At 40.8% G+C, this 144,179-nt stretch overlaps 4 protein-coding genes and 1 long non-coding RNA gene across 6 annotated transcripts; 1 reads left to right on the forward strand and 4 right to left on the reverse strand.

Annotated features, from left to right (window-relative positions):
* Positions 1–4,301: 4,301 nt before the first annotated feature.
* On the reverse strand, positions 4,302–24,498 carry nfatc2a (nuclear factor of activated T cells 2a). Its single transcript, XM_022189808.2, is given in 11 exon segments — positions 4,302–6,898; positions 13,504–14,211; positions 14,339–14,471; positions 14,603–14,658; positions 17,344–17,484; positions 19,601–19,773; positions 19,859–20,061; positions 22,834–23,002; positions 23,096–23,474; positions 23,477–24,028; positions 24,366–24,498. Coding segments are annotated over 11 exon segments (2,703 nt in total). The 3' UTR covers positions 4,302–6,842.
* Positions 24,499–24,669: 171 nt separating this feature from the next.
* On the forward strand, positions 24,670–34,153 carry LOC127534359 (uncharacterized). Its single transcript, XR_007942463.1, has 2 exons — positions 24,670–24,793; positions 33,326–34,153. It is a non-coding gene; the product is annotated as an uncharacterized LOC127534359 (long non-coding RNA).
* A 325-nt stretch (positions 34,154–34,478) lies between these two features.
* Positions 34,479–70,662, reverse strand: LOC110948325 (probable phospholipid-transporting ATPase IIA). Its single transcript, XM_051949328.1, has 28 exons — positions 70,493–70,662; positions 67,392–67,536; positions 64,136–64,249; positions 63,829–63,937; positions 62,736–62,794; positions 61,754–61,805; positions 60,627–60,721; positions 60,017–60,097; positions 59,045–59,120; positions 58,531–58,607; positions 58,136–58,296; positions 57,355–57,493; positions 56,510–56,626; positions 55,570–55,779; positions 51,617–51,778; positions 50,978–51,070; positions 50,770–50,853; positions 49,714–49,884; positions 48,770–48,868; positions 46,623–46,712; positions 46,241–46,385; positions 45,763–45,827; positions 43,716–43,871; positions 41,935–41,999; positions 41,612–41,720; positions 41,458–41,515; positions 39,136–39,339; positions 34,479–36,264 (listed from the first exon to the last, which is right to left on the reverse strand). Exons 1-28 carry the CDS (start codon positions 70,558–70,560, stop codon positions 36,128–36,130), a joined length of 3,141 nt encoding a protein of 1,046 aa, XP_051805288.1. The 5' UTR covers positions 70,561–70,662; the 3' UTR covers positions 34,479–36,127.
* A 4,448-nt stretch (positions 70,663–75,110) lies between these two features.
* On the reverse strand, positions 75,111–81,125 carry sall4 (spalt-like transcription factor 4). The gene is made up of 4 exons (XM_022189801.2): positions 80,881–81,125; positions 76,061–78,499; positions 75,678–75,979; positions 75,111–75,582 (listed from the first exon to the last, which is right to left on the reverse strand). The coding sequence occupies exons 1-4, from the start codon at positions 80,945–80,947 to the stop codon at positions 75,148–75,150; spliced, it is 3,243 nt and encodes a 1,080-aa protein (XP_022045493.1). The 5' UTR covers positions 80,948–81,125; the 3' UTR covers positions 75,111–75,147.
* A 21,218-nt stretch (positions 81,126–102,343) lies between these two features.
* Positions 102,344–115,559, reverse strand: zfp64 (zinc finger protein 64 homolog (mouse)). 2 transcript variants are annotated; one of them, XM_022189804.2, is made up of 8 exons: positions 115,281–115,559; positions 113,506–113,659; positions 112,844–113,104; positions 112,588–112,755; positions 112,370–112,516; positions 111,543–111,605; positions 111,202–111,453; positions 102,344–111,097 (listed from the first exon to the last, which is right to left on the reverse strand). In XM_022189804.2, exons 1-8 carry the CDS (start codon positions 115,341–115,343, stop codon positions 109,677–109,679), a joined length of 2,529 nt encoding a protein of 842 aa, XP_022045496.2. In that variant the 5' UTR covers positions 115,344–115,559; the 3' UTR covers positions 102,344–109,676. The 2 variants fall into 2 exon arrangements, with proteins under 2 accessions (XP_022045496.2, XP_022045497.2); XM_022189805.2 differs by having other exon boundaries at positions 115,235–115,559.
* Between the last annotated feature and the right edge of the window lie 28,620 nt (positions 115,560–144,179).

The raw sequence follows: 144,179 nt of genomic DNA on the forward strand, positions 1-144,179 counted from the left end.
CCAAACTCATTACGCCATAGAGCGGTAAAGGGCGCATGAGTCATCGAGGCATATCTGTATGAGTGGGCTGCAGACGGCTCATGCAGAGGAGCCCACGTGTTGCTTTTTCAGCCACGGTGATGTCATAACCAGAGACTTCCTGAACACAAGGTTCATTCACGGAGCCCTCCTCCCGACACGGGGACTGAGCACCAAACAAGCTGTCCCCATGGCAACCGCAGCCTCCGGGCATGTGAGTCCCCTTCTTGTTGTTTGTTATTTGAGGGAGGATCCGAGTTTGAAACTGTGTGTGCACTGTCCACGATCACGTGTGCCCGTGTAAACAGCACACAACATTCCTAGGTTCAAATTCTGAATATTTTTATGTTGTATATAAACAAACAAGCTGGGTCTCCCATGAGTCCATCTGCTCCTGGCTGAGAGCAGGAGGAGAGCACTTGATGAGTCACTGTCTACTGTGGGTCCACTAATTTTCAATTTTCCTCTCATGATAGGCACCATAGAGGATGAAGAGACACCTTTAAGCTGTTTCTACTGTACACATGAGAGACGAACCTCAAGGAACACATGAGCCCAGAACATTTAAAGTGAAAATCCATTTATATTTACCTCATTAACATGTCCATATGGTGTTGTAGCACACTGGAAGACATACAGTTAGGGCAGGGGTGGGCAAACTCTTTGGCTCAGGGGCCACATTGACTTTTGAAATTTAACAGACGGGCCAGACCAGCATCAGATGGTTGGAGATTGTGCAAACTAAAAAGAATTACATGTTAAAGACAATACTGACAAAGTAAAGAATACTCACATTCAGTTTCAGCGGGAACAGTGTTGTTGGTCACCCTTTACTGCCAGTGCATCAAAGTCTGGTGTCAATTCTCAGGATGGATCTGAGGTGTTCATCATTTAACTGGGATCTGTGGTGTGCTTTGTTGGTGTTCATCATGCTAAACGTCTGCTCACACATGTAGGTAGATCCGAACAACACCAGCATCCTCTGTGCCATCTTCTGAATGTTTGGAAACTTGGCTTCACTTAGTGAAGCGTAAAAGTCATTCAGTTTAAGGGAGCTGAACTTCTCCTTTAAGACCGAGTCACTTTGAAGATCGATCAGTTCCAACTGCAGCTCCTGAGGTGCTGTTTCTGGGTCTTGTGACAAAAGACATGATACCAGCTGAAGTGTCTTGTCATTTTTTTCATAATCAGAGAAAAGACGGCAAAATTCTCCGTGTAGGTCGTGGAGTGATTCATTATATTTCATCACATGTCGACTGGCCTCTGTCAGCGTCGCCAGTGTAGGGAAATGAACGAAGGATTTTTTTGACATTTGTCTTGAGAATAAAGTCAGTTTGGCTTTGAAGGCTGTCACATTTGTGTACATTTCCTGCACAAATTGATCTTTCCCTTGCAGCTTCACATTCAGCTCATTCATGTGTGTCAGTATGTCCACGGCAAAAGCAAAATCACAGCCAATCTCTGTCGCGCAGCTCCTTCCCCGATTAACTCCAAAAGTGAGCTAATCTCGCCTTTCCGCTCCCATACTCGTTGACATACTTTCCCCAAACTTAACCGGCGGACATGAGCGTGGTAAAGCAAGTCCTGGTGATCAGCATCAGTTTCTTCAAGAAACTTTATGAACTGACGATGCTGAAGCCCTCTTGCTGAATAAAGGTAACGAGTTACGACTGGCTTCACGACATGATCAAGATGCAAAACAGACTTACAGAGCGCATCCTGGTGGATTAAGCAGTGGAGGAAAATCACATTCAGCTCAGGGTTTTCCTCCTTCACCTTATCCTGGTTTCTTTTCAGCAGTCCGACGTTTTTTCCTGTCAAGTCTGGTGATCCATCCGTGGTGACATTGGCGAGTTTCAGCCCGGTCTCACGGGGATTCGTGAAACTGTCACGTCAGTTTTTGTTTCGGTTTCGTGCGCACCAACACGATGTCGTCATGTTTTTCGTGCCGCTCACCACGAGCGAAACCCGCTGTGGTAATCACATCTGAAAGTGGTTTATACCGGCGGATTCATGACGATCTAACCTGTTCATCGGCGTTTGCGGGCCGCCGCCGCGGCCGCCAGACATCCGGCCGCGGCGGCGGCCGCAAACGCCGATGAACAGCTTAAATCGTCATGAATCCACAGGTATAAACCACTTTCAGATGTGATCCGGCTGCAACAGCGGCCGGATGTCCGGCGGCCGCAAACGCCGATGGACAGCTTAGATGGTCATGAATCCGCCGGTATAAACCACTTTCAGATGTGATTACCACAGCGGGTTTCGCTCGTGGTGAGCGGCACGAAAAACATGATGACATCGTGTTGGTGCGCACGAAACCGAAACAAAAACTGACGTGACAGTTTCACGAATCCCCGTGAGACCGTGTTGCGAGTTTCCACCATGGCAGCTTCATCCTCTGATGACCCAGACATCCTGTCCTACAGTCCTCTCCACGTGTTTTCCCCTTCATGGATTCATGGTCAAAAATTCTTTCGTTGTCTCAAAAAGTTCATTAATCCCTCTAATAAAAACTAAAAGCTGAGCAGTGTCTTTATGTCATTACTTTTGTCCAGAACTAGTGAATATAGCTTGAAGAACTCCACTTTTTCGTTCAGTGAGCTGGCTAGTCTTCGTGGATTAGTTCAACACGGCAAGTAACTGTCCTGCTGATAAACTAATTTTTGTTTTCAAATTTGTTTTTGCTCTCTGGACACAGGAGACCTGCTGTCTCTACCACGCATTCTTTCTTGCTAGCCTTTGCTATTTTGAATGCTAGCAAATAACTTACCTTTGTGCTTGACTCTTGAATCGGAGTTTGCAGAAAAAAAGTATTTTGCTGAGTGTGTAAACTGGCTGCCATCCTCTGAGCCATAGCTGTCCGTTCCTGCGCTGACTGGTTGCTCGCGTAGTTAGCATGCTTCAAGTGCCGGCTGATATTCTATTCTTTAAAACCCGCAACGGTTTCATTGCAAATAAGACACACGGCCCTTGAGCGAAAAAATATTTAGTAGTCTACTCCTTCTGAAACACTCACTGTCGACTTTTCTTTTCTTTTCTTTCATCCACTCATTGTTACGGCAGGACTCAATGCAGCTGCAAAGTAGAAGAAGAGAAAATAAACCAACAAAGGTCACTTGTGTCTGGAGCGCGCCATCTAGTGGAGTCAGCAGAAACGTCAGGTACTGCAGGGGAAGGCCAAATGAATGCGTCTTTACTGTAATTTCGTCAATTCTAATATTGACAAAATTATTTCGCGGGCCGGATTGAAAAGCCCGGGGGCCGTAGTTTGCCCATGCCTGAGTTAGGGTCACTTCAGACAAAACTAGTCAGTGTCTCCTACCTGCCTCCCTCAGAATCAAATGATTTGTTAAAACTTTAGTATATTTAATGAAGTTATGCAACATTTTACCTTCAAAGAGCGACAGTCCCTTAAAGTACATAGTGATGGGTTTAAAATATCATGCTTTTAATTTCAGAAACAGCATTTGTAAAGGAAGTGATTTTTTCAGGGTTGAAAAACACATCTGAGCTTTTTAAAACTGCAACCGAATCAATTGCACTTCCACAACAGCCTAAAGACAAAAACTTGCTTTTGTTCAATATGATTTTTCTATAAGCAGCTTTGAGCATCAGTTTAACGGGATAAACATTAACTTTGGAAAGTTTTCTCAAGTGAACTATCAGAAAACATATGAAACATCCAGAGTACCAATGCTTGTTTCTAATCCTCTATCCAGGATATTTAACTGGTGCAGTTTTGATATTGAAACTATGTTCATCTGAAGATACTTATGCTCAAAGTTGGTTTTAGAAAAAAGTCATGCTGACCACAATCAAGAGTTTGTATTAAGGCTGTGATGCCTGAAATTGGTGGAAAATGGATTTAGTTGCACTTTTTAACAGAGCTCAAATGTGTTTTTCATCCCTGAAGATTTCACGTTTATCTCCTGTACGTATGAAAGCGTGAGGGCTCAAAAATGCTGGGAAAAAAATCACACAAATTAAAAAGTGCAAAATTTCAGAACACCTCAAAGTAACTCACGGGCCTATAACTCTGAACATATTCATAGTATGAAGGGAAAGTTTTATATGGTCTTCCAAGTTATGTCAGCTGATTCTGAGGGGGTCAGATAGGAACCGAATATTCAACTGTGACATACAGAGATCATTTCTTTATGAGTTTAATCCATGCTTAGAGAGAGATTTTAAGACTCTGGGGCCAGAACCTATAATGCATAGTAAAATTTAATATGTATTAGAAGAATTAGAAGTGACACATTAAAACAAGGACAGTCGGATTTTTTCTGGTTATTATTTATTGCTTCTTTTAGGGATACAAAAATAGCATGAATAGACATTTTTAAAGAGGCACAAAGACTCAAAATGAAACATGTACATGACAACTATCAACACGGAAAATAAAATAAGACAGTATTAAAACCTTCCCAAAGATTTCTTTAAAGACTGTAAAATAATAACAGCACATAAACAAAAATATAATATATAACTATTAAGGATAAGTGTATCATAATTCCCTACTGAAGGGGTTTTACATCGTAATACAACAGATAAAAGATATAATGATGACTATAACATTGTGCAGTTTACACAACAGTCAGATAAACGATACGTGACAAACAACAAAATGCTTCTGCTTTACACTCATCCGACTTTATCGGCACACTTTGTATCTGATATTTACACAAAAGGGGAAAAATATTTAATATAGATTACATTCAAGAAATGTCAAATGCACTTGTGCTGTACTGGCTCAATGAGAAATATCCTTAAAAAACAATATTAGTCTTGCTAATATTACAAAATATAATCTTATTTTCTATCAAATAGGTCCATACCAAATATTAAACTTTGTGATTCAGTCTTATGTTTTACTTTTATGTGTTTTTACCACTTTATAGGTTTCTCTTTACAATCACACACCTGGCACTTGGCACTTTTAATGTACTCCAATTCCCGCAGTGAAATATAATATCACAAAAACAGTTTTTAAACTAGTGCTTTCCTCATCAAAGCAAGCTATATTAGCATATCAGTAACTGTTACTGTATACCCTGTTGTGCTTACATTATGATGGCGGATACAGAACATAAAAGTTATACGCTTTACATCTGCAAGCTTTAAGGTTCTGCATAGGCAGCTTTTAGAATAATGATTGTCATTATGGATGGATTCAAAATGCAACTATACACAACAAGATACGCACAGTTTAAGCTTTGGATATTTTGTTTAAGACTGTGGAAACAGCCACAGATGTTATTACAATCAATACATAAAAAAAGAACAGGCACAAAATGATTAAAAAAAAAAGTAAGAAGACCATCTTTAAATCAGAGTGTACAAATTCTCTCACTACAGCTTGCATGAGCTAGGATACATTTTTAAAATAATCTTCAATGCAAATGTTGAAAACAAACACATGGGCAGAGAATCCTTTTACAAATGGAGACCCATGTTATCGCTGTGGCATCACAGGCCCTCGTGAAGCTGCTTTGGCACCTGAATATAATTGACTATATATTTAATGAATGTAAAATGGTACATTATTCACATGACTCAAATATTGAAAAGGATTAACATTGCCCCCCATAGTGAAAAACAGTGCATATCAGGAGGTGCCACAAAAGTTCATTGGTATACGGTTAAGGCAGTGTGCGCTTCACTTCAATTAGAAAACTGCACTTAAAATGAGATGATCAGAATGTAAGCTTTGGACAATTAAAAGTTACACAGACAAAAACTCACTTTGTGCAAGAGGAACTGAGAAATATGGAGGAAATAAAAAAGCTTTTGGCCACAAGAAATGTCTGAAGATTGTATTTAGGATGCATTTTTGGCATGACTTCAATAACCTGTTTGAAACATCTGGTGAAACTGCTGCGTGTTTCATCCCAGCATTGACAGGTTATTGTCTGGACAGTATGACTAACACCATTTGGGGGACTTTATTCATTTCCCCCTATTCTACATGGACTGTATACAGAAGATGGAGGTAGCCATGGCGACACCAACCACTGGTTCGTGGACGGACATTTTAAAGCCTTAAGCTTCCTTTTTCCTGGGACCTGCTGAGTTTTTGGAGGAAGAAGTGATCATATTTGGAAGAGAGGGTGGATCTGGAGAGGAACGAAGGGCGGAACCAACTAAAAGCACCAGCCTCACTCCATCTCTGCCGTGCAAAGCATGTGATCACTCCTGACCGGACATGTCAATCGATCCATACTCTCCTCTGAAAGTCTCGTTTTCAGGTCTTATTTGTATTTAAATTATGCAATTATTTTCACATGGACTGCCAAACACTGATCAGAAAGAAGAAATTTAACAACAAAAAAAAATCAGAAGACTTGTGGAGAAATTTTACTAACTGAGCTTTTCCTGATGATTTCTAAATGGGTGTCGATGGGAGCCAGAGCTTTTTGGCATCGGCACTTTAAGGCACTTCTTAGTTTGCTTCACTTTTCAGAGACAGTCGCTACGTCCATCTTTCATATACACTCTATGCCATTTTTATCTCTCTTTGTTTGTAAGAGTCTGTTTCTGAGCTGCTGCCTTGGAAACCTGTTGGCTTGTTGGTGGCCGTTGTTATGTTTCAATGAATTCCCCTGTTTGCCGAACGTTTATTGCAGAAAACCATCCAAGGCAAACACAGTAGTCAGGGGCTGAAATCTTTATCTCTATGGGTAAAGAAAATGAGGAAGAGAAGGTCTGATTGTTGGTGGAAGTGCGTCACCGAGGTGGAAGGCTGAAGTCTGTGTGTTTGCGTGCCTGTCTGTGTGAATCGGATGGGGGATGTGTTGTCATTTTCCGGTCAGGTCCCTCCTCTATGTCTGCCCTCTCGCTTGAACGCCCGTCAGATCCTTTCTTATGATTTCATTCACTGTGGATCAAACAAAGACAAGCATATCAGACAGGATCAACAGAAGAGATTGTACAATCAGACATCAAAACAGTGACAAAACAGAGCTCTGCTGACAAGATACAAAGTGTCACTGATTATGTTTCTCAAATACTGCCGACAGAGACATTGAAAGTTCTGTGCAGGCCTTTGATGGAAGGCAGATCAACGCTGCATTGATGTCATGTCACCTCTAGAGGTAGCAAGCAATCACTTGCAGTTGCTCAGCCGGTTACAAGTGTGTGTCTACACACATCAACCGAAGAGGAAGAGGGTTGAAATGGAAACTTTCATGGTGTTAGTTCTAAAAATAGGAGCACAATGTGCGAGGAGACATACTACGTCAATATAAATATCATTTTGGGACTGAATAATTGAGATTCTTTACATCAGCCAACATAAAACACACAAGTTCTAAATATTCTGAGCTTTGATGCGTTTATCTGTGATAAAACAACCACTGATAGTAAAGTGAAGAGGAAGTGTAACTACCTGGACATAGACGTAGTTTCACCTCCCACTGGCTCAGTCAGAGCTACCTGAGCCACAACGCCTGCTCAGGTAGTTCTGCATTAAGCAGGGAGGAATGATGAGTATGTGCAACATGTCATCTCTCTAGATATGCGACTGGGAGCTCAGGCCTGCAGGACCACTGTACGTCTGTCTGTGCACACTGGCACTCTGAGACATTACAGGCTGGTGCCACTGCTTCCACTGTGCCTCAGGGAACTCATTAGGGCCGATGAGTAATCTAAGTATTTTAGAGTGGGCCAAAAAAGCTTTTTGCCTGTGACCAAGTCATTACAGGGCATATCATGTCTGTGATTGTGTAACCATGGCAATGGGCTTCATTTGGGAATGGGGTTTTAACTGTTGCATGTTGACATGTCAGTGTGGGTAGCTCTTTTAGCAGTCTGTTTAGGAGTTTTTGGCATACAATTTTAATTTGCTGCAGTTTTTGTTGTGTAATGCCTTATCAAAAGTGCCTCTGTCTTTTGGCTTGTCACAATTAGATTAGCTTCAGAGTGGAAGTTTGCTAACCAGCTCTGCTAACCTTTTTTTTTTTTTTTAAGTTTTCAAAACCTACAACTACATACTACTGAAAAACACAGTATACAGTAAGTACTGCATGTGTATCATCCAACAGAAGTTTGAAATGCAGATGTTGATGATTTCCCAAAGATCAACATTTAACTGAGCAATGCTTGTCTGACGAATGGAATTCATGTTCTCTTAGTATTTCTGGTACTTGGGAAGTTAAAAGTTATCCTTGTTTTAGTCAAACTAGATGCATTTTCATCAAATTTGCAGTGTAATCATTTTCCTTTATCTATTTTCTACATTATTTTAATAGAATATACTCATACAGTGCCAATGATCAAGGTTTGCCGTAAAAGAAAATTCATGTAACAGGAAAATGATAATTGTACATTGGTCTACAGTAATACAATACACAATTCAAGTCAGTTGGGAATTTCTCTGAAGGCAAATGTTTGTATAGAAGCATAACGTTGGCAAAGTTGTTATGAAGGCTTATAACCGCATAGTACATACGACACTTTGGCCTAACCAGTACATACTGCTAGTATAGTCAGAGGTTTGGAGCACAGCCTTAGTCTTGCAGACCATTCTGTAGAGCTGATACATCGCTGTGTAGAATGTTCTGACTGCACCTCATTATCTTTTAGTTACAGGGGGGAAAAAGAAACCCCAGCTTATTTGTATTTCTTTAAACCAAGCACAGTCATCTTGTGGATGACTAAGAACAGGATGTACCAACAGTGTTTACAATACTCAGCAAAATTTGAAATTTTCAGTGTGCAGCTTGCTGCCTGGAGGTTGCTGTCATTTCCTGTGGTGTACAAAATGAAATATGAGGCCAATAGTAGGGCTATACCCGCAATCTACATCCAGTGTCTCGGACTATCCAAAAGTTAAATACTTGTCAGTTTTAAATTTATCATTTTTATACAAACAGAAGAGAAACAATCTGTAAAATTGTGTACTTTATAAACACTGGTAGGATTTTCTCACCTTTACTTTGCTCTGACAGAATCAAGCTAGCTGTTTTGCACTGTTTCCACTCATTATGCTAAGCTAGGCTAATAATCTGCCAGCTAACATTTACCAGACAAACATGACAAGGGTAATGATTTCTTCATCTAATCTAAATTTAAATAAATAACAATCAAATAGCCTAAGTATGTCGGATTACACTACCAGTCAAAAGTTTGGACACGCCTTCTCATGCAATGGGTTTTATTTAATTATTTCATACATTGTAGATTAATATTGAAGACATCAAAACTATAAAACAATACATGTGGAATTATGTTGTAAAGAAAAAAAGTGTGAATCTTCAGTATTTATGTAGAATGAAAAAATAATACAAATAATAAAAAGCATTGAATGAGAAGGTGTTTCCAAACTTTTGACTGGTAGTGTATATTGAAATACTCCCTTAAATTTTGCTATTTTAGACGGCCTAGTTTGAGAGGTAGATGAACTTTATCAAACTGGTTTGTGTACGCTCTATTTAAAGCCTTGATTTACATACCAGGGAACCACAGGATCCAACTGTTAAAGCTAATGTAGAACAAAATCTGACACCATCTCACCCATACAACAACATCTCTAAGCAGAGGACAGACTGAAGGGCAAAACAGATGTCAACACAAAATGAATCAAACTGTTAAGAAGAGATGGCATGTTTTCATTTTGGGATGTAAATAAAATCAATGTAAACTGGGGTAGAAAATATTATTTTTTGTAAGGATTAAGGCTTTTCAGAGAGTGGAGAGAGATAAGAAACGTGGGGAAAGGAAGCAGGGAATTGACATGCGGTAAAGGTCTGTTTGAGCCAGAAACCAAACCCAAGACTCTCTGCTCGAAGGCATTTGCAACCATGCGGCATGCAACACTTGGCTTTGGGCGCTCCGAAAACATTCCTAATTGAAATGATGAAATGCACAACGGCAATTAAGTGTTCAAGCAATCAGACAAAAAAAAAAGCTCTTCCATCCAACAAGATAATCTTTGTCCGTCTCTCTATCTGATCATTTACAGATGTGAACGAGCAGCTCAACACTGCACACATTTTATAGTCGGAGCAGCATGTGAGAGATCCAGAGCAGCAGGAGCAGCCAAACTGGGCGCTCTGCTGTCGTCACAACATCAGCGTCCCTGTTTATTTTAGTCTGTAGTGGAATTCCCTCTGACACCTAATGCCTTAAAGAAACTTTCATCTCCCCAGTGGTGCCACGGGATTTTTTTCCTGGGCATAAAACAAGCTTAGAGAAGCAGCAGGAGTGCCACAGAGGGGCAACATACAGTGGGGCTTTACTGATTCTAATGAAGGGTTGGCACGGACCAGCTATTTGAGGCAGGCACAGGGAACACTCAGCCTAGTCTATTCAATAGGTGAGTGTCTGGCTCCTGAGCTTTACACCAATGAGCTGCACTGTTTACCAACCGACGGTGGGAGGAGAGACACCCGGTACAGTGGCTGACTCAGTGGCTGTGCACGGCCTGCTGCGAGCTGGAATGTGTCTGTTTGTGTGTCTGCAAGTATTTGCATGTTCATACAGGGTATGTGATTGTGTGCAGAAGTGTGTGCAGTATGTTCGTAGGTTCCGTATGACTAGATCAATTCGAGTGAGGCTCACGGGCGGCTACGATGACAGCATGAGGCCGAAAACCAGAGACAGAGAAGAGAAAGTAGAGAGAGTGGACTGCAGGCGAACCACTAATCTAACCACAGATCTGATGTGTCAGCGCCTAAAGGATGAGCTTCTTTCTTCATGCCTGTCTCGAAACGAAAGCTTGTGCACCCATTAGGGCAACAATAGAGTTACTCGTCTGTGTTTTCTGTCTATATGTGCTGTGAAGAAATCCATTATATCCAACTGCTGTGCAAAAATGCATGCCAAAGCTGCTAAAATATGGCTTTAGCTGTCAGATGCAGTCGAAGCAACCGGTTAGACGTCATTTTAGTAGAAATTTCCCCCTGCGTTACTGTCCTTCAAATTAAAATAAACATTATATGTGGGAACACAAACAGGGCGTTTGAGCACTAAAAAGACTAACTTTGGAAGACAGACACCTGATTTAACTCAATGATAAAGCTGGCTGGCTGGTTGGTGGGTCAGTGTGCCACTGAAAGTTTTTTTTCTGTTAAAAGAGATTTTCTGCAAGTAGCTATAATGGTTGGATGGATGGACTTTTCCCTTTTTCCATTTAGCGCCATCAGCAGTTCACATATGTGCAGCCTTGAAAGCGACCTCTTCACAGTGTCACGGGAATTGACACGATACATTTTACAGTGTAGCTACATATGGACATGCATGCACTCATCACTGCAACTGTAGCACCACCACAACACCACTCATGTTGTGTATTTGACGAATCCTTTTAAACGGGATGGAAGTGAGCTGAGACTAATGTGTGTCCACTGGGCTACTGCTGTGTGCTTTATCTTTCCTGCCCTGATCTCTACCTGCTGGAACAATTTCACCTGCTCCACTGCCTCCGGGCTTTATTCCACACCCACTAAATCTGTCACTCTCAGCCTCAGTTCGCCATGCCAGTTGCTTTTTTTTGTTTGGTTTTCCGCAAACTCTGTGGCATGCAACAGGCTTTGCCAGACATTTCTGACCTTTGCGATCTAAAGGTGGGGCAGGCCCCTACAGGCAGCTTTTGTTTCATTGACTAGATAAACTGAATACATGGAAACACAGTGATAGGCATGGTCTTCTCACAGCACACGTGGGAGGCATGGGAACTAATGTGAGGGCTGGAGATACAGACCCTCTGCGTGGGAGAATTTATGGTACAAAATGAAATGCCCGACTTTCATTTGGCACTTGTCACTGAAGCTGACACAATTCAGGATCCTGAGAGCTGTGACAGTTATCGACCACAACTCTGAGACGATACCAGGATGTGGCATCACCCCTTTTTCAAAAATGACAACACAATCTAACACATGACTTGATGAGTAATGTTGACAACCTCATTTATGTGCAAATGTGTTTGATGGGCCCAACTTAAATGACTGTTCTGTGGTAGCATCATACTTTAACACCTTTCAGTCACTTTGAGAGGGATTTTTCTGACCTTGCTTGTTTGTTCACCCCCCCATACATGTTTTGTATAGTGGGAAGTCCCCTTTTTTTTCTTACATAAGGCTGCAATGGTGATGTAAGTGGGTGGATGATAACCTGTTGGAGTGATAAAACAGGGGCTGCGCTATCCAGATGCAACTGTTAATGCATTATGAACAAGGTCTTTGTATTAAGGTGTGTGTTGTTATAGAAGTGTCTTCACTGTATTGTCACAAAATAATATCATTGATTATAAAAGATGGCTATTCAGTCCAAGTAACTCTAGTTCGACAAGTACCATAAAGTTGAGAAAAGGAGTGACTGATGCAGAGGCACCTTTTCATGATGGGAGGATCAAAGAGTCTGACTTTCTCTAAGCCCTTGTTAATTCACTAACTCACAGCCTTGTTGCTGTTTACTGTGGAGGGAAACCCTGCAAGCTCCATCCAAAAAACACAAATTCCACTGCTGGCCTTTTTTCTCTTCGTTTCATTTTTTCCATCGAAACACACACACAGCTCCTTCCCTTTTCCTGCAAACTACCCTCCACCCTCCTGCTATCTTACAGGGATCAGGCTGGATTTCTGGAGGACAGCAGCTGCAAATAGGAATTTCTTGTGCCAGATTGGCAGAGTCTCATGGACGGAAAAAAAGCTAATCCTCTGGTGGGCTCCCCCACAGAATCGAGGGGCGTAAGGCCAAGGAGAGGTCCTGGCCAACTATAACAAACAAAGAGGCTTTCCCCAGTTCTCCCAGGCAGCACGTTCCACTGTTTGACAATGGTTGCCATGGAAGTTGTTTTTCACTTCATAGCAGTGTCAACATGTCCGGGCGGTCAGGAGAGTGACAATTTTTTCTCCCTCAGGCCCCGTCTTTAATGCGAGACAGGGAGAAAAAAAAAAAGGTCATTTCCTGATGTGTGGCGACCGGCAGAATGAACAGCAGGGTGATGACAACCACAAAGTACCTCCACAGTTCACCTGACAAAACCTAAAGACGTGAGAAACACTTCCACTTTTGGAGTCTGTAATTTCATTGTAAGACATAATACAGTTTGGAGAACCTTTAACTCCACAATCCGGAAGAGGCTGAACCTCCTGCCTGCTGGTTGATGTAGCCTGACATTAATTCTTTCAGAGGGTAATGGGGTTGACAAGCGTAAGTATAAACATATGAGTCACAATCTTTGTTATTTCCACCTTGAATGGAACATAACTACACCTCCTGCCTAGGATTGTTTTAACACTGTGAGCGTTTTGTGTTGGCTTTGTTCAGACGGATTCTATAGAACATAGATTGGACCGGGATATGGCGCAGACACTGTAAATATCCTTGAATTGTTCTCAGGAGAAGTCATATCTCCGTCTGTGGGTCTTATCATCCATTACTTCCACAGAGAGGACATATCTATCATTTGTCTGCCTGCTTTTTCCCCCCTCCATGTCATTACACATGCAGAGTATGAAAGCATTAACTTACACTCACCATCATCTAGGTAGAACTGGTCCAAGTTCTCCTCCTTGACCGTCACCCGCCTCTGTCCGTCTCCTGGAGCCTCCATCTGGCCAGTCCCGGTCGGGGCTCGACCTTTCTGCTGCCCCTTCTGAACGTAGGGCTGCTGCTGGATCACGGTGGGATAGTGCTGCGGGTGGGTCACTGCCGCTTGAGCCTGGGGGGGTGTGGGTGAGTGGGTGGCGGCGGCTGCCTGCGGGGAGTAGCCGTCGCAGTAGATGATCTGCTGGTTGTCAGGCTGAGGAGCAGTGAGGGGCTGAGGCTCTCCTGCCCGAAGCAGGTGGTGGTTGGTGGGAGAGAACTGGATGATAGATGGGTGCTGGCCTGCGCTGATGGGACCTACAGACTGAGCTGGGGAGCCTGTGTGGACCAGCACCGACCGGTGGGGGTCAGGCATTATCCCCCCGCTCTGCCAAACGCCGGGGCTGCCGCTCAGATTCTTGCCCCCGCGGGAGTAGACGATGGCCGGGCTCTGCTGCTGTAAACGCGTGTCTTGGTTTGGAAGGCTGGAGCTGAGACGCTGGCAGGACGCCAGGCCGGAGACCAGGCCGTTGTCTGGGTGCAGGACGCCGCGTGGGTTATGGTAGTAGGAATGAGGGGATAAGCCCAAGATCTGGGGCATGACGAAGCCCATGTGGTCTGGTTCATACTCATCTATAGGCTCTGTCTTTATGGATGGAGCTGTAGGGTAGAAATATCAAATAAGATGGCTGTAAACATTCTGACAGGATGCACTCAGAATATCTATTTCAGTATCGTCTAAATATTTTACATTCGAAGCCACAGAGACATCGAGCAGCATTCTTACATGCCAGTGGTGTGTAGGTGAAATGCTGAGGCTGGCTGCGCTTTCTCTTCCCGTTGATGACGTAGAAGTTCACTTTGACAGAATGGCAGACGGACGTATCTCGGTAGGACGGCACCTCCACGAACAGCATGCTCTGCGAGACAGTGCTCGATTATGTAGTGAAACTGATCTGTTTATTTGAACTGAACTACTAAAAAAAGATGTTTGCTGCTTTTCACAGCACAATGCAAACGTTTAAGGAACAGTCTGATGTATGGCACATACCGGCTGGCTCTTGTCTTTGTCCACTGTTGCTTCCATTTCCCAGATTTGCTGCCCATCTAGGATGAAGTAGAAAAAGAAAGCGAAAAACTTAACCTCCGTCAAACAGTGTGGTAAATAACTCTGCAAAGTAGTTGTTTCAAGACGCACAAGACATTTGGAAAATAGTGAATCCAAACCAACTGGGAAATCACCTTTCTTTCTTGGTACATTCAAAGCAATTCCTCGTGTATTTCCTTCCACTCGTTTTCATGCAATCATTTGCTGTAGCTTATGCTGTAGAGTATATCACTTTTAAAATACCTGTCAGGTTCACCCTAAACCTCACATACATTCAGTGCATATAAAAAAATATTCACGCCCTTTGAAAGTTTTTCCCCTTGTGTTGCTTGAATCATTGAATCATTCTCAATTGAATTTGGCTTTTTAGAGAAGAATTTACCAAAAAAGTGAGACTGTTTCATGCCACAGTGATAACAGATTATCACAAAGTAATGTCAGTGAGTTAAAAATGTAAAATCCACTTCAGAATTGACTGTACAGCGAGGGATATTCAGTGACTTGGAAATTTTCTTGAGTGATATTTTTTAATAACCATTTTAGAGAGGTGCTTGAGGAGTTATTTTGTCTTCACAGTGTAGCTACAGTATATTCAGCAGTAGTAATTCACCAGTGCCTGGACTTCCCAGATGCAAGTGTCTATACTACAATCACCTGAGACACATTCATTGCACTCAGATGATCTGCATTTCAACTGTGTGGTTTTCCAGTTAGCTGCACCTGTGTTGAGTTACGTGGGTAAATTCTAAGAAAGAGAGCACTGAAGCAATCACTTATTTTACATTTTTACTTATTTTGACATTACTTTGTAGAAATCTGTTTCACTTTGACATGAAAGAGTCGCTTCTGTAAATCAAAAAAAAAAAGCCACAAGGGAATACTTATAAGCACTGTACAGATGTGCAGTAATCAGAAAGACATATGGCTGTGAAGGACACACCTGTCTGCTCTCAACTGCAGGGCTGACAGAACGTCGGTGTAGAAAGCAGAAACACGACATTAGCTGGGATGTGATCAGAAGTGCAGGCGTTAGCTCTGCTCCACATCTCCAGCGGTGCTTATGGCTGATGCTAAATCACACTTCATTAGATTAACATTTAAGCTGTCATTTAGATCCAAAGGTTAAAAACAAAATGTGCCTGTGAAAGCAAACTCCACATGCCCGAACACATGATAGGACATGTGCTGCAGTGAATGTTACTGTAGGTGGGAAGCCCTCTGTCAAACTTCAAATGAAAAACACATGGCTTAAATGAGTCAGCAGGAGGAAGGGGGATTCCACGCATGGTGCCAACTTTTTTTCTTAATTTTATTTTTATGATCAACTCTCTCCACTTCTCCTACAAAACGTGATGACTACTGCTTTCTTGGCATTCGTATTTGTTTGTGTTTTGTTGTAATTCTACTCTCAGGGATACCCCCGACTTGTTCTCCCTCTGGAGATAATTGTGCATGGAGGTAGAAAGGGGGAGATGGAGCTGGAGAGAGAGCTTGGCTTGGCCCGAGAAGCTTTCTTTCCCTTCGTACAGCTCTCCTCGTCCAAGCACAAGAGTCAGGGGAGCTCCAGCCAGATGCAGCTGTCTCTCATTCAGAGGGATTTCACAGACTCACTGGTCCAAAACCTTGTGTCATACAGAAACTCTCCAAAACAATGGCAATCCCTCTTTGTAAGATTGCTTTTTCCATCTCTGTCTCACTATCCATTACTGTGGTGTGTCGTAACACAGCGGCAGGGAACCCCGGAGAAGGAGGAGAAAAAAGAAAAAAAAAAAGGAGTCGGGGCATACAGCTCCAAGTTTTAGTTGAGGTAGTCTGTGGAGTCCCTGCGTTTTAAAAGCCAAGTGCTCTGCTCTCAGGCAGCAGTGGAGCCAGTGAGTCACAATCAGACAAGAATTTCAGTGTAACCAACCACCCTGAAGAACCTTCCAGCAGCAGTCGGATCCAAACTTTTGAGAATTACACAACACAGATGATGAACACGATCCTAACTTCTATGCAGCTCACTCTATTTAAATTGCATCAAAAGCCTGACACAAAGGAAATCCAGAGCAAACGACTTTTTACCTTTTACAAGATGCCCACTGATATCTAATCATGGCTACATCGCTACCATTTTGGCATATAAATGTCAACAAATAAGAAGATTACAAAAGGGGGAATTACTTGATTTAAAGTTCACTAACTAGTATTATATAACTGAAGGAAAAATTGTATTTTACTATGATGAGGAAACAAAGCTGTATTTTTTTTGTTCCTGGCAGATACGTTGAAGAGTGAAGCAGAATACCAGCAACTGAAACCTGACATAACCCCCCATATGACACACAAAACCATTAATCACATAACAAAAGGCCCATTTGAGTGATAAGACATCATGAATCAGTGAGGGAGAAAAGGGCAAAAGGAAGTTGGAGTGTTACCCTTTTAGATTATGCAAATAACTCAGGTGGCTTCATGGTGCTGATGAAAAGAAGCATGACAGCGACGAACTTGTTGCACAGGCACTACGACTTATGAGTCACTGCAGATAACTAATGTTGTGGCGCTACTGTTACAGTGTTGTGCAACATCAGAGGACGTAGGTTTTGTAGATACACCTGCACATCTGGTTTTCAGGTTATTGCACGTCAACCAAAACACAGAGGAAACTTCCCAGAAGCTGCTGCAGTAGACGTGTCACTCACCCTGGGCTTTCTCCATGAAAATGACTTTGGAGTCGGAGCTGAAGTTCTGCCCAGTCAGGATCATCTGCTGGCCGCCCAGAAATGAGCAGCTGTCCATGTCCTGCTTCTCCACCATGGGAAGTTCGTGTGCCGAACGCTGAGCTGCAGGGACACACAAAGAAAGGGTGTGAGGATTTTCAGGCTTTCTCTGACTCACATCATTGTAAACTCAGTATCTTTAGGTTTTGCTCTGTTGGATGAATAAAACAATACGAAAACGAGAAAACAAGTAGCACATCATGTGAAAGTACCGATTTCTCACAAGCATGCGGCTGCTCATTACCAAGAAGTGACAGTGCTTTACAATAATTGCTTTCGGTTTGAATAAGCACGACTGGAAATCAGTTAAATCACAATCTATGAGCGGTAAGAAGCGAGTTCATACAGTAAAAGACTGTACAGGAACAGATGGATGAACTATGATAGGAAAAAAAACATGATCAGCTATATGTGAAGCTTAAGAAATGCTGAAGTCCTTCTCGGGTTATGAAATAAACTCCTAAAAATTCATTCTGTGGATGAAAGTTAGATATGCAGAGCTATTTCCCCCAAATATAATGCTCTCCTGCCTTAAAATGGCTTAGATGTAACTCTACTTAAATGTGCAGCTCTAAGTCCACTCTCGCTTCATCCACTGCAGCTTGAGCACACCAGCTCACCAACAACTCTGCTCAAACACTGTAGAACTATTCCACACTACACTACAGTAATATTGGAGTAATTCGGCCACACATGTTCAAAGCAGAAACCAAATTTGAAGAATAATGATCGAGTATGCTCCGCCCTGCAAGGATTGTTTTCTTTTTTTTGTTTTGTTGCATTTCACGTATGAAATGCCTAAAGTCTGACTCCATGTTTTCGAGGCTGATATAGCAACACATTATCCTTTTTTTTTTTTTTAATTTATATCTCCTCTACCTTAGAAAAAAACCACCAAATGGACATTCCAACAAGGCACAAAACTTGATTTTCCACAAAGGGGGCCTTTAAATCTTTGTCACATCACATGAAGTTATGCTACACAGTTAACTGAAAGATGCTGATGCAGAATACATAAACAATACACTAAAGGGAGTAAGATGAATAAAGCTGCTTAAGGGGAACTAAAATGGAAAAAGTGTAAGTTAATGCGACTGATATTATTTCTGTAGCAGTCAGCTTTGTAGATAGAGCAGACACTAACAAGATGCCTCCTCATCTTGAATTTTTCATAATCATTGTACTGTTTTAAGTAATGAGATTCTGGTGTAACATTTCTTATTTTTTGCTTGTTTTATCCTATGGTCATATTCAGTTTTGTTGTTGTGGCATGCATTGGTTTGGAGCTCTAAAGCACTTTGAACTGCACTTTGACTGAAACTGTCATAAAAATAAAGTTTTATTGTGACTTATTCTCACTAGCTCAGGTCAAACTCAGGTCAGACATTGAAAGGAGCTGGGGTGTTGACAACCCTGTGACTTTTGGACAGATCTGTTCACTCTGCTACAATGAAGATGGATACGACAAAGAGGACGACACCCGCTGGGGCCTGGTCTCCTCAAACACACCATCACTGACACCGTGTGCTTATCAGCGGCCTGACAGATGTCCCATAGGTGTCCCCGTATGAAGCTTCACGCCTGATTGGATTTCACTGATTCTTCTGAAGTTCATTTTACGACAGACAGGTAGCAATCACAGTTGTTCTCCATATGTGATCGGGAAACAGATGGGAGCAGCAATTATAAAATAATATTACATTCCGTGTCATAATGACAGGAGCATATTGCGTGCGGCCTGCGTCGCACTTAACCAGGGTGTTGATCAAAGCTAGATAAAGGCCCTTCTTGTTTGAGTTCTGATTACACCAGGTGCTTTAATAACACTGTGCACACACACACACTGATGTACCCAAACACAGACTTTACTACTGTGCACATACAAACAGGTCCACAGACACTGAAACATGCAGCGCCCACCTCCTGGATGGAAGCCCTGGTTGTATAAAGAGCTCTTTATGCACAAGCCTCTGGACTATCAGGCCAGCTCCAAACTCATTTGAATGTGGGTTCCTCTTTTTATGATGTTTATTTTGTATAAAGTTTTGTTGCTTGTTGAAAAGCAGTTTGGCCTCAACGAGAAGCACGCACAAAGCTCGCACTGTATCGGGCCTTGAAACCATGTCTAATATGATGTTAAAAAGCATATCATTGAAGCAGTTCACGTGTAGCCGCTTACAGCACTCGATGGGATGCGAGGCCACTTGCAGGGAGACGTGCTGTCCGCCAGGCTGAGGTATGTGCACCCGAAACACAAGACGAACTCGGGTGTTTTTCCGACCGACGTCTGTCTCGCCCTTCCTCAGCTCGATGTCGGCGTTCCTGAGCTTCAGGATCCCAGCACAGTCGATTCTTTGAGAGGAATAACGTGTGTTAGCAAAACTGGCAGCAGAAGTTGTATTGCAGAGACAGAAAGTTGGACTGGGAATCTGCTCACATTGCTTTCATGTTGTTCTTTGGCTCCAGCGGGATCTCCAGGACTTTGGTGCCGTTGATGATCTTCTCAAAGCTGGTGGTCGTAACCGTCTTGCCAGTGATGCGGTGAACTTGATAAAAGGCATGAGGCTTGAGGATGCGCTCGTCTGCTGTACCGATGAAAATCTGTAGGCCAAGTGGCTCCTTGCCTCTGTAACCATGTAACTGCAAACACACACACAGGAAAAAAAACCACTCTTATTATATTTACTTAAATCTCCAGCGATAAGGCGATGAAACAGAGATCAGCGTGAAGGAAATGTTGGAGTCACGTTTAACTGGTTGTGCTTCTCCACTGCCTCTTGTTCAAACTCTGCATTTCCAGATGTTGTTCCCCTCACAGATGGCCAATCAGTGACAGACCCACGTGCAGAAGCATGAGTCTTCCTTCTGCAGCCTTGAACTGAAGCCAGCAGAGAGCTCAAACCCTGCAGCCCTTCACTCATTCTTTCCTAACTGGATGGAGGCTTTAGCAGGGGTCCTGTCCATCTCTGACATAACGCTCATAAACATCCAGCCTGACTGACACATTTGGCATTAGGCGTATTTGAACGTCCTGCCGCAGAAATGAAACGTAACACACGGGTGAAACTTTGAACCAGAGACAGAGATGTTACTTTTAACCTGAGAGTGCCTCCTGAGGAAACCTGCAAAAACCACAAAGCAACAGCTTGCATCTAAAAGTTGTTTTAGTGCAAACTGTGTAGCGCATAACCTTTGTGACAGAAAACTACACTGTAAAACGTATTAAAGTAATGTAGTTAAATCATCTTTTCTAGTGTACTTGAGGTAAATTATATCAGTAATTTCTTGCTAATCGAACTAAAAATTTTTCCTTTTGATTTCCAGAGTGGAATTCTTACAATCTGAGACATTTTGATTTAAAATAATGAGTTGAATTAATGAACAGCTGAGACAAGTCAACAAATTTATAGATTATTTACAGATAACAAAACTAGCATATGAGCAGACATCCCGAGATGCCTTGCTGGAGCGAAAACTGAGCAGACACTGTTATTTTCTGCAATTTCAGAAAATTTACATGGTGCAAACTTGCTGTATGTCTTAAATTAAGTGTGCTTTGTTTCTTTATTTAATCAAAACAATTCTAATCGTGTCAAAAGTTAGTATTCAGTTCAGTTCCTCACCCAAGACAGACAGATTTTATTTGTTCAGACTCTGGTCAAAAATAACTTCAGCAGCTTAAATGAAGAAGAAACTCTTCAAACACTGAAAATGTATAAACAAAGTAAGCCTGTAACTATTGTCTGTCTAGTTGATTCGACTTCACATTTTCAGTTCCTTAAACTTGGTTTCTCAAATTCAGACAATTTAACTCAGCTAGCTTGACACTTTGACAACTCCAAAGATAAATTTGAATTACTTTATGAACTAGAGTTCACTCAAATGACACGTTTAGGGCAGCAGAGGAACTTGTGTCTCTAAGCTGAATGTACTTAAAATGATTTACAGTGCATGAACTAGCTTCTGAGTAAGAAAACAAACACTACATGTAAGTTTGCACTTTGTACAACTGGCTATTCACACTAGCAGCAGAAATGCAGTGTTTAGTTGGACTGCAACACATTTTCCATTCAGAAGGCTGTGGAGAGACGACTTCTTATAACTGCGGTCAGAAAAAAAAAACAACCTGTTTGTAGAAATGATCATCTGAGTGGATGCAACTGTCATACTTCACAGCAGCCGCTCAGTGTGAGCAGAAACTATGGCAACACCAACGAGCACGCTCCCCCCCCATATCCAGGTAGATGACACATGAAGTGAGACAGAGGAAGCCGACTGCAAACACTCAACAGGCCATGTGAGCGGCCGGCCGGTTGTCATGGCAGTGGCAGGAGCAGTGAGTCATGACAGAGAGCAGCGTAGGAAAAGTAAAGTGGAGGGTAGAAAAGGCTGAGAGAGAGGAGGAGAGAGGAGGAAGGAAAAACCCGGAGAGCGAAGGAGGAGCGGAGGAAGGGAAAGACGAGGTGAAGGAGTGCAGCCGTGGCTAGCCAGGCCTGACCATCTGATTGGACTGGCAAACCAGGCAGAACTGACCTCAGGGTGAGGCTGCGGGGACGGGCAGAAAATGGAAAGAGAAGCAGGAGAAGCTGCATTTCCACAAAGTCTGTACTATCACCAACAAAAACAGCGCTGAAATGTTGCCACGGTAACGCCAAAAAAAAAGGGAAGTTGTGGCTATTAATGGACACAATAGCCAGCTGTATCTGTGTCACAGCTAATTTCAACACGCTGTGCCTGAATTCCATGTTGTGACTGTAAAATGAAGCAAACTGTTTCCCCTGATCTGTAATTATGTTAACCACAGGCACGGTTCTTGTTTATTTATTTTTTTTGCACATATTTAGAGAGGCTGAGTGTTTCAACACTTTGAGTCAGCTTCTGAGCACAAGAGTCAACAAAACAGTGTGTAAGCGGAAGTGAGGACAACTTGAACATAGATCTGTTTGTGCGGTTAAAACCATGAACTGAGGGCACACAATAGCCGACTATTTTAAGCTGGAAAGCAGAAGAGAAAATCAAACCTGTGCTGCTCACTGACCTGAGCTCAGTTGGCCTGAGTCTGCAGGGTGGTTTCAGTGTGTCATATGTCTGAGGTTAGAGCGTCTATTATGATTTTAGAGAGTGAGAAGCTGGAACGGTGTCATGAAAGTAGCCAGAGACACTCATGAAGAGTCATTTTCATACAGGTGGCCCTGGGCAACAGCACCACCGCCACTGAGTGCATAATGAGTAGGAAATACCATTACATGCAAGGCCTCCCATCAGGGCTGCCTCAGGCTGCTCAGCTAATTTAATGGACAAACCTGACAACATGCCTCCATATGGTTGTCCAGCACAATGAATGGCAGCTTTAAATGTACAGCTGATTTCTATGAAGATAAGCGATTCATTTTCTTGTGCTTGTGGCCATACCTGCACAACCGGATGTCCTCCTGTGGGTGCTTTCACTGCACCCCTGCTCCCCTCTGTTTCATAGTGAGCTCTGTGATGTGGTTTAGGCTGCACCTCAATGTGGAGCTCATACTGGTCGGTGCGTCTGGGGATCGGCCACTCCAGCGGGGGGAGAGAAGCCACAGGGATGCTGCAGAAGGAGAAGGATGCAAAAAATTACAGTAATGATTCATTTCCAGATTTAAATACTCATCAAAGGGGTAACTAGCCCTGCCAAATTTACCTGCAGATGCTGGAAACCAGTGGCTTGGACCAGATTGGGGGGATAACAAAGAAAGGCTCTGCAGCAGGTTTGGCTTTGATGTCCTGATCGCAGGACACCAGGTAGTTCCCATCTCCGTGGTTCTCTGGGTACAGAGTGTACACCTGGTTGGATGTCTTGACTATTTTAGTGGGGACCAGGCCGGGCTGACCAGCACCAAAACCATTCATGCCATCGGCGAGGCTGCTGTGTGTATAGTGGGCACCGATGTTGTGGTCTTCATGGCCGCCGTGGGGGGAGGGACTGCGGGAGCGGTGCCCGGGGATTAACCCAGGATTCCTGTACATTTCGTAGGTGCGTTTTCCCTGTGGGGAGGTGGAGCGGGAGCCCGGCCGGGGGAGGGCGAGCGGTGCCCCAGGCAGCCGTCCTCGGCTAGGCTGGTGTGAGGAGAGGTGCCCGGGGAGGTGCGTGGGGAGCCAGTGTGGATGCTCTGTAACCGGGGGCACAGGTCTCCGGGGTTCTGGCCGTTGCTGGGGGACACGCAGGGGGATGCCCAGGGGGAGTAGTTCTCCGAGTGCCAGCTGGTGGAGGAGTTGCTGCTGGCTGGGCTCAGGCACTGGGGTTCACGATAGGCGAGGTTTTCGTGGCCTGGCACAGTGAGGGTGGGTCTGGGGCTGATGTTCAGGTGGTGGTTCTGCAGGGAGTCCCGGCATTGACTGTAGTGCTCACGGGAGGGGGTGATCTCGATGCGGGGGCTCAGGGCCAGGCCTGGAGGCCGGGTGCCGTCCAGGTAGCTCCTGGCCTCCTGGTGCTCATATCCTGACAGAACCTCAGTGTTGTGCTCACTGTAGGGCGGACTGCAGGACTTGATGCCGTATGGGGAGGCCTCCTCCAGAGGGAAAGCCTGCTCAGACTCAGGACTGAGGACTTTGTGAGGTGCAAGGTTGGGGTCATCTGCAGGGAAGGGAAGATTTATTACAATACACACAAGCATAAATGCTGTCAGAGCAAGCTATATATTCCACTACTACAATTCTAAATCATCTATCCTCATTTGAGCTACAAAAGGTAATATGTTTCTCTACCAATGACACCCTTCACAGCACCAGTAAACAAACATCTTGCTTTTTGAAATTCATTCATTTCACAGCTGAAAGGAAAAGCCCTTCGTTTTACTCTCCGAGTTTATTTTCATTCACATGAATAAACTATACGGGCTGCATGTTAATGACAAAACAGACAAGAGCGGGAATACGAGTGGACTCAGGTTGCCAAAAAGCCTCGGACAAACCTTGATCTCCCCCCGCAAAGTCGCTGCAAGGCGGTTCATACTCGAACAAGATCTCAAACTCCAAGTCCTCATCAGGACAGCTGACTCGACTGAGCTCTTCCTCCAAATCTTTGTCGTCGTAGAAGGAGGTCATCTGTCTAAATGTCTCCCGAGGAGTCCCGCGCGTTCGGACGATACGACGGAGACGTGGCTGAGGAGCTGTGGCACTGAGGTGGATTTGGGGAAACCTGTTCCGAATGTCAGATCGCGCATCGGTGAGCTGCAGGAGGTGAAGCGCACAAGTTTCCTGTTTCAGTTCGCCGCGGTTATTTTCAGACGGAGGAGGGTCTATTTACACGCTGAATGCAGACGTTCTGGAGCTCGTGGCAGAGTGTGATCACGCCTTCGATGATGCGTCGAACAACAAAGAGCAAAAGTGCAGGTTGGAGGTGAGTTAACTGCCCCCCTACAGTATCACAGAGCAGTGCTGTGCAGCCTGGTGCTGCCCCCGGGTGTTTGACGGGACGCAGTGACGCAGAGGAGCTGCTCCCTGTGCGCGTCTTCTGAATTACAGCTCCATTAAAAGACAGCTGTTAAAGCGTCAGTTCAGGTTGGTGTGGATATACATGCAGACGGATGGTTGGATTCAAAAACACATTAACTTTTATTTACCCCACTCAGTCTAACACTCTGCCTGCCTCGGACGGGATTTCTTGGTCTTTTATTGTCAATGAGAACGCACAGGTTCTCCAGAGGGTATCCCCAGATTTACGCACGACGCACAACACACAGAAGGGCGTTCCTGTAGGAGTATGTGCTCTGTCAGCAAAAAGGACCCGCGGGAAGCTTTTGATTTTTATGCTCTTTTTGGTGCTGTGATGTGCAGATCACAGCTTTATTAAAACTTTGACTCTGGGTTCATTGAAGCGGTACTAAAACAGACCCAAATGGCAACGTTTGCATCCTATGTGACATAATATACATCTGAGATAACATTTAAATTGTTTCACACGTGTGAATAGGCGTAAAAATGGAATGTTTCCATGAAGTTATCACTTTTAATTCCAGCTACACCTGATGTACAAAATCTACAGCCGAGTTTAACGGTGTTTATGAATATTTTTTTATGAATCCAAAATGTATTTTAGTTTATTTTACACCAATAAAAGTTTTAAAAATACATTTTAATCATCCATCTGATTTGTCTATCAGCCTTCTGGTCTGATATCTCCAGTAATCCAAAGACAAACACTGCGCGCAGCAGCGTGTCCAAACATCCACATCACAGCTATGTCCGAAATGTTTGACACACAACAGACAAACGACACTACTTTCATTCTAGCCAAAAACACACCAGCACTAAAGCTACTTTATCAATTAAAAATCAAATGGGTTGATTACCAGATAATCACAACACTTCAGCAGTACCTTGATCCATGGACCTCATCGTGTGGTACTGTGCCAGCCTCCAAGTCTCTCTAAACATCTGGAGAAAAAAAAATGGAAAAAAAAGAGAAAAAAATAAACAGTTACAAAAATTACTCTCCTCTAACAACCATAGCAGAAGACGCTGTCTTCAGTTTAAAAAATGGTGAAAGGAGACGAAACAGGAAAAAGTCGTTCAAAAAACTTGAAGTTGTGACAGCGGCGGCGCGCAAACTCCCTTTCTGTTCAAAAACATGCAGCCGCATCAGCTACAGCAGTGGTTCTGGTATGAAGTCCCCCTTCCTAGAGCTCTATAAGGATTACTTGAGTACCAAGAGCGGCTTCCTTCCCCGCTCTGGGTGTTTATAATGGTCCAATGCTGTAAAATAACGGGATTCCCTCAGTGTTTCCTCCTGTTTGTGCGCCTTTGCCATGGAAACCTGGAGCGGGTCCATGTCGGAGACTCAGGGCTTTCCTGCAAAGCCCCACACTCAGGAATCCATGACGTCTCCGGCTCTTGCGCCAAGGCATTTCTGCGGCTTCTCTCAGACAGTAGCACACAAGAACTTCATTGTGGGGATGAAGAAATTACTGTAGGACACTGTAGAGGAGAGAGAGAGAGAGAGAGAAAAAAAGCATAAAATGGCTCTGAAGTTTGATTACAGGACACATTACATGAAACTGACCTAACACAGTTTGCTAGACTCTTCTGTCAGGCAGCTCAGGTTGTAGCTAAATGTAAAATGAAAACATAAATGTTTTTCCTTTAGAGTAAATTTTAGGGGCTGTGGCTAATTTTGAACATAGAATATAGAGAATTCCTTTGTTTCCACTGTGGGCAGAAGCTTCTACCATTTCCATTTCATAATGGAAATCTGCAGCATCTTCTGATACTTGTGGAAAAAAGCTGAACAAGACTACTACATAACGTGACCCCAGCAGTCAGGAACACATACTTATGTTCATACTTATAAAAAGACGATTAGTATTTTGGATTTAACTGTGCTGAAGTTATGTAAAGTTTTCTGTCTGACACCAAAAATACAGACTCCCTTTTTCATAGAAACTTTAGAAGCTGCTCATATTGTGAAGGGAGAGTAGTTGAGGTCACAGGAACATGAAAGTCTACACTGTGGCTTTCATCTTTTAACTCCTTGGAATAACTCACATGAGAAGGAAAGCAAATAATGTCTTGCAGCACAGTTTTCTGTCTAATTCCACTTTAAATCCCGCTACTGTTGGCAAACAATCCGTGAGTAAATCCAGTCTATGCACTGAACATGTCTGACTCATGTCTCAGTTTATGTGCTGTAAAATGTATTAATAGCTTTGTCAGGAGGGAAGGGGGGGGGGGGGGGGGGGGCATCTATCTGTCTGCTGAGGTTCCTAATTTCTAAACTTCCGGAGGAATGAGTTTAAAGTTGTTACAATCTGCTGGTTGTTTTTCATCTGGGCAGGGATCGCTGCTCCTGGTAAACCGTCACAGTTTCACAATCTTATGTAATAAACTGAGGTGCTTATCCAGATGACAGTTAAAAAGCCAAGAAAAAAAGGGGGAATTGAGAAAGTCTCGAGCTTTTTTAACGTGAGCAAGTTCACATAATAGTCAGGAAAGGAAGGTGCAGAATAAGCAATCTATAGAGCCAAGTTAAACCATACGTTACTGCTCCAGTGCCAAGAATGGATGCCCTGTCTGGAGCGTTTAGTGTAGTGATGTGCTTATAGTATGGAGTCCAAAATATACATATATACATATCAAAATGTGTACTCACCCAAAGTGTTTCTTCTCCTGTATGTGGGTGGCATTGTGTTTCGACAGGACAAATGGCAGAAACTCTATAATTGCTTCATATTTATCACATAGAAATGAGAGTGGCATCAGCTGTCCCAGCAAATCCTGAGGGGAAAAAATTCTTTCTAAAGTTTTCAAATTATTATATAACTTATTTATCCATTCTCAACAGAACAGATATCAACTTGATCAATGAGATTTGTGTTTTTTTTTTTGTTTTGTCTCCTCCTCCCGCATCTCTATTTCACGTGCTAAGCCTCAGTATAACCTCAGTGGCTGATCCTGTGCTTACATCAGTCATGTCAGTCCCAAGGCCATTCATAGGAAAATGTGTGTACTGGGGAGAGGGGGGGGAGGGGGGGGGGGGGTAATCAGAGGATCTGTTTTGGATTGAGACATGGATTAGTCTGAGTGAGGGAGCCTGTGCTAGACAGATGGGTGAACAAGGTGACTGCAATGAGTGTGTAAACCACAGCGGCCTGAGCCTCCGTTTTGGGGATAACCATCGAGCAGCCATGTCTACCAGATGTAAATTCCTCCACTGTTACGGAACTCTTACGCAACTCAAATTATGAATGAGTAAATGAACACGCTTAAGAAAGGAAAACTGCCTGTGTCCAGACGGCCGAGTTTGCACTTCCGTTTTTTTGTTTTTTTTTCTCAGAGAGCCCACTTTTTCCAAGTTCATGCAGGATTTTCCATCACTGCAAAACAGCCCAATGAGGTAGAGTTGTCTGGGTTAGAGCAGTGCCCTGCTTGAGTTTTCCAAGTGTAACATATGTGATTGAGCTTTGAAATGCACGCAGTGGAACTTCGGTATGGAAATGGTGCATGGTATTGGGTCTCATGGAAAACTTTCTGTGAAAATTTAGGGGGCACTGAGAGGCGTGGACTTTTGACTCCATTTGAGTCTTTTGATCTGCTCTCGTCACATTATGCTTTTTCCTTTGAATCAGCAATTAAACCTTTAACCTCTTGATAATAACAATGAAGTAAAGCCATTTTCTCAGGCTGCCAGTCTGCCACATCATCGTTACCTTATGTACACTACCAATCAAAAGTTTGGACGCATCTTGTCATTCAATGCTTTTTGTTTATTTGTAATATTTTGTACATTGTAGATCAGGGATGTCAAACTCATTCCACAAAGGGCCGGTGTGGCTGCAGGTTTTTGTTCCAACTAACCAGCATCACACCAGACCTGACTCATTTAATCAACCGATCTCAGTCTCCAGACAGGTGATTGGTCAGACTGTGTGCTCTAGGCTACAGCATTTAGTTCCAACATATCTGCAGCACACAGTCTGACCAATCACCTGTCTGGAGACTGAGATCGGTTGATTAAATGAGTCAGGTCTGGTGTGATGCTGCTCAGTTGGAACAAAAACCTGCAGCCACACCGGCCCTTTGTGGAATGAGTTTGACATCCCTGTTGTAGATTGACACTTTTGTCTTTACAACATAATCCCATATGTGTTCTTTTATAGTATTAATGTCGTCAATAATAATCTGCAATGCACAAAATAATTAAATAAAAACCACTGAATGAGAGAGACAGTGTGTGCAAAACATTTGACTGGTAGTGTATTTTTTTTATCCCTCTTTTCTCTCTATTTCACTTATGATCCTTGATCATTTTGTCATTTCATAATGCACTCCTTATGAAAGCTTCACTTCAGGTGACAGTGGGGTGACTTGGGTGGGACAAACAGTCGGGTGGGGGACCTTTCGTGAGTGTAATGATTGGACTCATGCAGCTGTCCCATGGCTATATACACTTTCCCTACTAAAAAGTACTAAGAGTCTCCCTAAGTGTTACGTACTTACAGTAGGTATGATAATTGTGAGCAGAAGTAAAACATTTTGGTGTTCAGTATGTACAGGAGCAGACTAGAATTCCTTACCTGAAGGTGACAAAAAAGTTATCAAGGCAATTTGTTCAAATTGCTTCTACTTGTTGTTGCTACTTAATGTTAAATCAAGCAATGCAGAAATTTGAGTTTAAATCACATACGATTTTAACTTGGTGCAGTTAACATTATTGTGTCAACAAAAGCAAACATAATATCATTTGCAAATTAAAAGGTTTATCTAAATTAGTAAATGGGATTTTTTTTTTTGCTATCTTTCAACCCGGTATTTAGCCAAGTGGTAGGGATAGGTTGCTCCTTTCCTTTCCTTTTTTCTTCACATGTTGCAGGTGAGTTGCAGCAGAAAAATGTAAAGAGAAATGGACGTCAGATACACAAGGTTAAAAGACAAGTAAACCTATTTTTCACTCTTTCCTCAAAATTAGAATAGAAGTTTAAAAGGGCAAAGTGTCATTTTAAAATGATAGAATCTAGAAAAGTAGATTGCTGACATCAGAACATAAAGCAAACCAAGATTAATTCGAAAAAGTGCCTTACTTCAACTACAACTCAAATACAATGATTTCCTGAAAACCAATGCGTGATAAGTCTCAGGGAGAATCAAAAAGAGTTGTTAAACAGAATAAATCAGTCAGTAGAAAAGAGGAACATCACTGTATCAGTTGAATTAGTTGTATTAGTATTAGTTTCAGTGAGCTGTTTGAAGACAGTCAAAATGACTTCGTTGAATACACTTGAATACAATACAGCTAAGCTTACTTAGCACAAAGAGCTCTAAGGCTCACACATATACATGGCGGATCTCTTTTTGAAAAATTTGGACAACAGCGTAAACAGCCACTGCAAGATTGCAAGGTAACATCCAAACTTTCATAAAGCTATCTGCATCATTCTACAAAATAAATGTCAGTGGTTTACTTTAATATTAGCAGTAATGGGTTGTATTCAAAACAGCATGTTGCAGAGGATTGTAGCGTCCAGAAGTTTCAAAAATACTCCCACTGTCACACAAAGTTCAAACATTTTTTCATCAACATTTTGGTGCTGGCCTTCATAAGCCAAATGGTTGTCAGGTTTAGACTGGATGAAGGTCTGGGCTCTGACTCGGCCACTCCGTCACGTTCACCATGTTGACTTTATTTCATATCTGTGTATATTTGGCGGTACGCTTCACTGAGCTGGAAAACAAATCTTCTCCAAAGTCACAGTTCTCTTGCACACGGCGTTAGGTTGTCCTCCAGGATTTCCCTATATGTTGCTGCTTTCATTTGATCCTCTGCCTTTATAAGCCTTCAAGGGCCTGCTGCTGATGATGATGATGCCACCACCATGCTTCACAGTATGGATGAGAAAATATCACTTATATCTGAGGACACGACTGCTTTAAGCCCACCAAGAGCCTGCGTTGTCAGAAATAAATAAATAAAACATAGATGTCTAGATACCGATAATAAATGATCACAATAATACAATATATAAATACAGCTGACATCTAAGGCTCCAGAATCCAGTTAACATTTTGGTATACATACATAAATTAACCAACCTACAGATTACATTTTCAATGACTTACTGAGAGATGTCATTCAGTGGATTGTTTTTAATTCATGCCTCCCTATGGTACGTCGCAAATAAATGTATTTTTGTAAGTTAGACAGTGTGCGGGAGTGTTTTTGAATGTTTTGGAAATACTCGTCCCTTCCTGCACACCATGAAAAGAGAGGACTGTAGCACACAGTTCAGGAAGTTGTGGACTGCTTTTTAATAATCTAGCAGCCTAAAAAATTTAGGTCGTGTTTCGTAATTCTCAGTAGATGCTGGAGAAGCAGCGCAGTAGTTGCCGAGACCACTACTGACAGGATTTCAGTTTGGGCAGAGCTGGCATGTCATTGTGCAATAAGGAATCCTGTTTCCTTCCTGCCACAACTTGAGAACCCTGGAAAACATTTTCCTTCTTTTTCCGAATAGTATAAATGAACTAATATGTTCCATCAACATGGAAAGTCCATACATCCACACCGGATCAAACCGCCTCATTATGTAACAGGATTCTGATCAATACTCGAATGTTTGTAGAAAGAATTCGAGTGTCTTAAGTCCAGTGGAAAAGTGGCAGACGAGCTCATGGGTTTTTCCCTTCTCAGCAGTGCACATGAAATCCCAAAAACAATATCTCCCCCCCTTGTTGACATTTTTTTCTCTCTCATCCAGGTTTCCAATTTGGCCCTACAGCATTTCATACCTCTGCAGCTAGTATCAGCAGACTATAGATGCAAGGAGGTCAATATTTGGTCGTCAAAACAAACTGGAATAATCCTATTCAGCATCTCAGCTGAAAGAAAAACTCACTCCTCCCATCACAACTTCATTCAGAACAACAACTGACAGAACTTCAGCCCCAACAGTCGCGATTAATCACTCGTTGCACTAGTCTCTCTTTTACTTCTACTGCAAGGAAAAAGATGTATCTAATCCAGTCAGCCTTAAAGTGATTTGGGCGGTTTTGTGTAGTTGGTTTCGGAGGCATTAGCCAGTGTCATTAGAGATCATGGGGAGAGGCAGGGAAACACATATGCTGGCCTTCTTTTAACTGTCGTGGGTGCTAAGACAAATCAAAGCATTCCAGGCTTACAGGGCTATAAATAGGGCCAGAGGAGGGTGTGTGTTCATGCTTTGCAATGTTTCAGTGAGCGGCCTGTCATTGCCAAAATCCAGTGTTTACTCAGAGCAATAACAGTGAGTAGTAAACAGTTCATCTCCAGTAGCTTGTTCATTATTTGGTGTCATTCCAAATCATCCATCAAGGGTCTCTGTTATTTCAAAACAGCTCGCTGCTCCTAAGCAGACGAGCTCAATGCGCCACATAATTCTAGGAGCATTATGAAATTGGGTTAACTGTGAGGGAGTTCATTATGCCTTTTAAGCAGTAAGATGTGACCCAGAGGCTCAGACGGTGCAGCAGTGATCTCTTTAGGAAACTGGCGAAAGCCCCATGCCCTCGCCGATGCGGTCGCCTTGGCTTCAAGTCTGGGTATGGATCCCACATGGTTCCATGCTATCAACTGCTCTAGTCTGGAGTCTGTGACAGCTGGTGGTATATTCTGTAGCAGATTCATGATCGTCTGTCTCTCGTTCTTGTACTGTTCCACTGGGAGCTCTGTGTAAGATGTTTCCAAGCTGGAAACAAATCCCTGTCTTCAAGTGCCAAAGATAAAATGCACCGACCTTGTGGTAATTAGCCTGGATATGTTATGTAACAGCTGTTAGCTATTTCTTTTTTGCTTTTTCCTTTCTTAAATAGTGTGAATATCCAAACCTTGTAAAACACAAAGTAAATTTCAAAACTGACTTTGATTGGATTGTGAATCTGGCAGTGAACCAGCGGGGGCTCCACTGCCGGCTTCAAGAGAGGAGGAAAGGCCAAAATGTTGAGGTTAGCAGGCAGCTCTGTTGATTCTGGAGTGGAATTTCAGTTTTCATGGGGCTGATTAAGTTAAATGGTTTCTTTTAATGGTATAACTTACGCATTTGGGCAGTGGAACAAGAAAAAAAAAAGTTGGACGCACACTGTAGTTTTAATTTGAACACGCAGTGCTGAGGTGCGTGGCTGCATGTTAAAAGAAGGAAAAGGTTTTATGAGTGAGAATTTGGTCCAACTCAAACCGTCTCTGGGCTGAAATGCCATGAGAGCATCAACACCTTCATTACTATAATCTACATGCAAAATGAACAAAGTTTCTTATAAAAACGTAACTCTCATTAAGCATGTATACTGATTTAAAGGAAAGGCAAAGAAATCTCTCCACAAATTACACCTTTTGTAAACTAAATTTCTAACAAAGTCATTTTGTCTTCTTTTGTCTTTACCTTTGGATTTCTGATGATGTCGAAAGTCTGTGCAGGACCTGAAGCATGCAGGATGTGGCCATGAGTGGAAAACACACCAGCGTCTCCAGGCATCAGGGACTCCCTCCTCTGGTGAGACAGCGCCAAACATCCAGCCTTCTCGTTCTGCCTGTGTGTCCTGTGTAACTCACACCTCATCAGAAACTGAAGTGGAACACAACCAGAATAGCAGCGATTGCTTTTGCAGTGCAAACAAACTGTGGATGATTTGGTTTCAGTCCAAACTCGGATGGAACCAAACAAGGAATGTCCTACAACCAGAAGTATTACAGCCTCATTTACAAGGTTCCTTCTTATGTTACACTCTTGTTTCCCAATTTCATTCACAAAACCTCATTTTGGTGTCAAAATTATAGAATCGTGAACATTCTAGCATTTAAATACAAGTGTTGTTATACAGTAACAAACAGAAAACTAATGTATTTTGTAGCGCTGTGCTGTTGAACAAAGTTCTACTCACGCTTTCAGCTAGATGTTGGAGTGCTCTTTTTAAAGGTAGAATAAAGCCCTCGAAAGATGTTCTAAAAAATGTTTGGTGATATTGTCAGGCCACCATTACTTAATATTCTTACCCCTTTGATGCGCAACATGGGTCAAAAGTGACCCAGAACCAATGGAAAATGTCTATCTCCTGATCCACACGGCGCATCAAAGGGTTAAAGTGTTTTCTGAGTGTTGCATTGACAATACTCTGCCTGTTAATTATCATTTTTTAAATCACGTAACATTGTGTGTATGCTTAATGGCTGTATGTTTGCCCTTATTTCCAAAACATCCTACAGGAATGCTTTATTAAAAATGTTCTGTCATCGGAAGCCTCGATAACATCTTGAAAACATTTTTTGAATGTTTGTTTGAGAATATTCCTCCGACGTTATCATGTAACATCATCTGCAGCACTGACGGCGTCTTCAAAACATGCTGTGAATGCTGCAGTATAAATGTTATGTCTCAGTTGTCCTATAACCTTACAGGCCTATTACAGGAAAGGAAAAATATCCTTATAACATTTGTTGAACATTCAATTAAGCAGAAAAATACTGAGGTCTCTCGGTATTTTTCTGAAAATCCCATTTGGTCTTTTCCTGACAGTAAAAATCTAAAATAATGCCAACCATGACAGAAATAAAAATGCCTCAATAAAAGAAAACATGATATTTATTATTAATCATCGCCATCATCACAACATTGACATCAGCACAATTCTCCCTTTTTTGTTCTGCTCATTTGAGTGCAATCGACATCATTAAATAAAACATGTTAATAAATACAGAAAAAAACAAGTTATTTACAAGCAAGCGAATCATTTTAGCATTAATTACGCTTTGCACTTCTATTACAACATAAAAATATACTCAGCAGTTGTACAAAGCAAAAGTCTGTGCAAACAGCTTGCTGAATTCAGTGGGGGTTAAAATTCCTGTTTAGCATACGACAGAACTGATTCATTATGGCACCCTGGACGCTCTGTTTGACACATCAAGTTCATCAAGTCGCATGAGAAACATCATGCGTTTGTTTAAAAGTGAAATCAATTTGAAATGAGTGACAGTGTGGCCGTGTTTTTCTGTTAACTGCAAACTATTTACAGTCCATCATCACACTACAGTGAAATGAAACATGAGTGTAGCATCGTATCAGATTCTTTCTTTCAGTGTGCAGTAGTAATACTTATTGACAATATTCACATTGTATTTGACTGAGCAGTTGTGATTTGATCCCTTTTTTTTTTAAGTCACAGCCGAACTGTGGAGGTTAGTAGCAGTGAGAAGTGAGGGGGCCCTGGATTAGACAGCATGAAAGAGGGCAGCTGGTCACCAGGGTATTTTCAGTTATGGCTTTAGGTCACTGTTACAGTGAGTCACCATGCAATGCTGAAGCGTAGCCGGTGCTGGCCTGCCCGAGCGGCCACATTAGAGGCTGTGCGGAAGGTTTGGGCTGCAAATAACCAACACTCCTTTGTGGCTGTTTTGACCGCGCTCCACAAACACTAACAACTCGGGGTCCGTACAAAGAGACAAGGACAGATTTAACATCAGACACCACGGGTCATGCTAAAATAAACCACCACACCACCTCCGCCGTTTTGGGCTGCAGCTTCGGGGTGACGCATAAACAAATACACAAAGTTGCAGACGTGTGTTTTATGCAAAGTCTAGCCAGTAAACGTCTCTTTTAACCATGTAATTCTCAAACTCCATTTAGAAATCCCTGTTTGAGGAGAATGTGAATCAAGTCCTGAGCGACAATGCTACGTCAATTTCAGCTCCTTAAAATAAAAACAGTTTTGCTATTTAAGACGGAAATGGGAAATTAGAGCAAATTTCAAGCCCAAGCAACACATCAATAAAACCGTTTTATCTTTCCTGATGAGATATTTGACATTTTAAACTCAACTGGACCTGTATAATTTGCCAAACTGAATTTTTATTGTTTAAATTTGTGTTCAGGACCTTTATGTCTTCATGCTAACCAGACAGCTTAAAAGAAATGTTTACTTAAACCAGTTGAATCTGGTTTTCTACCCTCTGCAGTTAGTCTTTGCATCAAACACACATAGCAATTAAAACTTCTTCTTGTAACTGATTCTAACTCTCCCGCTCAGTAAATACTCTGTCCAAGTCAAATCTGTCCACCTCCACATTTTTAAGGAGAGCTTTTCAGAAACAAACTGAAGGGGATGAATCCATATTTGAATTCTCTGGTCTAGGCGAAGGTTTTGCAGGATGTAGACAGGGACGCCTTTCTGTTTTCCCACAGTAAACAAGGCCGGAGACTCCTCTCAGAGTTTAAGAGGTCAGCTTGGAGTAATTGGGTGGAGAGAAGCGTCTGCGTAGGTACTTGAGGATGTACAGGGGCAGACAGCTCACCAGCGTGATGGCGGTCACCTTCCACAGGAACGATACCGTGGCGATGAAGTAGACGTCTGGCACAGATGAAGAGTCGGAGTTCAGAATGATGTTTAAGGATACCAATATACATTTCTAAACACCACTTAGCAGCTTTGAAAGGTCCAGTAATTCCTTTGACAGTGTGTCTTCTGATGTAAATCAAATCATCTTGTTAAAATGTCTGTATAGTGTTCTTCAAATGTTCAGAGAAACATCATGAGTGAAATAAGCAGTCAAATCTGTGGCTGAGTGATTCTGCATTGAATCAACACTCAAACCAATGACAGCCTCAAACACTTCAAGCTTCACAATATTATTTTTCTACTTGCAGTGTTTTCTTGATGAAACAGAAGTCAAATTCCCCATATGTGAAAGGAAAAAAGAGAAACTAAAACCTGAAGAACCAATCCTGTCAACATGCAGGGCGGGGCTCTCCATATTGTTATTTCCCTTCTGCATCAGTTTCCTGTGTGAACATGTACTGTATGGCTGAACTACTCCAGTTCTTATACAGTGTTTGAGGACAGATGGAAGTGAGCTGGTGTGCTCGAGCGAGTCAGTGGGGATGAGTGGAGACTTCTAAGATCTGCACATTCTAATGCTGTAGTGTCACACCGAAGCCATTTATGGCCTGATAGAATCGGTTTCATGGCAAATCCAAGGCAAGAGAGTTGGCCACATGTATGCACATGAAGCAGCTAAACCAACAACTTACAAATACAAATTATCCATGACATGCAGACAGGATGGATCTTAGAGGAAGTCACACAGTCACTGTTTATAAGCTGCAGTTGAAAGATTGTTTGCATAGCAGCTACTGGGATGTTTTTAAATTACTTTCCTATCCGTAGGCATGGACCAGATGTTCAGTGTTCAGTAAAATATAATTAAACCTGACTGTTTGTGAACTGGGCTGCTCAGTGGCGTAGTGGTTAGCACTTTCGCCTTGCAGCAAGAAGATCCCTGGTTCGAATCCCGGGGTGGGCCTGGGATCTTTCTGGATGGAGTTTGCATGTTCTCCCTGTGCATGCGTGGGTTTTCTCCGGGTACTCCGGCTTCCTCCCACAGTCCAAAAATATGCTGAGGTTAATTGGTTACTCTAAATTGCCCGTAGGTGTGAATGTGAGTGTGAGTGTTCGTCTGTGTATGTAGCCCTGCGACAGACTGGCGACCTGTCCTGGGTGTCCCCTGCCTTCGCCCGAGTCAGCTGGGATAGGCTCCAGCTCCCCCCGCGACCCTAATGAGGATAAAGCGGTGTATAGAGGATGGATGGATGGATGTTTGTGAACTGGACAGTACAGATTTAGCATTTTGTTAAACCTTTGATGCACAACATGGGTCAACAGTGACCAAATCCAATGGAAAATGGGTATCTCCTGACCCACACTGCGCATCAAAGGGTTAATTATCTCACACGTATGACATTTTACCGCGTCACTTTATCACATTGATAGAGCCAGTAATGGTATGTATCCCGTGACTGAAAAGGATTCAACTTAGCTGTGGGATCCTACTTCAGTCTTGTTTTTTAGGTTGTGTTTGTTTGCATTTTGGCAAACTGGCATCATTCAAAGTATTCTGAACTTACTATTATCAGGTCCCATTTGTAGCAAACCAATGTGTGTGCAGACAGAAATCACTGGATTACTTTGATGCTGAAGAAAACTTAACAATATGACAATTCTAATGCAAGTTCTGGGGTTATAAGGAGCACATTGTTTTCTATTTAAAGCTAGATTTGGGAAATTTATTTGGAGTGGACTCAATGCATAAATAAATAGTATGTATCATATTTATGTTATGATAAGTTATGAGTTAATACTCCTAGAAGGAGTCTGAATTTTGGCATAAATTGTAGCAACAGTATTTTAAACTAAATGTCTTTTCTGCCAAATGCATCCGTCTCTGTCACCGCTCTCCCCGGAGAGGAACACCTCGCAGTATGAAAACCCCTTGGATAAAGACTGCCAATAATAGAATTTGTCTCAGGAATTTTTCAGAAAGTTGGAACCATGTTGGTCCAGACTGCTTTGAATGCAGGAGACAGAAAAATAAACCTTGGAAAATGTCCAATTAAGTGTGCATAGTGCACACGCAACAGAAGAATAGCCTTTAAAATCTATTCCAGTCTGACTTGAAGACGGAGAAAAAGCATCCAAAAAGGGTACACTTGACCACATGCCAGTCATGATCCTCAGTGGTCGAGATTGTAGGCTGAAAATGGAACTCCACACCCCACATAAAGCCGAAAATAACGACTTGAAGAGCTTTGGTCAGAGTATTGTGTATGTCATGAGTCTTAGTATGGCACAGCTAAAAATGCCTTATTTTTTTGTCAACCAAAGCAAAAAGATGTCAAATAGCCCGGCAACAACAGTGTGTAATAGAGTGTCATTAACACCATCAATACACTCATCTTCTGTTGCAAAAACTGTTTATCTTTCAGGCTTCTAACAGCTATGAATCTGTTCCTTTCTGATACTGAGAGAAAGCTATTTTGGTGGGCTTCTACCAAACACACCTTGACTGTGATAAACACATAAACCTTGGCGGATGACAGGAAACTGAGCAGACCGTTGGTGTTTCCTCTTTAATGCTACAGCAAGCGTTGTCCAAACCAGGACTATTTTTCAATACACTCACCTTTCGACTTCCTAATATCCAGCATACCACAGCTTATTGTTCACTAGAGACACAATATGAATGAGCAGGTCCCCCTTACTGCTGAATGCTGACGTCTATTTCAAGGTCGGCCAAAACACAACAACATCAATCAGTCTGCAGCGAAACGAACGCAGACGTGCATTTGTTTTCTTGTCATTAGGAAATATGCTGCTGCAGGCTCACAGGCACCTTCTGTGTGGCTGAAATAAAGAGTTTACGTGTGTGTGCTCGTGTTCTCTTACCTATGAACTCATGCAGGAACACGAGTGAGGCGACGTAACACGCCAAGCTCAGGAGCTCCCCGACTATCATGAGCCAGTGCCACGTCTGAATGGTCAGGGCCACCATCAGCAGCTCGGTCAGGATAAGAGAGGTGAAGGAAATGGCGACAATATGGACGAACTCTGACTCGAAGAGCAGCAGTGCCCCGTACATGATGATGCTCCCTGTGGAGGAAAAAGAGTCAAACGCCAGGTACAATCAGCAACACTTTAACTAATGCACAATCCAGTGTAAAAGCCCTAAACAAACCTCCTGCTCAGACTACACTTGGGGTTGAAGTGAGCTAATCTCCAGGTATACTCTGGTCCTGTTGGTACCACATTCTAGCCCAGATAATATGTGCTCGACTCACAGCACTGCAGTATTATAAGTACAACCTTATTCACAACAACACACCATTGTAATCACTTAAATGCCCTTCTAAACTAGCCAAGTGCAGACTGCAATGAATCATCATAAGCTGAACAAAATATATGACTCCCTTCGTACAATTAAGCAATCCCTGAATTTTTCAGGAAGAGAACAGATGGTACCGCAACACAATTCACCAATTCGCTTTTAAAATTTAGTGAATTACTGATACAACGAAGAAACTGATTTAGTTTTCTCTCCATCATGACAGACACTAAACTGACATTTAGATCTCAAACTCAACAGCACCAAAGTACAATTTTAAAACTATTAGAATTTTAATAAAATTAGAGAAGACAGTATTTTTAGTTCTTTAATTGTCTGATTTGAAATGTTTTTGAGACATACTCTGCTATAAAAATGGAAAAATTCTAAAGAAACATGGTAAAGGCAAAAAATTACCTTTACTGGGTATAAATCAGCATTGTCTCACTAAATTGTAAATGGATTTCAGGTTTTTTAATTATTACACTCAACAAAAATATAAACGTAACACTTTTGTTTTTGCTCCCATTTTTATGAGATGAACTCAAAGATCTAAAACTTTTTCCACATACACAATATCACCATTTCTCTCAAATATTGTTCACAAATCTGTCTAAATCTGTGATAGTGAGCACTTCTCCTTTGCTGAGGTAATCCATCCCACCTCACAGGTGTGCCATATCAAGATGCTGATTAGACACCATGATTACATCTGTGGCTTTGTGCTGTGTGATAAAACTGCACCTTTCAGAGTGTCCTTTTATTGTGGGCAGTCTAAGGCACACCTGTGCACTAATCATGGTGTCTAATCAGCATCTTGATATGGCACACCTGTGAGGTGGGATGGATTATCTCAGCAAAGGAGAAGTGCTCACTATCACAGATTTAGACAGATTTGTGAACAATATTTGAGAGAAATGGTGATATTGTGTATGTGGAGAAAGTTTTAGATCTTTGAGTTCATCTCATAAAAAATGGGAGCAAAAACAAAAGTGTTGCATTTATATTTTTGTTGAGTTTATGTGAAGTGGCAACACAGACTGTACCTTGAAACTACCAATAGAAATGATGTGATTAACCAATACTACTGCCTCCAAGAACATGGTACCCTGATTGTAACATAGCAGAAGATTGTCTGTGTGCAAACACCAGACATTTATTTAGTGCACCCATACAGACAGCTAGCAGACCATAATGTTACAATTATTATCATTACGATTAATATGAAAGTGCACTGTTTTAGAATGACTGACTCTGCCTATAAATGTCTGCCAATAAACCATCAGGGAAACTGAGGAGCTTAAAAATGTATGATGACTGAAAAACAGAGGGGCTCACTGAAAAATAATCAATTCATCAAAAGATGAACATTAAAGAGAAAAATAAAAATGCACATTTTTTAAGTAAAAAACCGAAATATACCTTTTTAAACTCTTTTTTTTTTACTACAAACCAGGCCTCACTGCTTGAAAATATACAGTAGACTGAAGATGAGCTGTAAAAGGGAAAGTTCATGTTATATCAGAGTTACAATGCATGACCCAAAGAAAAATGACTAACGCAAATAGATGCCCCTCTAAAGAGCTTTTACTTGCAAATGGTGGATGTCAGAGAGTCACCTCAGCTGCGGGCTGTTAAACAGTCATATGCCATGAAGCAGAGCAGCACACTTCATCTGTTTGTCAGAGAATGATTCACTTGTTTCTCCTGAAGGAACACTTGAGCTGCATCTTTGTGTCTGATCTGAGGTCTTCTACATCTACAAACTACTACATAAGCATCTGGTCTAAAAGCAGCTGGAATGCTCCAGAATACCAGGCTCTGTGCACCGATGAACTGGTGTCTTTACAACACATTAGCTGCAGTTTCCATAAGTTCTCCCTTACCTTGATAGATGCTTATTAAGACCCATATTAGAAATGTCTTGAAGGATAGTGGTCGACCCTGTGAATGGAAAACAGTAGAACATCATTCCCCATGTCTCCCTGTGCCATATGAGGCTGCACAGCAACAGTCAGAATGTGAGCACGTGTTAAATACCTTCAAGAGATCTTTATATAATTCTGGGTACAGCATGGCAACCTCTGACTTCACATCTTTGTCCAACACCAGAGAGAAAACAGGGAACATGGTGTAGATAGTAGAGTAGCTGAAACAGCCAAAAATCATGTGTGATGAATATGCCCCAGATAAACTGACACATGTACAGGATACTTCATGCATTTCTTTGTAACATTCGGCATATTTTCATATTTTCCCCTTCTAGCATTTCAACAGAGCTTTAACACAGAGGAAATGCCAGAGAAACACTCCAGCCAAATGCTCTCTTGATAAGTCATAGCCATTCAGAGCTCGTATCTCACCCAATAATCAGGAATCCTTGGTAGAGTGGGACTGAGGCAAAGTAGAAGACGGAGGAGAAAACTGCCTGCAGAGACCGAAAAAGAACAATAGAGAAAGTTGATTATCCACCATTTATTCTTTTTATATCAACAGCTAAATGTCATCATAGACAACAACGGAATAGAACATTAAGCATCACCTTTTAAATTCTACAGACAGATACAAACAGTACACAGTTTGATCACAGCAACACACCAAAATAAGCATTAGACCATTAATCTGGCATGGTAACACACAAATTACACGGTCACCACACTGACTAATCAGCTGGTTAAATCCCACACATAAAACATAATAGTCCTAAATGTGGCGTGGTGCTACTGCTGCCATGGATGATGCCAATACTGAGCCGTCACCTAGTCATCCTACCAACCAGGCGGCCCCCAAACCAGACAGGTCACAGCTGCAGCTGTGGTTGGCGTTAATGTGAGACATGTGGAGGAGGGCCTCCCGAAAACCCCAAAGTCCATGATGCAGTGAGTCATGGGCTGTCCCTCCATAGCGGGGGCTGAGGTAGGACCGGGACATGGGAATGGGACAGGGAAAGCTGCTGGGTTTGTATGTGTGTGTAAATGGGGGGCGGCTTAGAAGGGCACCACAAGCTGCCTCCTCTGAGTCATGGTGCACCCCGCCCTTCCATGACCACCCCCGAAACTTCTCTCTGCCTCGCCTCAATCAATTCTTTCTCCAGTGTAGACGTTAAGCACAGCTACTAAAATATCTCCCTGCCTACACTTCAAGGTTGTATATGAGATATGGTACAGTGGATTTTTATGGCTTTGGCTCAGATTAGCAAAATGAAAAACTCCTACAGAAAAGGGCCAAACTGACTTGCTACACTTTACCTTCAAAAACAAAACACTGACCTTAAAGTAAAATGAAAACCACTGAATCATCTGCTCTTCAATACAAACTGACCTCACGATAATACAAACTGCTGATTACTAAATACACCCATTAAAAGTATTCACTCTCCTTGGAAGTTTTTGATGTTAAATCATGTTCAATATAATTGGACCTTTGTGTGAAGAATTTGCAAAAAAATACACAAAAACTACAACACTGGTTCAGACCTATTCACTCAGGCTCAATGCTGTACTGGTGGCCAAAGGGGCATCTATTAAATATTTTTTGCAATCACTAATTTGACATTTTATATTCTTCATTAACTGACAGCAAAAGACAGTCAAAAAGCCAAAATATATTGACCATCATACTATGTTGGAAGGCAATAAAAATGGGAAACTTTCGAGAGAGATGAATACTTTTTAAGGGCATTGTGTAAATTACTGAATCATAGCAGCTTGTGTTTGTAATAATTTCACCTATTTTAGAATATTCTCACATGAGCATGTGAGGCAAATGTATGGCAATAGAGGAAAGGAAAAATAATTACAATATCCTTTCTTTACATTTCAGTATCAGTGCAGCTTTATTTGAGATAAAGTGCAGTGAAACACCTGAAGTTTAATATGCTGATTGAAAACAACTTTGTGGTGAAAAAAGAACAGAGAAGTTAACGGATACATTGAAGTAACATTTCAAGAGAGTGCAGCACCTTATCTGATGTAGATGTTTTTTGTACAATTTCAATCGTGTAACATTTTGCAGTAACACTTTCACAAACTGAAACTGGAAACTGAGCCACAGTAAATGGAAAATGTGTGTAATTCAAAGTTATAATTTTAATGCTACTCACAAAGGAAAAGCTAAATGTCACCATGTATTAGCTGGACTCTACCTGCATGGTGCTGATGCACAGGCTCCTGTGGATGACAAACTGGCTGAGGGCAGCAGACCTTTTGTAACTGTTCCGACCGTGGACCATGAGGAGACGGCCTAAATGTTTGAACTGAGTCACTGAGAAGTCGGCAGCCAAAGAGGCCTGCTTTCCTTCCTGTCAAACACACAACACAGAGGACAGTGAGGACACACTACACAAAGACTTTGCTGACCTGAAAAGCATGCTTTGAGCGTTGTGAACTGATCGTGGAGCGACAGATATACAGCTCTGCTATTAGAAAACAAAAGAAATGTAACAAATGTGCCTTACTAATCTACAAAAACCGGCACTGCAAGTAATCAGGCTCTTCACTGTGAATGAATCTACTGAATAATTAACTACAAACTTTTAGAAAACAGAGAAAAATGTTATGAGCATTTTCCTAAAGTCCATGTTGACTCATTCAAATTGCATGTTGGTTCCAACCAATGATCCAAAACCAAAGATATTCACTTTACTATGTCCAGCAAATCCTCATATTTGAGAAGACAGTTTTGGTAAAAGTGCTGCTGACTTTCTGTCAATAAACTGATGACCTGATTAACTATTGTTTTCAGCTCTACCAAGGAGTTCAGGACAAACTGCAACCGTGTGTGAATTGTTCTCTCTGCAGCTTTTCATCGTCATATTGCTTTGATTTTTTTTTTTTTTGTCACTAAATGAAGTTTGAGAGGTGTGGTAAACACCTTTGCAACCCTGTCAGTGCTCCGGTTTCTCTCCACAATCTAAACATGTTTTTGAAAAGTTGAAGCTGTGAATATTAGTGATAAATAAAATGATACCTCTTAAGGGCAAAATGTGCTTTGAACATACTGGGATATGTTCATGAAATGCCAAGATATGTAAATATAGACGAGTGAAAAATTAAAGAAAAAGTAACAAAAAGGCATTTTAGTAACGCGTTAGGACACTCTGCGGCACCAGAAGAGATTTAAAGCATTTTGCCATTCAGTCTCCAAGTCTGTCAAAGTCTATTGGAGGGATGAACATGATTTTTCTGAAAGGTATTGCCTCATTTAGTGCTTTGATAGCGGTGATCGAGAGTGCTTTCAAACACATTGCTACAAAATCTCCCAAAGTTGTTCAATTATGCTGAGATCTGGTGACTAGAAAGACCACAGGATATGATTCACACCATTTTCATATTTATCAAACCATTCAGTGACCCCTCATACCCCATAGAAAGGGCCTTTGTCATCCTGGAAAAGATCACTCCCATCAGGATAGAAATGTTTCCTCACAGGATAAAGGTGATCATTCAGAATAAGTGTGTGTTAATTTGCAGTGACTCTTCCCTCTCAGGGGGCAAGTGGGTGCAAAGATCCAGATCCCCTCACTGCAGGGGTCAAGGGTTCTGGTTTTTCTTTTCATTTGTCATACATCTGTATATGTATAATTGAAAACGATCAGTAACATTGAGCAGGATTTACAGGTTGACGGGTGCAGTCACACATTAGGTTACTGTCAGTTTTGAATATCTGGAGATTAGGATGAGGGAAAAGTATAACAAAGATGGTTGTAACAGGAATGTTGTCAGCTTTTCTGTAAATGTGCTTATTCACTTTCTTGCCAAGGATTGGATGAGAAGCGTGATACCACTGATATTTGTCTGTAACAGCTAAACAGGCTATTTCCAAAGGTAAAAAACAAAATCTAGCGAAAAAAAACATTTTCTCTAAACATCTAAAGATTCCTTTAAGTAATACCACGCGCACAAGGTTCTTATCTGAGCAAACCAGCCGTGGTAACAGGGAACCTACAGAGAGAACCATGAGAAATGGAAGAGGCGAGCGGATGAGAGAATCTTACTTTTACTTAAGCTTAAAAGCATCCTGTCATCTTTGTTTCCTCTCATCAGACAATAGATCCTCATAAAGAGGAATCATCTGTGTGCACGTCCCTCTACAACTCCCTGAATGTCAGAGAGATCTTGACAGGAAACACAAAGCAAAAATCTGTGAGAGTGGCACGTCAATGCGAAGCGATGACATGGAGAGAGTCTTACTTTTCCCTCCACTCCCACGCCACAGTCAGCTTCCTGGATCATGCTGACATCGTTTCCTCCATCCCCTAAGAGAAAACAAAAGCCATGGAGGTGTCAGGATTCACATCAGTGATTCACCGATACAAACTGTTGGTTCAACTATTGTGTGCATGTTTATTTATAAAAAGTTATCTCGGAAAGTACCTGATATATCAATCTAAATGTCACAGATACCATGTTAAATATCCATAGTTTATGGCAACAAAAGTTTCAAGCAAATCAGAAATGAAACAGAGTTAAACTGAATTAGTGTGCTGCAGAGATGAGTAGATCAAAGTGATGGCAGTTTGTGGTTGAGACAGATAAATAAGAGGATGTGGATAAGAGAAAGACGGTGTTAAATGTTAAAAAACTTCAGCAAACCAAAAATCAACTGAAAGCCGTACAGACAAAATTTCCCCATGAAAAAGCTGTTGGACCATTTGTATTTTTTACTCACCTACAGCGCAGGTGAGTTTGCCTGTGCGCTCTTGCAACAGTCGGACTATCTGAGCCTTCTGAGTTGGGGTGCATCGGCAGCAAACCACAGCGGGACACTGACATGCCAGCTCCATGAATTCGTATTCGTAATACTTCAGACAAACCTGCAAGAAAACCACAGAACGGTCAGGTGTAACCGATTTCAGCTGTGGATCTTGAACAGCTCAGCTCAGCTTACAGTTAAACTCCTACTGTGGTTTAGAGAGTGACTCTAACCACAGACACCACTTACAGAGAAGCTTCAGTGGAAGCGATACTATCGTGCAGAAAACATGTCAGAGTTTCATAAGGAGAGATAAGTCAGTGGGATGAGGCTTAGAAGTGCACACAGGAGCACTTACCTCAAGCGAGTCCCCTGATATCACCAGAGCGCAGTCATGTTTTCTCCTGAAGGCGTTGAGCTCCAGGTGGGCTTCCCCTCGTGTTGTCACCTATAGAAATGTCAACCACAGTTTCAAAAGCACGCATTTGAAAGTAGACGCAAAAAATACACAGAAAAAAAAAAAAAAGTGCAAGGATGACAATCTGTCAGCCTCCGCATGGTTTTGGCTGTTATCCGACAGAAGAATGGCAAGCGTGGCTGTTTTCAGCTAGAGCGATAACAAACCACAACTCAATACATCTGCAAAACATTAATACCTACCTAAATAAAACAGGACACGAACAGTTTAAACATATAATAGTTTTGTTGCTGAACTCAGTATTTTCCCTAATCAAATGTTGATGTATTGATCTGTTTCTCCCCTGGTACAGATTCTAATAAAATCCGTATCCATGTCATTTGGATAATTCTTGTCCTTTTTATGCAAATTACCAAGAGACATACAAACCATAAGACAACAGGTTAACTGCATGTAGAGACCGTATATACACCACTACTCTTTGAGGATTGCGCATATTTTCAACATATTGCTACAGAAATCGTATAATTAATGATTTAATTTGACATCTCACCTCAGCAAACAACACAGAAATAAAAGAAAACACAACTGATGTGTGGCATTGCAGATGACCACATGCAGCCATTACCTGTTAACCTGACTAATGGTATACAGTGATTGTAATTAATTTATCACTTTTACATAGTCTGTAATTTCAAGTTTTCTGTATTTTATTTTATACGTTATCTTTAAATCTTAATTTTTTGTATTCTCATATTTTGCAGAGTTTCTCACTCTTAAGATTTTAATGGATTAATTGTAATAAACCTGCCTTGACTTAGTGAGAATCACATCTGTAATTTTTTTCGTCAGTACATGAATCTGATCTTTGGCATTCATCAGAAAAAAATGTCCTCATGTGCAAAATAAAATTTTAATTAAGTCAGTTTTTAATTACAGTTTGAAAAAAAAAAACATTACTTCAAATAATGTTTTGAAAAACTATGTCACAAAATGATCACGTTATCAGGACATGATATGATTGAAAGTCAGTAAATTTAAGTTAAAGGCGACCTAGCTTAGCACTAAAACTTTAAGACTGGTATGTAAACTGAGGAAGAATGATGATATTGTAAATATTTTTGTGTCATAAAGACAGTTAAAATTCTTGACATATATATTAATATAGACTAAAAATTCTCCTTAAAGCTAGGTATAACTAAATTAAATTGTGTTACGACCCATTTATTGATCGCGTATTTAGTGGCTATAAATGCTTCATAGGGCAAGTTTAGGTGGTTCCAAAATCTAAATCGGAAAGGGAACCTGGGAGGCAGGAAAATATAATGCATTAAAAAAAATCAACTGAGTTTCCTAAGAATTGTGTCAAGTTCAAATATAGACTTAAAAATCTCCAAAAATGCAGCACTGACAAGGCATGGTGTTAATCTGTCAACGAGAGCTATGCTCTGGTATGAGTATCCTTCAACCGCTGACTATTCAGACGTCAGTCCAGATCAGGCCATTGGTGGCCACCAGGAAACTAATCCAGATGTATGTGTTGCAGGCCCAGTCAGCACTCCCCCGTCCTCTGGGACAGAGGTTTTCAAGCCTTGCCAACCATTGTTATTCTCTTCCAGTAACCGCAGTTGTACGCAAGTTGTAACCTTCCTATATGGCAGGCGCTCCTTCTGCTCTGGCATGGCTCCAGAGGGGAAGGCAGAAGGGGTCTATCAAAGCAGCTAGAGAGCCTGAAACCTGCAAAACAAATTAGGAAGTGAGCCCTCTGCGTGTTCCCTCTGGGAGTGGTTCAGCTGGTTTCTTCTCTGTGTTTGAGCGAATGGTTGTTTGTTCTCTTTGACAGTGGCTTGGATGCTTTCGCTGGTGGGAGGTGATTTATTCAGTTGTGGATGCTGGCTTGGCCTGCATGCGTAGCTGTGTGGGGCTGCATGACCACTAGTTAATGGGTTTTGGTCACTGAGCATGGATGCCCTTGGCTTGACAGAATCAGGAATCTGTCAGTGCTGCACTGAAGTGAGATGAGCCCTACAGTGAATTTAAACATTATATGCACATCAGTGGGAGAAAGGTCCTCGTTCTGCACTTACTGGTCTGAAGATGTGGATGTCCTGGTTACGGGTGATCAGATGGGCGTTCTTAGCGGTGCATGTGGCAGTTTCAAGCTTGTCTCCTGTCAGCATCCAAACCTACTCAGAAACCAGAAAATAAAATTTAGCCAGAAGAATTTTCCCTCCAGTAAATTACAGAGATCAAAGACTAATCACTGACTTGATCGAGTAACTAGGTCACTGTTGAGCCAAATGTTGTGGATTCATTTTTATAATCAAAAACAGCTTGTTTCATTTTAGTACTTGTGTCTCATGCTGATTTAATAGTTTTTTGTATGTTGCATATCAAAGAATATAGCAAAGATTTGATGAATGATTCATCCAAATTACAAAAAACACTTCTTCATTTTTGTAGTTTGGGGTTTTACTGAGATTTTGAGATATTCCTACTTCTTGACAGATCCGACTCCACCCAAATTCCACGGAGACGAGTTGAATGTAATTTCTGCTGCTCACAGCAGTAAAGAATGACACTTAAAAAGTTCAGTAGTAACTTATAACTTTCCAGAGACAATGTTCTGCTTCTGTGGATAATCCACAGAGCAAGAAGTCGAAAGTTTATTAGCTATTGCAGCTACTTTCTACTGAGGAATTAGTCTGAGAAGAGAAGACGAATTAGCATGCTCTGTGGTTCATCAAGGGTTGCAGAGAAACTGCACAGCTACTAATTTTTTTTATTAATGATTTCTTTTTATTTTATGACCTGAAGAAATTAAATTCCATTGACCTCAGTTGGAAATGAGGGTGGCAGATATCTTAAATCTGGAGCAAATAAAACTAGTTTTCATACTTAAAAGAGGTATTTGAATGAAGCGTGTTCATGCAGGTAGATATGAAAAACATATGTACTTGTCTAGTTTCTATGTTTTGTTTTCTTAACTTGTTGCTACTGTGAGCTATAAGGGCATCTACCCCCTTCAGACCTTGATGCCTGCATTGCGAAGGATCTCCAGGGTGGGCCTGACATCAGTCTGGAGCTGGTCCTCCACCCCAGTCAGACACAACAGCTCCATCTCCATCTCCAGACTCTCAATCACGGTGGCCACCTTCAGAGAGCGGTCATGGACGCTGAGCTTGGCCTGGACATATCGTGCCTGGGGAGCAGAGGAATGGGAATATTGTGAGCGGGAGGATATGAAATTAGTGTAAATAAGGTAAAATCATTGCAAGACCAAAGAAGGAAAAGCCAAGAATAGAAGAAGAAAATATCTGGCTACCACTCATAGAAGTCAAGACAAATAGGAGAAGAAACACAGAATCAGAAACACCTCATGCAAAGTGCAATAATTAGTCAAATTTTGCAATCTACACAGAGACTAAACTGCATGCATGTGTGTATACATGCCATGCAAAATGCACTGAAAGTTTCTGTATCATAAATGTCAGCTATTTGCTTTCAAACTGAAAAATACTACTGTAAGTTTTACAAAGCTGTACAAAACAAAGCAGAAATAATCAATTGGTCAACGCCCATCTTCAGCCTTCCAGCTCCAGGGCAATTTGCAAGTGAGATAAAGCAAAAACAATCTGAGTGTGACTCATACAGGAACACAAACTCTGTGTGTGACTCAGTTGGTGACTCACTGCTGCCCACCAGCTCTGCTCACTCAATTATACACTTCAGTAATGGGCCTGGGGCTAACAACTGCAGGGGAGACGGCCCTGCCCTGCTCAAACAATGAGAGGGGCTTGGTGAAAATGTGTGTGGGAGGGTGGGGTGGAAGGACGGCAGGGGGGGGTCAGAGGTTAGTCTAATTACCGAGGAACATACTTTGACATTTAGAAACAGAACATGTCTGCCCAAAGAATCAATCTGTAATCTTTGCTGTGTGTGTCAGTCAGCAGACATTAGAAGTAATTAGAGCAAAAGAGATACAGCTTCTATCATGCTTGTTGAATTTTCAGCGGGTTAAAAGTAATAAATGTTTTTTTCTGGTCTAGCAATCCCAAGACCCACTGTGGGTTAATATCATGCTCACCTCAAAATCTTGATACTGCTCCTCAGTCAGTGATTTCTTGGACACCACAAGGACCCTCAGACCCTCCCTGGCCATGTTTCCACACTAGAAAAACAGAGACAACGGCATCTGGATTCAGTAGGTTACAATGTCTATTAAGTTGTGAGTCATTTGTAACAGGAATAAAATTATGTCTGCATCATGTCTTGCGAAAAAGAGGGAAATGCACCTCCTCTTCCAGCCAATCATTATACTGGACGATGCCTGCCATCACCACATCGGCCCCCTTCATGTAGAAAGTTATCTCCCCTGTAGATTCATCCTAGAAAAAAGTTATTTACAGTTTATTCAGTGTAAATAGAACATAAAAACCAAAATAACCTCACATTAAATACTGAACTATTCTTCTTTCAGGAGGAAATGAGGTATATACTCATAAAAATCAAGGGCAAAAGCATTATTTTATGGTTCTCAGTTGCCTAGAAATGCACAACTTTTTTGGAGTTTTCAGAAAGCGATATCAAGAGGAAGTTAAGTTTAAAAATCCCAGATGCCTGGGTTATATCCCAGCCAACAAAAATAGTTGAGTTAGTCATCAGACTTAGTCAGAAGTCAAAAGGTGAGGATTTTCTCAGATAATATACTTTAATATGGGTGTGATTTTCTTTTGTTTTTCATGTTAAGATTGTTGCCAAGTTTGAATCAACATCCTAGCAACTACCACTGCACCACATTGATTGTAACTCAACATAATGTAAAATCAATAGAGAGCAAGCACAATTCCTGTGAAGCATATAATGAAGCAAAATGGATAATGGCCACTGTAAACGGAAGAAAACATTAGCAACAAAGTCCTCCTGGCACTCACTCGCACTATAATGCCCATCCTCTTGCTCTCATAGGTGAAGGGAAATATCTGAAGGATAGTGAAGTTCAGTATTTGGCCAGTAGGGGTCCGCAGCTGCATGGACGACTGGTCCCTTCCCACTAGAGTCAGCCCAACACTTTCAGTCCACTGCACCAGCGACACCTATCAGCACCATATTGCAAGGTTTTTAGAGGGTGGTCATTAAAGTAAATCAGACACTGAATATATGAAACAGAAAGATGAGCAGCCTGCAAAATTTATTTAATATTTTATGCCTTTACCAAATAATAAAATACGATCATAATTCAAGAACACACAGGATAAAAAGCTGCTGCTTGGGTTATTTTTATTATTCTCATGGCAAAACCATTATGACAATATGATGTTCCATTACTTGAATTACACGGAAAACAGTGAAGGCCACTTTGAAGAGAGTAGATTGTCAGAGAGCACAATGACCGTCCAGCCTTAATCAATCGCTCGGGCATTTTCAGCACTTAAGACTATTGATTGATAAACTTGGAAGACGTCCATTTCTGAAGTGAAAATATTGTTTCTGCTCGATACTTTCTGAAGGACACAACAGACGACATCCATTAATACAATAGTAACGTCTGTGTGTGTGGGGAGCAAAAGAGGGGAGAGGACATTGCCCAATAACTTCCAGCCCAGAAGCCAGATCACATACTCGATTCATCATCCATCTTCTGACGGGTCAAATAGCAGAGGAGCCAAATGGACACAGATGAGAGAAAACTAGGATGACTTCTATGTTCCAACACGAATTGTAAAAACACAGATTTTGTGGTTTCAGAATTACTTATTTTGGAAATATGTGCCATGTCGTCTGACAATGCTTTAACGTCAAAAAAGCTCTGACTACCGTAATGTTTGTCATCCAGGTTGGGAAGTACGAAGATTACGCTTAGTCACAGTCTAGAAATATTCACAGTGGAGGCATTCTTGGATCTGGTGTCCACCACAGCAGCACCACCTTATAATAGCAGCATCTGGGTTGGCTGTCCCGTTTCTAACTTGGGCTGAAAAATGCTGCATCCAGCAGGTTTGACTCAGACCTACCAGATGGCTGACATGTTTTTTTTTGTTTTTTTTATCAAGTAAAAAGAAAAGTGATTCAGGCATCAACACTCCTAGTGAACTGAATCACACACAATATAAGTCATCCTTATGACTTAGCGGTTCCAGACAACTTTTTTTGCCCCAGAGTCCAAGTCATTTCATATTCTGCGTTTAATATTTTATGTTGATACCAAGTCCCAATCTCAGGGAATCCAAAGTATTAAATCAATTCAGTGCTTGACAAGTGAATACCTCCAGCAATGTACTAAGAAGACATTTGCATTTCTGCATCCAGGCTGTTCCTTAATGTTATGTGGGTAGGCATGACCCATGTTTTAAAGCCTCAGTACAGCCCTGTTTGAAACGTAGTGTCGAGAGTGTAGGGTGTACCGTGGTCCGAAAAGAAATAAAACCTCTATTCTCTACATCAGGGGTGTCAAACTCGTTTTAGTTCATGGGCCACATTCAGCCCAATTTGATCTCAAGTGACCAGTAAAATCACAACATAAAAAACTATCAATAACATTTTTTTAGTGCAAAAAATGTACAGATCAAAATGTACAGACAAAACTAAATGTTTTGTGCAGATACTCTGGTATCTGCACAAAACATTTAGTCACAGGTATCTGGAACTGAATGATAAAGTGTTTTACTTTCTGATCAAAATGTCAAAATTCAGACAAAAAACAACAAAAACATGACAAAATATTACAAAAAATGACACACAAGATGACAGAAACAAGACGCATTGATGACAAAAAAATGAGACAAACGACATGAAACAAAACAAAAAAGAGACAAAAAAATTAGACAAAAAGTTACATAGCGATAAAAAATGAACAAATGACAAAAACGAGACAAAAAAATTACAGACAAGACACAAATAACACCAAGAATGACAAAAGCGAGAAACAAAACAACAAAAAATAGACAAACAACATAAGTGAGACAAAAAACGCAGAATGACAAAAACAACGCACAAAACAATGAATAAAGCAAAACACTAGATAGCAAAAAACATAAGTGGAAAAAAAGGAAACAAAACTACAAAAACATGAGACAAATGACAAAAATCAGACATAAAAAAAGACTATAAACAACAAAAGCAAGACAAAAATGACAAAAACGAGACACAAAACAACAAAAGAACAATGAGCACTCCTGTATTTTACTTTATGATCAAAATAACTTGTCATGGTCTAGAAATTAATTTAAATTTACAGTTTTACAAACTTACAACTTGCAGTTAAAGTTTTCTCTGTCACTTTTACATTTTACAAAGTCGTCCCACAGGCCGGGTTGGACCCTCTGGCAGGCCAGTTTTGGCCCATGGGCTGCACATTGGACTCCCCTGCTCTACATCCATGTCAGAAAATGTATTGTAGAGTAGCTGTAGTACCAGGTTCCACCACCAGTTGGTGTTTAAATTGTAGCATCTCGGACTACAGGCAGTTATGATTTGGGGGTTTAGCTAACCACAGGCCACAGTGATAAAGGCTTCTGTGATACGTTGTCCTGTGCCAGAACTTATGAGTTTAGGTAAAGCTGGGATTGACCTGAAAAGTGTTTCTACAGTCAAACAACATACATGCCTACATCTATGTGTTTATTGGCTAAAACAACAGTTTCAGTGCAGGATGAATGCTCACTGTGCTCATCAATAAACCAAAAATTGATCAGATAAAATCACTGACTTAATCAAAATTTGTTTCCATAGCGCCCTGTCACAAACAGACATGTAAGACAGAGAGCCTTGATTGGCCCTTGGGACATTCCCATTTTTGATTATACCTACATATGAACAACACTATTCTAACTTCAATGTATGACAAGAAAACACCCTACTTTTTTGCCTGCAGACAGTGGTTAAATGTCAGTTCTGGTTGCAGTAGTAAAAACCATGCCTTCAACAGTCACTTAGAATGTGTCCATTGCGCTCACAGTAAAAACCAGATCTATATTAAGACTTCCTGACAGCTGTAGCAAAGCAAACTGAATCTGCCCAGATTGCATCAAACTGATTAGTACCTTCCAGGTCAAAGATAACGGTTTTCAACCAGTGTGCCCTGAAACAATAGAACAGCTCTACTGTATGTCTTTCCAACAATGCAAACCAACAATACTGTAGGACAGTTCTTTAATCACAACAGATTGTGCTCTATTAGAATGTGCTATCAAAGAGGAAATTCAGAAGAGGCTGAGTGCAATGGGCCTGGGAGCACATTAAGGAAATCCGTATTTACACCGCAGGAAATGGATCAATTCAAATTCCGCAGCTCTCTTCCTGATGTTCAAAGAATTTTTACAGATCAAGGACATAAGTCTGGAATGCAATTCTGTGTGAATGTCCTCCTTCAAGAAATAAAGAGGTTCAGGATAATGGATTTTACAAGATCATACATTTATATTCAAGTAGTATACCTCACTGACACCAGTGTTTATGTATTTCTTCTGTTATAATAATATGAAAAGCGGTAAAAATTAGGTTAAAAATGATATTTAACTGCTCATGCTCATACTTGCACGTGTTAAGCTGAGATACAAAGTTAGCTCAGAGAAGCCTATCACCTTCAGCACACAACGGTAAAACAATCTTCCAGTGTCAAACAGATTGCACAGTGGGGGTTAAACATTCAAGTGAAGTGCAAAACATGTTTTTGGTTGTTTAATCACTAAAGTTATTAATGTCACATTTTAAATAAAAACCTCCTGAAGACAAGATTAATGTATAAAATTTTATATCAGCAAATACTATGTGGGTTGTGTGAAACAATTTTCTCATTTTAGAATCCTTCAGTCCTGTGGTTGATAATAAATATTCAGAAGGTCAATAAAAGTGGAGGAACGTGGGTCTGTGTGGTTCAGTACTGTACCTCATCTGGGCTGGACGCCTGGTACACTCTGCATGTGTCTTCATAGTGCTGCTCAGCCTCGGCCTGGTCGGTCACACCGTTGGACTCGTACACAGGTGTCACGTTGTGCACGAGGGCGATGGCCTTCACTGCCTCATGAACTCTACTGATGATGGACTTTCGGACCTTAGTGGCTGCTGGAGCCCTGGAGGCTGGAGCATCGTGGGTGGGCTGGAGAAAAATAGAGAATGTACAGTGATCAAAAGGCTTGAGGGATCTGAAGAGAGTTAGAACGGGATTTTCCAACCTTAGTCGTTTGCTGTTGTAAAGGCTGTGCTAAGAGAGAGCAGTTGTTGTGGCAAACACAACTGATAATCTGTAAAAGTCTGTGGGGCCAAAATTGAAAAACAAACCGCATGTAAGAACACTTAGAATCCCACATACAACAATTCACAAACACACATGTTCAAAAAGCTAACTTAGTGAAGATCTCCATGTTGTAGTCTCAGAAAGTAGCAGCTTCACCTCCCCAGTTTCCATGATTACTGTGATAGTGGCAAGTAAACATAACCAGATGTGCAGAGTAAATATGAACAATTTGCTTTTGCATTGTGGCTTTGCTATTTTTAGAAGGCTAGGCGTTCCAAGGGTTAATGGCAGCATCATTAAAGGAGTCTGGTCAAAGCTTCGCTAGTGCACTAATCCTGTTTCCTGCTTCGCTAACCTCTGGTGTCAAGGGGGACAAAGAGTGCCATCTGAGGTCAGGAAGCACTCAACCAAACAATAATCACAAACTGATATGTTTCTTAAAACAATGCTTGTGTCTGTTTTTTTACCAGTTCCCGAGCTTTTGGCATTGCGCTCCCATTTGTCTAAATGCTGTGAGCGAACTTGTTCATTTTCAGGCACTTTTTCTCAATAACAGACACATGGCAGTGCATTGCTTTATGCTTGTCTTCACCTGTGTGTAGGCGCTGAAAACGTGGCTCTGTACTTCATCCATAGAGTCCATCCCGTATGCCACAGTTCCAAGATGAAGACGCCTAAACACCATTTCGTTTTGGGTAAGAGTTCCTGGAAAAGATTAAGTAACAGCTATCAAATACGGAAATTCTTTCAAAACAGTTACAATCAAAAAATTACTTTGAGGCTATCTGGTTGTATTGGACGTTTTTGCATTAGGATAAACAGCAAAACATATTGTATAATAAAAATATTTCACAGCTATCTTTTCTACCATCAATATATCTGTGACAGTATTTCTACACAGTTTATGAGCAGGGGTTTCCAAGATAATCTGCGTGTCACATATGGTGACTGAAGGCTTTGACACGACACACCACTGCTGTATCCTCACACTTACTTTAAAAGCATTTTCTGCCAGTGTATCAAAAAGACTTCAGGGGCCTCACACATACATTAGCCTGATCTGCAGACCCCACTGGCCTTATCACACTCTGGATGGGGAAATGGCTGATCATTTTATTGGGCAGGAGGGCCGTAAATCTGACGTCTAACACCTCACGCCAGAGGAAGTGCACTGGTGGAGGTGCTACGCTCTGAAGGTGTGCATGGATGAGAGACTTTGTTTTTCTTTTCTTTTTTTTTTTTAATGATTTAAGGGTCCAACAAGTAGCAAGTTTCAGGGAGCAGAAACACCATCACAGAACAACGCCTCCGGGGAAGGAAACAACTAAACTCTCTCTTACAGGATATGTCCTTGGCAAATCCTCTGCACTAAAACCTCTCACTATACTGTTCAGCAGTTCTGCTGGTCACACATAAAAGGGTATGCAATGTAACCTGTTTGTCAGTCAGCAAGTAGGAGATGCGTCCAAGCTGTTCAGGTATGGTGCTGGCCCTCACCACCGTCCCAGGGATCTTGGAGTCTTTCTTAATCATCCAGCTGAAAACCATCTTGCCCATATCCAGATTGACACGCAAACTACATTAAATTTGAGGAAAAAAGTGCTTTTTTTAGTTTCTTAATACAATGCAAAGCTACAGAGACATCCAATAAAGTAATCATTTGAAATTCGGCTTGTAGTGTTTACATATCGAAATATTGAATATATTTTATAATTTGTAAATGAACTTAGGCTACAACAAACACACAACAATCTTATTAACACATTCAAATAATTTAATTAATGTAGAAGAAGAAAATTAAGTCAAATGAACAAATTCTGGATAGTAACCTGTTGTTTTAGTAAAGCAATGAGGAACACAGAAACAGAGTACTTGGTATTCTATCTATTTTTGTAGTCTACTCATCAAATCTAGCAAACTTAAGTTCATGATATGGTAGCATGCTTCTCCAAAGACGGCTAAACAACAGGTACCGCTGGTAATTAAACAGCGGTTTTCTGTGAGAGGAAAAATAACCTGAGGTGTAAATGATGGCATGTGATTCATTCCCTTTTATCCCACATCACCTATGATACACTAGATGATTAACTCATTTTAAAGTCAGGAACTGAGACATGTAGGCATTTAATTTGAACATCGTTAAATGGATTTGAAAATGGCAAGGGAGTAAAAGTGACCCACTAGTGGGCTTGCAGGTAAAGAGACTCTCAAGTCATACCTTATGGGCACAATGTGGGAGAAGAGCAGCAGGAAGCGAAAGATCTGGAGGTACCAACGGCCAGCGAAGTGCTGGAGCGCCACCATGACGAGTGACACCACCACCAGGGCCCCAAACAGGATCTTAGTCAAACAATTTACTTCCAGGTCAAACAGACCCACCTATCATAAGCCACAGAGGCAAACACTGTAAGATGAATGAATGTAAACACAAACTGTATGTGCATGTACAATATGTAGGTCTGAGTAAACCAACAAATGCATTAATTCAGTGTGGTTAAAAGCTGAATGAACCACTCAGATGACCTAATATGGATGTTTAAGAAATCCTTCAAGCAAGTACTCCATGCTACTAATGATCAAATGTTGTGTCCAGGCTCGCCAACACTACTGTACCTTGTGCCTTGGGTTGGACGTGTTCATGACACTGCGCAGCTCCTTGCCTGTGTAAATCACAACCCCCACCACTGTGCCTGGAGTGAGGGAGAAAAAAAGAGCAAAAACTCTACCACAGGTCAATGTAGCAAAGGTACGACATAAAACACAGAATGTCTGGAAGATGTCTCCCAGACTTAAAACCTTGACATGATTAGACTTTTTCAAATGAAGAATGTCATTTGGAACATAGGACGCAGATTTTCCAATTGCTTAATGGACAACACATGTTCGTGTAGGTTAAAGCGGCTTCACTCTCCTGCACTTTCTTTACAACTACGGCTGGCTGCCCCAGGGCTATTTATAAATGACCAAAATGTTTGGCTGCCTCATTATTACTGCAGTGTGTATGTTTAGTTAGACAAGTCGTCAAATCAACAGTTGTGAAGGAAGCAACGCTCCAGCGCAGCAAAGGCTGGTCCTGGTTACTCACTGGTTATTAGCTGATTTATAGGTGCACTAGTCGGATATTTACCAGAGGCGACAACAGTGCTGGCCCACAGGGTGTTCTCAATGCTGAGGCTTTCGTTTACTGGTGGGTCTCCATCCTCCTGTAACAGTTCATACGAGAAAAAATACAGACTGGTGAGGGATTATAGAAAATGCTCAAATAGTTCCTCATTATGTCGAACAGAGGTTTTATAAACAGAAACCAGCATTCTACATGCAACATTTCTTCAGTTTTCCTCATTCAGATATAGGTGACTTTCACATTTATACTCTTGCCACATTGCACAGTATTTGACAACTGGTGCATGAGAGGAAGACAGAAAAACACAATGAGTTAAAATGTGTTAAGATATGATGGAAGAATACAGTTTCTGTGCTCACAAAGGGTCCATCGGTTATGTATTTTACACATTTCTTGCTATTGGTGACTTCACTCGTCTCTGCTTTTTCCACTTTGAAACAATTTAATTATTAGTGTTATCAGAAAGCACGTCCTTGTATTTCCTTTAGCTCATACACTGTACATGAAACGGGTTGAATATGAACTTGCTCATCTATGCAGCTGAAAAGAAAATTGAAAATACACGGAGACGGTTTTTCAGACTATTGTGGTAGCATAAGGGATTTTTGAACACTTTACCTCAATCAAAGGCCTAAAAAAAGCTTTTATAGAACGAGTGAATATAAGAGAAAACTCCAGTGTGTCATAGTTGATTACACTGATAGATTGTATTGTGTCTGTGCATAAAAGACGGTGGCAGAGATAATAAATCAATTACACTGATCTTAGAAGGCAGTAAAAGACACACATCTCTCTCTGGATTGTTTATCCGGTCTTTCTGTGGTCTTTACTGACATTTAACTAATAGCGTTTAGTTCACACTTCTGTTACAGAAATGCTACCACACAGACATGTGAAATTGCCATAAAACTAACATTAAGGGTTTTACGTCTGAAAGGAGCTTAAGGTTCAGCAGAAAGCAAAGTAAGCACTTACCCTGGTGAAAGTTCCAATAAAGTTATGGATATCAATGTTTGGCTCTTCTGCATACACATAGGATCTGATCTGGAGAAGGTCCTGTGACAGAATGGTTCAGGATCACAACAAAAGAGAAGAACAAGCAAGTCACACAAGTCCTAGAGAGGTAATGAAGTTTTGAGACTTTTTATGAAACTCGTGGCCAAATTTACACACGCAAATACTACAAATATGTATTTATTTTTATGTTCAGGAAATAAAAAGGATAAAAATATCAGCAAAATAACAAAAGTATATCTGGGTGGGCCCAAATGATCGCATACAACTGTATTATCATTTATAGCTTGTGTTGCTTGAGGCTAAAACTAGCAGACAAATCTCTAAGACACATTAAAACAAATGCTCCCAGACTTGTAACAAACACGGTACTTATATGTTGTATATTCTCCAAAAACATCAGAGTCTATGAAGCAGCACTGGGAGGGCTGGAGAGCTGCAAATCAAGGTTGAGTGAGACCCAGGGCTGCAACTTACAGGTTTTCAGTATCAGCAATTACTCATTTGGTGCACAGGATTACAGAAAATACCTGCATCCTTACTATCTCTCCATCTGTGCATTATGACTCACAGCAGCAGTTGGTAGTCTCTGAGTGCATGCCACAGGGAGGCGTAGTTTCCAGTCCGTCTCTCCGTCCAGCTGGTCAGTCCGCAGGAAACAGGATCCTGAGAGGGAGAGGACCAGAGCTGCCAGTGATGCCAGTCGAAAATACATTCACCTCTAGGGGGCAACAGTGGACAGGCTTTTACTTAAAAGAGGGACCTTGCAGCATATTCTTGATGATGGCACTGACTGTACAAATCAACACAATTATATTTCATACTGAGGGCCATCCTGCCAGTTCTTTATATCATTTCTTCTCATAATCATCCAATTTTAAGTTTTTGCCACGAATGAATACATTAAAAGAGTCTACAAAACAATTTCAGCTTGGGGTCACAGATGAACTGCTGAGAATGGGATTGAGCAGCTTATTGGTAGTGGAGGGATCTACCAAAGCCCATCCCCCCACCGGCATGCATGCGTCATCCTGCCCAAAACTCCCAATCCTGGCCTCGGCCCTTCATAATTGACCTAATGGCCTCCACATGGAAGCGAGATAACCAAAGACTATTTCCAGTAAAACAACGTTGTTGTTTTTCCTTCCCCCAACAGGAAGACACACCAGCAACAAGCATCTAGCTCTTCTTTCACAGTCACATGTGGGTTTCTACAGATGTTGAAAATCAAACTGCTTATGAGGATTTTGACGTGCGATGCCTTGGTGGTTGTTATGTTGAACGCACAGTGCAAGGACATTCACCAAGTTTGTGTGATCACGGACACTGACTGCTTCCTAATCCATATTTGATTATTCAGATGAGGCATCATCCCCTCATGTCTCCTGTTTTCTCTTTGTATTTGATTTCTGAGCGTCTCTTGATTTTCCTTTCCATTGTCTTCTCATTTGAAAGACAAAATTAGTCAGAGACAAAGATGAAAGGAGGGCAATCGCTTGCCGAAGTGGAGTAGTGACTCGCCACCGCACTCTGAGTGACAATTTAGCGGTTGCAATTTATACATTGTAGGTCTTCCTGTCCTGGCTCAGGGCTAATCCCTGCACCTCAGCGCCTTTTTAAACAAGTCATTTCCCCAGCCAGCCAAGCAGCCAGCCAGCCTGTTGTGGATATGTGGATGAATGACCAGCAGATGTTTACCATTTCTTTCAGAGGTCCTTAAAAAGATCATGTCAGCAGGAACACGCTGGTTCTACAAAGAGGCAGAAAGAAAAACATGACTTCAACATTACATCCTGATCCTGCACTTTTCCTCCTCCCTCCTCTGGTCTTTAACTGTAGAAAATTAAGACTTCCAGCTTTTCATGTGCCACATTACCAACAGTCAGTCAGTCAAAATAATAAGCCCTCCAGCAAATCATCCTGTCGTGGCCCGAACAGGACCTCAGCCAGCTTTTACACTCTGAATGACCTGCTCCTTCCACTACGCCACACAAACTCCCCATTCAGTTTTATCTGGACGGCTTTCTAAAAGTTGTTCTGTGCATTGATTATTGCTGAGTGGTCGATCGTTTTCAAAAGATGGCTCTTCAAATGCAGCTTAAATTAAAAGTTCCACCCATTGGCTTCGGCTCCACGTTTCTGAATTGTAACCCACATAACTCTGAATCACTGTCCCATTAGTTAAATGTTTAGGACAACATGTGTGACCTTTCCCTCAGCTCCAGTGAAATGAGTGATTCAGAAAGAAGCACTCGGCTGGAAACTGAAGACAGGACTGACTTCTCATATTTCATGCACAAAGACCTCAGAGAATTCATGAGGGGAGCCACACAACAGATCCCCCCGAAAAACTCAAACTTAGACATATTAAACTTCAACTATAAATTGGATTTCAAGGGAATGGTACTTTCAATAAATAGTACTTAATTGAATTTATGTTTAGGATCTAATTAAAGGCATTTTAGGTTCACATCTGCTGTGTATGCACTGAGCTTGACAGGCTGAAGCTCAACATTGATCACAAGATTACAAAATCTTTACTAACTCCTTTCACCTCAGTCACCAGTGGAGCACAGAAGATTAACAACCCCCTCATTATTTGCTGTCATACAAATGGTAACGTGACAGTCCTAAAAAGCAAATCTATTCGCAGATGTGGATGAAACAATCTTTAACAAACCTTTTCCACAATTATAAGATCGCCAACTTGAATACCGCTGCTTTTAACCTTCACTGTGCCTGAAATGTAGAACAAATTTGAAAATTAACGAAGAGTTTTGCAAGTTTGTAGAACAACAGATGGTGTAACTATCGGACATTTATATTTGTCAGTCGCATAAACATTAAACATTGACTTTAGATTTTAGTCTCAAAAGTTGTGCTGATTATAAAGTAGTTAACAAATGTGTTTTTTTTAATCAAATATGTCTTCAAAAACCCAATATTGCTGTATTCTTGGGTGAACTGCTGTCACAGCATGCTTCACCAGTCGCCTCAGTGAATTTGCTAAAGAAATTCTCCATGCAGATTTAAAAGAATGCTGGGGGAGTTGAGCCTTTTCTCTCATTCCACTTGGAATGAACGGGCAAAATTGTTTGGAAGAGATCACTGACCCCTGAACTCTGCCATGACCTCTGGGCTTTGCATATGTAAGACATTAAAGCACATTAATATTGCTATGCTATACGGTTCATGGAACTTCACATTAGTGCTCTGCAACACTAATGCAATTACATTTTACACATTACTTTAGAAAAGACAGATAAACAGCAATTCATTGCAGAACAAAATGCAGCAAAAAAGCTGATTTATCTAAAAAAAACATGAGGAAATGATAGGTTTTAATTCCTTATCTCATGCGTTTGCAAACATAGCTATGGTTTAACTAAAGTTAGACAGAGCGACTACACACACTTTCGTGATACACAAAGTTCTGACACTATAAAGTTTCCATAAACCACAAAATATGCACAGGGGTCGCTATCATGGAGGCAACCAGTCATTGTGTTTATGGGTAAAACAAGCTGCCACATCAAAGGGGCAAAGTGATGGAAACCACAAGAGGTCTCCTGCTTTTTATTGCTGGTAGCACTTTATACCAAGGCCTCTTATGTACACTTTTACATCTCTGCTTTGAATTACCTACCATTTCCCCCAGCCCCAATAAGCTTTAACAGAACCAACCTCCTACAGTTAATAGCTGTTGATGCTGAGAAATAAGGAACGCAGATATCTACACAGACAAACATCCCCGGCGTAGTTTCAGTTCTTACCTCTTGTTGAAAGTTTGCTGTAAATCTGAGAGTTCACCTCTTTGTCTCGAAGGTAGCATCTTATTTCTTCAACTGCCTCCCTCATGATGGTGATAATCAAAACAAGACCCTGGAGAGTGAAAAGTCACAATTAAAAAGCCATTCTAAGCAAAGCAGAAAACAAACAATGTATGTAAGAACTAAAGCAGTGGTGGTTAGTGGAAATACAGGAACCTAACTTTACACGAGAAAGCACTGAACCTAAATAATGTCTGAAAACTGTAGTTAATCGACCATAATGATTAACAGTTAGTGAAATGCCACATACCAAAGGGACCCAGTAGGTGTAGAGGGCACCTAAGCGTAACTCCTTGACAAATTGAGAGCAGGCCAAGAGCAGAAAGTACAAGTTGAAGAAGTACTTGAACTGATTGAACAGCACCTGAGAACACAAAACAAGAAAGTACAGAATGAAATATTTGCTGTGTGGCAAGTTATTATGCGTAATACTATACATGACATTTACCGCTAGGAAGTATATTTGACATCTGTGGTCTGCATGCATTTGTTCTACCACTTTTGGTAAAGTGTAGATGAAAGGTCATCTGGGCATCACTGAAAAAGGCTTTGGGTATACAGACAGAAATATAAGGCATTTGTTTCACCGCTATTTTAAAATGTTTTGCGTGACAAGATTTTTAAGAATCTATAAAGTAGCAGAGGGTGAGATAGAAAAATCCTCTCTCACTGTGTAATTCTGCAACTGGACGTCGACATCAGCAGTTCAATTAATCAACTATTTGATTAACAGAATATTAAAAAGCAAATGTTTAAACACGTTTTTTGTTTTCAAGCAAAAAAATCATTTGGGAAGATTTGAATTTTTTTTTTTTTGCAACTTTCGAAAACTTCATGGACTCAGTTTAATCGACAAAACAATCTGCAATTGACTTACTGACAAAAAATATTTGTAGTTTCAGCCCCGATCTGTCACAAATATTACATAATTACCTGATTTCAATTACCTGATCCATTAGACTTTATGATAAAAGCGAGATGCAATCAAAACAAACGTCATATTTCAAGAGTTTTCCACCATTTCAATGCTGTTCTTCTGCTCAAGTTTAAGAGCACCAACTGTTTATTTCAGGGCATTTCACTTTTAATATTGCAAGTGCATTTTGATGAGCATCTAGTGACATTGATGCTATGGATTTAGTCGGTAAGTAAACAAACACAGCACCACTGTGGGACATTTTGGTTTTTAAACCAACTAAAAGAACACAGCTCAATAACTTGAAGATGCAAAACAGTGTTTTCCCCTACATTTCTACTATCCGTCTAAAATTAATAGAGGCAGAAAAAAAATGAGAAAATGAAATTGTTAATCATTAACTACAATTTAGAATCATAACTTCTCCACTTAATACATTTCCTCAGTGAATTAAGAATGAATTTTAAAAAAAATCTTCATTTTGATGCAAGAAGAAGTATACTACTGCACACAATGATTTGCAGCATTGCCCATATTGGCTTTAAAAAGCCAAAAATAGTAAAAGAGATGAGTACTACCACACAAGTAATGTGGCAACAGTTGTGACTGCACCCAGATGTGTATAATTTCACACTATATATCAACATATCACACACTCTTACTAAAAACAGCCCAAATTTCGGTTGGACCTTCAAATCTTTTCATGAACCAATACATATGGAGCAATGTGCAAACACATATAGTTGCTTTTCATCCACCAGAGCCATTCTTAATTTAGCACCCATACTCCAGCTTTGCTCAATTTCATTACCACCAATGTGTGAGATGAGTACTAGGAGAAAACTTGTGGGTTCACGTTGCTGCTTTATGGCATTACTAAAACGGTTGCCAAGTGGAGAGTAGAGTTCAAGAAACCATTCACAGAGACATAAAGTCTGCAATATGTTCTAGAGTGAAGAGCTTCTTGACATGAACGTAGATAAAAAGCATTACAATTTGCAATGCAAAAAGACTTTGCTCTTGTCTTTTGCTTTCCAAACAAATTTGAGCTACTTTTAATGTCTGACTCCATACACAAAAATAAGATCTTAAGACAACTGAATGCCTAGAAAACAAATGCATATGGAAATCAGCTAGGGAAAATGCAACAATCAAAAACACACAGCATCGTAACAGCTGTCCAGTAAGAAACAACCAACCAAAGACACACCCGTCACCTCTGCACTCTTTTAGTCACATAAATGTGCCAATGCTGTGAGATAATGCAGCTGTTTGTCCAATGTTCCTGGAACTATCCATCACCTGTCGCTTATCATATAAAGCTCTTCAGGTCAACATGACACACAGCTCGATTTCAAAATGGCTAATTGATATTTCATCTACAAATCAAGCCTCACATGCACATCAGGCCAGTGCACTGCATAGGGGTTAGGCTGATTATAAGAAAATAAGACAACAGCATTTTTAATTTAAATTAAAGAAATGGGGAAAAAAGACAAATAAGATTCACATTTCAGGCATCCTTCTGAAAAAAACAGGAACAGTATTACCACTTATTCATTAGTCACAATTTATTGACAACTATTTTGGTCACTTTCCACACCAAAATGACAAATTTTTGCTGGTACCTCACTCTCAAATGTTAGTTTCTTTTCTCTGGTTTATATTGACAGAAACTAGAAAAGTAGAATGTCAGGCAGAACTGTGATGTTTAGCCTCCTCCCCTCTATACAGAGCTCCTCGTTTGGGTTAAGGAGGCAGACAGCTTATCCACTTCTATAATTAGGCTTACAACTTTCCTTTTTGATGAAGCTTATAGCTGGGGCTGAGCCATTCCTTAGTCATGCTGCTTTAGGCCCAGACTACTGGAGGACTCATGATGCACTGAGCACCTCTCCTCTCCTTCGCCCTCCATACATTTTTCGGCCACCAGTGCACGTCATTACTTTGTGTCTTCTGTCTCCTTTAGTTTGTGTTCTGTCCCGTCTTTCTGTTGTACCACAGGTATCTGATATTAGAGTTGTCCGTTTCTGATCTACATTTTCTGGCCTCACCAACCATGCCCACTGTTATTGCCATGCTTGAGCTTTCTTACTGTTAATAAAACACTACAAAGTCTTTACTTTACTATATGAAGTGCCCTGAGATGCCTTATGTTGTGAATTGGTGCTAAATGAAACTGAACTGCAATTAAATGGAGTCACTTTAAATTTTTTGAAGTAATGGTTAAATTGTTTACAGACATGAGGTTAGAGTCATTCTAGTAAATGTTTTTTTTAGTTTTCAAACAATTATCAAACAACTGGGGGAAACAGCTGTCTATTTAAATTGAGAATAATTATTATTAGTTGCAGTCCTAAATTGGTCAGTGAGCCAGCAGAACAAGTATCTACGCCTTGATGATCTACATTACAAGTAGTTAGTAGGGAGTGACACAAAAAAACAATCAGGCTAACCAGATTCTGGAATCATGATTCTCTAAAAATGTGTCCATTGAGTTGACAGTGAATCATGACCACAGTGAAAGAGGTGGGTGGCTGTGGGGTTAAACAGAGGGAAGGTGAAGGGGTGACCTTTGACTGACACTAACCCCCGGCAGGAAGGTGAAGAAGTTGTACTTCTGGTTGTTAATGACATTCCTGGGGTACCTCTGCTCCCTTTTTTCTGGGTGGCCAAGCCACACGGTGCGGGGACGGAAGTCACCCATCCCACAGCATCTCGACCACGGGCAGCACCTGAGAGGAAGAGACAGGGGGAACGTTCAGCAACATTTAATGTCATTGTTTGATTCATTAACAGACAAGCTGAGAAAAACACAATGAATGATCAACTAAAAGAAACAGTTCTGGAATCAATTGATTCATCGAGGACATTTCACTCCACAAAACCCGTAAAACACTGAGAACACTGTGTTGTATTTTGTGAAGCCGTAGAGATACCTGCTCCATTTTTAATGAATTGCCTGTCACATCCCTTTGTTAATGTGTTGCTCAGTGCAGCAATAAACCCACAGAACAGACAAGCTGAGATGAAGGTCCGTGACCAAAGAGTCTGACTAGATCATGCCTTACAAAATAAATATTAACTTTATCTGGAGAAGAGCGGTCACTCCCTTGACTCCACCAAAACAAAACATTCCATATCAATTAACTAAGAGCTCAGTGGGCTTGGAAGTTAAAACTGAATCATTCTGAACTATGTAAAATGCTACAGGTTTATGACAAATCTCAGTATCATTAATTCCAACAGCATTCATGGGTTCATGTATATAGCTCCCTCCAGAAAATAATCAAGAGAATAATCAACAATGGATGTAGCCTCTAGCTGCAGTCCTCTTGCACATTACGAGCTAGAGATTGAACTGCCCACCCATGTTCCGACTCCACCTCCTGAATGCGGCTGGGACTAGTTTGTGTTGATCCGTAATAATCAACCTCAGCGCACAAAAATGTCCAGGAGCTCCAAAAAGCTCCGAGGCCTCCTTTGTTTGTTCTATGCTTCCAATAGCTCAACTGCAGGAAAACACCAAAATGTTTTGTCATTATTATACAGACGACACAAATCAAAGAAACCGCACTATGAACACCCACATCTGAGCTTGATATAAAGTAACTAAGTTTAACTATTAAGCATATGGAACAACCTCCCAGAAAACACGAGGTCTGCTCCAATTCACAGTTCTTCTTAACTTAAGTCTATAGCTTACTTATGTCGCATTAATTACATTTCGTGACATTTTAATAATATAATCTAATTAATTTGCCATCTATATTTATCGCGCATGGAATAGGACTGAACATAATGCCAAATAAACCAGATTGCTATTATTTTTGAAAGATATTGTTCTCGAATAAGATAAGATTTTTAAAATCCTGAGTGAAAATCTTACACCATATATTGCTTAGAAAAAATGACAACAATTTGTGAGGCAACACAGTGACAAACAGAATAGCAAGAAGATATAGCTATGACAAATTAGTAAAATAAAATCAGAAAAGTTGATCACAATTTCAATAGGCATGTAAATGATGATTTTCCTGTGGTCTGTACCAAACAAAGCAGACTTCTTTATATCTGGAAAATACGCTTTGTTGGCCGAAGCATCTCTGTAGCATCCAATTCTTCAACTACAGGAATATTTGTAAAAGCGTGGGTCTTTACATCTCAAATCTTCAAATTTGTACAAAAATTCCTCCTCAATCACCTCAGATTTGATGAAAATGTTCTTTGAATAGAATATAAAAATTCCTAAAAAAAAACATTTGTGAAATTTTCACCTAATATATCAAATACTTTGAGATTTCATGTTTAAAAAAAACCATTGCCTATCAACCCATTTAATGCATGTTTTTTGCACATTGAAATTGGAGGCCATGTTTGAATAACAATACTTCTAATAACTACTAAAGATTTTATTGATTTTTTTAAATAAAATGCCACCGATATTTCATGCCACTAATTAAGAATGAACAAGTAGATAATAGTCTTTGATTGTGTGAGCTAAATTATGAAAAAAAAATCAAAGCCATCATGAGAAGTCCCATCTTTGAGCACACATAAACGAAAAAAACTGACAATGCAGAGGTTGGTGACATTTTATGAACCATAAATAGATGCATGTCACAATCACAAAACAAGACAGATGGAATACTTGTACTTGTTGACATAGCTGAGTCTGAGAGACCAGTACTATTTTAAACATCCTTAGTGTATTACAAATTACATTCAGAGATGGCCAAGCAGATTAGGCCATACTACAATTTGGATCAAATTTCACTTTCAGCCCTGTAAGTAATGTAATTTTCATTCTCATCTCCACTTAATTTTTTAAACAATCTATTTCATTTTGGTATTTCAAATGCTTATTTTTTATTGTCTTACCTTTCTTTAATATCATGCACGCAAAGTACCTAAACTGCCTTGTTGTTGGAAGATTTTTTATTTTTATTTTTTTACAAATAAACCCCTGTGACATTGCTTTTTCTTACTATATGTGCAGCTTGGACATGTGTACTGGATGCGCTGATGGTCCAGGATTTGGCTATATGTTATGCTACTAACTGCAAATCATGCACTGGTCAGCTGTACATGTGTGCAGGCCAACATTTGTGCATCACCACAGCCCATTTGCAGCTTGTAGCCCTGGTACTTCTTCCAGTAGGTGACATCATGCTAGCCTGGTCAGTCCACTGGCTGCATGTCAGCACTAAGCCTCTCCATCATCATTTCTGAGGCCTGCCCCTTGATGTGCTGATCAAAACAGCCCCACAGAGCATCATGCAGCATTTAGTCAGCATGTGAATTTCAGGGCACGGTGATTTCACTTCTTGACCTGCTTCTCCAAGAGATCCTGATCTTTGGCACACTGAGCTCATGTCAGCCGAGCAAATATTGACACGGGCGTTAAAATGCACTTGTTCCAGCTTCACCCCGGAACAAGGATGTCTTGACAGTGCCCCGGCTAACGTTAGCTGTTAAATGCTAAATAAATGTTCACATCACATTCAGTAGCATTAAAATGTGTGCTAGCTTAATATGTCTCCCTTTTCACTCCCACAGAAACGCGGATAGCTAGCTAACGTCGCCGCGCGCCGGTAAACAATTCAACGGCCACACTGACAACAACCGACGAACAAAACACGTAAACAAATGGCTTCCCGTTAATATCACGATGCTGGAGAACGCCCTTACCCATTTCTGTGTTTACCGTCGTGTCTCTTCGGTCGCCTGACGGGTTGTAGCGGGATATTGTCGGTCATTCCTGCAGCCCCTGATAGCCGGTGGAAGCTGGAGGCAGTCAGCCCGGTTGGAGCGGTTCTGGGCGGAGGCTTCCCGGCTGTCAGTCACACAGGGACGGTTCAACAGTCAGCAGGTCAGCAGCACAGCTAGCACACCCAAACACAGCTCAGTGAGACATACTGACACAGTTCACAGTCAGGTTTCCATTTTAAATTTGTTTCTTAATTTCTAAATTACTACTTACTTTACTGAGCAGCCTTATATTAAGCTTCCCTGGCAGCTACTGAGCAGTTGTGGAAAGTAGCATGGACACTGAGCACAGCTAAGGGGCCCATGGTTTTGTCCCAGAATTATAAATATATCCCAAAAGTAGACACAAAATAGCCAAACCACGGCGTAAAACAGATATACGTTAGAAGCCCACAGAGACAAAATGGCAGTAAAGAGAAACAAAACAGCCAAAATGAGATATGAGATGCTAAATGACCCAAATGTGACCCACAAAGAGTTGCAAAAATTACCAAAATGCGACACAGAATGATAAAAATTAAATGTAAAGAAAAACAAAGAGATGTGAAACAGCCAAAATGTGACCAAAAATAACACAAAAGGATCTCAGAGGCACAGAATGGCTACAAAATCAAAACTTTCTTTGAAAAAAATTTGGAAAAGCAACCAAAATGTGACAGAACATGATCAAAAGCAAACGATCAGAAAGAGATTGGTTACAAAGAGATAAAAAAAAGTGTGACAGAACATGATCAGAAGCAAAAATGTACAAAAAATCAAAATGAGACACAAAGCACCCTCAGAGACCCAAAATGGCTGCAAAGAGACATATAGAACAGCAGCAAAGAGTTGCAAAACAACCAAAATGTGACATTAAGCAATCAAAATTCCAAGCAAACAACCACAAAGACATGCGTAACTATCAAAAGTAAGACTACACCACCATAAAGTGATACAAAATGGCCACAAAGAGGAAACAGATTGGCTACAGATAGACGCAAACTGACACAAAATATCACAAGGCTTGCAAAACGAGGCACAAAAGAATCCTCTAGTTATACAAAATGGCCTGAAAGAGACAGAGAATGGCTACAATGAGATGCAAAACAATCAAAAAGATGAAACAAAACAACCACAATTGAATGCAATACAAAGAGATGAGGAAGCATCAAAAAAATTACAGTATTGTATCTCTGCTTTTCTGCTTTCATGAAAAGTGGCAGTGCTTCTACAACCAGTACCATTGTTTGGCTATAAAACAAAAGAGTAGCAATGCAACAGTTATGTGTTTGTGATTTGTACAGTTTTAAGGCTGCAGTGTATGACCATGACGTGTTGTGTCAAATTACGCTTTAATCCAGTGACACTCCATTTATGGCCCACAGGTTAAAATAGGCCAGTGAAATGGTGTCACCTGTCTGTCGGCCATTTTCTAATTCGCAATGGCAATAAATTGATTCACACTTGAGATTTTGTTTGGTTGTTTATACTGTAAATAACCAATATTTATCTGTGGAGTGGAGTGAGTTCATTTAAATAAAATATTAGTTATGGATCTTTTAATTTCTTATTCAGTTTATCTGATCAACATTATGTTGCTTGCTCTTTGTGAGGCGAACAGAATACGAGAGGTCAGTCTATGTCATTTCAGAAAATACTGTTGCTCCACCATCTCAGACCTTCTTTGTAGTTTAACTGTTTGTTATTTGGGACTTAAAACTAAGTTCTGTAAAAACATTTTGGCTGGATTTTGAGAATTTCATGTGTTTAAGGTTCAATATCTACAGAAATACAACTTCCACAGCCATGAAAAGAGTCACTCTAAATTGTCATCCGTTTCTCTGTCGGTCTCTGCAATGTTTATTTCAAATACATGTATAGGAATGCTCATTTAGGCAAAATAAGACTCATATGTTGTTAAATTCCAACATGAAGACAACATTGAAGCTACTTTTACCTTTGCAAATATGACAACATATAGACCCCTATGAACACCAGTTGTGGTTCTACAAATGAGTCATGTTCCCATTTTGATATGTGAATATAGCAAGAAAAATGGAACTCTGGCTTAATATACTTGTCATGCATCAAATTCTTCTGATCTTAAAGGCCCCAAAAGTTAGTGAAATGTGTACTAAAGAGTGCATTTTCATATATACATCCATATATACACTTTAGAAGCCACATTACCACCCTCATTTGAAAATTGAGGTGGTTGTCTGAGTTCAGACAACTCAGTGTTGTCTGAGTTCTCACTAAATTTCTTTCTTGTGGGACAAGGAGAATGGGTGAATGCACACGACTTTAGCAAAATGTACTATTTGTATAATACCTATAATTACATTTGCATGCCACAACCTTCACCACAGTCTGACGTGGGCAGAGACCGAGCAGAATTTGTTATTAGGATTCGGTTTGACCGCCACTGAAAATAAACAGGTAATAGCCTTGTTTATTTTCTGTACCAGGTTTCAGTTTTATGAATAAAATGTTCAAATTTATTTTTTCCTCTTTGCATTTTTGCGAATGCTTAGTTGAATGTGTTTTGTGTCTGATGCATCACAAACAGCATCAGAATGTACCGCTGGCTGGACATACAAACTAGTCTCAACTAAATTTGAGTGTTTGGATTGATTGCAGTGCTGCATTGTTGTATCACAGGTTTCTCTGCATTTCTGCTCCCCGACTGTATGCCGCCAACTCCTTTGTGTCCGAGAAGGACAAATATTCAAAGCATTGCATCATGCCTAAATTGCAGGAGGAAGCCTCTGCGCTGTTGACCTAAAATGGATTAAGGACACGCGATCTGACAGCCTGCTTCAGTTGTGGATGCAAATAGTTTTTTGTTGAAAATGCAAAAAGGCAGGGATTAATGGCTTCTGGTGGATAATAAAAATAGAAAAAAGGATTTCACCAGAGTCCTCTGAAGGTGAGCAGATGTAAATGAGGGATTTTATGTGCCTTCAGACTGGCCTGCGCTGGCACAGAAATTAGCCTGAGGGTAGGGTACTTTTCAGTTGTCCAACCTATGCAGCTGGAGACTGTTTATGTCGTCCGTCTGCTCAAACTGCTTCGTCTGCCTGTGAAGTTAGGACAGAAACAATGCTGAAAAAGTCACCCTGATTTTATTTTTGAAATCAGAAAACATTTAGGTGAAGAAAACATCTCAAAAGAAAAAAAAACATTTACATTGTAAACAGATCAAATTGGCTCAATATTACTTGAACAGTAGAGACAACTTGAAAGCAGTTCTGACATGGTTTGCTAAAGAAAGGCACAATTTGGCAAATGCATATCGAAAAGGAATGTACAGCAGGGGGCTACAAAGTACTCTGACCATTCTAATTGTGTAAAGTGTCCAGTGATACATTCATTACTGTTCAACTCAGCAGGTTGAGAATGAAAAATCTCATCGCATACCCAGAAAAAGAATGTATCGGAAAATGTACAGAGCATTGCATTGAGAGTAAGGGGCACAGGGGACAACTAAAATCTAAACGAGGTAGAACTCACCCCCTAAACTCAAGCATTTTGTGTATTAGAAATAAATTAATGATGCTACAAGTTGATAAGATAACCAAGACAACAAAGCCTCACAACTATTCTAAATGGTTGCTTCTGGCAGGAAGAAAAAGTGGCCAAAATTGTGATTTTTGTCCTCTTCCCTGTCAAACCATTACGATAAAAATCAGTGAAATGTAAATGTAACTAAAACCTGATATAAAGTGCAGGCATGAGAACATTAAGCATACGATATGCCTTCAGAGCTCAGCCAACGAAATTTGATTCTGCAGATTTAGAAGTGAACTATATGGGTCGAAAAACTGACTTTAGTGAACTGACAAAACATTGAAATGCATACCACCAACACATGGTACAACACACATTAGCCTTTGTAGCAACATGTTTAGTTCAAGTTAGGCACTTGGCAAAAGGTACAAGTTGTTGTCAACTACTGTATCTTGGCACCAATGCAACAAACATGTTGTGATCTACAATTTCATAAAACTCTCGACTGAATAGTTGCACCTTGATTTAAGACGCAGGGAAAAGGAATAATGTGTCAGATCAAAAGCCCCTTCAACATGAGACAAGCGAATGACATTTACCACTACAAAAATGTACAATGTCATAAAACCAATGGCACACAACAGGAGGGAAAGTAGTCATTACAGACACATATTGTTAACTACAATATTATTTCTGAACACTGAGACCATGTCCTGACTGGTCTCCTTAAAATTCGTGCCCTGAAAATGTTCCAATTTAAGTCAACATCCTTCAAAAGTATCAAGAAGACAGTCTGAATTAAAGCAGTTTCAAGTAAGTTATACATTCAAACTTGTGAATAGACAGCAAAATACGAAAAAAAAGGTCACAGGAAAAAATACCCGCATATATATTTATATAAAATTAAACTACAGTAGTTATATCAAGTTCAACTAAAAATAACACTTGAGGAGAGAGAGCTGCAACGATGTTAATGAAAAATTCAAACAAACAATCTATGTGGAATTCTACAAAGAGTTCTCCAAATATTGATTGTACCTCATTCAAAAAAAAAAAAAAAAAAAAAGGAGACATCTCACAAAAAAAAGCTAATTAACTGCAATTTTACCCTCCTCCATGAAATGTGGGAACTGGGATTTTGGCACACTGTCGGAGCTGTTCTTCTCAATTTCAGCCATGGTGCCAGGCAGCCCAGAGTGGGATCCATCCATCTTCATGAGGCCTCCGGTGGATCCGATCAGAGGGCCTCCGGCAGGGCTTCCTGGGAGTGGGATGCCACCTCCCTGGATGACAGAAATTTCATTGGTCTTCATCGTCAGGCCACCACTGAAGGCAGAAGCATACTGGTTCCACAGAGACGTGTCAAAGTTCATTGGTGGAGTGCCCAACTCTTTGGGCGCCTGCATGATCTCTGGCAACATCTTCGCCTCGGAGTTCATCGCCATCAGTGCCATGGGATTCTCCAGAGACAGACGCTGGCCACGCCGTGACGAGTTGTTCCACATGTGAGTGCCGATATGCACCTAAAAAACACGCACATGTTAAATTAGGATCCCATTAACACATTAAAGATTAACAGCTTCACTGAAAATGGTCTATTCAGACAACAACAACTCACCTTTAGATTTCCCTTGGTGGTGAAAGCCCTGCCGCAGATGTTACAGGCGAAAGGCTTCTCCCCTGTGTGAGTGCGCTCGTGGATCTGCAAGGCGCTGGCCGATGAGAAGTTTTTGCCACAGGTGTTACACACGTGCTGTTTGGTTGATCTGCGCTGTGCAGGTGAGATGGAGGGCATGGCTGTTCCCTGAGGCATATGGGAGCTGAACAAAGTGTGAGAGCCCAGAGGATTCTCTGGAGGAATCTTCATTTCCAGACTGGCCAGACTTGATGGTATCCTCATGAAAGACATGTTGCTGGGAGCTGTTGAGACACAGTGCAAAATTAGATCAACGCATTCAGTACGACAGTTTCTAACACACTTTTTGTCATTATTTTACTCACCATATTCTCCATTTGTATATGGCATGCCAGGTTCTTCCTTAATCGCTTTGGGGGTGAAGCTGCTGGAAGCTGTGAGGTCAAGAGCTCCACTTGACTCAGTTCCCTCTTGAGTGCCATCGGACTCTGGTTTGGACTCGTTTTGGCCAAATTCATCAACAGCAGACTCAGGAGTCTTGTTACTGATGTTGTTCACTGGGGAAGAGGAGTGAAACGACATGGCTGAGTCAGAAACTGCAGGACTACGGCCATTCTGATACTCCAGCTCTCTGGGAGCTGGTGGAGATTCTTTGGACGTTCCCTCGCTCTCTGAAGTGGTGCTACTCTGTCGTTTTAGTGCAAGAGCGGAGGTGAGATTCTTCAAAACATCTAGGCTGGAAAACACTGCAGGGGCTACATGCTTCTGTGGTTGTTCTTCATGGGCAGATGGGAATGAATCTGAGGCATCATTTGGCTTCTGAGGGTTCAGGTCTGGCTCGTGTTCATCCATGCTTGCTTCAAAACCCTTGGCATCCACAGGCTTCTCCTCTGGCATAGATGGTTCCATTGCTTCTGGTGCTGCTTCAAACTGGTTTTCTGGCATTGGGGTGTTGGGGATCTGTCCACCCATGTGCATGCGAATGTGCTGCTGAAGAACCACAGCATTGGTGAACTTCTTCTGGCAGATGGGACATGAGTGCTGCATTTTAAGAGGAGTGTTGGCCCTGTGCACACCATAATGAGCCTTGAGGTTGCCTTTTGTGGAGAATGCACGGCCACAGATTTTGCACTTGTAGGGCCGTTCACCCGTGTGTGTGCGGTAATGCATTTTGAGCGAGCTCTGGCAGCTGAGCACCCTGTGGCAGATTACACACTCATTGGGGTCGTTGGTCCTCTTTTCCAGGCCATCCACCATCTGCTGAAGTTTCGCTGTTCCAGAACTTTGTTCTCCAGGGAGGACATTACCGTTCATATTATGCAGCGCTCCAAGCAGATCTTTAGCATCTTTCTGGGTTGGATCCAGTCCCGTCTCTTGACCAAACACAGACGGGGAGCCGTCACTTGTTGATGGGGAGGGTCTCTGGGAAAATGGGTCATTCCCGAAGCCATCAAATGGTTTGAATCCTGGAATGGATGACGGGTTAAACCCAGCAGCTGGATGAACTAGCATAGGCTTAATGTCAGTCATATTTGACTCTTCCATGGGGATAGACATACCAAAGGGAATGCCACTGCTGGTGGGAATATTATCAAGGTGCTCCGGTACAGGATGAGGATTCATGCTGATGTTAGGATATTTATCTTTATGCCTTTGGAAATGCACTTTGAGGTTTCCCTTGGTTGTGAAGCGGTTTCCACAGATGTTACACTTGAAGGGCCTCTCTCCAGTGTGAGAACGCAGGTGAATCTGGAGTGCACTGTCGTTGCCAAAGGTCTTTCCGCAGTATCTACACTTGTGCTTGTATAATGGGTCTCCATTCTTCGATTCTGGCGGGAGGTTCAGCATCTTTGTCTTCACTTTTTTAGAGGACTCCAGCCCTGCTTGGATACCACTGAAGGTGCTTGGGAAACCCATGACGCCTGGCGTCTGAGGCAGCAGTGGCGGCAAACGGCGGGCCAGATCAGGAACGCCCTTCAAAATGTCTGATTTAGAATTCACTGAGGCCGATCCTGCACTCTGAGAGGTAGGGATGCCAGCAGGCAGAGGTAGTTTACCTTGCTTCATTGTTTCAATAGAAAGGCTCTGACTGCCGGTCCTCTTTCCAATGAGAGCTGCTGCAGCAGACAGCTGTTGAGAGAGATGTGCACCGAGGGCTTTCAGGGGGTCCATTGCTGCCACTACTGGTGCCTGGAGAACCTGTGGGGTCATCATCGCTACTTGGATTCTGATCTGTTCTGTGAGCTGGATTTGCTGTAGCTGCTGTTGCTGGAGGCAAACTAACTGTTCCAAGATGACTGGGATGGCCTGCAAGGCTTCCTGTGATGCACTCAAAGACGAATTTGAAGAACGTTGAGAAACAGCCGCATTAGTGTCAACAATGGGTTCAAGAGTGACATTTGAATCTTGCATTTTGGGTGAGGGGTGCAAAGCGAGCTCAGGACTAGCAGACACCTCTCCCTCATCCTGGTGTCCTGAGTCCTCTGCATTCATGCTGGACTCCTCTGCTCTGTCCAGCTGGTCTGCATTGGCCTGTGACAGGGAATGACTGCTGCACTGACTGTCATCATGGTCGCTGTTGGGGCCTTCAGGAGAACCTTGTGAATATTCCTGCGGCACGTCGTTGCCATCTTGATCTCTCATGATGACCACTTGCTGACTTTTAGTGCAATTTGTCTCATGCTCAAGGAATTCAGCTTCGTCAAAGAATTCAGCACAACATTTCTTGCAGATTCTGGTCTCGTCCATTCTGAGCCTCTTCATTTCGTTTCCAGTGTCCTCAGATTGATCATCTCGATTAATCCCTTAAACAAGAGAAAACAGCATTTAAATTAAACCTCTTCATACAGTTAATACAATAATTGACATTAATAAAAATAAACCAAAAAAAATGTTAAACTGATAAAGACTTGGAAACCTACAAGTTGTTGTTAATGCATCAAGGTAAAAGTAACTGACAGATAGCAGAGATAACAGCCCTGTAAAATATTCATTTTTTTTTCTTTTTTATAAATGTTTCTTCTGACATTTGTCTACTGGATCACTTAAATTTTCAACATGTTCCTGATATTTTGTGTACTCTCTGTACAGCCATGGCCATAAGTTTGGACACAAGTACCATGACGCTTGTGAATCTTAGAAAATACCACAAAATTGTCACTTACAATATAAATACCAGTCATAGCCATCAACCAAAATGAAATATATTTGACATGGCTGTAGGTCAATGCACTGGGCTTTGAATTTGCCTTTTGTCCACAGAGCCAGCAGAGGGCACCCATCTCCCTTTGACAGTACACAGAACAATGTCCGGAAAGACAAAGAGCCTTAGATTGGACATTAAATTACTGTTTCTGACATAAGAGACCAACTAAAAACTTTAAAATTAAAGAAAATGTGTGCCCAATACCAATGAGACTAAAATCCACTTGGTTCAACAGCAGACCACACTAACTTTAAGACTAATTTCAGGGTCCCAGCGGGAATTAAGGGCCATTCTTTCTCAACTGAGGAATAAAGACTACATTTACAATACAAACCCATTGGGGAGGGGCAAAGGTGCAAGTTTAATGCTGATTACCTTGAAACTTTTTTTCACAGCCCGTGAAAGCCTGATAAGTGTGCATTTTAATTTGTCTGCTAACCAAGGGGGCCATTTCACAACTGGGTGTATTGTTAAATGCTAATGCCTCTGAGGAAGGGGGGAGACCACCTGTTTGCATTTGCCCAAGGAAAACTACTGGACTTGTTAATTGCTCACCAGGAGGGCAATGAAGCAGTGTCACGAAAAAAAAAAAGCTGCATTAAATTCGGATCCATGAGGAAACGGTAAGACATGGCTCTGCCACACACGTTTACGCGCAGTCCAGCTGAGGCGCACTTACTTTAATAACTCAGACTGACAACAGCGCGCATATGATGTGACTCCAGAATGCTTAACACATGCAATCTTTGCTCACTATCCAATACAACTCCCCCATTTTGTCCATTATAGAGTAAATACGGGAGGAAGCACACTGCCACTTGACGGCGCATGACCTGTATGTGGTCACCTTTAGTGGGGTACATGACACGAGGTCAGACAACATTCAATGTATCCGCACCAGATTAGAAATATTTCCTGGCTTTACACGATGGATGCACGTTCAGGCTAGCAAGAATAAAGAAGAGAAGGAGCCAAAGTTTCCTCTTTATGAGGTGAGGTCTCCGGCATCGCTGCTGCTTGCATATGGCAACACCAAAACGCACCCCCACCCAGTCTCCACAGAAAGGCCACTGCTCCATCCCCCACCTCTCCACATATGTACGAAAGGAAACAGTCATGCATTAAACTGGGGGATTTATTGCCTTTAGGTCAGCTTACTCCAGAGTCACATTTCATACAGTTTTTTGGACACCTTTGTTTGAAACTTCTAATTCTAACGCGCACTTGCAAAAACACATTTACTGAAGAGAATAGCAACGACTAAACGCACCATTAGAAATAGTGATAAATGAATGATTAAAAGCGCAACACGCTCCGTAATGTTACATGGAACAATGGCCAATTGTTCTGTGGTCAAAAGACACACTAATTTTTTTACGAGACGAGTTTTCCATCAGGAAAAGGATCGTATTAAATAATGTGAGCTATGAATGAAATTAAACATGAAGTTACAGACATTCAGAGCAGCCGAGACAGTCATTCATCACCATTCAACTTCTTAAGTAACCAAATTCTACAATGATTTTTTAAAAAAGGCCAACAGGTAGCAACATACGCCTAAACGAATCCAAAAAAAAGTTCATAGGGATTCACGGTCCTCAAATCTGCCCACAAAGCAACAGCGAGATATCAGTTTAGATCGAAAGTGGCGGATTCCCCGTAAATTAAACGCATACAAAGTTACAGGAACAAGATAAGACACTCTAACTAAAAGTAGAAAATAAAAACTCAAAATGTTGCTTTTTTTTAAAAGCCACCATCGCGTAAACACCTGATTTCTCATTGTGTCGCTGCGGAGGACTACGGCTAAGTTAAATTCCTGGTCAATTCAGAGGGACAGCAACAGGTCGAAGTGTAGAAGTCGGTCCCCAAAGTTTGAGATAAAATGTCGAAAAAGTTGGGAGTTCAGCGTGGCGAGGCTGCGTGTTCAGTATGTAGAGGGACCGACAACAGTGGAGGATCTTGTGCGTAAAAACTTACCATGTTCTGCGGATCCGGGCTCGTCGGAGTTGATGTGCTGCGGTTTGGCTTGCTTGCGCCTCGACATGGTGCAACCATCAGGAGCAAAGAGTTACAGACAATTTTCCTCCCCCTTTTCAGCAAATTCTTCGGCTCGGGGAAAATTAGCCCCTCAAGTAGAAATGCGCATGTCAACGTAATTATTATTATCAATAATGCATTGCGATTTATCACGGGCCTCTGACAGCTGATTGGCTCCAGTCCAAGTGCTCACACATTATTCAAATGTGCTCCCTATTGATGAGCGCAGCGCAGTGCCAGGAGGGGGCGGGAGGAGCCCTGCGAGTGGCCGGACTGCAGGACGGAGGCTGGCTTAATAGCAGCCAACTTGTCGCTCCTATTCCTCCCTCATGAAACAAATATGTTGCCACCGACGGACACAAGCGAGACAAACATCAGCCAAATATGTTTCTCTTGACTTGTGGACCACCTACAAGCTACGGCAATTAAGAATTCAATCGTGGAATCATCGTTGTTATATTTCCGATTGCGCGTAAACGTGGCATGTAGTTCATCGACAGGTTGTGTGCGAGTGCTGCTGCTGCAAATGTCCCCACAAACACATGGGATCAAAGAGAGGGAAACAAAATGAATATATCACATGCACACATATGGCACCACCAGAAAACTCTTTATCTTTCAGTTATTCTCAATAGCAATGTTTGTCCTATTCCCTCCAAATACAAAAAGTTGGAGCAGTTTTGTCCCAAAAGTGTACAGTAAAGGAGGATAAATGCATTTTTTGAGATGTGCACAGGTATCAAACCACACAGGTGACATTTCAGTATTCACAGACAACAAGTAAATGTGAAATCTGGGATATTTTAATGGATAAGAAAAGAAATCATTCTTTTTTACAGCATTTTCAACAGTCGTGGTGGCTGGAAGCTTTAAATAATCCTACTTATCTTCAATGCACATGTTAATGCAAGTAACAAAAATTAGCCATTATGGTGATTTTTGCAAGAAAAAAGTGACATCCCTAACTGGCGTGAAACATTATCCATTCACAGTCATACAATATTGATGAAAGAGGCTGAATTTACTGCTCCTTACTGCCCCAAAATATACTGTTACATCACAATAAAATGATTTTAAAAAGAGGGTTAGAAATAAAATAAAAAAGAAAGAAAATCAAGTCTAGAAGATGCCAGAACAATTCCGTTGCAACTGCATCAGATCTGGGTTTCTGGCATAGCTGGTTTTCCAAAAACAGTCCAGAAAGTTCACTACACAAAGAAGAATTTACAACCTTTATCACTGCAGGGCACAGCGATCACCTGTTGCATGTTTGTAACGCACCACACAACAACAACGCCACAACAAGAACACACAGATTATTATCAGCTGCAAGCTAAAGATCCTGATGTGTTCAGTGTGAATTCAGGGTCTGTCATTGTGGTGTATGTTGCACAAATGAAATAGTCTGGAGGACCTACAGTGTGTCTTATTTGTTCCTCTCCTTATGTTGACAGGAACCTATTTTTGGAACATGACATGCCAAAGACACACCAAGCTGTTCGAATGCGGCTGCACAGACATTGAGGGGTCAGTTGAGATCACAGAAGTGTGGGAATAATTTATTATGGTGTCATTTTTTATGCAAAAAGTGTAGAAAAGAAAAGAACAAAATACATTATGGTGGAACACGAGTGATATTCTCTATAAAACTCCTTCTGATGTTCAGAAAATGAGAAAGAAACATTCAGAAATCAGAGTTGAATAAACGGTTCATGAAAGCAGAATAGAGACACTGAAAGTCCCCTAGAATAATGCAGAAAAAAAATCTGTTCAAGTTGAGCTTTCCTGATATTTAAGCCTCAAAATAAACTGAACTTTAAAAGACTGATTTTAAGATAGTGAGGGAATTAAAATGTAAAAAATATAATGAACATGTTAGAAAAATCAAAACAATGAAGGTTGGATTCTTGGTTTGGACCAAAACATAAAAAATAGGTTGATACATGTTAAATTATTTTGTCTAAAGTGAGATTTGTGTTGCTTTCTGTTTGTTTAAAGCCATTTAAAGCTGAATTTCATGCATTTTTTGTTGTTGAAAATTAGGTGCTTTGAAACTCCACCGTTGGCTCTGGTAACTTTGCTGTAATTTCGACTTTATCCTTTATTTTAAACAATCAGTCGGCCACATGGATGAAAGAGGGGTGATATATGAGCTGAGAATGAGCATTTCCATTTAAGAAGAAAAGGTATCATTTAAACGAGCTTTTAGACAAGAGTATGAATTGAGAGAAATTGCAGTATGAAAAGTTTACGTGATCTTGGCTTTTCTACCATTCTTTTGCAGGCTAAAATGCCTCAGCGTGTGTTATATAATGGCACAGCTGATAAGTGTGAGACAAAGACATGGCAATATATTCAGATAAACAAATGTCCTTTAAGGGACTGACTGAAGGTGAAAAAGAGGGGAGTGCTGTCTAGACAGTTTATTGCCCCAATAAGAAACTATACTTGAATACACTGTTTCTTCTACGTTCAATCTAAACAACTCAAACTGCGCACAGTTGTAAAACTGCAATTGTGGGAAGCAGAGTGATGTCTGCTATATAACCTGCTCCTTTTAAAAACGAAATAATAAGTATTGCAAGAAATTCAGAAACAATAATAAAATGAACTTCTCAGTTATGATTTTTTTTAAATGCACTCACTTTGGCATGCGGAATCTATAGACACAGAACCTCCACCTCCAGCAGTGTTCTTGTTTTTGTAAAAAGCAATATACAACACGGACATCTAGAAATAACACCAACAAAAAGCCAAGGATCTGTTTGCTGGCTCATTCCGTGCTGGAAAATGTTGGTTATGGCATTTCTGAAAAAGGATACACAAATGGCAAAATGGAGGTGAGCACAGAAACCAAACATAACGCTGTGTCCTTGACCAGGTCATGTATGTGACAAGAGTAGCAGAAAGAACTCATAAGTGGCCAACAGCACAGTTGGAAACAGCCTTGGAAGTGTAATTATAGAGCCGTGACTTTCTAGCCTAGCCGTGTTAGACCCAGCTCTGAAGACACAAGGGTCTAGGAACTCTCGACAGGGAGGGAGGCGGGCTAAAAGGTTGTCTTTCAAATCACGCAGCAATTAGGTAGGTATACAACCAATCAGCGCAACGAATAGGCTGACATAGTTCCTAGAGCGCCGGAAATCAGAGGATGTGGTAGTTCGGTGAAGCCTTATTTATACAGTCAATGGGTGAAGCTCAAGTATATTACAGACATGTTAACAGAAAGATTATTCAGAGTCGGTGCTAATGGAGCTCAACGACTGTTGTCGTTTTTGTTGTCGACCCTGGCAGAGAATTAAATTCGCTGCCGTGGGTTGTCTAGCACGGCTAGGCTAGTGGTTTCCGGTTGTTTCTGTCAGAATCGTCGCGCCTCTGTCGTCACTTAGTTACGCCCGCCTTCTGACTCTACACTTCACGGTGATTCGTCTTCCAGTTTTAGGAGAATCCAACCTCGAGGCTTACCGAGGGTAACTAGACCCACCCTGGCAGAGAATTAAATTCGTTGCCGTGGGTTGTCGAGCGCGGCTAGGCTAATGACTTTCTATTTTCTGGCATAATTTTAATTCCTTCTGGAATTTCGACAACAGGCTGCCGTGAAGTTTGTTAGATGTTTCACTTACCGAGATTCATACTGATCTCACAGTGGACAAACAATATCAGTTCAACGTTTTCATTACGTGGAAGGAGAAAAATCCATCTCCAGCGCCAGTCTTGTTTTGTAAAAAGCAATACAGCACACAGACATATGGATCCTTCGCTGTTTTCCTGCCTTTTGTTAAATTTATTTTTATTTGCCGGCCGCTGAGATCCTTTGTCATCATATTCTGTTGGTCAATGCCAGTTATGTGATTTTTTTTAAGAAAAGAAAAATAACTCTTTAAGTGGCAGTAAGCTCAAAAAGCAAGCATATTACTGCGTCCCTGACTGGGTCATGTATCTGACTATGACGAGTGCATCGTTGACAGACGTCCTCATAAATGGCAATCTGTCTGGAGTCTATGCAGCAGAGTGCTGTGAGATGGAGAGATGAGAAACTTCTCAGATGTGTCACTTGGAGAACCTTACGATGACCTTGCAGTGGACAAACAATAACAGCCCAGCACTTGCTGAGGAGCTGTGAATAGAACATGTGTTTTTTAGGACTCAGTAAAAGATGAAAGGCGCAGGCTGACTTGGGAAGGATGAGCTATTTCACGTTGGCGTGACAGTCAGTGCCATTGTCAAAACAAGACAAATTTTTGTGAAAGGTGTCTGCTTCACTCACCCTTTTTTGTCACTCTGAGTTAAAACGATTTGAATAGAGGCTTCCTAAATCCTGATAGAAACCAAAACAACTTAAAGCCCCTTCTATACTCCATTTTGATTTTTTTACTGTGCTATTTCTAGCCTATTACATGTTTTTTTTAAACTTTTATCTGAGGAAAAAACAACTTATTTGTTGTTTAGCTGCTTACATTCCACCACAGTTTTAGAGAAGGGGTTAAAAACGCCTAATTTGACATTAAAGAAAAGCATCAGAAACAGAAAATCACTACCTCTGGCTGTACCTGTACACGCAAAAGACACTATAGAGTTGGAAACATAATTCCAGTAATAACTGCTTCAGATTTTAATGAACTGACAGCTCTACGGTGTTTTTAGTTTGTTGCGTTTTGCTAGTTTCATGTAGCAGTGTGACCGAAAATGAGAAATTATGACCGCAGGGTGCATCAAGACAAAACATACTCTAATGGTTTCTGTGGATGCGAGGCCCGGCTAACAACCCAACTTTGTGTTTTGCTGTTTGCCATCTGGTCATCTTATCCAGTATTTGACACAGCAAACTGTGTCTGAAATTCATTTCAATGGATGCGGTTCTCCTCTGCAGAGATTCTACCCTCTCCTGGCTAAAGCACATTTGTCTCTGTTTCTAAAATTTTAAGATGTACGCAGGCGAAAGACAGAAAATTGAGGATGTTCACATCCCAGCAGAGTCATACGCATTATTTTGTGACATTGCAGCAAGGTTTTGTGCAATTTATGATATGGAAATATGAAACCTCACAATGGAGTGAACACATAACCTTCTTCAGTGTATACTTGAATGTGTTTCTGCATTCAGCCTTTAGAGTAAAGGTGACCGGATGAAAATATGTTTCTGTGTCTGTTCTGGTTGTTTTCACACTTTGGTTGGATCACTTTGGAGCTTCACCTTCCCTCCAGTCTTAAATAAAATGCTGTTTTCTGTCAGAATCTCTTTAACTTGCTTTGGTTCTTAAAGCTCAACTCAAGTTTCTATCAGTGTGAAAGTAGAAAGCAGATTTTTACTGTCTGCTGTGGTCAAATGAAGGAGAATTTATGTAAGGATAATGAGCATGTTGCATTTGTTTAAATGCATTGCCTAGATAGTAGGTTAGAAAAAATTAAATGTAAATAATAAACAAGGAGCCATAATGTGTCCACAGAGAAAAGTGAATGTTTGTGACTTTTTGTTATTCAAAGCATTGTATTTTACACTTCACCAGACATTTCTGGAGGGTCTACTGCCCCGAATCACATACATGACAAACGTTAGCTGGCAAATAATTAACTAACCACTGCAGAAACAAAAGGAAAAGCAGCTCTTTCTAATGTAAGCCTGAAAAACCCAGCCAGGCCGTTCATGTTTCACCATTTCAGCTGTGTTCTCTCCAGCAGCAGGACACCCTAAACAGTCCTTTAATGGTTGACCAGTGTATTTCCGAGATCCTGTTTTATTATTTTATCCTCTGTTGGCTTTCTTCAGGTGCCCCTTAAAACATTTCCTCCCTTGTAGTCATAAATAACGTCATTAAAACTTACACAAAGGACAAAAGGAAAAGTTTTTTTTTTCCTTCATGCAATGCTTGATTCCCATGGAAAGGGTATAATGCTGAGGACAGGCAAACACAAATGAAAACAGTTCGGGTGACCTTTTTTGTAACTCGGGCTATCTCGGTCCTGCGTTTTTTTCCGTTCGTATTCGTCATATCGCAGCATAAGCTTTGCTTGTATACAATCAATGCACCTTTTTCTATGAGCGCTCTTAAGACTATACCGTAATTTTCCCTGCATGACTTGGTTTTCAATCACCTAAACATGGCATTATCTGGAAAATACAAGTATAGTGGCTCACTGCAATTACTATAGTGTCAGACTGTTTTCATTATTGATCAGCAAACACCCTTTCCAACGTCCTCCTTTTCATGAACGTGTATTTAGTTCTTTTGTTTGGTAGCATCAGCCTAGAATAGAGACTGAGGGCATTGAGGTGAAAGGTATTGGATGTTTGTCTGCTGTGCCAATATTGTTTTTCCCTGCTGCATGTTTCTCTTTTGAAAAGCAACACACATGTGCGGGCTACCATGTATACCAGCTGACCACACTGATGCAATTATGAACACATCATCTATACAGTGGAAATGTTGTCATAAATGTTCTTTTTTTTTCAAGTCGCCCTCCATTTAAAAATGTGTTTTGCTCATTGTTCCCTCACTTGGAGGTTTGGCCTGCATTGTGTAGAATGGTGTAGGTGTAGAGTTTCAATAAAAGCCCGTCATGCTGAAGGTTTCTCTGCCATTGCATTGACTGTGAGCTTGCAGTGTTATGCTGAAAACTAAAATCTCCTGCATGGAGAATCGGCTTTTAAATGAAGTAAAGACACCTCTGAAAATCCATTAGATTCAGAAGCAGCTGAGCTTTGAAATTAAATAAATAGATTTTACCACTTTCATGTTTTTAATAAAGAAAAGAGAGCAGTGTTCTTGAACGCAAGAAAATCAGGCCGAGCACATAATCAAATTTAACAGCTCCATTAGCATGCTAAGAGTTCGACCGGAAATGGTTGTGACACCTGGGTGAAACAGGAAACATAAAGGACTTTGTCTTTAAACTAGATCTGTGTCTTTAGAGATAGCAAGATGAGTGCTTATTTGTCTCACACCGCTGACTGAGAGGATGGGGGTTGGGACTGGAGGAAATTATGTGCCACAGCATTCCACAAACAACTTCTGCTCTCGTCATGAATTCTTCAGATTTAGTCGTGAGTCATCATTCTTGAGGGAAAAAAACCTTGTTTGTCGTATGTTTTTTTCTCTCTTGTAAGCGGGGGCATGAAGAGGAAAGTCTTTATTCATGTATTTCTACTTTGGTTCTTGGTTTATACTGATGGTGAGCGTCTGATATCCTCTGTGTGTGTGTGTGTGTGTGTGTGTGTGTGTGTGTGTGATCTGTGTGGATGTCTGTGGCAGGCGGGTGAGGGGAGAGATCAGTGGCCCACACATGGCTGTAATTTAATGGAGAATTGCCCAGTGGTTCCTGTGCAGAGGTAAACACAACCAATAGTCAGGCTTTTGTTATTGCCCGACTATGACAACTGCCTCCATCAATAAACAATAGAGTGTTGGGGGGGGGAAACAAGGACTCACTGTATGAAGAGAACCCCACTGTGTCCACTTCTCACTCTCACTTCTAATCAGCTTCTCAATGAAGAAGCGTATGACGAGTTTGTGCAGTAACGAGTGCTGAAGTCCCACATTAGAAAAGACTTTTAGAGGTCTTTTTAGATGTTTTCGAGAAAGAAAACCCCCCAAGTCCGCTGTATGTCGCTGCTATTAATTGCAACATCTCTATATGATGATGTAAAGGGATTGTAGTTTGGGGGATGTGGGGGTCAAACGTGAAGAATTTGAGACACAATAAACAAAGAGATAGGGAGAGCTTGGCAGTCACCATCAAGCTGTGAGTCAACAGGGGGGCCAATCCCTCAAATCTGAGATGCAATCTGGGTCAGGGCCATAAACATTTACAGGGTGGGAAGTGCTGAGCAGAGGGGCTGCAGGATATCAGTCCTCTCTCACTTCTAATTAGCTTATGAGAATGCAACGCTTACACAACAGCAAGCGACGGTTTCGGTTGTTTCCATGTATTCATTTCAGCCTGAGGAGTGAACAATCAGTTTAGGGCAACAGGATAAAGTCAAAAAAGCATTCAAATGAAACAAAGAATCAGAATATTTCTCTTATAATGCGCACTTGGGAGATGAGATTCTGAAAAGGGGCATGTAAAATGTGAAATTGACAGATTTCCTCCTCGATTACAGCTTCTAACAACTTCAGCAGCATCTGAGGGATGACAAAAGTCAACTTTGTCAAAAGGATAAATTGATTGTGTTATGTTTTAATGGTTTATGGTGCGCTGGAACACATGTTAGGCTCATTCATTGTCCCGCTGATGGATTAAGTTTTGTGAGGAGAGCGACCAGATGGCAAAGTGACCAGAGTAAAGTATGGCGCTGATGAAACATTGATGATTGTAACACACCCATGTTAACATGATCTCATGCTGACACACACACACACACACACACACACACGCTCAGTTTCTACACTTGCAATGAAGCAGAAACCCTCCCTGGAATATCTAATCGATCATATTCAGGTCACATTTACTTACGCTCACACAAAAGTTGCCTGTGAACAAAGAGCGGAACACGTTCATGAGATAAATACACTGTCAGACGTGACAGTAGATCTTGCAGAACAGACTAATGATTTAATGATTCAAGTAATTTGAATGCAATTTTAAAATGCTTAATTTAGCATCAGCGAGAAGCTCCCAGAGGTGCCTTTGGGTGTCAAAAAGGGGGGCAACTTCCCTGAATACAAAAGAAACACGCAGCATAAAGCACTTGACAGTGAATGTGGTCGTTCTTGTGGGGCTCCGAGACTATAAGACACCTGGTGGGTTTTCAGGCTCTTCAATGCAGGTTTACAGCAGCCATTGACAAAGACAGCCGTGGACCTCAGAGGTATTGACTGCCTTCTGTGACCGCTCAAAGAAACTCTTAATCCCCTCGGCTTCTGCCTACTGTATTCAACGCTCACAGGCATTTAAAATCACATCTCCTGTAAGATGAGTAACTATCGCTGTGTTCTTAATAGTTTGCGTGGAGCTGAATCTGGTACTAAAGCCTCACAGTGAGCATTCATATATCACAGAAACATCATTAAACTGACACGTCCTGCTTGCGCTTGTCAAGACAGTTCAAAGCATCAGAGCTCATGCGACCATGAGCGCTGCGCAGGGACGTGGATAAGAGTGTATTACGGTTGTTATGGCAACCACAGAAATGGCTTCTGTGCTGAACAATAGTCAGATGGGCCTTTGGGGAGGCCCAGTGGCAACCCCCTCCACACCCACATCTGCTGCCCTCACATTCAGACTTATGGGATGTTCTGCCGATTATTTTCTGTGCTGCTTCCCCCTTTCAAAACTGACAGGCTGAGAGAATGAGAGTGAAATTAGGAATTCTGCCAACATCTGCCTTGGAGCTGCGACGTGGTGAGCGGAGTTTAGATAGGAAGTGGGGAGAAAAGAACAAGAAAAGAGACAAGTCGATGGGGTTGAAAAGTGTGTGACAAAAGTTCTGACGCGCTCCGAGGTAAAAACACCCAGCTGAAAAGGGCTGTTAATAATAACTGTGCATAGCAACCAGAGAGGTATGTGGGGCACGAGGTCGAATATGTGTGATAGTCAGACTGAATGTGTTTATATGTGAAGGGCTTTATGGGTAAAATTTGCACATGTGTCTATTCAGTTGTCAATAAATACAGAGTGAAGCTTTTAGGCAAGTTTTTTTTCTTTAGCCCTTGTGTTGTCCTGCTGGTCAAAACTGACCCATTTTCAAGTTTGAAAATGTGGGAAAAAATATATATATTTTCACAGATTTTTTGGAAATCTTTGAACATTTTTTGGGGAAAAAAAAGAAATGTTAAAAATGTTTCTTAAGAACATTCACAAAAAATCAACCAAAATGCAGCGAATTTTTTTTGTGAATGTTCTTAAGAAAACATTAGAAGTTTTACTGATATATATGTAATCACTTAAGATATTTTTAGGATTTTTTGGGAAGATTTTTACTCATTTTTTTACTCATAATTTTCTGGACAAATTTGGGGGAATTTTTCTGAAATAAAACCTTTAAGGGAAACTTTTACGGAATTACTGGAATTTTCTTCCTGAAGGTTTTGCAAATTTTCAGAAATTTGGGGATTTTTTTTGCAGAATTTTTGGATTTTTTTTTTCAGAAAAAGAAACAATGTTTTTTTTGGGTGTCCATAAATGAAGACAACAGGAGGGTTAAAAAAAAAAAGTACTGAAATAAATTCAGTGAGCACAAAGCACACTGTGATCTCACTCTCCTCTTTCTGCAATGGGAAAGAGATTCAGGGTGGTTTACTTTACAAGAGGCAAAACTGTAAATCACAAGCTGGACAAAAGGAGAAAACCCTATAGTGCCTTTGTCTTTTGATTCCTCATGGAGAGCAGAAGAATTGGACTGAAGCCACCTGCATGACCGCAAAGCCACCACACAGTGCGGGAAATACAGACTACTGTTGCTTTCCAGTGTGATGGAGGAGGGTTGTAAGCTGTACATTCACACACAAGACATTGAAAGCTTGTGGTTTTAACTGTTCCCCCCTAAAACGTCCCAAAATAACTGAAATGAAACTCTCAGACTTCAATGAAAACATATTCATAGTACATTTTGTCTCTGAAAAACATGCCATCATGAAGTTAGAAATAGGACTCACTGAACAGTTTTATTTACTCGGCCTGTTAAATTATCACAAAATTGCCTCACAGGGCTTTACAATCTGTACAGCATATGACACGCCATGTCTACAGACCCTTGATTCATCCCAAAAAATATTTTAATAGAGCCAAAAATGAGCAGCAGATGATGGATTCCTCTTCTAGATCAGATGTGCACAGATGGATGTTGTAAGTCTTTACAATGAAGTGTCCAAACTTGAATTACTTGTTTGAATCCCTGTGCTGCTTAGCAAGACTTTCTGGTAATCAATAAGTTGCTGCTCTCAGGAATGCTTTAGCTTTATCCTCACACACACACACACACACACACACACACACAGATAAAGAAAAATGAACCCTGAGTTCTCCTAATATGTGGTGACCGCTGATGCATTTACAGGGCAAGAAAAGAGGAGGAAAGAAAGACTTCAGACTTCAGGGTATCCAAACCCCCACATCCATATTGATTAAACAAATTTGCCACAAATCATTTTACAAATGCCCAGCGGGGTGCTATAGAGGTTGGTGGAAATACCCCATTCATGCTCTGTCCTCCCCCGCAGGGCCGAAGCCTCGACTCTTGGCTCGTTTAAGCGTGCTGACAGCCTCTGATCCTCGGGCCATCTGCAGGGTGGGCTGGCCAGCGCCGAGGGGTCTTTGTGTTCTACACTTCAGGAGATTTAACAGTGAAACTAGAAGAAAAAAAAAATCTGAAGGTGAAGGATCCCCCCTCATAATTCTGGTTCCAGCTCATTTGCAAGACACACAAATCAAACTGTGAAGTCAAAATGGCATGGAGCAAAGTACTCCTAAAGGGAAGCACATCTTCATGGTCAACATCGTGTTTGGAGGATCTTTAGGTGACTTTTTATTTTTGATTTTTGTATTTTTTGTTTAGAATAAAAGCATTGGTGAGACATTTTCTGCAACGCATAGCCTGTTCTGCTCTAGTTGTGACTCATCCAAAATTAGGAAAGCTGTAGCTCCACCTCCCTCACCAAGCCCCTCTTTGTGAATGAAACTGGGTGGAGACAGCTGCCTGGAGTGTCTGTGCATGTGTGAGGTTTGGTATTTTTCAGTGCAGGTCGGTGTGAGCATGTGTGTGTGTGCACGTGTTCAGCTCTCGTCCTGCAGGTGAAAGTAAACAGGCAGCTTCTACTGACAAGTATTTGTGTTGTTTCTGTTTGCTTAGATGCCAATTCTGATTATTTTGCAGTCTGAATTGCATTAGTTTAGTAGATTCTGAACCCGCATCTGTTTGCACATCTCAAATTGTTTACACCACACACTATGTCAAGTTTCACATTCTCAAGTGAACAATTTGCACATTCCCGCATACTGTAACTATTTTAATTACTTTTTATGACCTGAGATTCCTCCCTTTGCTACACTTGCTGTGTATTTGTCTTGCAACACTTGCTTTCTTTATAAATCTTTAAATACTTAAAGAAAAACCTCTCCAAGTGAACATTTACTGCCGTGCACTAAATCCCCATGTCACACTCTTCATACATGAAAACTTACTGGGCAAGAAAATTGATTCTGGTTGACAATATGTGCACTACTGACTGAAATAATGAAATTCTAACAAAAACAACCAGAATTCAGCTAAAATAACACACAGAATTCTCACAGCAATAATATCCGACCTGCTGTATGTGGTGAAAATCGTCAACTTTACTCTCATCATCGAGCATTCCCATAACGTTGGAGGAAACTGCTGCAGCTCTCACTGCGGCTGCTCTGTACGAGGAGCCCATTCCTCCCCTTCTTATAACCTCAAACACATGGTCAGCTCCTATTATTTTAACTGCTTCCAGTTACTTCAGATCTCTCTCGACCTCTGAGTGCAATCAAGAGACGGAATGACCACATTAAAACAAACAGGCCGGCGACAGCTTGGGTTACCTCGGTTATACAGGATTAAGATACCGCTTTAATAGCTACAAATATTCACAAATGACTGATCGGTTTTCGATCTGGGAAGAAATTTGCTTGATCATATACAGAAACAAAAGCATACTGAAAATCTGCTTAGCTTTGCATTCAAAAAATAGATGAGAAGTCGAAATTTTCTGATTGATGTGGTAGCAGCGCTTTGGAACTCCTGTGTATCCTCTTAACCCATCATGTGGAACACGTGTCTGGAAATTATTTTGCTCTTGTTCATACAGAAGTCAAAAGACGCATGATGAGTGGGCTCAGAGGGAGCAGCTCAGTTGGTTTCCGAAGAGAACAACAAACAGGTAATGCTTACAGCAGCTGTGTGACTCTTCATACGTTTATAAGAAGCCACTGCTTGAGCGCGACTGTACACACACAGTAAGTTCGCTGTCGTCCGCTTTTAAGACATTCTTCGAGTCAATTTCATAGAGATACGCGCACGAACACGAACTCGCATCCTATCAAGCATTTACTGGGATGTTGGATCTGTTCCTGTACTGCACTGCTTATAGACAGGCCCTAAATGCTTCCCCAGAAACCCAATCCAACAAAACAGACCATCGCTCATAAAGACGCCACATGAGTGATGTGAGCAGAGCGAGTTATAGTGAACCTGGGACGCACAACTCTTTCCTTTCCCAAACACACAAATTCCACTGATTTGGACTCATCTGTGATCTCCAGCAACTGTCACATCAGTTTCAGGGTAGCATTTATAAAATCTGTCCATTCCCCGGTTTTACATTACCTGTAAAAAATGGCTTCTTTTTTTTTTTTTTTTTTTTTAGCATAGAAGAGCAGCAGCTTCATTCAGTAACAAACGCTTTATTTAGTTCTGGTGCCTGAATGCAACTATTGACACAAAAGTGCTTTTGAGATGCAAAGACATAAAATCAATGTCTTTTTTTCTTGTTTGCTGCTGCTGTTAGTGTTGCTTGGTGGACTGAGTCAATAGTAAGCTGATGATTAAGGAGACACAACTGGAATTCTTCTTTAGAGGGGGCGGGGGTAGCAGTTAATCCAAACCATTGTGCATTTATATCACACTGTAAAATCTGTAGATGTGAGCATGAAAGTTTTTTCCTGAGATAAATGACAAAGCTTGTCAGAAACATGCTTGAAAAGTTCACATGGAATTGATACAATTTTTGAAAAACGTAAAAGAAAACATAAAAATGTATGTATCTTTTGGTGCAATAGGGAGGCGGTTACTTAGGCTCACACCCCTCTGTGTATCCAGTTCTTTTTCAAACCCACCTAGTCGGAAGTTACAGAGGCTTGGTCCTCCACACAATGAGATAAATATACTACTCCAGTCTTGCCTGCAGATTTTTCTCATAAAAAAAGCCTTTGATAGTTTAGCCATCTGGCTGGACCCGAAAAAAGTCCTCATAAAAGAGGCCCAAATAAGGTCAGGGGTCACTCCCTCCTAGGTCAGGGGCCCTGGAAGGTTGTTATAGTGGACTTTACTAAAGTTGTCAGCTCAGATCCCCTTGACAAATTAAAGCACATTCTTCTGTTTTTAACAAGTATTCCATTACAGTCAGACTTCCCCAAAGGAAATGTTCAGGAGAGATGAGAGGTCGGGCGGCGCAGATATGGAATGTGAACTCACCTCGGTGCTGTATGAAGTGATGAATTAATTCATCACTTTTTCATCAATATTTGATAATCAAAAATCCTTTCATCCATTGGTCTTTTTCTTCTCAGTGGAAAACCATGATCCATATGTGGACGAGTAAACAGCCGTTACTCAACACATAGTACATTAAAGGTGCAATGGCAGCCTGTCATTAACCCTGACCTGTCTGAGTCTCCGTCCAAATGTCCAGAGGATGAAAGGCTCGAGCTGAACTTATCTCGCAGACGCATTTAGCTGGCTGCTGTCTGTGTGTCAGCACATAGAATCTGCCTGCTAACACGATACAGACACTGTGAAGTTTGGTATGACTCACCGACTGCAGATTTCAAGCTACTATCCCCTGATTTTGCTTTCAAAACTGGGACTGGATCCACATTCTGGACTTACAAAGACACAATTAAAGACTTTTGGAACTACATGTATTTGCTCAGGCTGCACAGTGAGGTAGTGGTTAGCAGTTTCGCCTTGCAGCAAGAAGATCCCCGGTTCAAATCCCGGCCTGGGCCTGGGGTCTTTCTGCATGGAGTTTGCATGTTCTCCCTGTGGATGCGTGGGTTTTCTCAGGGTACTCCGGCTTCCTCCCACAGTCCAAAAATATGCTGAGGTTAATTGATTACTCTAAATTGTCCGTAGGTGTGAATGTGAGTGTGATTGTTTGTCTGTATATGTAGCCCTGCGACAGACTGGTGACCTGTCCAGGGTGTCCCCTGCCTTCGCCTGAGTCAGTTGGGATAGGCTCCAGCACCCCCCGCGACCCTAGTGAGGATAAAGCGGTGTATAGAGAAAGGATGGATGGATGGATGTATTTGCTCTCTTGTTCAGAGTTGATCAGAAGATGGATCCTAACATGAATCTGATGTTACTGTCTGCAGCCCATTAGCCTGGCTTAGCATAAAGACTAGAAGCTCAACTGGCATTCTCTAAGGCCTAACTTGCATGTGTAAAAGTTACTAATTAACATGTCACATGTTCAGTTCCCTGCATTAAGTGTAAGTTTCTCCGTAGGTTATGTGCTTGATGTGCAGCATGTTATCCTCATAGAAACACAGTTTGATTTACATCTACTCGCATCAGAAAAAGTTTAAAAACTTTCCGTATTTTGCTACATTCAATTTTTGGGCTTATTTCAAAGAGAGATGAAAACACCTTTCTGAATAAGTTGTGATGTAACTCACATTACTGATCATCTACGTCTTTCATCGTCTTTACCTCTGGAAAGAATGCATGAAATAATAATTACAACTTTCCTGCTTAAAAACAATGCCCGGAGTCCCATTTCTGGCCTGTAAATGAGCAACGTTTCATTTGTTGTTTCTCCTTTTTCAGGTTTTTTTTAGAGGATGGAAACTGGTTAAATTTCCAGCTTCTTCTACTCTGTTTATTACAGCCATGTGAATGTAGTCGATCCTGCTACCTGAAGACACTGTGCAGCCTAGTTTATTCACACAAAAGCAGTCAGGATCATTGGAAACAAGCCTATTACATTTTTTTTTTTAAATGATTTTGCAACATTTCAAAAGTTCACCTAAAATTCTCTTGACAGTTATATGAAAACATGGCGTTTGTCATTTGTAAGGATTGAACAAAATCTAAAATGTGATTAGGTTTAAGGCGCTAGTAGGGAGGATTTCATCTCCACTGTCGAAGAGTGAAACAATTTAGCGTACAGACATAAAAATATTAATATTCTCTCATCTAGCACGGAACAAACACAAAATAATGCTTACTAAATTGCCAAACTTTTGCTTTAACAATCACAATTATTCGACAGATGTCCAAAAAACACTGGTGCACACACGAGGCAAAAAAGAAAGTGAAAGCTCATTTGGCTTCCACTATATTAACCCAGCTGATTCTTCCAGAACAGACCCTGAAATTGGAGCTGAGGTGGGAGAATCAGAGCTGAGCAATGCTACATCTGCATGTGACCCTGTGACTTTCACACACCTTTAGAATGTGTTGGGTTTCACCCCACATGCATTCAAAAACCCATCTAAAAAAAGTAGAACAAATGCTGAGCATATGACAGCCCCTATGTGACTGTGGGAAAATCTTGGACAAAGGCAAGTGTTTTCCACCACACAGCTGCTCAGCTGGAAATTTGTCTTGTGCTCATTGTCTTACTCTTTCAAAGAAGTGTTAAAGCTCTCACTCCATGCTCCAGTCACTTCCTAAGAAAGGTGCTGCTGGATGATACATGGGCCAAAGTGTCCAGTTTCAGGGGAAATGGTGAGAGAATTAGTAGGAGACGATGAGCTCCATTAAACACCGCGGAAGAAACGGACCTCACAAGGCTGTCTGGAGCAACCAGTACTGAACAATCCACAGGTGGGGGCACAGGAGAGGAGCTCATGATGCTTAGTGGGTCACAATAAAGTGTATGAGAGCGTATTTCCTTAAAAAAAGTTACATGCTGAAGGTTACAATCAATAAAAAACAAGCAAAGTCAAAATTATTGATGACTTATTCATAAAAAGTAAGATGTATTGATTATGTTTTGTTCTATTTTCTGGTATCTGGTCACGAAAAAGGAGGAAAAATGCACTTTAAACAAATTCTCCATCATTTGTTATTCTCCTACAGTTCTTATCATCAGCGTGACTATGAAAGGTGAAAACAAACAAATAGTTGTTTTTCCCACAAGCCGTTAGCCTGAGGCTCCCTGCAGGACGAGGAGGGGCTTCATCACAGCCCACCGTTATTAATCTTAGCTAATTGTAGGCTTCTCCATTCTAACGGCCCACAGCTGTATTTTTCACCATTAAGCCTGTGTTTACAGTGGCAGGAAACGGAGCTACAGTGTGAGAGAGACGGATGATCAAATCTGAAGAACCACAAAAGGATTTTACACGTTGAACCATACATCTGTGCACACGCATTTGCAGTACACAGAGAAAAATCTGTTAAAGTGTGCTCTGATCGTGAATGAATGCATCAGATCAGTTTGCTGACTTGTGAGTGGATACAACAAAAAGAGATTAAACAGAATAATGTGATTGTTTTGTATGTCTGTCACTCTAGACCTGTGAACACCACTTCATTATATGCAAGATAAAAATTCAAATCTATTGATTTAGTTAAACCTATAAGGTGGCAAACACTGTTTTGATGAATAGTCTTACCATGATAATGTTGGTAATCACATCGACTTAAGACTGTGTGATTCATTTATTGGTAACAAAATAGAAGCTGCACTAAATTAATCAAATTGGCTTGATAATTTAAATTTTTTTCTCCATCTTAAGTCCCGGATTTCACATCCTGAAAAGTTTCACTTCAATCGCTAAGTAGTTGGTCTTTTAAAATATCGCTGATTGTAAAGAAGTGATTAATATTCATTCTTGACATAGTTTGTCGGTCCAACATAATGTCATTTGAAGCTGTCACAGCTCAAAAAAGTATGTTTATACATTTTTTGTTGAGCCAGAACATTTGTTTTCAGAGTGATGTATGACAGCTAATGAAAATTACAGCACTTTTTAAACCATTAAGTTACGTTAAAAAACAGTAATTGTAACATTACATATTGATATTGTACATATATGCATGAACATTCGATAAAACATGATGCACTGTTGTAGATAAAACTGTCCAACTGTAAAGAAAGTCACAAGTACTCACTCTTAACAAGTTACAACATTAAAGGACCCATTTAGCTGACCCTTGCGTACTACGATTTTGTGATTAATTGTTCATATAATACTCAATACAGAGCTCTAAGTGAAATCAAAAGCTGAGTGTTTGACTTTAATGATAAATGCATGGTGTTATTTTGAATACTTCTCCCTGTATTTCATGTCCCGCTGTGCACGCTGTTTTCTGATGCACAGATCTACTTTTCAGTGAGCAGTAGGAGGATGTGACATGCCTCCAGTGCCCATAACACAGCTTGCATTCCATGTGTTGACCAGTGATGGTATCCTCTTTTGAAAAGGAGTGCATCATGGCGGAATAATTGCCCTTACTCCTCTCTGGTCATTTAGTTAAAAGGGATTCAGATGGTTTGGGATCTCTCTCTCTCTCTCTCTCCACCACCCCTCCTCCCATGGGGGTAAGGAGAGGAGGAGGAGGAGAACATGAGGGGGATGGGTATTTGACTTGGGAGAGCTGAATTTGGAAGGGGGTGTGAGCATTTACATAAATGGCCAATCTAAGTTTACTTTACCTCTATTTTCAATCCATAGAAACATACCGTGGAGCTGTCTGGCAAATGCTGCTCCAAATGTCAGCCACTTCTTCTCCCTGTCAAGAGCTGCTGCTAATGCTTTGACCGGCATGGCACAGAAATTCCCAGACTTACCAAGACAAAGTGACCTGCACAACAGACTTGGACATTGGATTATAGCAGCGTTTTAGAGGTCACATGATCTGCTTGGATCTAGGATCACCGAAAGACTTTTCTTCCAGTCACCTCTTGCTGGCAGGGCTGGGCGGCTGCTGGGAGGTCCAACTAGGACATGTTGCAAGTTTGGTGGTGGGACGAGTGATTGCATGTGGCTTATCTAAGCTCACACACACACATACATGCAGCCACACACACCTACTTAGCATTTGTTCAGTGGATCATGGATCAGCAAGCACAACAGGTTTGAGGGTTTTGCAATGAGTGCTGGAAGTGAAAAATTTGTTTTGAGGGCTTGTTGTGTTGTTGTGCATCAGTCAAAATACAATAGGTTTATAAATCTGAAATAGTACCGCATTGTATAGCTCTGTCTGGGAAAAATTAGCATGTTAAAGATAAGTGCAGTTAGAAAAAGAAGAACTAAAATTAAGTGAAGTTTTTTTTCCTCTACTGTAACGTTTAATCGTTTCAAACTGGATCCTGAAGAAACATTCGCTCATCTTGCCTGCACTACTGCTGTATGTACAGCTAAATGACAACAAAGCTTGATTTAATTTGATTTTGATTTGAATAAAAGTGCAAACATGTTTCATAAAGGTAAATAAGGTATAAAGGTATAAGGAAACTTAGGCCAGATTTTAATAGAGCTGATCCCTTAAAAATACACGACAAGTCCATCTTCTATCGGGGATCAGTTTTGACATAAACCACTAATCAAACATTGCCCACTGTGCTGCACAGCACACCAGCAGAGGTCCAAAGTTAGACTCATTCAAAAGGCTGCACTGATTCTATATCTGTCACTTGTATCAATTTCACTACTGATTATCGGTGTCAAACACGTCTATCGCCTCCAAGCTTGTACTATCGTGCTCATGTGATTTTGTCAATCCTTTTGAGTAACTCTGATGTTTGCAACCCCAGCCCCCGCCGTTGTGCTAATTAAAACAATTTCAAGGACAAAGGACGGGAGCCTATTGTATCACACAACCAGCAGTGCAACGGATACGGTGCCAGAGGGGCACAGTTGTCAAGGATTAGCGGCCGTCACAGGCGCAGATGGATGCATCAGCCTCCCAGCACCGGTGATGAGTGCCTGAGTAGGACAACTGCCCCAGAAGAGCTTTAAGCAGAACTTTAGATGCAGTCAAAAGATTTGAAGTGAAATAACGAGCCAACCAGAACATGCTGTGAGGATGAGGGACAACAAAGAGAAGAGGGTCGGTTTCTGATTTACCTGTTGCTCTGCAGAAACCTGTGGCTCAGCACATGCATGGTGCAGATTTAGGCACTGAACAGCCAGTTTAGTTAACAATGCTGGTTTTCAATAAACTATGGTGACGACTGGAAGTTTTTGCACTATTTTTGGTTTTCATATTAGCCAATATTCCATATACTGAAAAAAATACATTTTAAAAAAAAGTTTTTTAAAACTGCGATAGTTAATCATTTTACAGAATTACAAATAATGACTAGAAAAATCACAGATTTATTTTTAAAATTTACATATTAACAGTGAAAAACAGGCTGCGCAAAATGTCCACATCAAAAATCTGTATTTTTTTTAAATTGTGATTTGTCCTTTTATAACATTTGGCTGTAAAATGACACAGTACCAACTGAATTAAATTATTTAAATAAAAAAAAAACACAAAAACTCCAAAACAAAACATTTTACAGATATTAAAATCCTAAAAAAGTAAGATTTTATCTTACACAATTTTTAAATTGTAAAATAAAAACATTCTACATATTTTAAAACTGTTTTACATAACTTCACTTTTTTTGTTAAGCTACCAATAATTTCCAATAAAATCCTAGAAAAAAGTATTAATTTACATGTTGATTGTAAAGAGAAAAACAAGCTAAAAAATGATATTTTAGACAAATAATAATTTATTGAATGTCAAAATGCACTTTTATTTCAAACTAAAAATTACAGATATTTGCTGTTATTTTCCTTTTTTTAAAAAAAAAAAAAACATACAGATTTTAAAAGTTTCTTAATTGAACTTTTAAAACTGTCAGCTTAATGCAATACATGAAGTGATTCAAACAGAACACTGACACTGTGCCTTCTGTGCGTCCATACTACATGATTAGCTGTCCCTCAAACACTGAATCTTGTGACTAGTTAGTCTTATTTATAGAAGGAAAAAAAACCTTCCCAACACCCAGGTCTTTTCACATTCCTGAGAGGAACCCACCCCCTTTCTAAAACAGAGAGATCTTATGGTGACAAATCTTCAAACCAACTTCCTCCTCTTCCTTTCAACTGAAGTAATGGCCCAGTGAACTGGATTCTCTCTGTCCTGACTCACATCCTCTGTGCCATAACATTTATGCTGCCTGTTCAGAAGCTGCCCTCATCCAGTTGTTACATGAATCACAGCAGGCACCAGCTCAGCTCATTACATCCTGACTAATAGTCTGAATATTAGTCTGGGATGATGCGATATTAGAAACCATATCTTACTGGAAAGCCGCCACACGTACACACTGGCGTTTACAATGTTCGTTCTCGTCAACTTTGGCGCTGCCTGAGCGCGAATCTGGTTGGGAATCTGACAAACCGAGGCGCTGACAGTCGATGTCTCATCCATGCTTTTAAGGCCTTGTTGTTATCTCTGCAGCCAGGCCATACTTATCTCACACAAGAAACTGTATGTGAGCAGAAACAATAGGCTTGATTGAGTGCATTCCCACCAAGGTGTTGGGTTACATGGGCCTGGTCTATTTAAAAGATGATATCAGCAAGAAGGGGCTTTGCAACATTATCTTTGTCACTCAGCTTTTGAGGAACGGCACATCAGTCACGAATTAATTAATTTCTGGCATGAAGTTGCGATATGAGGAAATAACCCGAGGCCACTGCAGGATAATACTGAGATTACATTTATTCCAATTGCTCATAGAATCCACACCTAATCAATTCTCACCGTGAAATGATTTAAACTGTCACATCCAGACTGTGGAAACTTTACAGCAGACGGTGAAAAAAGAAGCATTTCATTTACATGTGAAGAAATAAATCTCATCCATAAGCGATTGTACATTCATTCACCGGCTCAAACACCACCTACTTGATTTTTAAAAAAAGCCACAATAATGCAATTAGCCTAACAAAGAAAATGGTAATCCACGAGTCAGTATGACTGCATGGGTGGGATGCATCTGAAACGACCTGAGAATGACTCTGAGAATGCCTCTGAGGAATTTTCACACCAAAAAGCTCCAGGAGAGCCAGACTGAAACAGCAACCTATAATCTGTGGGTAGTGCAACTGAAACAACAACAGCAAAAAAGAAAAAAAACATGCATTCAAAAGCAGACATTTCTCACAGGCTGCTTCCTGTGTTGCAGGTTTAGATGTACATTATTGAATGCGAAATGCAGCCCATTAATTAAATGGTGCAAAGAACTGCAAACCTGTCATTCGCACAGTCCGTATTTACAGATATCGGGAACAGTATGATACATTATCAGACCACCAGCAGATTCATAGCTGGGGGTGGATGCACATATGCTAATAAAGCAGATGTCCACAGTCCTCAACACATTCCAGGCAGCCTATAAAAACAAAGCGTCTTTCTTCCCCAAGGAGCAGAGCCCCGTCTCTGACTGTCTCCAGCAGTCACAGAGCTTCATATAAACATTTAGTGTTATAACCTGATGATCCCAGCGATGCTTCCCTCCCTCCCCTTCCACTGTCTCTGCGACAAGCACAGCAATCTGATCTCCAGCTAAGCCCCGTTTTTTGGGAAGCACTCTGCATGTTTGGCCAAGGTGTGGGTCCTCGTCTGAAAACTTTCCATGACAGTGGAAGTTTCAGGCCACGTCTCCGTGTCTCTCTCTGCTGTCCGCTGTGCTCGACTCCCTGCTAAATTCATCAGCCATTGTTTTCTCGGCACAGGCATTTATGATGTCACTGCAAACATAAGCTTTGTCCTCAGATGAAGGATCAGCCAGGGTTCGTGGCCTTATGGGGTCAAACAAACAGCAAATATGGACAGGGGATGACTTGGATCATGGGGTTGGGTGGACATTATGGTGGCAGTAAGAGAGCTTCATTTCAAGAGAAATAAAGAGCATCAACAGGGATGTAGGCAACATTTAATCATCTTTACATTAACCCTCCTGTTGTCTTCATTTACGGGCACCGAATGTCTGAAAAAATTCTGCAAAAAAAATTTCCCAAATTTCTGAAAATTTGCAAAATATTCAGGAACAAAATTCCAATAATTCCTTAAAAGTTTCCCTTAAAAGTTTTATTTAAAAAATCCTCCAAATTTGGCAAGAAAACTTTTAAAATATTTCTAAAAAATTATTAAAATCTTAGAAAAATTCCTAAAATTATCTAAAGCGATTTCCTGTATATCAGTAAAACTTCTAATATTTTCTTTAAGAGCATTCACCAAAAAAATCAACTAAAATCCAGTGAAATTTGCTGGATTTTGGTTGATTTTTTTGGTGAATGTTCTTTAGAAACATTTGTTTTAACATTTCTTTCATTCCACCAAAAAAATGTTCAAAGATTTCCCAAAAATGTTGAACATGTGGACACCAGAAGTTTCACGATGAAATAGATTTTTCCCCCCACATTTCCAAACTTTAAATCGGGCCAATTCGACCCGCAGGACGACACAAGGTTTAAAAAAACTGAAGTCACTGCTTTTGTTAGAAATGCTAACAGTGAAAAGCACAACTTAAATCTTATCTTCTCTCTCTCTTCTCCTCTCCATTCCTGAGAAACACCGCAGCATATCAAAATGAAAACAAGAACATTTCCTGGGTCTGCCACTGATTGACTCCATAGGTGTTGTGAATCCTCAGCAGTGACGAAAAGGACGGACACAATTAAGAAACCGTAAATGAACTAAAAACAAAACTAGTATTCGTAGCCTTGTTTGGTTGCTTGAGAAAAAAAATCTCACGCAGTGCATGAAGTGAAATTTTGTGGGGACAAATAAAAGATGTTAATGATGCTCTTAAAAAAATAGAGCAGGCTACTATTTACAAAATACTATTTTTTAACTGTCCCATATCCAACAAGCGCTTTATTTTTCCCCTGTTGTATAAGAATGAATGTGGCAGCTGTATCTGTGTGCATTAAGCACTCTGAAAGCAAGGAAGGTAAACAAACACTGAAGCACATACACATGCATGTGCACACACACACACATACAACAATGGCTTGGATGTGTAAAGATCAGATTTCCATCATGTTTGTTTTTTTTAGGATAAGGCATGTGTGAACAAAGAACATATTTTGCTTGCTCATAGCCATCTGTTGAAACCAGAGGAATTTCTAAAATTGTAAATAGGTTTGTTTGACCAGGCAGCTGCTTCAACTTTGACGATATTCACACCAAAAACAACACATAAGTATTATTTTTCAGAATCAGCGTGTAAATCGTGAATCCTGCTAGGCGCTTGCAACAAGTATTTGTCTTTCTAAATGTCCAAAAAGTAAAAAAAAAAGAGCTGCTCATCTGCATTGCATTTATAAATAGATTCACTACTCCAGCTAAATTCTGAAATGCCTAAGAACAGCCCCTCTGTAATAGCAGGCCGATGAAAACAAATGTCCAACCATACAAAAACTGACCGTCCTGCTCTGCAAACTCTGAGAATGCCGAGCGAGAACACACAAAGCAACATGCTGACGTGCGAGAATGATCAGAGGTTGTCACAAAACCGAGCATAAAAAAACAAATCCAGCATCTGTGCGGGGCCAAACCTGATGGCCCGACACTTAGCTGGTGTTCCCAACACAACTTGCATCCCACTAAATATGTAAAAAAAGGAAACAATTGAGGGATTGTTGCCCCCTTCAATGCATGGCACCATGCGCACGGCCAAAACCATGCAAACATTCATTTGTTTAGGGTTAGTGGCACAGAAACAAGAGCGGGAAAACAATGGCTAAATGTCTTTGTCGCTGAATCACAAAAGCTGATAGCTGGTTATTTGCATTCACAAGATCACAATCAGTGGTCCACCGCTAAATGGTGAAACCCACATTGTCATAAAGGAATAAAGGGCATTATTATAAAAGCCAGTGGCTCTGTGCTGAAGAACAGGAGATACCGTAGCATTCTTTTGTCCACTAAAGGACTTTTATGGGCTTCGGTTCTCTCACTCCAGCCATGCCTGGTGGCTCAAAATTATACTTATTTTCCTGCCCCCTGAGGACTGGTCTTAAACTCTGCTTTCAATCTTGAAGAAACAACAACAAAACAGCTGTCAGAGTAATGCTTCCTGACAAGCCGAGATAGACAAAAAAGGAGACAAAAACAACACCCTAAACACTCAAATACCAAAAGAAAGCCACAGAATAGTGACAGAGCTTTCGGAAAGTGTGGAAAAACTCGTTACTACGATGTGAACGCCTGCAAATTGTGCATGATTTCATTTTCAAAAATGTAATATGAAACATAAAACCGCCCGCACAGGCAAAGTAATCTTAGTTTGCCCAAAAGTCTATCGATTCCACTCTTAGACACTACAATAGCTTAATAATGTCTCAGCAAATAATCACATTGCATTCAGAAAGGCAAATTAAGGTGTCTTTTTGTTACGTGGCTGAAAACGGCCGATCAAATCCCTCTATCATCTTGAATTTCTATCACACAGACAAAAAGAATTGAACAGAGACAAGATAAAAGCCTCCAGTGTACTGAGAAATCAAAACTCACTTAAGATGTCAATAGTGTCACAGGGAAGGGGGGAAAAAAAAGAGAGAAGAAAGATGCTTGCATCGGGAAAACAAATCCATATCAATACTTTACCAATCAGTTAATTTCATTAAGAAATTCAATGCCATTTACTGACGGGACAGCAAATTGTGTGCAAACAAAGCAAAGGTCAGAAATGTATTGTTGGACCAAGTGACAGATTGTACCTGGAGGAGTGCAGCGTGAACACACTGTTTGCTCTCAGTGACTGATTTATAACCACCTCTGATGAAAGAAATTAACATACTCAATTCATTTAGGTTTATTTTACAGCCCTGTGACATTTTCACACTATTTAAAGCACCAACCCTGCTATTTTTTTTTTCCCTTTCCCGGAGCTCACATGGGATCTGGCTCTGGCTGTTGTCCTTCTATCACCTGGTCCTTTCTGGATCTGTTCATGTCCAGAAGGAATGCATCACAACTTACGATTTCTTTAAGCAGCTGTGAGTGGAAATTGCTTTTTTGGGGAGACATTTATGACCCCATTCAAAGGCTGACATCTCAAACACAGGAAGGAAGGAACTGAGAAGTGCCATACAGTATCAAGAGGTTGGTTTGCAACTCCTGCTACTGTTTCCAAACCATAAACCAAAGCAGAACACCAGCATTAGCTGCTGATAGGTTCTTTGAAATCGAAAAGCTGTTTAAAATCAAGTGTGGTGTATCATATAAGTCATTCATTTTTCACCTTAAATGCCACCAAACATACACAAAATAAACAAATACATTTTAGTGTTTCATTACACAGCAGTTCAAAGTTTCCCACCCGGTCACTCTAAAGATGTCGTAGCCTACAGAGAAAAAAAAAAAAACCCTTAACCCAGCCATGATGTCACATGTAGAGAAGGAGGGGTGGAGGGCCGGGGGGGGATGGGCTCTCCTCCTCAAGGGTGCTCAAGATTATGGCCTGGAAGTCTGTTAGATAATAGATCAAAGAGATACACCCGAGAGCGCTTCTTGCTTTTCCCACACAACGCTCATCTTCATGCATAGTGGAATTTCAGTGGCTTCTTTTCTGTTTTTTTGCACTTCCACTTGAAGTTGAGGTGCCGCACTTTGGTCCTGAAATCACACGCAATGTTCAAAAGGGTCCCCACTGACTCTACTGATCACTGGTCTTTGTAGAATCTAAAAGTGAGCTTGAGTGCAGGTAGAGAGTGTAATTTTACACTGTAATGTGGCTTTATGTACCTGAAAATGATTTAAAAAAACCCATAAAAGACACATTCTTCATGTGGAAGAAGCGCTTAGATCTGTACCTTAAGGATACACTGCAAAAACTCAAAATCTTACCAAGTCTATTTGTCTTATTTTTAGTCAAAATGTCGCATCCCACTTAATTCCACTTAAAAAGTGACATTTCAGCAAGATGGAGGGACTTGTTTTAAGGCAATGCATCTTAAATATCTTGTTAAGTCAAACAAGCTTGAAATTGTCTTGTTTTGAGTTGAATTTTACAAAAAAAATTCCAAATAAATTTAATGCATCTCAAATTGAGGGGGCTATATGAAAGAAGAAATTGATTTTTGAGTGAAAAACTACTATTTGTTAGCATGTCTGGCTTATTTTAGGACACCTAAGCTTGACAATCCTGGTAAAATACAGCTTAAAGTAAGTTTTCCTAGCTAATTTTAAGATCTCAATCTTCTAAATATCACATCTTATTTCAAGAAATCTCACCAAGCCGTTTTTCATTTGTTCTATTGGCAGATTTTTTTCAAGGTAAAAGTTCTTTGAAATAAGCTTTTTTTTCTTGCTTTGAGAGAGGCATTTTTTTTCCAGTGTATCTTCATATAAAACTATAGGCAGCACACTTTTAGCTCAAAAAGGACTTGCCTGGACTTGTATTAAAGGGAACAAAATGTATCTACCAGTGCTTCCAATGCTCTCTGATCAACACATTTTAGTTTGATGACTCAGAAAGAAAAAACAAGTTTAGGTTTTACAGGAAGTTATCTTGTTTCCCCAAATAGTCTGGACTTCTTGTTTGTGATTTAGTTTTAAAGCTTAAATGCTCTAATAGATGTTTTTTTGTTTTTGTTTTACTAACTCTGCATTTCAATACATTCCTGTTATCCCAGTTTCATTTTTTCATCCTTACATCTTATATTTTTATACTTAGCTACACTGCAAATGTGGCTTTTGTACATCAATGTACTCAGAGTTTAAATCAAAGAATATCCAGGCCTTATGCTAAACTCAGCAAACTAGCAGCTTCAATGCTATCTGTTTTTACATCTGCAAAACAATATTTCTCCAAATAAGATCTTTTAGGTAAACAGCAGTCACAGCTGTCAGCTGAATATAGCAGAATAAAAAGAGAAGTATTTCTCTAATAAATGCTGTAAAATAACAGAAAAAGTAAGTACTAAAGTGACGCTTGACAGCCACTCATATTCAGTCCATTGAATATCATGGAAAAGGTATCCTTAACGAAAGAGGCCAAAGAACAATCTGAATGTACAACAAAGGACACTGTCCTCAGCTACAGCTCCCTGTTGGAAACACAAATCAACTCTGAGGTGAACTTTCAGTCCCAGCAAACATCATCATCATCATCATCCTCATCCTCAAGCAACTTCATCTGAGTTTGTGGCCATGCTGAGCCTGCGAACGGACGAGGCTGCATCAGTGAAGCCATTAGTGCCGAGAGACGGGAAAGAAATCAATGGTCACCAGTTCAGAGGCCTCCTATTCAGGTGCAGCATCCACTCTCTGCAAATACTAAGTGCTGAGTGTAAAAATGGCCACAATAATAGACGGCAACGAGCAAAACAGGCACTTTATTGAAAAATCTATCGGGAGAGCAACTTGCCTTTTAGAAACTAAAGACCTTGATATGTAGCCTCATGTTCTCTATAACCGACATCTATGTCCTACATTCACAATGAGGACTCAGAAATATTCCTCGAAAAAGCAGCTACACATACAGAATATTGAAGATCAATAGCATTAGCCTGCACCACGGCCCTCATGTCACTCTTTAATCTTGTCACTCTGCTGCCACCTTTTGGACAAACCTTAAAAATGCATGGCGAATACATTCAATTTGAAGTGAATTTGATTCACACGTAATTCGTCTTTGTTCAGATGTTTCTGCTATGATGTTGCCTGAAAATAAACCCTATTTTAAGCAAAAATAACTCATTCGGTTTATTTAAAATACGGTTTATTTTAACGTTGACGCCTCCAAAAATGACACAGAGAAATAAAGTGTATGAAGTGAAGACCAAAAGAATGAGCTTTCAGAATGAAAAGTTATTCGTTGTTAAACATGAAAACATCCTGGATTGAGCTATTGTGCTAATACAACAATTAATTATTCTAAAATCTGAAAACTATATTAAGCTTCAGTCCACAGTATTGTTACTTCAGTGGCTAAATTGAGGCCTACCAGTTCTTACCAGCAAAAGAAAAATAGCTTATGATGCGGTTCAAGTCTTTTTAGTTTGACATGATAAACACCCTCCGTTCATTGTGGGATGCGTTCTAGTGTGTGTGAATCTGAGTAGAGTGTGTGAGGAGAGAGCTGCTCTATTTCACTCTGCTGTGGCTGAGCGGACACGATCAGCGGGACGCCATGGATGACCACGTTCTGGCTGCTCAGGCTGATGTTCGGCACCAGTAACGTGTTCTCCTCGACTGCCAGTGTCTCTGCTGGCTTGGACATGTGGTCCATGTCGGGTGGAGTCGCTGCCGTCACCAGGGTTGTGTTCCCTTCTGTCACCACTGTAACCTCGGTGCCACCCTCCTGGATCAAGGTGTTGAGGCCCTCCAGTTCAGAGCAAGTGGTGATAAAAGTCTGCGTGTTGCTGCTGCTGCTGCTGTTGCTGTTGGAGTCCTGAGCGGTTATGGCCGTCTGCAGCAGCGCCTGGTGGAGAGGGTTGCTCGCATCTTCTGGGCTGAGCTGCGTCAAAAGGACAGCCTGGGGCTCAAGAGTGGCTTCTGTGGTCTGGGATGACACGAGGGGTTGCATAGGTGCCAGTAGGTTAACCTGCTGGATGATGGAGTTCACCACCATGTCCTGGTTTTCTGGGCTGAGCAAAACCATGTTGGTCTTATTCTGACTGTCCCCTCCAGCTGGGATTAAGGAGTTATCCTGTCCCAAAGGGTGAGACACGATGATTTTGAGCTGTGCGTTACTGTAAGGAGCCATGGAGCTGGATGGGATGGGAATTTCAAGCTGAGTGTTGCTCTGTGGCATTGTAACCGGAACCAAGCGCACTGCATCTGCTGGCGTGGAGAGCTGGAGCTGCAACACGTTCTGAGTGTCTCTATGTTGCTTCTTGTGGCTCCGCAGGGAGTCCTCGCGCACAAATGAAGCGTTGCACGAGTCGCAGCAGAAGGCTCGAGCTGCATCTAGTTTGGCCCGATACCGAGAGCTGACAGGCTTGGGAGATTCTCCACCTCCGCTCTTCCCTGCACCTGTTCCCGCCTTCCCACCGCCACTGCCTTTCTCGGGCTTATCCGAGTGGCACTTCTTTTTGTGAGTGACGAGACTGCTGCGCTGCTTGGAGGCAAAGTTGCAGAAGTCACATTTAAAGGGGCGCTCCTCTGAGTGAATCTGCTCGTGGACTTTGAGCGCCCCCTTGCTGGAGCAGGAGTAAGTGCACTTTGAACACAGAATGGGCTGAACGGGTTGGTGCTCTCTGGAGTGTTCCCGCAGAGCAGTCTTGTTGGCACACTTGAAGTCGCAATGCACGCAGTGAAAAGAGTTCTCTGTGCCGTGCTTGATCTGAATGTGTGATTTCAGGTTGCCTTTCATGGCACAGCGGTACTCGCAAAAGTCACATTTGTAAGGTTTCTCACCAGAGTGAATCCGGATGTGCCGCTTCAGGTCTGAGTTGATTTTGAACTTTGCGTCACACTGTTGGCACTGGAAAGGTGCATCCCCTTACAAAAATAAATTATGAGGAAAAAAACACAAGATTTGTTTGCAGCCCGTAAAATAAAATTATCCGAAAGATGCAGACAAGTCTGGATTTTTGTCTACTTACCTGTGTGCGAGCGAAGATGCACAGTGAGCTGGCTCGAGTTTCGGCTGGCGTAAGGACAGATCTGGCATTTGAACGGTCGCTCATCGTAGTGGATACGCAGGTGCTTCTTCAAACTGCTGCTGTCTGCAGCTGCATAGGGACAGTGTTTGCATTTGTGCGGCTTCTCGCCTGTGTGCGAGCGGCTGTGCATGTTGAGCTTGTCTCGCCGACTGAAGCGCTTGTGGCACAGCTCGCACTCAAACGGCTTCTCACCTGGATGGTGGACGGAAGAAAAGCAACTCGTGTCAATACCTGAAGGGATTTTGCAACTCAGAAGCACATGTATAAGATGGTTAGCATACCAGTGTGGGTTTTGAGATGCCGCTCCATGTCTTTTTGGCCATACTGTGTCTTAAAAGTGCAACCTGTGTATCAAGAAAACACGTTTTTACAAGGTGTTTATAGGCTTTGTGTTCGTGGAAAGCTCATCTAAAAGTGTATTGACCCTCCTGTTGTCTTCATTTATGGGCACCAAAAATATTGTTCACTTGTCTGAAAAAAATCTGAAAGTTCAGCAAAAAAAATTCCCCAAATTTATAAATGTGCAAAATCTTCAGGAAGAAAATTCAAAAAATTCCTTAAAAAGTTTCCAATAAAAGTTTTATTTTATAAAAAAAATCCCCAAATTTAGCAAGGCATAAAATAATAAATAAATAAATAAATAAAAATTGTCAATATTTTCAACAAATTAATAAAAATTTTCAAAAAAAATCCTAAAAATATCTAAAGTGATTCCATATATATATATATCTATCAGTAAATGCTCTAATATTTTCTTTAAGAACATTCAGAAAAAAATCAGCTAAAATCCAGCGAATTTCGCTGCATTTTAGCTGATTTTTTCTGAATGCTCTTAAAGAAACTTTTTTTTTAACATTTCTTTTTTCCACCAAAAAATGTTCAAAAATTTCCCAAAAACATTGAAAATGTGGAAGTTTTCACTGTGAAAATATTTATTTTTTCCACATTTTCAAACTCTAAAACGGGTCAATTTGACCCGCAGGGCGACATGAGGGTTAAATAAATAAAAGCTAATAAAATGAGGCTGACTGGCATGAAGCACAGTGTCTCTGCTTGGAAGCTGAAGAGGAAGAAAGTGTTACAGTCATAAACAGTAAGAGGCACCGACCTGAGAAACAGCAGCTGTGTCTCTTTGAAGTCAGGGCAGGTTTTAATTTTTTGGAAGGTGTTTTTTGTGCTTTGGTCAGGATCTTTTTGACGTCTCTCATAACGCACGTCTGGTTGGTCTTCTCAAAAACAAAATCAGTGCTGGAATCTGTGAAAACAACACAAGACTGTAAGTTTTCATCCAAATTACTCAACAGAAGCTGAAGTTCAGCGTTTTACCTGTGAGAGAGGCTGGTGCAGTGGTGCCTGGTGTATCAGAGGTGGGCAACGAACATCCATTTTGCTTATGGGCGCGAAAGACGTCAAAGTTAGTGTACTCCCGTTTGCAGAAGCCACAGATGTGGATATCTGGGCTCACCTCCACCCCAACAGAATGCCCTGTAGCGACTGCAGAAGGCAGAAAGCATAACCATGACTTCAACAGGATGTTCCACAATGACTTAGAGTCCACTAACTAGCGAATGTCCGCCCTTACCTTCGGCTGTGTACGTCGCCATTTTTGAGCCTGTTTTGTCAGAGATCAAATCATTTTCTGTGTGCATCTCGGATTCTGGAGAAAGAGGGTCACTGATGACGGTTTCATCAGATTTTCCGGTCTGATGTTCCCTCGACGTTGAAGAACACTTTCTAAGGTGTTTCTCAAACAGCTCCTTCCTCCCAATTGCCCTCTGACACAAGTCGCAGTGGTAGTGACCGTCTTTCAAACATGCCTGGTGGCATTTGTAAATGTCAAAACCTGCAACCAAAACAATGATATATCCACATTAAATGGGGTAAAAAGTACAGGCTGTGCAAGAACAGAGCGGGCTGCTGGTGCTCCCACTCTTGTGACTACAATTGTTCAGAACTTAACAGTATTGATCAGAATAATGTCGAGCGGTTTGCAAAAGCATTCAGCCTCTTCTAGAGGTGTCACAACTTGTTGTGTTACTAGAACAGATTATTTATTAGGAATAAATAGTCATAAATAATCAATTATTGCCTCATAGTACTTGTGTTGAACAGTAAAAAATATCAAATAGTAATTGGGGAAGCCTAGGTGATTCATACACAACCCAGAAAATGGTGATAACTTTGGGGAGGGTTGAATAATTGCACATTCATTGTTGTACATCTATCAGTCTTTGCATCTTGCACCTTCATATTGTACCATCGACCTCTGATGACTCTGAAGGTGTGCAGCCACAGCGGGGTACTCTGCTGTCCGAGGGCAGAAAGGGCAACTGACAAGTCCACCGGTTGCTGGTTTGACCTGAGGGGGAACCCCTCGCAGGGACCAAGTCTCATGAGGCTAAAAAGCAGAAATGCACGTTTAAAATGTGAGATATCATTTGGAGTACACTGTTTACAAATTACACCTTCTTTAAATGGTAGCTGAAAACAATCTGAAATAAAATGACTCACTGCCACTTAACTTTGTCACTAGACATCTACTTCTGGGCCACTGTGTTATTTCAGATAGCAGTCTTGCTCCTCTGTCTCAGATTTTGGTCAGAGTTCTCTTATTTGCTATTTAGGACCAAAAATTAAGTTGGGAATTGAATTTTTTTTTTTGTATTTAATCTGACAAAAAACAGTGTCATTTAAAACCTCTTCGTTTGTCTTATTACAGCACTTGCAACGATGTGTTTTGAATAGATGAAGATATATTATGACGTGTGATGGATTATCATTAATTTCTCTGTTGTGTTTACTTCAGGTATATGTATGGGCTCAAAGCCAAATAAGCCTCATGTGTTGTTAAATACCAACATGACAACAACATGGAAGCAACTTGTAACTCTGCACATGCAATGACAATATGCAGACTCTCGTGCACACCACATTTTGTGAACAAATTCACATCACCACTTTGGCAAGTTAAAATAGCAAAAAACTGAAACCCTGGCTTGCCATGTGAGAATGAGAGAGAATGAGAAGACTTTATTGTCATTGCACACTTTCATATACAATGAAATTAGTTGTACTGCACATGAAATTCTATCAGTGTGAGCTTTAAAATCTTGGCAAAATTTTAACCAAACGGTGTAATTTTTTGTAGGAAATATGAAAGCATCAATACATAAACAATCAGTGGAACTTTCTGGGGCCACAATAGCACCCTTGTTAGAAAAGTTTGGTATGTTATTTATTTTCAAGGGCAAAAATTAAAAATGTGGCCTCTGCTGGAAGCATTTGGCATTCAGACAACTGAAAACAATGCTGTCTGTGTCTCCACCAAACTTCATGTCTGTGAGAGTTATATTAAAGGAGATATTAAACCCTAAATATGGGTAACTGGTTCAGATATTTTTGTTGAAAACAGAGAAGCACAAATGAAAAAATGAAATGAAATTTTCAAATCTCAGCCAAGAAGCTTAAAAGGAGTTGAGTTTTTGACTCCACTGAACACATTTCTGAAGACTAATCTGGGACAGTGCAGGAGCAATTTCCCCTAATTCTGTTAGAATTGACATGAACTGACCTTTTTAAAACAGCAAAAGGTCCCATAATGTATCTCAAAACTCAGGTAAAAGCTTGAGGTTTGCTTTACACAATAAGACGAGTGGCACTTGTTCTAAAATAAGAGCACCATTGATTCCTCTCAAGGTAAAATTAATTACAGCGATTGAATTGGGTTGGCTGAAAGTTACAGCATGACACTAACCGAGGAGGTGTACATGTAGATACATGTGTCACTGTAATCACAAGCCAACACTTAACACAAATTAAAGCACAAACACATAAGTGAGAGCATCACAACATAGCATAATGCTAGCACTTCTAATCCGTTTACTATTACTGAACAACACATGCACGCAATCCGTTGCAGTTATGGTCAATTTCATACGCTTAATGCACAGAACAAGGATTTTTCTGGCTTTACCATAACAGTGTCTACAGACGCCGTTTGTGTACAGCTCAAGACGAACCTCTGTGCACCTCTGCAGCCCGTGTTCTTCAATGTTTACCGGCTTTCTGTCCACACGCGTCATCCGATACAGGAAGGCGTTATGTCGTGAAGCCTGCGAGCTAGCGGAGAGCCCCGGTTCAATTTTCTGCCTCCTCCGAGAATACACAGCCTCCGTCCTGATATTAAAATGCAGCAACTCCGCGCAAAATGCAGCCAGAAAAACAATTTCATAATTCAACGTGTCAGCTGGGAAGAAATTGCAGTTTACTTCTCGGATGCACAGATTTTACGACACGCTGCTTGGGGTTTGCGACAGAGGAATAAGCATGCGTTTCTAGGTAACGTCACATGTTGCTTTTGAGGCTGTGGGAAAAATGAAGCTGCCACATCTGTGCATGAATGGCAGCAATCAGAAGAAGTGGTTTTGAGGTATGTTGATGTTATAAGCCTCTGTGTTTTTAAAATATAAGAATATACATATACAAACATTATTTACCGTTAACACAAGAGTGTTATGTTGGGTTATTTACTAGTTTCAACCAAAAAACAAACAAACAAGCAAGAAAACAAGTACTTTTGTTTTTTTAATGCGTGAAATTGTTTTAGCATGACTTTTGAGGGAATTGTCAATAATTTTCAATATACGAGCTAAATTATGTGCACCATTATCTATTACAGGAACACAGTAACTAGCCAGCAGTTTAAAAATGTATCATTAAGTATCTGAAGGACTAACTAGCTGACTTTATGTAAAACTTATAATGTTTTGCTATGTTAGCTTGCTGTAGCACTAGCTAGCTAGCTTCAGTAATCCTTTGCTACTGCAAGCTAAGCCTCCCTGGTTCGCAGTAATTTGACATGATTTTAATGTCAGCAATTTGAGTATCAATGATATTGATGCAAAAGTAAAGTTTTAAATTTTGTCCCAGGTCCACCAATTCTAAATTAGCTGGCAATAAATAAACTATTAAATACATAAACATACACTCACACATAAACAGACATTTACATTGCAGTTAAAACAAGAGTAACATCAAAATGTACATGTGTATAAGAAAATAAACATTGATTTCCTATCCTAGTTTATCGTATATATATCACTATAGAGCCTTAATCTTAATAATTGAATTAGTCGGGTGAATTTGTGGTGTCTAATCTTAGTATTTAAACTTGTTATGTAAATCACAGTCTTATTTCTCTACTGGAAAACACTCTGGCTCAGCGGCTGTTGCTTTAAATATGCCATATAAATAATGGTGACTTGACTTTAACACTGACATATTGTGTTTTGTGTTTTTGCATCTGTTGTTCTTCACTTCATCTTAATTGTTGTTATGTTGCCTTCTGGATATCGGGCTTTTGATTTGTCTGTCAAAGCACTTTGTAAAGGCTTGTTTTTAAAAGTGCGATATATATCAAGACTTTATCATTAACATTTTGTATTTGTCCCATAGCTAATTGTCAGAAATTTTGAGAGGCAGTTTATCAAAGCACCAATGATTAATATGAAGTTCTGCTTTGTAAGCTGTCTTTAATAATATTTTAAATGATAACAAAAATAGCTTTTGTTTTACACAGGGCTACGTCTGCGACAATGAGGTTGCACCTGGTGACGCTGAGGTATTTACGAGCACAGGAATGCACTGGACAGAACTACTTCTCTTCTAAAAAAAGAGTACAGTTGGCCACACATGAAAAACATGATAACTGCAACAAACATAGTAGCTGTTGCCTCTTTATTTCTAGAAAGCCAAACGAAACAATTACTGCCACCTGTTGTAGTCTTCTAAAAACAGCCACAGTGACCTACCATGAGTACTAAAACTGTGTCTGTTTGGATCATATGAATAATACGTAATTCTAACAGATGGCAGCACAAAAGCAACGACTTAAAGGAGCATTTCTTGTGTGAGAGGTTAACTTCCAGACGTAGCAATTGTTCTAGGGCATGTAAATGTACAGACTCTACCGTTTTCAAGAAAGGGCAATTTACTGGGTTGTAGGGGTGAGTGAGTGAGAATGCCTCTTTTTATGCCGGAGCAGTTGTGCTAGTGTGAATAAGCCATGAAAGTGACTGACATACAGCTCCATTTTCAGTGGCAGGTCCTTAACTGCGTGATTGCCAATGTGAAGCTCAGGAATTTCCTTACGCTGACTTTCCTGCATGGCAAAGGCACAGGACTGATTCCTTCCCTGCTGAAACAGCAAATCCTTCAGACAGACTGGAGGTACACACACACACACACACACACACACACACACACACACACACACACACACACACACACACACACACACACACACACACACACACACACAGAGACGCACACACTTTCACGGCCTTTCATGGCCTGCCCTCATGAATGTGACTAGATGATTACAAATGTCTGAATTACATTTTGTCAGGTTCTTTTTGACACTTATATGTTAACTGTTTAGGCGAAATTATCGAGAAAATACAATTTTTGCAGCATTTTGAATTTTGATGACACAGTCAAGACTGAGAAAGGCATGAAAAAAGGAGCTAATTAAATGAATAATTAGATCTGACCAAAAAGTGTGCAAATCATATGCACATAAATCCCCTACAAACTCTGCATGGTAAAGTGTAAATCAAACGGCCGCATTTACATGTGACAGGCAAATGACTCAGAGATGTGGTAATTAAAAAAAAGACTTATGTCATCCCCCCCAGCAGTGGAGGACAGGCCGATATGCTTTCTACTTTGATCTAGACAGTCAAAAGAGTTGTAAATCTGGTTTTTCACTTTTCACACTTGAAGCTTAGGGTTTCTCTCCCCGTTCTCTCAGAGAACTGAGTAGTTCGGCCAATTCCTTATTAAACCTTATTTATGAGAAATCACTGCACCAACGGTAATGTGCGTATGACTGAAAATGTTCTCATTAAGGCTGCAGCTAAGTTTACCTTCGTTTGTTCGCTGAAATATCAAAAAATAGAAAAAGATGCTCGTGGCAGTTCAGCAATAAAGGGTTTTGTCTGAGCAAGAATTCAAAACATAAATATTTCATTTACTATAACAGAACATAAAGAAAGGTGGGACATTTTTACACATTAAAAGGCGAGGCTGCTATTTTTTTGGGGTCATTTTTTGCTGAAAACAGCCCTGATATGATTAAATCATTATTTCTTTTTCTATAGATAATATAATCAGTCAAATCTCACACTATTCAGAATATTACTCATCTCCCTGCATTCTCGTGATTGTTTTATTTCAATATAGCCTTCTACCTATCGCCACGAAACAATCAAATCAGTTTCAGTTGTTGTACTTAGAATCAAAGTATCATTCGGACATCCAGCTGTGCCAGTCCTAATTTGTAGACATGCCCCTTTCCCATTCATTGAGACACCCCTGTATTCAGTGAGTGATGTAATGTCCCTCTTTTCCCCAATGAGACAAGGGCAACAATAGGGGGGAGTGCCTCTGTCACATTATTTTCCCCCACCGAGGCACGCCAGCTGCTTACAGTTGCTTAATGGCTACGAGCTGTCACAAGGCATCACAGCCCGCTGCCACACAGGAGCGGCAGATGCTTTAATTGCACAATGACTTGTAGGTTGTCAACAGCAATTATACCAGGCTTCCACCTGAGGGCACCCAAAGAACACCGTCGACTCTCTTCGCTGACACGAGCCTCAAACGCTGGCTGCTACACTGATCTCCGAGTCTTGCTTCTGTCCAGACAAGAGCCGCAGACAGATTCCAAGTCTCCTTTTAGCTTAATGGTTTAACCATGTGCTGCGAAGATCTGGGCAGGATTGTCAGGCAGCAGGCTCAGGACCCCAAAATCATATTTAGACATGAAATATTTATCCAGCTTTGTCACCTTAGGGCCCGCCGCTCACCGTGCTGCGGCAGGTCATGGTGTGCGGAGTTTGAGTAATTTTGCTCATTATTAATTCATGTGACTGATTTTTTTTCCTTTGGATTTCAGAGAAGGCTCATTCGCTGCTGCCAGTCCTAAGATTATTATCATTAAGAGGAAGCAAATAAATTTGTGAGTTCAAAGCTTTGCAGCAACGTGCTTCAACCCACATTTGTTCTAGTATGTTGATGGTTTGTTATATATACAGTTCTAAGAAAATCCTGCGTAATGTGCTTAGATTTGTGCTGCATTCTATTTGTAGACGGTCCTGAAATTGTAATCAAGCAACTCAGAAAGCCAAACACACATAGTGACCTTCTGTTTTCGTCGTGTCAAATTGAATGGGTAAAAGATGTCCCATGCCCCGTGTTTGTTTTGAGCCGTAAGACAAATTATACACACATGTATGAATTCCTTTGGTCAACAGCTGCCATCTCAGCATCAGATAAAACAGAGCCAAAGTCTGGGAACCATCAGATGCCTCAGACACTCCCACTTTATCATATAAAAAGACACTGTACACAGGCACACACTCGGACTTGCACACGCAAGCAAGTGCAGCCGCGCTACACACAAAAGGCGCACATGCTCACACGCAAATCAGCGCTATGCTCTTTGTATCTGCCAACTGATGCAGATGATAGGGCTGCAGATGAGTGCAGGCTAACCAGAGACGAGAGGGTACATGTGGCTTCATAGACAATAGCAGGCCGTAGCCTTAGGAGGAGAGTATTCAGTCCCAACAAACATGCTGGGATATAAATTAAGACAAAATATTAACCCGTTTCTTTATGTACTTAAGCATTGCGTTTGAGCTGAAGCTTACACAAATGTTAGTGTGACCACGGTAGCGGGTAAATATAATGTGAATGTCACCTAGAGGAAGAAAAAACAGCGTTTTTGTCTCCAACTTCTGTCAAAACAGAAGTATTTTTAGTGGAGTCGACTTTGGGAAGAAGGTATGGTAGGTATCTTGTATTTTGCCGTGCTGTCAGCAGGGGGTGTCCAAAATCAGGCTACAGAAAGAGACCCAGTGCTTGTTTGAAGCAGCTTCCAAGGCAGTGCTCCAGTTTGTAGTAGCTGACATTTTGGAACCAGTGGGTCAGCAAAATGGAGAAGCCGTGGAGATGTATCAAAACCAGTGAGACTTTTGATCACAGGATTGTTGTGTGTAATTTATTGCAGATCTTTGCTTTTGCTTTGTAGTGAGGCCTAATTATCGTTGCTGCCGGGAACTGACCATTAACACGGTTGCACAAGTAGGTTTCAGGTGTTGCTTTCTGGAACAGAGCAGGAAATGAGGCCACAGGCGGAATATTTTGGGGTTTAGACAAATCTGCAGAGCTAAATCTAAACAAAAGACATGTGTGTATGTGTGTGTGCGCGCGTGCATACATGATGTGTGCGCATACACGTACATTTTTTTGTGTGAAATTGTCAATGATGTCATGATGGAGGGGGGAATCTTGATAGTTAGACAGATAACAATGAGGCTGGCTTATTCATGCCTTGCACACACACACCTACAGACACACAGCATCATCATCGTCACAGAGGGAGCAAGGCTCATAATTGGACAGAGGTGTCTGTAGATAATGAAGCCAGACCTCACACCTGCCAAACCTTGGGGATTTCACTTGACTGGCCACTTAAATCTTCCTCACTATTTGGGTCTGGAGGGCAAGAGAGTGAGTAAGGAACTAATGGAAAAAAAAGCACGCGCTACAGGGAGGATCCCTGTCAGCATGAGTGTAGTGTGGACCCCCCCACCCCCCCACCCCACCCCAGCTAACTCAACCCCCACAGCTCGTTCCATACAGCACCCACCTCACTTCACTTCACTGTAAATCCTCTGGTGTCAAGGATTTCAGACGGAAATGGGGAAATGCTGCACCAGCTATTTTGTTTCAAACTCTCAAAACACTCGCTTCTCCCAAGTTGTCTTTGGTGACAGCGTTGTGTGCGGGAAGCGTATTGTGCCAGCTTTTAGTGGGGTGTCATTCGAGGTGCTGAAAGGGAAATCAGATAGACGCTTCAACGGAGAAATACTTCTATATAGAAAGTTTACCTGACAGTCATCAGTGAAGGTGTGACACCGTATCACTGGTAGCAAAAAGCTACAGCAATTAGGGATCGAGTTTACCCTGGCAATATCTTAACAATTTATGAGGAACAAAATGGAATTTTACTTCGTCATTCTCCATGACTTGATCCATAAATGAGGCCTGGAAATCCCTGTCGTTCTGTACACAAATTACACTCAGATAAAACACAAGAGGAGGAAATTCTATTCTATCTTGTTGCGTTGTGTTTTGTAAAAGCACAGATGGCAATGAGACAGCAGGGGGGCATCACTCTTTGTTAGCTTGTCATGAAGTCAGCCATGTCACTTTTAACATATGTGTTTGTGTCTGCTGTCGAAAGGTTGTAGCAGTAAATGGTAAGAATCAATAACTTTGGAGCGCTAACAGACACAAATGGAGACTGGTAGCCTCGCCTGCGGGTTAGCTGTATCCAGATGGTCCGGGTATATTTGTCATATTTTATTCTTTATTCTGCAGATATTGGATAAAAACAGGATAAACATGCGCCTGTCAAAGTCTGTTGTCTTGTGGAAGTTGTTTGTGCCTCTTGTGCTACCCGACGCCGAGCCATGCGCTAATGCTTTGACTTTAGGGCTCAAACAAGGTTACACAGAGAACCTCATGTTTTTTATTTTTGGTCAATAATTTCAGAAAATAGTGAAAAATGTCAATTAGAGTTTCCCCTCAGCTCAAGATGATCCCATCAAATGTATTGCTTGGTCCAAAACCTAAATATACTGACTTTACTGTCATAAAGGAGGAAAGAAACAAGAAATATTCAGTTTTAAGAAGTTGTAATCAGAGAGCATAGACTTTGTTCTTCCTAAAAAAACACATGAAATTGATTAATTCATTTTCAAAATTGCTGTCAATTTGCAATTTGAAAACTAACTGATTAACTGTTGCAAAATTCCTCATGTTGATAAATCCTAATGCAGAGACAATAATGGTTCCTATATATACGCACATACACATAGATACGTAGATAGATAGATATGTATATATAGAGTGCAGCAGCACAACCAGTCTCTCAGGAGGTGTCACTAAAATTGCATATGATGCATACCAGCTGGCAGATTTATAGTAGGATAATGATACAACTGCACAATCTTCAATTGGGTGCAAAATCTGAATGAATTCTAAAATCACCCCCTTTTGACTGGGGCTTTTATTCAGCATGAAAGGAGCCAGAAAAGTCAGCCCAGGGTAGTAATCTTGAATATTTCCAGTTTCATTTTCCAATGTCCACGCCAGGTGGGGAGGTAAATGAGCCCAGGTGGCTTGCTTGGCCTGTGATACCCAGGAGGGAAGCCTTGCAATCAACAGCAGCAAAAAAACAGCTTCAGTGGTGATAGATAGTGTTGCATGTCCACCTCGTGTTCGGGCTCTAAGTGCTCAGCATACTGAGGTGATGGCTCACCTCGTCCTCCGCTGTGGTAGATTACGGATGGACAGAAAGCTGTGTGAGCACAGCCAGTTTTGGGAAATTCACCGTAACTCTAGACCCTGGATCATCATCGGCCCATCTACCAGCTTTACCTGCCACACAAAGACACTTTTAGTAGTTGGGCAACATTCGCTTCATGTGGATCCTCTTTCCAAATTGCGATGATAAGCAACGCTGAAATGCGCCCTGAAATGAAATCACACGGAAACCGAAAGCTTATCAAGATGAAACTGCGCAATAATACAAGAATTATCCATCACCATCCATCATGTATTTGTTTGCAGGAAACAGATTACATGGATCTTAATTGAAATATTATTTTACCTTCATTTGAATTATTTATGGGGTTGCTGACTAGATTCATACCTCAGAGAAAAACATGAACACATTATGTGATGCAAGAATGTGTGTGCGTCTATTTGTGAGTATTTCTCATATATAATTCAAAGTGGAGAGTCAGAATATGGTCTTACGTAGCCATATGAAGGATATCAAAGGGCCTGTCTTTGGTACAATTTATTTGAGATCCACTGGCCAGAGCCGAGCTGTCCATTGGCCTTCCATTGCTAATGAGATCGGGGGGTAAAATTGAGAGTGGTGGGCTGGCTGTCATCCGCTAGGTGATGGTTTTAAGACTAAGCAGTGATACTTCATTAATTAACCTTCACATTCTATGTAGATCTGCTCATCAAGATGCAGTTAATTAAAGAAAGGTCATTCCAAGGGCTGCTGGGAAGCGGCATTATTACAATGGAGGGATGGCACTGCTTTGAGCGAGATAACACAGGGGAGGGGGCAGGGAGGAGGCGATCACCCAGTCACTGCTAAAATGGCAGACAGCTTGCCAAAGCCAGTTTCCGAACTCACGACTTAGACCACCTTGGTTCAAGAGAAAAAGATGTATTTTTTAGTTGTTTGTGTTTTTATATCTTACATACTCCTCCTTTTTTTGATATAGAAAGATACTCTTGAAAAAGCTCTAATGGAGAAAGCCTCAGTAAAATATTCATTACACTCAATCGACAGCATCTATCTTTCAGCATCTCAGTATAGTTTTTCTACCCTCTTTTTGCAGCCCTGTTTCTTTCCTGCCAATTTCTTGGCTGGATTTTACTTTCTCTGACCTTGCTCAGTGTACAGAAAAAAAAATGCCATCTTGAGTAAATAAAAGGCCAGGAACTCAGCGGCATATAAAATAGTTATGTGTCATCTGTAAGTGAAATCCACTTCTGGTTGGTGACTTATTCATTTTGATTTCTGCCTATCTATGTATCTATCTATCTTTGTCACTGTCTGCTAAAGCGCGGCTCAAAATATGCAGTCTTGTTTTGGGAAGTGGATCAAGTACTGTCATAAAATCACCAGTATATAGAGGCGTCCCTCTCAGGCTTTTATCAATCACAGGGCGATTGTTTTTGTTCAGGCCTGCATGCAAACGTAAGGACAGAGGCGGTGAGAGGGAGGACATAGCATGAAAGAATCTGTTGCCTCTCGGCCAATCACGCAAGCGAGATCAGGCGTCGTGTTACAAATGGCTTTCTATAATGTTTTTGCCAAGTTTTATTTTTTTATTTTTTTTCGATAATGGCAGCCCCTCCCTCTCTGAGCACTGTCTTGTTTGGAACCTTGGTGTCAGTTTTTCAAAATGTTGCTCTACTGCAAAATTGTAGCGAGACATCAGCGCCTCCCCTGTGTCCACTCAGTCCTCCTGCAGTCATCCCTGAGTGTCTTTTGGCATTGCTTCCAATGGCAGGTGTAGAGACAAACGAGAAACAGTGCTCAAACCTGCACGCGCATGCAGTCAAGCGTGTGTGTGTGTGTATATATATATATATATTTATTTATATATGTGTGTGTGTGTGTGTGTGTGTGTGTGTGTGTGTGTGTGTGTGTGTGTGTGTGTGTGTGTGTGTGTGTATCCCTCCCACCCTGCTACGATACAGTAACTGCTGACCCCGGACACAGTGCCATTATGGCAGACGAGGCAGGGCTCCCCTGGCAGCGGCTAGGGCGGCTGGTTGCTAGGTGGAGAGACATTACCGCGGGCCTCTGCAATAATTTATCCTAAGAGCGCGGCGAGCCGTCATGTAGCCCCTGACAGAGAGCTGCAGTACTTTATCAGCCTGCCTGTAAATCAGCCATGTGTGGGTGCAGACGGCAACATTGTTTGATCTCTTTCAGACACTCTAATAATCTGCTCCCCTCTGATTGATACCTTCACACAACAAAGCACATTACACCAGCAAACCACAGCAGCCATCAGTGTGTGTGTGCGCGCAAGCGAGTGTGTGCGTGCATGTGCTAACGTCTGCCTGCATGAAAAGTGTCCGTGTGTATGTGTGTGTGTGTGTCTTTCTGGTGGTCATCAGTATTGCCAGTGGCCACGGGAGGGAGAGGGAGGGGATGAATTAGTCTTCTGCAGAAACACAGGGTCATTTGGAGTCTCTAAACCAATGACAGGCTAACGGGTTCACAAAACGATCACTGGATGAAAGGAGGGGCAGGGAGGGAGGGAGGGAGAGAGAGAGAGAGCCACCAACCTCAAAACAAGAAAATACAGCAAACAGAAAATAACTGAAGCACTTATTCTTTTCTTAAATATCAGCTGTTTTCATAAGTATGATTTTTTTTCTTTGTTGTAAAATTACTGCAGCATCAAGAGGAATGTGCTGTTGATGCAGATACGTGTGAGCATGATTTTGCCTACACTGTAAAAAAAAAAAAAGGTAAAAAAAACAATTAAATTCTGGTTGCAAGGGTACCAGATAAAAATATGTTGGAAACAGTGGGAAAGTGTACTATTTACACACTATAGAAACTGAAAATAATGTAATTATCAGTAATATAATGATATTTTAGCTGAGTTAAATATGGTAATTATTATATGTTATGTGTAATTATTATATTTAAAGTATATTGCTGCTGTAAGATGGGAAATTTCCCCTGACATGGGGAGTAATAGAGGATTATCTTAAAACTTAGTAATCCAATAGTCATATAGTGTACAAGAGCGGATTAGTGTTTGCAAAACTATCATTTTGGCCTTTTTTTCTTTTTCTTTCTCTTTTTTTGTCACAGGCTCATGCAAAATAATATTTTTCCTCCTATTGTTTTACTTGTTGATATCTGCAACTTAACGCAACGGGAAATGCTTGTTTTGCTAATTTAAATAGGCTAAACAATAGTGTTGTTTTATTGTCAAAGGTTTATAAAAATACAGATTTCTGAACTATCCCTTATTGACTTGGCCAGTTTTTTCAGGCTAACAAGTAAATTCATATTTTTTTTTCTGTGATTTTACTTTATTAATTATTTTCTGCAATTTAACAAAGCAGGCGAAATATGTAAAATACCAGTAAATTAAAAAAACAAAACAGTTAAAACCTGTTTTAAAACATTGATTTTTTTTTTACAGTGCATGTAAAAATATTTAATTTATGATTTCCAGCCTTTCAGACTGCACATCTCATTTTCTTGTCACACTGGGTGTGATCTTTGGAAGAATACTTTTGTCCTTTTGAATTTTCAGTGCAGCAAATATTTTTGAAAATTAATGTGTTATGCAGGCTTTGACAAAAACGAGAATGTAACTACACAGCCGAATGCTTGTATCTTTTCTTTAAGATGCTGATATTTATTTTTGTATGCCATTCATAGCCTTCTCTCAACTCAAAGTGAATTGCATCCTCTCCAAATTGCCTTCCGACTCCTTGCTTGATAAGGTTCATATACAAAGGAGAGCAATGTCCCGTCCAACAATACCCATACCATTTGTGCCGCTCAGCTTCAGAATGTCATTGGTTTGAGTGTGACAATAAAACATAACTCCACCTTTTCTGTGGGTTGCATTGGAACGTGGCTTCCAATTATTCAGCCCTAAATTCAATAGCAATTTTCTGCTCAATGAAATAGTGGTTTCAATCTCTAGAGTAATGTCACTTTAGAGAGATTTTCAAAATGGCATGTCTGTGAGTGAATAGATGGACGCAGGAGGATTCATTTTGCTTGAGGAAATGATACTTGTCTGCTGAAGCTTGTCATTTATTGATGAAGAGAATAACTCTTCAGATACTATAGACTGTACAGTATAGATGTAGTGGTTTCTGGTCCAATCCTGGAATCCCTATTAAATATAATGCCATCTAATTTTTAGCTTTTAGTCAGACTTTCTAAAAGGATAAAAGATGCCAGCCAGATGCACAACCTTATGATTGTGTTTGGTCAGATGGAGCCCATTTTGCTTCAGTGCAGCATTAAAAGTAGCACTGAACAATAAAAAAATGCAATTATAAGTGTGTTTGTGTGTAATGTATCAGTAGCCCATCTAGGGCCCCATAATGAATGCAATGCAACGTGCGATCACTGAGCCGTGCGTATGCCCCGCTCAATGCATCTCTGAAAATAAACAGAGCAATGGAAATGGTTCTCATTAGTGTTGTTTTCATATTAAGTCCCTCAGACAAGGTTGACAAACCCAGCTCCCTGTGCCAGGCTCCTCAGGGACCATCGCTTCAATACAGCTAGGGCAAACAACACCAGCCGATACCAACACCATTACCACCTCCTATAGTTACTTATCCTCCCCTCCCTCCCTGCGGAGTGCTCTGTCTACACACAGACCAGAGGAAAACGCATTAAGATCTTCCAGCAGCATAGAGAAAGAGTCCTGCTTTCATTTATCACCATTGCTATTGGCCCTAAAAGGGACAAATGTCTGTTCTCCATCTCTATGCAATTGAAATTGGAGAAATGTGTGCTGCGTGTGTGAGATGGAAGCTATTTTGTGCTCCAGAGACGATCCGCTGCGAGGCTGTTTAGCAGGAAGGGAACAGGTGTGCTGAGCTTCTGGCTTCCACCATGTGTTCCAGTTGTTTCATCTGCACCTGCTTCCCCAAGTCCTGTATGCGATGATCAAAACACTTTATTAACCATAAAGTGCTCTCGTTTCATATGCCGCACTGTCTCAGCCTCTTTCAGGCACATATCATCATAAAATAATTAATTCATGCAGCAGATATTAGCGTGTCAAAAGTCATGTATATTAACCACGGAAATATGTCTAACTTAAAAGATAAACTTTCATTTGCTGCTTTGCAAATTGATGAATAGTGAATTAAACTACAGTTAAACAGCTCATGAAAGCATTTTCTAAGAGGATGAATCGTGTGCTTCGTGCATAAAGTCTGAGAAGGCAAGAGTGAGTCTTCAGCCGGGTTTTATCATGACATTAAACTCAGCCAAAAATGTATTTATTCAACCCATCTTTCCACAAGTTGTCACCCTTGAGCTAATAAAGTCAAGATTTCAAACTTTTGTTGAAGGACTGTAACTAAAGATTATTTTCAATATCGTATAATCTGTTATTTCTGATCATTTTTGGTCGACAGAATGTCAATGAAAAATGCTATAATTTCCTGAAGGTCAGAATTATGTCTTCAAATTCCAATATATAAACATGGTCAGTGTACGCTCAGAAAGAAAAACTGCAAATCCAAACATTTCAGAAGCTGGAACTAAGGAATGTTTTCCTTTTTTTTTTGCTCGAAAAATGACAAGCAATTATTGGAATAATGGTAGATCAAGTTACCGTCGATAGACTCAATCATTAATTGACTAATAGTTTTGTCTCTAATCCATGCTTCTTCTGTTACTTATTCTAGTAAAGACATTGACCAGCATTGTAACTTGATATCGACTTGATACTACACAATATTGACAGGAAATAATGCACATTTTCTATAATAATATTTTGAAGTCCACTTTGTGGTAACATGAAAACCATCCAGTTGTCATCACACAAACTTTAGTGATGACAAAATATAATCTTCATATTATTTGCATTCACAAGCCTTTATCTGCATTTCAGTTTCTGTTGCTGTCACCAAATTTTGTGCTTTGTTTGCAGTATTCACTGTCCATTAGGAGCCAGCAGCCTCTGTGGTTTTTCTTAGCGGGGAATTAGCAGTCAACATGGTTAAACTGATAAACAAAACATGTCTGTTTCAGAAGTCAAGGAGGCTCTAGTCACAGCAGGAAAAGCACAGGTGTTACCAACAATTTAGAAATGGTTCTGTGACAGTGAACCAGTTTGTGCAATAACAGGATCTGGAAACTGAAGCCATTAATTTGATTATTTTTACTGTCTCCTTATTTCCTACACATTTTTTTGCATTGGTAAATTTTGGTTTTATCTAGTCTGTATTCTTCTTATATTGCTTTTTGATTTAATGCGTGTCTGTATTTGTTATATGTGCCTCAGCACCTTTGAAAATGAGTGTTTTCCCACCCAGAGTTTTACGAAAAAGAACAATGAATGAATGACACCTGTGCTTTTCCTACTGTGACATGTCAGAATGTCTACCGTGCTCCTGGCGGCTGATGTCTGTGCAGGAAGAAAAGAATTTAAAAAATGATACTTAAACCATCAGCGCTTGTCGCTGATCTTTACAGATAATTATATCCATTACTTTTTTGTACATGAATGCGAGAGTGATCTTTGAAAATGCCTCTTCTCTGTGTGTCTCTGTCACGTTCTCGTCTCGTCCTCCCAACATGGAGACGCTCAGGCTCACCTGAGCTGTGATTTGGCAGGGCACATCACACTGCTGCAGGGTACTGTAAATATCACCTTTCTTGTTATCTCCAAGACCTGCTTTTCCAGTAAATAGGGGAACATGTAATTCAATATACTGTGTCGGACCATTTGCTTTCAGAGGACATCTAGGTGACATGACTTAGTGGCCCCGGAATGAACATAAAGATTAATAAGTAATGGCCATATAAAGATGATATTTGCACTCAGATATCGCCTTTTTTAGATTAATGCTTTTGATCACAGGAGAAGTGGTAATACAAAACGAGCAGCAGACAGCAGAAAGTATGATATCTCAACACAATCTGGCACATTAGGAGTCTGGAGTGCCTTACCTCAGTGTTTGACTCAAACAAAACTTTTTTTTTCTTCCTATAGTATACTCTATAAATTTGTTGGTCTTGCATGATATTTCTGACAGCGCACAAATATGAATTATCCAAAGTGATCATACAGCTACCTCATGCTTTGATTTGTGACACTGGCAGTGATAACTCAAACTATCTTGCATGTTCCAATTTATTGACAATAACGATAATATTGAACTGCATGTCCCAAACTCTAAAATGAAATGGTATTTGGTCGTCTTCTGTAATACTGTTGTTGCTCCCCCTGGCATTTTGTAATTTGTTGCAGTGTTTGTGTTCTCTTTCACACTTTAATATCACAGTATTGCTTCAATTTAAGCTCCAAGATAAAGTTCTATTTCATTTTGTGGGATTAACTTACTGGGTAGCACACGTCTCAAGGTATTTGTTGTGTTTTGTTTTATCTATGAATTATTTAGAAGCTTCAAAAAATCGAGAATGGGTGAGAAGACTGTGTGTTCTGTCTCTCTCAGCAATCTCAGTCAGATGTTTAATTTGGTCTGCTAGCGTAGAATAGCACTCATCACGACTGGGATTAGGTGGTTGGCTATGTAATTTCCCTGAAGGAGGAGCATGTTGAATTGGAGAATAATGATAAAAGAGGTACTGAACATCTGAAGCAAGGAAATATGAACTTGTGATTGCTACGTGTGCTCAAAGATGTCATGGATCTTTGCTGTGATATGAAATACGGCGCGGTGTAGAAATAAAAACCACACCATTCAACTTGCTAGTCAGTAGATGGTGCTTTAAAGTAATGTCCATAGCAGCGATATAGCAATTCTTCATTTGGCGATTTTTCATAATTTACCCAACACCCTAAAGTTCACTAGGTCTATTAATGAAAGATTCCCTGTTTTTCTTTACACTCTGTAGCACTTTTTAAAAATGCTAATGGACTCCAACAAGCACCTGAGCAAGGATGAAAGTGCCCTAATTCCTGCTCAAAAGGTCACCGAGATGAGTTATAGTGGTATAAGCACCTGAAAGCTATTCCCTTGTTAGATTTGACAAAGAGAGGCTGCCATTTCCCCCCTTTAAAAATAGTGTTGGGTAATAAATGATCATTTGTGGAATGTGGTTGCTACCGGCAGTGACTTTTCCTCTGACATAACTTTACTGCTGGCTGATTTACATGCCAAAAGTTGTCCCCAAAATATTTAAAATGAGCATTTTATTCATGATGCACAGCAGACGGCAGTGACACACACAAGCGCTCTCATTGTGCTTCTTAGGGGAAATGGCTAATTAGTTGGCCATGAAAAATGCAGGCGCGCATGTTTTACTATCATCCACTGTTTTGACTCGACAACATTTTTAGGCTTTTGTAACAGATTTGCAGTTCCACATCCAGAATCACGAGCATAGTATGAAATATGTGCACACCCACACACAAATTACTGACACATGCATGCTACTATCAATTATGAAACATGCTGGTCTCTTGATAAGTGTGCCTTCTGTACAGTAGGTGCTGTGTGCACCTCAGCATATGTGATAGTCCTTCTCAGCAGCCCTTCACAGGTCCCTGGAAGGTGCTCCTGGTGTGGATGCGGGGCTGTAGAGCAGGGATCACAGTGACAGTTTCAGGTAGAGGAGTCTATTAATAGTTTACCTCTCAGCCAAAGCATTTCATCATTTTTGGTGTCTGAGGGCTTCCTGCTTCAAAAAAAGGGGGTGAAGTTATGCATCTCAATCTACCCCTTCATATTTCATGCTGTTGAGGATTATAAATAAAAGGACAGACTTTGACCTGGGCTATTAGTTACCCAGGATCCTGTGGGCGGATGGTGCTTTGTCTTCTGTCAGCTTCCAGTGTTTTTCCTTCAGAAAGCAACAGGATTACAATCAAAGTCTTTGGGATACAACGTGAGATATGATCCCCGCTGCCTAGAAGTGAAAAGTAGGAAGACGGGGCAATGAAAGGCAAAACAAAACCAATCAGTCAAAATCTGCCAAAAGGGAGCATCAGAATGGAATAAGGTGGATGATTTGACAGTAGGTCAAGCTATGGGTCAGTCTGAAGTACCACTGTGTTGATTGCTGTTTCTCCCCTTGTGTAACTCTCTTGTTTTGACCACACAAACTGGCCCAAAGTCTCTGGAGATGAGCCTTTCTGACAGAGTGATGAGGAAAACAGTAAGCTGGAAAGCTCTCGCACTCTCACCTTCCCCATGGTCCAATAGATAGGCCCAGCATATGCCAAAGCAGCCTGTCAGTGCTGCTTGTTGTTGGACAGACCTTTGATCTTGAACAAATAGAGAGAATAGTCTCAGAGCACCTGCCTTGGGGCATAAAGAAATATGGGCTTCACAAAGGGTCAAATTCTGGAAGAAGGCAGTAAAATTAAAGCCTTTATTGCCATCTTTATGGCTTCGTTCCCTATGGCAATTACATTATCTATGGAAAATGACAGAGCTTTGTTCCCATTATCAGTGAAATCTCTAGCAAGGAGTGTCTGATGTGCTAAAAATGAAAGTGATGTATGTCAGTCTGAATATACCACAGTGAATGTGGGCCTATTACACTGTGTCAAGGTGGCCACATTTAGAAATTCAGCAAGCTGGAATTTGATCACATTTTACAAATAAACACAAGAGCTTTGACATACGCATAATCAGAAAATAGTGAGAAAACATCTTTCAGCTCAGAGTGTTTCTATCAAATCTAGATTGACAACCCTCACTTGAAATTAATGATTTTGTTTTGCTGCGACCACTCACTCGCTAACCACCCGAAACCTCGCACATTGACTTTTCTACACAGATTGCAACTCATCCATTTTTTAATTGTGTTCATTTTTACCTGGGTCCCACCGGACTTGCAGCCGCGGTGGTCGTTGTCATCCGTCTGCTCTGACAGGAAGGGAGAGCGAGAGAGTGGCGCCACGCCACTTTCCACCCCAAGCTGATGTGTCAGGCTTATCACACAGCCGAGCGATCCTGAGGTGACATCCTCCACTGAATCAGTGACATTTCACGGACGGTGCAAATCTATCCATCTTTGTCAAGCATCCGCCTCGATTTTAGCATTCCCCGAGTTAGCATATTGATCACTAAGAAACGCATGAGTGAGGACTTCTTGTTTTCTGCTCCTTAAAATGGGCATTGTGAGTCCACTGGACTCTTCTGTCAGCGTGTACTGCAGTCGGCCTTAATCTGCCCCCTTCAAAGATGCATAAAATATGGAGGACTTTTATCATTCAGGAACTAGAGGCAAAGACTTTCTTAAGTTTATATCAAAAACTCCTCTGGAGTAAAGTTTCCACAAAGTTAAAGAGGGCAGAAAAATTGCAACCAAGAAAAATGGCATAAAATATTCCAGGCAGTCAAAGAAGGTTTGAAAAGTAAAGGGCCTTGCTTTCACTGGGAGATGTTAAAAAACACAGCAACACATGTTAGACTGCATCTTCTACACAGTTAATTTCTATAATGTAGTGTTGTTTTGTTATATTAAATGCCAGTAATCTTCCACTAATAAAGCTAGATTGTGACACATGTATGCAAGACGAGTTCACAAGATGCTAATAAACCTATCAGCAGGTACATTTCTCTATATTGTGCAGTATACAAGAATTTTTAGAATTTTTTTTACATTCACATACTTGTACACTTGTAGCAATGTGTTTTATTTTAACTAGCAGTGATTGGTTTTCCAGATCTAAAGAAGGGGACAACAACAGCAACTACATTCTAACAAGTAATGCAGAGGACCTATTCCTACGACTTAATTAAATGCACGGTTGTAAGATAAACAATCTGAAATACTGATTTAGAAAAAATGTTGAAGTTACAAACATTATTTTGATTGGCTGGGTTGGCATAAGGTTTGTAATTCCATCTACTTAAAATTGCGCGTTATTTAAAGTCAAATTTTCATCTTTTTCTTGAGTTCCGTACATTTTTTAATTTTGCGTTTTTGGAGCCGAAACACAATTTTTCAAGAGTGTAGGAGTATGGAGGAGCATGGAAAGACCTAGGAAGCATCCAAGAAAAGTTTTTGATGCTCCAAATGCAAAGAAAAATTAGTGCACAGAAAAAAAATTGTAGTCTAAAAAGGAAAGCAATCATACTATATATTTATATATGGTGAGGCATAGGTCTTAGCATGCCTTGGCAGTGATTGTGTCATTATTCTCACTGCCAGATGGGGGAGACAAAAGTTCCAGACTGCAGGTTTAATTATAGAACAAACAGTTTACCATCCAACCAAATAATGGTTTTATAACTTCTCAAAAAGGTGTAAGTGTTCAGGCACATTTATGTTTGATAAACCCAGGAGCTTTGCGTCCTTGAGCTGCTTTACTTAACAACAATGGTGCTTTGTCTCCATCGCTTTAATTGCTGTGGCGCATTATGAAAAAACACACAACAAAGAACCCTGTTTATGATAGCCAAAGTCCCCACCACCTGGGTCCAGCAGTGTGTAAACTATGGCAGCTTCTATTATTTGTGTTGGGGTGTGCAATATAATAATTGATTAATAATGCAAAGCTTTAGGGAAAACTATAACCCCTAAAATGAGGGCGATGATTGTGCTCGCGCCGAAGCAAATCAACAGCGACAGAATCGCACCAGGGATTACAACATCTGCAGTCTGTGGTGTCGAGGTTAACTTGTCCTGTGATTACAAAACGCATTTCCCGGGAGCAGGTGTTACATTGACACCGTGGCGATCATGTATGTGCAAATGCCGGTGCAAACGGAAGCACACACAAACCCTCGCGCAAAGTGAAGCCCCCAATCACACAAAGAGGGTAGGAGAGCAGAAATAAAAGAATGGCTGCTTCCCCAACCATATGCCTTTGGCCTCGATGCCTGTGAGACCCGTGTGAAAACATGAATGAGCAGCCTGCAAATCGATAGGGACAAGAGATCTAGTGTCTAGCAAATCCAGTGCAGACTGACATGTTCTCCATGTAATCTCCTGCATTGTGCTACGAGGGGAAAGATTATCCTTCTCTGACTGACTGGTAAAAGGTTGCTTTGCTGTAGTTCATGTCTGTGTGAAGGGAGGGAGCATATGCCTCTCTGTAAACGATGCTGGCTCCCCCTCCTTCTCTGTCAGAGGCTGGATTATGTCCAACATTATCCACCCCCCCCTCACACACACCCGACTCTCCAATAAAGGGCTTTCTCTCTCCCCTTCTCCTTTCAAAAATCATCGGATTTATGACAGTGGATTTTGGAAAAGTTCTTCGCCAATTTTGATGCCTGCTAAGTACCCCGGCAGGATTAGAAGAGGTCTCTTGATGTGTGCACTCCAGTGTGTTGAGCAGTGCATTGTGGTCAGGGTTATCAACTGAGGAAAAAAGGCAGTAGTACATAGTGCATAATGATAAGGCTCGTTATACACATCAAGTGCTGAAAGCAGAGAGTGAGGAAGAGCATGTGTGTTTGTATAGAATCAATAGAAAACACCATCACATTTAATTTGTCTCGTGCAGCCTTTCTTCTTTGCTTTACATTCATGAATAGCCAATTGGAGGACATGGCTAGCTCCACTGTAGCAGCACCATTATGGCAGATGCAAAGGAGGCGCTTCAATGAAATGACTGCTTACATTGACAGTAAATTGAAACTTAACACTGCAGCACAATTTACAAAGACATAATAAAAGGCAGTGACTATCTCAGGATAGACTTGTAAAAGATGCGGTATACATGTTGTAAATTGTAATGAAATACAGCAGTGACTTTCCTCTGATCTAGAAACAAAACTAGAAAAAGTTGCGCGATATCTGATGCAAGATTTATTGTGCCACGCTTGTATTGGCATGTGCGTGCGTGCTCCTCAAGTCTAGACACAGGAGGCAGACAGTCACCTTCACAGCCAGCCATCCCTCCCAACAGTCGGACTGCATTTCTCTCTGTGATGATGCTGGGTGGCCTGTATGTGCAGCTGTAAATCCAGAACCACTGAAGCGGTTTTGACTGGCTGCCTGCAATCCGACTCTCTGACAGAAGGTCTGGCTTTGGGCAGGTGTGAAACGAGGAAGAGCCAGGTTAGACTCAGTTAATAAAGCCTCAACCAGTTCCTCAGTCTGCCCTTGGAGATCGCTTACATCAAAGCACCAATCAAAAACTGGTGCAGATATAATTTGTCATCAGGGATTTCCTGCTGGAGAATTATAGAGAAGATACAGGCCGATCAATACTATGGATTTTCACTGCAGTGGCTGATTGTCCAATTGCCGTGAAACATGTACCGAGATAAAAGGGCACGCCTGCCATTTTGTAACAGACTGCCGAGTCAGCATAGGGCTTGTCAGATACTTACAGGCTGCTGTGATAGAAAATTATCATGCTGCAGTGTCCAAGTACTATTTAACACATTTTCCCTCCATGGGACGTGATTCATCACAGATCCCCTCTCTCTCTGCTTTTGAGGGGGCATCACTCTGCGTCATTGTCAAGTGGGGCTCTGGCCACACATGGATGGTGTTTAAAAGGAGCAGACACACACGGATGCCAGCGCAATGCAATCCCTCCGCTGGAAGATGTCAAGTAGAATTAAGAAAGACGTTGGAGGAATATGTTAAATCCCAGGAAGCCTTCTGCACTGACCATGTAATACTGACTTCAAAACATTCCTAATCATTTTACATTAACTTCCCAAAAAGTGTTCATTATTAGAACAACATATTTTGAGCATTTTGAAGAACCTGTGCTTTTGAGAACCTGTTGCATCCACTGGCTTCCAATCACGACGTGCTCAAACCATCTGTGAGCATATACCAACTCGTTGCTCTCATCAAAGTTATACCTCTGTCTGGAGGTTGCTTTTCCCGTACCAGCTTTGTGTAAAGGCTACTTCAGGTCATATAATGTAGGCTGTAATATCAGTCTGCTATTGGCTGATCATTTCAGGCAATTTTCTTCTCTCCTTATTGTTTGTGTGTTTTGAAAAAGTTCCCTTCATACAAGAAACAACAGCAATCCCAAAGCAGCAGTCTACACACTGGAAAAAGTTTTGTTGAACTTTTGGATCATGCAATAAAGCAGGCTTCTGTGATTCTGTTGGTGAATAGTTGTTCTATAGGATCTACAAGGAATATGTCTGAAACATTTGCTGTTCAGCAAGAACGTTCTTGCATGTTTGCCTCACGGTTATGGAAAAAGGTTCATTTACCACACTTGGCTGATTGTTTGCAGTGAGGTAGTGAGTGAAGACAAAGATGGATGGCGTGAAAGAGTTTTGTTTAATCATCAAAGACACAAATATATACATTTATCTTATCTATCAAAGCTGATTTTACTGTAGTTGCAGGACCAAAACAACTTGTGAACGCACCTCGGAAAATCCCAGAATCTGTCTTGCAGAGCTCTGATGCCCACGTTGATCTGTTTCCTGACATGATCGTAGCCAGCTGAATTTGATTTAATGCATCTTTTTACTCTGGAAGTGGCATGTGCCGGTAACACTAACTTGACCAATGTATATTACACTTCACACAACTTCTATGATATCGTTGTAATAAATTTTTGCAAGAGCCACATATGCCAGCAAATTGTCTGTGGTTTTATTGAGTCCAGTGAGCTCCTCCAGAGCTAACATGTAGGCAGACTTCACCTGTTGGGCAGGTCAAATTATGTTTTCGTGTGTAATTGGTCAAAGTCTTATCACAAATTTAACAGACATCTTTTATTTTTTTTGCGTTTTTGTTTTTGAGGAATTATCCATTAATGATTGAGATTTTGTTTCTGCGTGTAAAAATGTTTCACCAAAACAAGTTTCTTCCTACTAATTTGCATAGAAACAGTCACAGCACCCTTGACTGAGCTCTACACAAGATGGTTGTAGTTGTTTTAAAAAGCTTTTTCTCCCTATAGCAGAATGATAGTGAGGTGTAGCCATATCATTATGTACTATAGATGGGCTGGCTAGACCAGACTACATAAAGGCTAATTCATGTTTTCCACACCTACATGGGCCCATGCAATATAAATTTCAATATCTGCTCAAGTCTGTGAAGATTCGCGCAAACCAAAATTTGTGACTGCGCAGACTGCAAGCTTGTAGACTGCACATGCTTCATGAAAACAAGTGGTGCTCAAAACAAATTTTTGTTATGAGACTGTACAAGGAGATTCTTTATCTACATAATTCATCAATTGAAGGGAGTTGTACTTGACGGTGCTTTGGCTTTTGCGACATGTTTTTCACATAGACTGTATATATAGTGGACGTAGCATCTGGCTCCAGAATTGAAGCCCACCCGGAAGTGTCAAAAACTTGCAATATCACGCCGTCCGCTAGGGTTGGCTCCAAAAAGCTTTTTCTCCATAGACCCCAATTCATTTTTGGAAAAAATAAAATTTGATAGACTGATGTTCTACTGCTCAGGATTTTTTCCCCGTTAGTTTTCATGGTCAAAATGAGAGATCAGGTGGCCGATCTTAAAATGAATCAATACTGAATTTTAAATAAATCGTTAAAGTTGGCAGAGCCAGGGGGCGTGGCTATACTTGATAGACAGCAACAGAAGCCTCTGCGGTAAAATGTGGGCGGGATAAGAGAGTCCTCAGCCAATCCTGCCCCAAGTTGCTCTCCGGTCCAGTCTGTTTGATGACGCTTTTTACGTCACTGGCTCCAAAAAATCCAAAACGGCGACCAGGTAGTAGCAAAATCCGGGCTTCATTTTCTCGGCATTGAAACCAACGGGTGACGTCGCGGTTAGTTTACGCCTGGTTTTTCATCGACCACATCCAAACAGAGTGGGAGCTCTAAATTCTCCAGAAATCCTGTGCTATGTCCAGCCAGAAATAATCAGATTGATATGGTGCTACAGCCCAATCTGTAACCAGCTGCTGTATCTTGCAAAATGTGGAAAGTCACAGCATTTCAGCATCAACAGGAACCCTCTCTGGGTCAGACATAAACTGTTTGTGTCCAGACTGATGCATACATATTATAATACGAATAGAGCCACGCGTGCGTCTGCTGACTGCTTTCAAAGAAATGTGGAATCCATGAGCTGGCCTTAAGATAAACGTCCACTCATCAGTAGGTCTCCTAGTGACCTCAACATGAAGCCAGGATCACTTCAAGTTTCCTTACTTACGTTGGTCAAAGACACATTTAGCACTGATACAATTAGTTCTAAATTTTAATAACATTAAATTAAGGTGGAATATCTGTCAGAATACTGTTAAATATCAGTAACGATAGTCAGTAGCGGTATCAGCTCTTATGTAGCAGTACAAATGATTAGGATAAAACCTTTAGGTTATCAAATACCAAACATATTGATATCTCTTTGTTTTTAATCCTGCTTTGGTCTGACACTGATCCTAAAAGCTGATAAACCAGAACTACATTACAACCACATGTACAGCACATGTAGAAACTCCTCAGGCTCACAGACCCAGAATCAACCAGTTCATGCTTAAGCCATGAGCTTAGACAATTAATTTTCTTTTTTCTATTTCAGAGATGAGTACAGCCCCACCTAAAAACCTGCCTTTATATAAACCTGCGTTGAGATATTCAAGTCTAGACCAATGTGGTGAACCTTGCCATACAGGGAGAAGCACGGCTACAGACATTCTACTGTGATATCATAGAATTTTGTGTAAATAACACACCACATCTGGCACATGTTGTGTGTCATTTCTATTCTTTTAAGCATGTTAGGGTTTGGGTAGAGTAAGTGTTGGCTGCAGGGTCATTGGTGACAACTACATGGCGTGTAATAAAATGCCAGATTAAAGAAACTGTGATCCAGATCTTTTCTGGAAACCGGTTTAGACATTCGTGGTCCCCGGGAGACTAATACTACCAACTTTTGTGATTCTCTAAATTTTCCTCTGGCACGACAATGAAGTTGTCATCTGAGGTATTGCATGACATGTCTCAACAACTATTGGATCTGCCATGATATTTTATGTTTCCTTCCCTTCTCCCCTTTATAAAGAATGTCATAAATTTAGTAACCCCTAACCTTGCATCTAATGCCATTATTGGGCCAAATTTCTTTTCTTAGGTTGCTGGCATTCCCAATTTCACTTTCTGTTAAGTGCTAATTAGTAAATGTTAGCAAGCTAGCACACATAAAACAATGATGTGAACATGATTTAGCCGAAGGAACCACTGTGCTACAGTCTCTCAGAGATACTGGCAAGAGTGTAGACTCTTATTTTTGTTTGTCGTTTGGAAATTAATAAAATCTAGTCTGTCTCCAAACTGACATTTTCAGTTAAAAAGCAAATAGGTGGGATGATGGAAAGATAGTAATGTGAAGACTTGGTAGATTTATCTCCTGGAAGAACAGGTTTTTGGGGAAATTCCTGCCCAATGGACAATACTCTGGCTCATGTCATTGAGTGAAAACAAGCATTCAGAGTGGGTGGGCCTTGTATCATGGAGCACTGAATAGTGCCCAGACATGTCTGTCTTTGTTGTATACGCAAAGGCAGTCTCCAGGCTGAGGGCAGCGACTTATAGGGCTTGATGCCAGGTCGAGAAAATGAGAGACTGCAGCTCAGTGACAGAAGCAATGACCCTCAACACAACCATCTTTTACTGTTTAGGGATGTGCTGTTGCTATAATGACCCACTTTTAAAGATGGTCTTTCAGTTTGGACCATTATCTTTTCTTGTATTGAGGGAGAGCTGGCAGCATTCCCAGATGGGATGACCAAAGGTTAAGGTGCATGTTACTTCCGTCATAGAGATATTGTATTTATTGTGCAGGCTACGATTGAGATTTTAGCTGCAGTTTTGGATAAACACAACAAATGAACTAGAATTAAAAATAACCAGTTTCATAGTGATTGAATTTAGTGCAAGGACAGTGACAAACAGCTGTAGTCAAGAAAGATTTTGTAGCAACTTTTGATCTGCAGGAATCACAAAAACACTCATATCTCGTGAGCTTTGTGCTACTGTATGAGAGAGTAGACTGTATAAATGCTGTATATATGTGAATATGCTGGACGTGTTTATGGTTAAGCCTTGATATTACTTTCATTATTTTACATGAACAGATTTTGACTGTCAGGGCTTGACATCAGATACCATCTTTTAGAATCCTCAAATCACATTCAGCAAAGAGTTTGTGTCATGTCTTTTAAAATTATAGAATTCGACTAACAGTGCTCATAGTGTAGACCAGAACTATTGCAGATGGTAGGTTTTCCAGCAAGCCAACTCTTCAGGCCAATTCATGCTTTCCCCATCCACGTGTTCTCAAGGGTATTTGTGATGTAAATTTCATCATCCATCCCAATCCTCAGATGTTCATGTGCAGCCCAAAAAATATCACTATCCATACTGCAAAAGCACTGACCTTACATTTTCCAGTAAAATAAATTCTCCATTAAACAAATGCTTGTTTAGAGTAGAGGCTGTGCGAGAAGATTCCATACATTGAAAATTCTTCATTAAAAGAGGTGTAATCGAAGCAGTCACTGTCAGACTTTGGAGGTACTTTGATTTGTGCATGTCTAAATATAGTGGGAACTTCGAACATCTCCAGATATACTGTGCTGTGTTTGTCCACACCTCACGGTAAACGTGAATCGAGGGGAAACCAGGCGTTTCCCGTGATGTACTGATATTTTGCAATCATTGGAGAGCAATCGGAGCATCTGTCTCCAAAAACTACAACCATCTTGGTCTTGGGAGCTTTTTGTTGCTTACTTATGAAGTTAGTCAGAGCAATTTCAACAGAAATCCGACCAGCTTAGAGTGTGTTGCAATCACTGATGATCAGTTCAACGCAGATCTGACTTGTCTCAAAATCAGCCTGGTCTCTGAGCCTTCGGCTGCATGGTGCTCAATCATCACAGGCCCTGAAAACATTGATGTAAGATGATTTTGTTCTATTTAGACCACTTAGAATCAGTTGTGTACCATTTGTAATTTTTGATGCCTGCTCTTTGTCCATGTTTAAACATTCAGTCTGAATTCTACTCAAGGTGGAAGCTAGCTAGCCTAGCTTGCTAACAGCATCACAGATTTCCACTAATTACTTTTTGTTCATGTTGTCTCAGTGCCTGCTGAGTCATCGGCAGCTCTCGCACACTCTAGGCTGTTTTCCTTCTGAATTATAGAAAGAAGAGGGTCCAGCTAACATTAGCTGTTTCTCGTTTATGTCATGATGGAAAATAATCAAACTGCCAAACTCAAAGTAGTGAGTCATCCTGTAATCTCAGCACTTCATTATCCAGTGTTTCGAAACGTGACAGATAATGACTAACATGCAAAGTCATTGAGCAATGTACGGAGCCTTCAAATTACAGATGGGCCTGAAAAACGGTTAACGGTGTCATCCACCAGCAGCTGGTAGGGATGTGGTACCATTTAAATGACAATACTGCCGTTACTAGGCTGAACCATAAATTCAGCATCTATTACAATAATGAAGGTCATGCTATTGATGGAGAAAACAAACTTTCTTGCTTTTTCTTAATTTCAATCCTGACAAAATACACCAGTGAAATAAACCCAAAGATACACCGTTTACATAAAATACTGCTAAAACTTATGGAGCTCCTTAAAAGGTCACAGTGCTAATTTTTTTTTACTCTTTCCTTGCAATATTCTTTACATTTCTCCCGATCTGTGTGTTTATGCATTGGAATCGTCCAGTTATAACACACAGCCAGTTTTGGGAAAAAACTCTACAGAAGAGGAGATGATGTGACACCTTATGTGATGCAGTTAATGCTCATCATTCATTTTAAAAGGCCAATCTCTGACAGTATGCAGTCACTGGTTGTGAGCACAGCCGCAACTGCTTTGCCTGGGTATGATGGTGAAGCTGTGGCTCGATACATGGTTATTTCTCAAACTTCGGCTTCACATGTTCCATCTGTGGTGCTGTGAATATGTCTGTAGTACGATTTGAACCTGCGGTGTTTCCACTAACGCACTGCAGGAGTTTAGGAAGACAGTGGCTTCAGTGCAATAGTCAGCCAGCCTAAGCATCACAGCACACACACAAACACTGCATTTATAGTGTTAAAACCAATAAAACTAATCTGTCACGGCCATAATCGTTACAGCCAAAGCACTACCAAGGCTACAGCCACAATCACAATGACAGCTGTGTCATTCAAAGTCTGCAGTCATAATCGCAGATACAGTGTCTTGGCAGCGACCACTAAGAGAGCTGGTGAACCAGTTCTAGTTTTTCTAAAACCCAGTGGACCAGACTTTAGTCTGAGCATTTGCAGTGAAGGGTGCAAAAACTCTATGTAGTTACCATCACTTAAATACATATCATACAAGTAGTGCTATGATACTGTACTGTCACACAGATTAGCCTCTCTGGATATCTAACTTTGTCATACTGCACAATAGACGTTTTTTTTTTTACTTCTCTTTGCTTCTAGCCATGATTGTGCCAACTTAGTTTATGTTACAATGGGAAATGAGTGAGTAAAATTTAACAGCACTGTAATACAAAGGTGCAAAATCTTTCTGTTAATTCTGTAGTTAATACCAGCAACAAATCCCAGACCATAGCTGTTTTTAGAAAATCTGAACTGACTTGAATTAATTGATTTGCTGGCATAATTTTAGTCACTGCGTAGTCTTGAAACAATTTTGGGATAAACTGATTTGTCGCGTTAGAAAAATGAACTAATGCATTTTTTTCATTAATCAATACAGTCTTCATTTCTAGAACATTTTTAGACATTTTTATAATCCTTCTGTATCATTTGAAATTAAATTTTGAACTCAACACAAAATAAGAAATGTTGTACATTTGCCATTTGGAGTCTTCCTAATCTAGCTTTGTCTGTTTGCCTGCAAATTTGTTGGACTGATAATCTGAATGAACAGAATTTTTGCACCCTCTGATGACGGTAGAATGAAATCTGCTTTTTGTTTCAATGAATCGAAGCCGGAGCAAAATAAACTCACTTTACCTTTGAAACTCTTGCTTGATATAATGCTACTCATGTGTCTTTTACTTTAAAACACATAGCGTAGCATAGAGTTTGGAGTGTTATGCAAAAGGCTTTCACATACTTGCCTGTGTGTAGATTGAAAGTGGCCTGATCCTAAAATCCACGCCACACCACCTGTTTCAGTGCAAATCGCCTCGCCAAGAGCTTGGAAATTTTACTCTTCATCTCTAAGAGAATAAAACTGTTGTTGTTGGCATGTGGCAGAGATGCTGAAATAGAGACTCGTGTTACAATTAGTTCAACAATAGTAAGATCTTCTCCACTAACTGCAGAATTTGTGTCAGTGACCAGCCGGCAGCTTGGATTTTGCCATGTTTTCCTAATCCATTAGTCTTTCTGGATCGGTGGCTGGAGGAGAGCACCACCTTGGACACGGAGGTTACACCCTTTAAGTCCAGAACAACTTCACAAGTAACCGAGCCAGTGGCTGAATAGATTCCCCTCAAAGTCAAGGGTCAACTAGAAAAGAGTTTACCCCTTTGTTTCGCTTTCTCTGTTGTCCCGCCAGCTGCCCGTCTCAGATGACGGCGTGGACATGAGTGTTTTTGGAAATATGCGCAGCAAAATGAATTCATACTGTAAGGTAATGAGGACTTGCATGAGCTGTAATTGTTATTA

The sequence above is a fragment of the Acanthochromis polyacanthus genome, chromosome 6 (genome assembly GCF_021347895.1).
Source record: "Acanthochromis polyacanthus isolate Apoly-LR-REF ecotype Palm Island chromosome 6, KAUST_Apoly_ChrSc, whole genome shotgun sequence".
In the NCBI taxonomy this organism is placed as follows: Eukaryota; Metazoa; Chordata; class Actinopteri; family Pomacentridae; genus Acanthochromis; species Acanthochromis polyacanthus.

Coding starts and splice junctions, on each gene's coding strand:
- LOC110948325 (XM_051949328.1), bottom strand. CDS start 70,560: ATGACCGACAATATCCCGCTACAACCCGTCAGGCGACCGAAGAGACAC. Junction 60,098..60,626: donor AGAGACTACCAACTGCTGCT/GTGAGTCATAAT, acceptor ATTCTGTCACAG/GACCTTCTCCAGATCAGATC. Junction 49,885..50,769: donor AGCAGTATCAAGATTTTGAG/GTGAGCATGATA, acceptor TCTGCTCCCCAG/GCACGATATGTCCAGGCCAA.
- sall4 (XM_022189801.2), bottom strand. CDS start 80,947: ATGTCGAGGCGCAAGCAAGCCAAACCGCAGCACATCAACTCCGACGAG. Junction 78,500..80,880: donor GCCCGGATCCGCAGAACATG/GTAAGTTTTTAC, acceptor CTCTTGTTTAAG/GGATTAATCGAGATGATCAA. Junction 75,583..75,677: donor CCACCAAGGGAAATCTAAAG/GTGAGTTGTTGT, acceptor CGTGTTTTTTAG/GTGCATATCGGCACTCACAT.
- zfp64 (XM_022189804.2), bottom strand. CDS start 115,343: ATGACGCGTGTGGACAGAAAGCCGGTAAACATTGAAGAACACGGGCTG. Junction 113,660..115,280: donor GGCTGCAGAGGTGCACAGAG/GTTCGTCTTGAG, acceptor TCTGCTTTTTAG/CCTCATGAGACTTGGTCCCT. Junction 113,105..113,505: donor GTCGATGGTACAATATGAAG/GTGCAAGATGCA, acceptor TTTTGGTTGCAG/GTTTTGACATTTACAAATGC.